The sequence below is a fragment of the Haliotis cracherodii genome, unplaced genomic scaffold, assembly GCF_022045235.1.
Source record: "Haliotis cracherodii isolate W230 unplaced genomic scaffold, xgHalCrac1.p SCAF_6, whole genome shotgun sequence".
NCBI classification, from domain to species: domain Eukaryota; kingdom Metazoa; phylum Mollusca; class Gastropoda; order Lepetellida; family Haliotidae; genus Haliotis; species Haliotis cracherodii.
This window is the reverse complement of record NW_027266319.1, coordinates 36,763,608-36,907,786: the sequence shown is the minus strand read 5'-3', so window position 1 is coordinate 36,907,786 and position 144,179 is coordinate 36,763,608. Positions and strand designations below refer to the sequence as shown.

General features: G+C 39.8%; 4 protein-coding genes across 7 annotated transcripts; 3 read left to right on the top strand and 1 right to left on the bottom strand.

Annotated features, from left to right (window-relative positions):
* Positions 1-4,701: 4,701 nt before the first annotated feature.
* On the bottom strand, positions 4,702-27,676 carry LOC139444712 (nuclear protein MDM1-like). 3 transcript variants are annotated; one of them, XM_071225645.1, is made up of 16 exons: positions 27,577-27,676; positions 25,492-25,606; positions 19,523-19,752; positions 17,428-17,808; positions 16,433-16,561; positions 15,564-15,719; positions 14,965-14,992; positions 13,814-13,940; positions 12,685-12,790; positions 12,075-12,307; positions 10,544-10,732; positions 9,127-9,335; positions 8,257-8,309; positions 7,575-7,740; positions 6,584-6,715; positions 4,702-5,483 (listed from the first exon to the last, which is right to left on the bottom strand). In XM_071225645.1, exons 1-16 carry the CDS (start codon positions 27,592-27,594, stop codon positions 5,329-5,331), a joined length of 2,427 nt encoding a protein of 808 aa, XP_071081746.1. In that variant the 5' UTR covers positions 27,595-27,676; the 3' UTR covers positions 4,702-5,328. The 3 variants fall into 3 exon arrangements, with proteins under 3 accessions (XP_071081746.1, XP_071081745.1, XP_071081744.1); XM_071225644.1 differs by lacking the exon at positions 25,492-25,606 and adding an exon at positions 23,503-23,617; XM_071225643.1 differs by lacking the exon at positions 27,577-27,676 and having other exon boundaries at positions 25,492-25,630.
* A 5,830-nt stretch (positions 27,677-33,506) lies between these two features.
* On the top strand, positions 33,507-51,331 carry LOC139444709 (inter-alpha-trypsin inhibitor heavy chain H3-like). Its single transcript, XM_071225637.1, has 13 exons — positions 33,507-33,717; positions 38,424-38,581; positions 39,258-39,368; positions 40,699-40,946; positions 41,106-41,269; positions 41,521-41,800; positions 42,037-42,176; positions 43,224-43,778; positions 44,113-44,254; positions 45,731-45,763; positions 47,902-48,015; positions 48,255-48,608; positions 50,616-51,331. Exons 1-13 carry the CDS (start codon positions 33,643-33,645, stop codon positions 50,861-50,863), a joined length of 2,622 nt encoding a protein of 873 aa, XP_071081738.1. The 5' UTR covers positions 33,507-33,642; the 3' UTR covers positions 50,864-51,331.
* A 6,472-nt stretch (positions 51,332-57,803) lies between these two features.
* On the top strand, positions 57,804-73,626 carry LOC139444708 (inter-alpha-trypsin inhibitor heavy chain H2-like). Its single transcript, XM_071225636.1, has 13 exons — positions 57,804-57,979; positions 62,323-62,480; positions 63,007-63,117; positions 64,646-64,893; positions 65,089-65,252; positions 65,500-65,779; positions 66,025-66,164; positions 66,512-67,066; positions 67,818-67,944; positions 69,348-69,407; positions 70,369-70,482; positions 71,064-71,432; positions 72,475-73,626. Exons 1-13 carry the CDS (start codon positions 57,905-57,907, stop codon positions 72,720-72,722), a joined length of 2,649 nt encoding a protein of 882 aa, XP_071081737.1. The 5' UTR covers positions 57,804-57,904; the 3' UTR covers positions 72,723-73,626.
* A 14,968-nt stretch (positions 73,627-88,594) lies between these two features.
* LOC139444710 (inter-alpha-trypsin inhibitor heavy chain H3-like) lies at positions 88,595-114,915 on the top strand. 2 transcript variants are annotated; one of them, XM_071225640.1, is made up of 12 exons: positions 88,595-88,744; positions 102,316-102,473; positions 103,574-103,687; positions 104,014-104,264; positions 104,634-104,797; positions 105,426-105,714; positions 106,581-107,281; positions 108,609-108,708; positions 109,437-109,469; positions 110,472-110,585; positions 111,358-111,699; positions 113,212-114,915. In XM_071225640.1, exons 1-12 carry the CDS (start codon positions 88,673-88,675, stop codon positions 113,445-113,447), a joined length of 2,574 nt encoding a protein of 857 aa, XP_071081741.1. In that variant the 5' UTR covers positions 88,595-88,672; the 3' UTR covers positions 113,448-114,915. The 2 variants fall into 2 exon arrangements, with proteins under 2 accessions (XP_071081741.1, XP_071081739.1); XM_071225638.1 differs by having other exon boundaries at positions 102,301-102,473.
* The last annotated feature ends 29,264 nt before the right edge of the window (positions 114,916-144,179 follow it).

Genomic DNA, 144,179 nt, shown 5'->3' with positions numbered 1-144,179 from the left:
TACATACATTGGTAAATAACAGAGGCTGAATTGCGTCCCAAAAGGCGTGCCAGAAACATATCCAGAGCAGCGCATCGTCATGCTTTGAATGCCAGTGGTCGATTACAAGGTGTGACATGAATTTGTACAAATGGAGATGTGCACAACATGTACATGGGTATCCTCGGATCAAACTGGTTGAAATGTGACTTGGCAAAAGCGCAAATGACATTATGTTCGGAGGAGCCCAAACCAGCTGCACTGCTTATGTTAGCATAGGTGTGTTAGAATAGGTGTAGCTGTATGATCATATACATCTAGTTGGTTAGTCGCCTTTTGTCGTGCCAAGTTTTTCAAAGCCAATCCGTGATAGCTGGAACACCTGAAAGTTACTCATTATACAGATATACACACGCATATAAGTTGTGGATGTTAAACAATTATGCCGAAATGTTATTATTTATCTACATTCGATATTATTACACACGTCGTCCATGTTCAGAGGGGTTCATGTCCCGGGATTCGGAAGGCCACTTCAGCACTTGCACATTATTTGTTCCTAAGCAAAGTCTGTGCGAATCTGGCTGGGACACGAGCCTGTTGTGACCATGTTGCCGGAGTAGCGGAATGAGTAACGGATGAGTAGCGTTGGTGTAACGCTGGGCATTGGTGTTCCCAGGAACGAAGACAAGCTGGGATCGAAAAGCAGCATTGGTGGCTTCTCATACGACACCGCCGTCACCAAATCCATCACTGTTTATAACGCAGTTGCGAACAAAGCGTTCACTTCGACGTCTGTACCCTCGGTGACGTCAATCTGGGAAGTTGACGTAGAATCGAGATTCATCACTGAAAATGACATCTCACCATCCTCGCTGACCAAGATGGCCTGCTGCTGTACCCTGTGTCCGTGACTCAAGATCTGACCCTGGCAAGGTTGACGTGCATTAATGCCCTGCATACGCCGATCCCCCCCCCCTCAACCCATTGGTGGCGTTAGCCGTCGGAGATGCTGTTTTGAGACGATTCCGAAGATGGCGGAGCGGCATTAACATTAAACATTAAACTAACTAGCAGCTTGGTGCTGGTCATTTCTATTTAACATCCCAATGGCTTGGTGCCATTGTCCAAGGAGGTGCGGCAGTTTGGTTATACACACTGACGGCAAATTGCCTATGAATGTATGGTTCAAACGTGCTCTTTGCACGTCGAACATGGCAAACAAGCACGTAAATTCGAAGACAGTAAATGGAGTTGCGTTTTGATCAAATGAGGTGAGGTGAAATTGGGTTTAACGTCGCATCCAAGATTATTGCAATTATATAGCGACGTGTATGTGCGTGTGTGTGTTTGTGTGGATGCTTGTACTAGTCCGGACTGATGCCGATTTATAGTGCTAGCTCACTGAGATACTATGCCGCAGGTTAACATGAATATCCCACTCAGACACAGTATACTGACTCCGAGCCGACCAGTCCTTGTTTTAGCCCCTTAATGCCGAGCGCCAGATAGGGTAACAACAAATACCATCTTTCAACGTCTTTTGGTCTGACACGGCCGGGGATCGAACCCCGAACCTTCCGCTCTCCGGGCGGACGCTCTACCACTAGACCACGGAGGAGGTCTTTGGTCAAATGAACCATTATCAGTGAGTGAACAGTATACACAACATTCACTACCTTACATAGAATTTCAGGTTTTATTTCAGTTTTCAGATTTATTAAATTTGCGTTGTTTATGCCTCTGTTTTGCCTCCGATTTGTCCACGTGTGCATTTCGTCATTTGTTTAAGCTCTAATACATCGGTAAGCGGTAAACGTCTGAGACCTCCATCACTTTGGGCTTTCCTCCCATATGAAGCTGACACACCGTGACATAACGTTAGTACTGTTCAAAGCGGCTTTAACTTCAACTCAGTCACTCATATTCTAATGTTTTAAGATGTTAGAACCTGCACCAAACTCACATCTAAACTTCACAGAATACCAGTAGAAATAACCAAGTACTTAAACTTAATACAGAAAATGACTGAATATTTGAATGATATAGTACAGTGTATCACATTCATGTTTAGTGCACAGGAACTCGTTATTGGTCAGTAAATACAAATATATATACATCCCCAATATTCTCTACTTATATATAATTTTATTTACTGACCAATAACGAGTTCCTGTGGTATAGTGTCACGTTCCAGACATAAATCAAAGACGGGACCTTGACGTTGTTAGCTACAACATTGAAAGCCCTGTTAATAGCATCAGTGGACAAGCTACGCCATCAGCTCAAGGTTATGGCTACAGTGATCTGGATACCCCATCGGCTGCACGTTATGGTTTCAAAAAACTGGATACACCATGGGCTCCAAATATTGCTCTCCGACATGACCACTTTGTATTGTACTGATTAGGATGCTGTTCATCTCTTATATGTTTAGGAAAAGTGTAGTACTTAATGCACACATAAGTCACCGTCGCTTCCATCTAGGTGAGCTAGTGCATTTTACCGAGAATGTAAATCTAAAGTTAATGGCCAATGGGAGGCTGACTGCTTGATAGACGCTTTATATACTAATGACGTATTACTGTCTACGTCTTCCATCAATATTTCAGTGTATGTTCCCAGTCAAAGTGAAGACTGTTCACCACTGCAAGAACTCACTGTAGGGTCAAGCCACAGATTATGCCATCATCTCCCTGTTATGGTTTTGTTTACAGTTGCTTCATAGGACGTATTTCATTTAATATAAATCACCTTTTCACAAACATTTTTACGCATCCTTTTAATAAATTGCATCTTGATTTCATTCTCGGGCGAAACATTCGTTTCAAGAAGGAATGACATACTCACATTTCTGATGGCTGATTTTATGAGTGAGTGAACATGGTTTTATATATCTTTTCACAATATTCCAGCACTATCACATGGAGGGACACCAGAAATAGGCTTCAAACATGGTACACGTGGGGAATCAAACCCCGCCTAACGAGCGAACGTTTTAATCATTAGGTTACCCCAGCGTCCTAGGTATTTATAATGAGAAGCTTTCTTCAATGTAGAGAAAAGATCTGATAAAGAGAACCCACTGTGAATTCATCACATAAATATGTCTGTTTCATGGTTTCCGATATGTTTCTGTGAAAGCAGTACATTGTAAAAATTCTTGCAGTAGCCAGGCCTCAGCATAAATTCTGTCAAAGTTCTGTAGTAACAGACAGACCAACAGTGGATGAAGGAGGAGTACTGGCGCCAGGCAACAAAAAAAACTTATGCACATTGTGTAATAGTGGTGTGCTACGAGAAGGGCAGGAAATGCATACCTTCTTCACAAACACCTGCCATGTGTCATCACTGATTTTCAGTGCTCAATTTGCGTAATTTTCACAAATTTTGCTTTTATTTCTGTTAGGCACACAATCATGAGGGATTATTCTCTGACACTGACGCCTATGTTTCCATGACGTTAGCACACTCAAGTGTCCACAGCGTTAAAGAAATCAAAACGGGTATCGATACATGTTTTATTAAGGTCACACACTACTAGAATGTCATAGTTATAGCTAGTGTATAGGGAATATTTCATTGAGAAATCGTATAAATTACACATTAACAAACCTACACAAAAATGTTGAGTATCTCATTTAAGTGCAATCACTGACTGCATCTGAAACAGCAGCAGAGTAACAATCATGTTGTCAGTATCACAGTGAGCTTTGCTAGATGATGCATAATTATAATGAATAGATCAACCAGGTATCTACATGCTACAACTTGTGCAGATTACACAAACTGGATTTTTTGGGAAACAATTATTTTTGTTTTCCTGACTGCTCATTTCTGGATAACATAATTGTTAAATTACTACATCACATTCATTCAAATTACATAATTATGAACCAAAATGGAACGAATTTGTTCTCTATGTCATACCATTTCCATGCATGCTCAGATCTCATGGTGCAATTTTCTGCAATGTAAACACACATCCAGTGATACACAAGAGATAGATACAGCCTACAGTTCCTACAATGATGACCTAAGAAAACACCTCCCTCAGCCCCCTATGTAAAGAATGTTAACTCACAGACACTAAAAAACAATGACTAAAATCATAAGATAATATATTTTATATTTTTCCTTTCCGTTAAACATTAAATCCCTAAATATAAGGTTTCTTGTTTTAGAAGACTGACAACTTTCAGAAAAATTAAAATACTTAAAGTTATGATTCATAATTCAATAGCATCACTATCACTGATTGAGGTCAAATTAAGAAATGCACCTATTCTAGCATGCACAAAATAAAATAAAACCACTCACTCCCAACCGTAAAAGAGTCAAATAAATTTTTAAAATTTGCACTGGTTTCATGTATTGGACGTAATAAGCGCCCCGCTCTAATAAGCGCCAACGGCAATATTTGCTGATATATTGGCCGTTGAACAATCCTGATTAGCACCCCTTCCAAATGATCAATGTACACAAGACTTATTTATTCGCCTATAATACGCACTCATGTGTTATATGCACCCTTAATTATGTGAAATTAAATTCTGGAAAAATTCTGTCGAAAATAAATATTTTAGGCTGTCACCATAAACCACGAAATTTATCTTTCAACTCATTTTTTTTCACTAAAAAAATTATCCAATAAGAGCTCCCGATTTTTAATTTTGAGAGCGCACTGGGCGCTTATTACGTCGAATACGGTAATATATAATCTAATAATAATACTGGTCAGTACTAAACTCATACTGTAAAATGAGAAGTAAAATAACAGTCAAAGTTCTGCAACAACTTCAACAAATATTAAATGAATAATTTGATTTCAACAAACAAATTTAGATGATAGTACATCATTATAACAGGTAAAAGATTCTAAAAGAACAAACACGTAATTTCTCATCCTAAAATGAACGTGTATCACATTCTTGTAGAATAACTACCCACAGGACAGGTAATACCCTTCTCAGCTGTAACCTCATATCTATGATGAAGATGAAGGTTTGTAACAAATAATATCATGACAAAAAGACGGTGTCATTGTGGTTGGACACAGCAACAGCATGTGTGCTGTGTACTTTGAGGACAGATTCTTCATGACTTGAAGACTCGAAAACAAAACAACAAATCGCACGAGCATCTGCCTCATTGAAACACCATCTGGTTAAGAACGGCACAGTAATAGCAGTATTACAGCATTGTTCTGATTTCAAAGTGCTAGAATTGTCACGAATCGATATATCATGATCACAGCATATAAATCATCATGATCCAGATACAGTGGAGATGATGTTGGTAGTCAGTAGCACACCAAGCACAGCAGTCAGCAGACACCTATACATGTATTCATCTGGTAGCAATGTCTCCCTTTGTCCAGAAGTTGTCCCTCCGAATCTTGGATCGCTCATAGATATCCGACACCATTGAACAGCTGGATGCGATGGATCGGACAGACAGTGAGAGGGACACGTTGTCATCATTATCTTCAGCAGGTTCAGAGTCTGTCAAACAAACATCAAATATTAAAAGTAGTTAAGGACAAAGACAAGATATTCCGATAACTGAAATTGGAAAGAAAAGCAAAACACTTTGGTGCTAAAATAATTGGACTTCATTAATAACAATCTGATAAATGAACAAGTGAAAAAAATAATTCCAAAAAGGAATACAACTGTAGTGAGTGAGTGTAGTCTTAAACTGCTGCAGCAATACTGTAAATCTTGAAAATAACGCGAGCGTGAATTAAATGCGAAAAATGCGAGTGGTCATTGTTCGCATTAATTAACTTTGCATTGATGTCTCCAAAATGACAATCAACAATAAGACGGCCTCACTGCACACATTGGATAGCAGAAATACCAACTTGTATATAAACACAAACACGGTTTATAGAACAGCAGTTGTAACAAGTATATAACAATGTCATTCAAAGAATAGGAATTATACAATGGTCATCCGGTGAGTTATCACTGCTGGGGTCAAGAGTTCTACCCAAGCTTGTTGACACCTTCTCCGCATACCAATCAGTGAACTGTTGTTGGTTCAATTATTTTATTGCCTTTGAACTTCCTCAATACCAGTCAACAGATTAAACATATAAACTGTGTGTTGTATTTAGGAAAACACTGTTTATTGTTTTTACGGAAATGCTCTACCCAGCGCTAATAAGCGGTGCTATTTGCTGTTTGATTAGATTAAGGTAAGGTTGGATTAAGGTAAGGATTATGTATCATTCCACTGGGGATGGGGTGGGGGGAGTCGCATTGATATTGAGTCGTATTTCTAACTAGAGGTCATCAGTCGCATTAATTTTGAGACGCATGAATTTCCAGAATTACAGTATTCTATCTGAATGGCTTTTAAATAATCGAGTCTGGACAGGCAAACCAGTGTCTGACAGCTTCTATTTCAACAATTCCTGCCATCAGGCAGTGATGACATCAGTGACTCCTGTCACATAGCAACCACCGGATCCTAAACAGATGGATCATCCATGGTAATGGAGGCCTACTCTGACATGCAATCCAACAGACTACAACATTACAAGATATAGTTCAAACAGAATATTTTTTAACAAGACATATGACAGCTGGCTCCCTACCTGGAGGCAAGTTGAGGACTGGCTTGTTGTATGTCTGACCCATCTGCTCATGCAGGGTGGAGGGTACACCGGCTGGCCGCATCCTCTCCTTCCTACGAGACTGTCGACGAGCAGGGGCAGCAGCTAATGGCTCTGTGATGGGATTAATACAGTGTTAAAACAAGCAAAATATTTATTATCTGTGTCATTCTATTATTTTATAAACTGAACTCTTTGAAAAACACTGTACTAAGATGAGATGATCTATTATTACATCAGCAAAAAAAAGATCACAAAAACTCTACATTGATATCTTGACAGCTAGCTGTCTTCCCTTTGACATTGATCTGAACCATTTACTTCAGAAGGTATACAGATACTGTTTCTCAACAAGAATGCTGTTTATCCAGTTGCAGTAAAAAAATACAAAAACTTCTTTAGAAAACTTCTGAAACCATTTTCAGGAAAGCCCTTTTCTTGTGATAACAATCCTTTTACCACCAGCTATAGAAAGGACTTACATAATCTAAAATGGAAACTAGAAGGAGCTGCTACATGTTTACGTCCTTACACATGCAGAAGATCCCAGTACCAAGTTGCATGTACAGTCCCTTTCAAGCAACCAAATTGGTCAAGTTGCAAACAAAATGAGACCAAAACAAGTAGATAAGCAAAATATATTCAAAGAATTCATTTTCCCATGGTTTTCATTTTCTGTGATAACTTTCGGTCCATTAATTTCTATTAATTCGGACATCCATTAATTTCTATTAATTCAGCCTTGTCATCTGAAACATTTCTATGCAGTTGTTCCACCATCCTTGTATACATCCTTCACTACAAGCAAACCTTTACAAGGGTTTGTACTGTGATATTTTTCATGTCATTCAGCTTAACATCTAAATATTCAAAACAGCTCATGCAAATGTTCAATCGAGGTCAACCTTGCAAAAGCAGGTAACAGTAGTGCCTGAAGCTTCAGCTGAAGATATAATTTGAAACATCTTCCAACCTTCCACGACCTCCTGCTCCAGGTCGGCCAGATCCTCCGCGGGGGTGAACACATAGGTGGTTCTCAGAGGCTGGTCCACGGAGGCGGCATCGTCTCTCAAGGCATGTGTGTCGTGTGAGGGCTGTCCAAACGTGGGGGTTGTCAGCAGTCGGTTCAGGTTATAAGTCTGAAGGAAACATTGAGCTTAGTCCTCCACACACTACACTTTTGCTTCACGAGAACTATTATGAATTAATGGCATTATCAGGTACGAACTAATGTTTATCTATGAAGAACTCTGGGATATATACACTACATACGTTATCTTGTATACTTTATTCATGTTATTAGCCAAAGGAGGCAAAATCACTTTTCTTAGAGCAAAAGCTAAAATGAGAAACAAGACCAATGTTGCATAAAGAATGTTCAATGGTAGGCTCTTGAAACAGTTCTCTCAATGAAAATGACAAAGGACAAAATAACCATATGACAGAAAATACGCGTTCACTGACTTCGAGCATAAAGTTCATGAAATACTGAATATAGTTTATATATTCACAGTCAGGCTTGATCCAACAGAAATTGCTAAAATTTAAGATTATATGTTATATAAATATATGAAGGATACAAAATTAATTGTGTCTATTCCCTCAAATCAGAAATATGTATGCACACAAAATAAGCAACAGGACGTAAAGCTAACCTTTCCAAATTGTTTTCTCTCTGATTCTTCCTCCCAGGTCTCCTGACTGCTGACTGCTCAGATAAGGACACAGATACAGTTACTAGGTCAGTACCCTCAACACAAATCATACAGTAGTCAAAAACATTACATTCAGGGAGTCAACACAGTCAACAGTCACATAGTCAACACAGTCACATAATCAATTCAGTGATAACAATCAATACAATCAACAGTCTTTAAAGTCATCTTGTCAACTTTCTTGATTATCCAGTGTTTTCTAACTCCATTCTATCATGATAAGCACCCTGGACCCATTTGCAACCAAAGCTACGTTTTGAGCTTGATTCAAATGATGGGATGTTAAAAATATGCACTAAATTAGTCATGGTGAGATTTTGAGACTTTCTGAACAAGATGGTTGGTTGGTTTGTTGTTTAACGCCGCACTCAGCAACATTCCAGCTATATGACGGCGGTCTGTAAAATGATCGAGTCTGGACCAGACAATCCAGTGACTGACATCATGAGCATCGATCAACGCAATTGGGATCGATGACATGTATCAACCAAGTCAATGAGCCTGACCACCCGATCCCGTTAGTCGCCTTTTATGACAAGCATAGTCGCCTTTAACTTCAAGTATGGGTTGCTCAAGACCTATTCTATCCCGGAATCTTCATGGGTCGAACAAGACTGTGGAGGTGAATAGGTCCAGGGTAATTATTATAATAGAATGGAGATATAAACACAGCATAATAGAGGATGTTCAGTCTACTTAACATGATAAACTACTGTTTAGATTAATAGCCATATGTTATAACGTGATAAATGTTTACTTCAACAGTCCTTTATTTTAGTGTCTTTTGTGCATGTCTGCTACTGCAGCTACCTGATCTGGAGGACCTTGACCGGGTGACCGGATGAGGGGGAGAGGTGAGGATGGCACCCCCTACAGCTGGGGTAGTGCGGTCCAGATGGTGCCTGGTCTTCTTTGGTGCTTTACCAGCTTGCCTCCACTGTGGGGTGGGGATCCTGCCTTGGGCAGTCCCAGAAGATACTGATGGGGAGATGACACTCTCTACCGCATCTTCTTCCAGTCTGCAAAGTCATGCACATCATCAGGGATGACACAATCAACTAGTCCATCATTTATTTTAGACTAGTTGTTCATGCAACAATAAATAACATTACCTTGGGGAGGAAACAATGTGACTATAGTCCATACAATTCTTATAAGCTATTGTCTTCACAAGTGGACTAGTGTCTATTCAAATCTCGTGTGGGAAATGCAGCATAGAGATTGTAAAATCCCTAAACCATGTTAGAAACCTTACTATCCCAACCACAACAACAGGGTCGTGTCTCACATTGTTGATTTACAAGAGGCCAAAACAGCTATTTATGATCCCTAAATAATTTACAAAGAATACACAAATCAGCTCAAAATTATTCGGTACAAGCTTCCATCAATTTCTTTCACAAAAGCACAAAATTCTCATTAGTTTAGTTTCTACAAGGTCCCTGGTAACACTTGCAGGAACAGTAAACATATTTGTTTACAACTTTTCTGAACTGGTGTCAGGTTTGAAATATACGGTTAATCACTTAAGTTTTGCGCTATTATTGCGAGTGGGTAACTATAGCCTCAACTGCATCTTGAAAGTTTGGACACCATGTCGATGAGATTACCAAAAATGAAAGATGCTTTTCACATGTTTTTTTCGTGAGTAGGAAGCAGAGTAATGAAAAAGTAGCTCATTGTCAGTGAGTGTTTTTAAACTACAGATGAATGTGTTGTAGTTGAGAAGGTTGGAGTAGCATGTCTATATAACAGTAGTTTTATATTAAAGACTGGTGGTTGTCTGGACTACTCAGTGTTATGTAAAGGAATTGAAGAGGTGGGGCAAGTTAGTGAACTTTCCTGGTTAGATTTTCTGATTAGACTGTTGACACTGCATGACAATGGGTAATATGGAAACAGGATGTGAGGGATTATTTATTTATTCATGTTCTGGGTGGTTTGATAATCTGTTGAAGTGAATCAACGAAATATGCATCCTTACGTTTTTTGTTTGTTGTTGGTCTGGAAAAATAACTGTCGTGAAACTATTGCAGTTTTTGCAGTACTTTTTGGCTCACAAAACTTTCCAGATTTACAGGATAACTGACCTTGAAATTTCCAAGTTTGTCATCTGATCTATTCTAACATATTATTATGGATTAATTTTTATACATCTGACATAACTGGTTTGAAAGAGCATTTATTATCACAGGGCTAGGAATGGCTAGGGCTGCATGCAACTTACTGATCCTGCTCCATGTTCTCATCACTCCAAGCCATCTTCCGGCTCTTCTTCCCAGCTGCCGGCCGCTCCTCAAACAAACCATCATCCGGCTCTGATGGTGTCTCAGAGTCTGCAATGGTGGCCTTGCAGGACTCAAAGTCTACAAGATTCTTCTCGGACTCTTTCTTTGATCTTAATTGTTTCTTTGTTCTGTAAAAAAAATATGAATATTTTTCAAAATAGTTGTCAAGATGTCTGATCAGGAATAGGTTTTAAAAAAATGGTTCTGATATTATTTCATTATCAGAAATAGCTTTCTTTACCTGTTTACTCTCTGCAAACTTAAGGCTCAGCAGAAGGAAAACCATTAAACCATACTTGCCCTGAGTAGTACAAAGTAAGCTGGTTACTCATAGCATCATTCAGACTTGTTTCTCATGATCAACCTTTGATAAATAAGCATGGTGTAGGAAAGCCATCAACAATTTTTGGAGCTATTGACTGAAGTTTGTATAAAGAAATGGCTTGAAGTGAAAATCAGGTAAAAGGGTTTTGAAAGAAATTTAGGTGTCTTAAAGGTGGGGATAGCCATTGCAAGTTACAGTCTCACAAATCAGCAGCTTTCAAAGAAAAACAGTTCAGAGCATGATCAATAAGCTACAAAGGAATTACGGATAATCTGTTCTAAATGAAAAAAGGCCATTGGCCCAAAGGAACACGACTCATGTGTGTCTGGGGGTATACTTATGTACAAGGTTACCATGAGCCCAGTGTGTCTTGGGATGTACCTACTAAAGTACAAGGCTGCCGTGAGCCCAGTGTGGCTGGGGATGTACCTATTTAAGTACAAGGTTGTCGTGAGCCCAGTGTGTCTGGGGATGTACATATTTAAGTACAAGGTTGCCGTGAGCCCAGTGTGTCTGGGGATGTACCTACTTTAGTACAAGGTTGCCATGAGCCCAGTGTGTCTGGGGATGTACCTACTTAAGTACAAGGTTGCCGTGAGCCCTGTGTGTCTGGGGATGTACTTATGTACAAGGTTACCATGAGCCCAGTGTGTCTGGGGATGTACCTATTTAAGTACAAGGTTGCCGTGAGCCCTGTGTGTCTGGGGATGTACTTATGTACAAGGTTACCGTGAGCCCAGTGTGTCTGGGGATGTACCTACTTATGTACAAGGTTGCCTTGAGCCCAGTGTATCTGGGGATGTACCTACTTAAGTACAGGGTTGCCTTGAGCCCAGTGTGTCTGGGGATGTACCTACTTATGTACAAGGCTGCCATGAGCCCAGTGTGTCTGGGGATGTACCTACTTAAGTACAGGGTTGCCTTGAGCCCAGTGTGTCTGGGGATGTACCTACTTAAGTACAGGGTTGCCTTGAGCCCAGTGTGTCTGGGGATGTACCTACTTAAGTACAAGGTTGCCGTGAACCCTGTGTGTCTGTGGATGTACTTACTTATGTACAAGGTTGCCATGAACCCTGTGTGTCTGTGGATGTACTTACTTATGTACAAGGTTGCCGTGAACCCTGTGTGTCTGTGGATGTACTTACTTATGTACAAGGTTACCAGCCTCCAGTGACAGAGCTGACAGGGTGCTGCTGCTGCTGCTACGCGCCGTGGGAATGTCCCAGAAGCCAGCCTGTTTAGCCAGTAGCTGCACTAGGTGTTCCCGAGAGAAGTGAGTGCCCTGAGCTCTCTTCTTGTACTCATCGGCTTTACGTCGCAGCTCAAGAACCTCAGCAAACCAGCTCTTCAGTGGGGGCTCCTCACTGGCAACTTCAGGCTGGTGAGAAATACAGATGCTTGAATAAAAAAGGGTCAACCCCAAAGTGTGAGAGAGTGAGTATGGTTTTAGGCTACTTTTAGCAATATTCCAGCAATATCACGTCTGGGAACACCAGAAATGGGCTTCACACATTGTCCCCATGTCAGGATTCGAACCCAGGTTTAACCACACTTTAACCACTAGGCTAACCGACCGCCCCTCAACCCAAAAGAGGATAGTGAGCGAGTGAATGATAATTTTGCATCATGTTCCATCAGCATCATAGCGGCCTGTAAATAATAATGACCGACAAACCAGTAGTTGATAGTACGAGCAGCAATCATGACAAATACAGTACAGTACAAATTATCCATTAACAGATTCCAACAACCAACCTTCTGGGCATACATGTGAGGAGGATCGGCCCCCTTCCATGCTCCCTTGTCATAGCTGAACTTCTGTGGGTTCTTGAAGTTGGAAGCATACTCCGAGACCACTCTCCTAGAAATAGAGACAAAACATATATCTCAGATTCTGAACTAATTAGAAGATGTTGTTTTCATTTCTATATGGAATTTTAAAGGCTGTTTTATTGTCCTTGTGTTGCTAAGATCATACAACAGTTAGAATAGTTTGACTTAAAACAGAAAAACATTTCCCCCAAACGCAACCCTGCCTTGTGCAGGTGCACCAGAACCACGGGACCAAGCAGTGTTACTCATCTCTCTCTCTATTTTCCTATTCTTTACTAGTCTAAAAACACACCAGAGAGAACAGGGATAGCTGGGTGGGTGTTTCAGCGTAAGAGTTCTGAAAAGGGACAATTATTGTCAGCACTAGCAGGTCCTCAATGACCACAGAGTGATGATGTAGACAGTGCAGGTGATTAGGGCTGCAACGGTTCACCAATACTTCGATTCGGTTCGATGCTCGATTTTTTCCATTCGATTCGATTATTTTCGATTGTTCATTAGTCTAATAATATACAATAGTCTTCGCGTTGACATCAAGTCCATGCCTTCTTTTCAAATGGTTTGAAAGATTAGTCGTGTTTCCGGCCTTGTACGTAATGTCCATGTAACAAACATTACAAGTTGCAGCATCTTTTGACTGTTGCCAAAACCTGAAATGAGCCTAAACCTTAGATTTTAGATGACTTGGGGCTGGTGACAGCACATCGTCTGCCATGCTTTCAAAGAGAGGTCACTCTAATCTATTTTCGTTTTCAAGTGACAGTCGTCAAAAGTTTCAAACAAATGCATTTTTGGACATTTTCATTGATATGAACGCAAGTCTTTTAACTTTTTTCATCAACGAGGTAGGTTATTTTTCTTAATTTTAAATTTATTACAAAAATTGAAATGAACCAAATCAAAATCTAGACATTGTAGATCGAAGATCGAATCGAGACGACAAGTACCGGTTCTCGGTGCACCGAACCGAACCGTTGCAGCCCTACAGGTGATGTGACAGTTACAGCAGCATTACCAGCACAGGCTGGAGACCTACGTTCTAATGTCCCACCTGAGTTTTCCATGGTGAGGCTGTGCTTTAGGCACCTCTGCTTTAGCCTCCTCTTCCTCCTCCTGGCCATCCTGTCTGTCCCGTTCTACAGATGGACCACGTCTAGCAGCATTGCGGCCGTCCACAGCTGACACATACACAACTAGGCATTTACTTGGAACTTAGAGACAAGGGGAGTAACACATGGCACATACTCAGTGTATGTTTACTCAAACAGCTAGATAGATGAGGAGTGATTGAGTGAGTGAGTTGGGTTTAAAGCCGCTTTTAACAGTATTCCAGTTATATCAAGGCATTTCAGCTTAATGTGGGAGGAAAGCCCGAAGTGATGCAGGTCTCAGATGTTTACCACTTCGGTGAAACCCACAAGCATGGGTATGGTGCTGACAAACCTAGAAACATAATCAGGGCGAACCGGGTTTCGAACCCACAAACACACGTTTCTGGCGTGCCTAAGGGATGCAACTCTGCACAGCGAATCGCTGCGCCTTAGATGACTGGGCCACCCGTGCCCCCCAGATAGATGAGGATTAGCTATTTGTGATAATGCTAAGTGGCAATGGACCATGACATTCAAAATTACTTATTGATGACTGGCAGTGTTTAGTAGAACACGCTTTAAAAACACACAGAAGACATGACAGATGACTAGTCCACTGCCTTACAATAGGACGACAGATAGGCAGCAAATTCAAATGCTACAAATGACTTAATTTGAGAAATAAATATCTCAGTAACAAGCAAGTTCACCAAAATTGGTATATATATTAATTTGTACTCTGTGAATGAGGAGGTATATTGCAGCCTTGGACATTTTTCAGTCATGGAGCTGCAAGTAAATGAGATAGAAAGACAAAGTGATGCAACATTTACACGTTTACCACTTCAGTGAAACCCACAAGGAACTTAACTGTGAACCTCTGATTCTCTCTGATTTTATCTCATGAACCGTGGATCCTGTTAAGGGTATGGGATGCAACTCTGCACAGCAAATCTTCGACAACTGGGACATCCGTACCCTCTCCCTCATTGTTTTACAATTTATAAAACTCCTCCGTACATTCAGATGTCACCCTGGCAGTCTGATCACGCCTAGCCGCCTAGTATCAAGTGTTCATTATCATGTCATGTGTTAACAGATCATTACTCACCACCAGCACTCTTGCTTCTCTTCAGTGCCTGTTGATTGGAAAACTACATAAATTAGAATATGTAGTATATTAATATATTCTATTTTATTTATCCTGATGCAATATATAGAGAACTCCCTCACAGAAACCAAAACATACTTCACCGCAAAGGGGCGCTCTCCACCAAGTCACTGACCAGAGTTACCTCCCCTTGAACCCTTATTCACCTTTTCATCAAGCTTCAACGTACGTTTTTGAAGCCAAATTCATTATTCATTATTACATTGGACTTAAAATTTGTTGATAAGGTAATACAATGAAATAATTTGATATATCGTTTTATTTCTACTGCCCAAACATAAACCTGATAAATGAACACATACAAAGAAAACATTTCCAGTCTAAAGACTTTACATTTATACAAGCCACAGTAATAAAGAAAACAAAGTGAAAACATTTCTTGTTACATCCTCTTCTGTCTTGACAATTTTCAACATACATCCAAAGCTCACACAAAAAATGGCTGACTCACATTCACATGCGACCACACATACTGACAAAGAAGGGTACTCCTCTACAATCGCAAAACAACTGGAATCTTCAGGAATCACTGTCCCTACCTTTTGTTTAGTGGCAGCCATCTGCTGCACTGCTCGCTTCACTGCTGGGACCGGCTCGTTCTCCACTGCCTTCCACTTCTTGAACTGGGCCTTGTACTCGGAGGTCTTTGGGAAGCCTGATGTCTTCACCGGCCCCACCTTACTGTTGTACACCACCTAGAACAAAGATTATTTAACTCATACATCCAGCAATCACCGTAGCAGTCTGATCTCACATACTCCAAGCACCAACAATCATGTTGTGTGTGTATGAACAACAGTAACTCACCAACACTCTTGTTTCTAATGCACATATATACACAGACTATTTTGCTTTATCTTTTAAATCTTGCAAGAGTCAACGAAAAAGCAAATTTACCTGAGGCAAGGGAGTTAACTGACTGTAAAAGTCCAGTTTTCGGCCTTGCCAAACTAGGCTGGAATTTCTGGTCTCGATCGTAGTGCCACCAGTGGCTATTACGAGTTGTGTCTGAACTAGGCTGGTATTATGGAGGTAGATTATTGCATATAGCTCCATGGTAATGATGGCATATAGCTTTTTGCTTTCAGCTTCATACGCCAGTTTTAATAATTAAGGGGGTCCTGGTGATCTTGAGGTCTAAGAATCTAAGAATCTCCCAAATTCTTAATTCTTAGCATTAGAGGGGACAAAGACTGCCTACCCTTCTTGGCTAAATTCGAACACTGTACACCCATTGATATCAGGAGAACAGGGTAGACACCAGTGGACTAGAGATAACATGAAACCTAACCAGCCCTTCCTTCCAGATTATCACTACTCTTGGGACTTGTAGCGTTGCCTTATCCTCAAGTCCACTTGTGCACCAGTCACAAGTCGTGAATCATTAGATCAGATTAGTCTTCATTACCTGTTCTGCAGCTAACATGGGGGAAGAGCCTATTCTGTTCTTCCACTCAAACTCCCGCTGGTACTCCGACTGTTTGCGTGATGGCCGGGATGGGGCAACACCTGCCTTGTACTTAATGGCATAGTCAGCCTGCAAGAGAGATAAACATACATGAACAATGAAGGACACAAGACTGTCTAACTAAATGCAGTGACCTACAACAAAGACATACACCTTTCCAAAGTAAAATAAAAAGCATATTAAACACGCAGAGATTCTGCTGCAGACAGGTGTCATTAGGATAATTTCATGACATTAACAAAGTCTGATGGGAAATTCTTCTAAATATCATTACCAAAACTGAAAAATATCTTATCTTTACGACAGTGTGAACCAATCTGGGACCCTCAACATGTCAGACAATAAAAAACTATTGCTAATTATACACCTACCATGCCTACTGCTACCTTGTTAAGTGATGTGTGTAACATAATTGCGTTTACTGCTGCTTTGAACAATAGTTCAGTTATGTGTGACATGAAAGCCCAATTAACGCAGTTAGTAAAAGTGATAACAGTGAGCACGGGTATGGTGCTGACCAACACAGGGTCAAAATTTTGAGGAATCAGGGGTGGAAGCACAAAATGATCTACCTAATGGTAAAAGTGGTAGTTCACATGGGATTTTACTAATCTTGGCTTAAGTTAATTCAGACTCTCAGCCTTAAGTTAAGAAATTCATTTTTTAAGACTAGTCCAAAGGACTAGAGTAAACCTAGTAGCTAGTCCTGCTTGAATGAAACTGTTGTTTTGTTTTTTATACAGCAAAACTGAAGCATTGAGAACTGTTTCAGAAGATAACCCTCAAATGACACTAGTCAATGAGGACTATCATCACTGGATCTTAAATTGCCCTCTGCACAATATAGTAGTCTTAGGCTAGCAGACTAGCATGAATTTTAAAGACTGGACACTACCTAACCCCTTAAATCCACAACAATCAAAGTGGTGACTCACAGGAGCTTCAGGGGCAGAATCAACCACACCCTTCTCCATGTTGGCCTGAGTGAACTCGTTCATGCTGGGCTTCTTCTTCTTCAGTTCTCCCAGAACATCACTGAGATTCTTATCCTTCAAAGCCTGCTTCACCGGTGCTTCATTCTCCTTCGTCCTGCTCTTCCCTGCAGCTTGCTTCGGAGGCAGCTCACGGACAGCCTTGTCACTGGTCTTCTGAGGGCCAGACTTGCTCTTCTGGTGTGTCTGTACCATCTTGGTCTTTAAAGGTGCCTGGCCAGACTCCCTGCGTGGGGCGAGAGGGGTGGGAGGCATTGGGGGCTCCACAAACTTCTGTGTGTTAACTACTGGAGCAGGCTTTGCTTTGTCAATGATTTGATCATGCTGGTGTAAACAAAGGGGTTACATGTGTCACACAGGAAAACACTCAGTGTACAGTTAATTACAAACAGCTTACACACTGAACTTGCAGAAATTGGGTGAATTCTTAATGTGTTAGGCAAAAAATAAAAAAAATAATAGTCTTGATTCTCAGACACCGCCTGCATCATCATAAAGTTCACCGCACGTTTCATTTTTATTTCCATTTTGAAAAAATAAATAAAAAAATCCTTTAATATTCCAAGTCAAACAGTAGTCAAATACCGCATTCCAGTATTTTACTCAAGGAATACATTTATGTAGGGAGGCCCTTTCCCAGGTTGATTGTACACATTGTTTATTTGGTTACACAGCTGAGTATTTGGCATGTTTGGTTACATATTAGCATGCACAACCTATAAAAAAAAATAAAAATACTCCGCCCACCCGCACTATATTTTCAAAAAACATTGCCTGAGAATCAATTCTTTTATTTTAAAAAGCCTTAGCTTCAGATTTATTACTTGTAACAATTGCAATTAAATACTTGTTTTACAGAATGTGAATGAGCTGAGTGAATGTTGTTTATAGCTAGTCAACAATGTTCGAGCTGTATCACAGCAGCATGTAAATAATGAAGTCTGATCTACAGGCCCTTGTGTCGTTGCTTAAATATTTCTAGATGAATTAACATCACGAGTGTCAGAAATGCACTATCCTATTATACTTTTACACAAGGCCAGACACTCTGTACAGTACCACTCACCTTGTATCGCTGTTTCTAAGAGAAATCACAAATCAGGCACAAAAACTTATCTATCTTGTCTAGGGTGATTATTCTATCAACTCCCATACATGACACATCCCAATTCTTTATTGCTTTGAAATAATATCGACCAAAAGAAGTCAACTCGCTACTTTGAAACCAACTGGGCACAAATGGCCGACATGAGACTCGCACAGAATTGGGGTGTGTCAGAAAGCAGCCCTCTGATTGGTTTATAGTTTTAGTTACCATCATTAGTCGCAGGTAGCTCTTGCAGTTTCTGAAAATTTGCCTGCAAAGCTGCTTCCGACACTCACCTATTATCAATAATGCTCAATTTTTGCACATTTTTCTCCCAATTTGACCTTTTATTTTTTTGCTTATGACATTTTTTTCATGTCATACGATAACGAGTATGATGATCAATGACTACGTAATTTTGTTTTATTATTTTCACAAATAACACTTGTAGAGACATTTTTGTGCAACATGCAGATATCCATGGTCCACTGACAGACCGTCACGCCTACAAGTGACCCTTCTCTGGTCAGGTCACGGATCTCCCGTCTCATGTACACGTTGCGTCCTCTACTGATTATGTGCAGGTCTGTCTGACACTTGTGATATTAATTGATCTAGAAATATTTAAGCAACGACACAAGGGCCTGTGGTCTGATACAGGCAAACCAGTGACTGACAGAAAGAGTAACAATCGATGTCATCAGGGAAATACGACATGCAATCAGAAAAGTGAGCACACAGTGCATCTCTGTTGACTCCTACCACAAGGTCATTGGGACCAATTCGACCATGGAATGCCCTGTGGGAGTTTCCAGCATGAAATAACCTCATAAGTTATATGGACATGACGTATATTCATAGACAAGGGCCAGTCTACCACAGGCAGTATCAGTGTGCGACAAGGTTACTCCACATCACAGTTCTATCACAAATAATGTCACAGTATCTTACCTGCTTCTCCATGCGAAGTTGTTTTGGTGGTGACAAAGTTCGATTGTTGGTGTTAAAGCTGCCAGACTTAGGTCGGTACTGTACATTGCTGGCAAACTTCTCATTTTGACCAAGCAGAGCAAAATCCCCAGCAGGCTGAGCCAAACGCTGGTCATAAAATTCAGTAGACAAAGACACTGGCGGGCCTGTGACTTTTCTCCTCCTCTGTAGGGGCGGCTCAGTAACCAGTGCTAGAAAACATCAGTGGGTGAGTACATGGAGTACACTATGCAGTTACATCCCAGAATGTCCAATCATGTGAGTGAGTGAGTGAGTTGAGTTTAACGCCGCTTTCAACAGTTTTCCAGTTATATCACTGCGTGTCAGCTTAATGTGGGAGGAAAGACCGAACTGATGCAGGTCTCAGATGTTTACCACTTCGGTCAAACCCACAAGCACGGGTATGGTGCTGACAAACCTAGATACATAATCAGGGGAACTGGGATTCGAACCCACAATCATGGGTTTCTGGCGTGCCCAAGGAATGCAACTCTGCACAGAGAATCGAGGTGCCTTAGACGACTGGGTCACCTGTGCCCCCTCCAATCATGTTTTGATATGGGTGGGAAGCCAAAAGAAATTCACTTTTACCAATCTGGTCAAACCAACAAGCAAGGAAAGGATGATTGGATCATTACTGGAGCAAACATGGATTCAAACCCACAACGACTCCCCAACATCTAATACTAATAGTAATAGATTCAATTCTTTGATCATATCTGTACTGATCATAATAATCAATAAATATTACTTCTGAAATTGAATTATTAATATCTTAAGAGATAAATAAAGTCATAGAATATAAAAGACGCATGATTAAAGCATGTTAATTATTATACTAAATATGTTCGAAATACACTGTAGTAGATGCATCTGCATCTTTATGAAACATTATATACTACTCAAAATTTGATAAGGATCGTAGATATTTTTCTTAATAAAAAAACAAAATAACTGCATAACTGGCAATATTGTGTTCAAGTGAAATCAAAAACGTCTCCAACACACGTGCACGTGCATTTCATGCCATGGGAAATGCGTTTCACATCACAGTTCATGCTTTTGCTGCCGCTGCACGATTTCCAATCAGGCAACGGTGTCTGATTCATTCTGAAACTGTAAACTCCATTGAGTGTTTACACTACGTTTATCTACGCAATGCCCCCTCAACGTGTAAGGCGTCGCCTGACGACAGAACAACTGGGCAGATGTATTGGAATGCTTGATGCTGGCTATTCACAACGTGACGTTGCCAATGCACTAAACGTCAGCCAGAGCGTTGTAAGCAGGGCCTGGTCCCGACAGCAAAATGTTGGTACAGCAGCACACCGACATGGGGGTGGTCGTCAGAGGTCGACAACCCAACGCCAAGATCATTTTGTGGCTCTTCAGGCACGACATCATCCCTTCTGGACAGCAACCAGCCTACGTAACGACCTCCTGAACGCCTTGGGGGTGAATGTGTCCACTCAGACGATACGGAATCGTCTTCACAATGCAGGTCTCTACTCGAGAAGGGCATCTGTCCGAATCCCCCTGACTGTTCGACACCGGCGGGAGCGATTGGAATGGGCTGAAGATCATGTCACTTGGACACGGAACGATTGGGTTCCAGTTCTGTTCACCAATGAGTCCAGGTATTGTTTGGACTTTACAGACAGGAGGCGGCGGGTGTGGCGACGACAACGTGAACGTTTCCATGATGCCAACATCAGTGAACATGACCGTTATGGTGGTGGTTCCATCATGGTCTGGGGTGGAATCAACAGAGATGGAAGGACAGATCTTCATGTCCTGGAGAGAGGAACAATGACGGGGGTGAGGTACCGGGATGAGATCCTCGATGTGTACGTCAGACCCTACGCTGGTGCTGTTGGCCCTGAGTTCATCCTGATGGATGATAACGCCCGTCCTCATCGCGCCAGGGTGGTTGAGCAGTACCTTGAGCAGGAGACAATTGTCCGCATGTATTGGCCAGCGCGCTCGCCGGACTTGAACCCGATTGAGCATGTCTGGAACATGCTGCAGGTTGCCCTTTCACGCCGTAGAGCACAACCCACGACTTTGGCAGAGCTTGGACATGCCCTCGTGGAAGAGTGGAACAACTTTCCCATTGGGAACATCCGGGTGCTTATTGACAGCATATCTCGACGTTGTCAGGCTGTCATTGATGCAAGGGGAGGTCATACTCGATATTGACACTTCATCGACAAAGTGTAATGATGGACTATCCCTCATAACTGTATAATTCTTTCTCTTGTTTGCTGTTAACATTTTTAAATGAAATGCCTTTTGGTGTTTGCAGATTTCAAACATTCCATATTGATACAAGTTCATGCCGTTCATGAATTTTCATTCATAACATGATTAAACACGTTTCTGAGTCAGAGTCATGTCTTTTGTTATGTTTGTGGTAACTTACACACATATCACCTAGTGATCCTTATCAAATTGTGAGTAGTATATATTAAGCACTCTTACAAAAATATCAATTATCATTGTTTCCTTTACATGATGAATTTTTTAGGGTGAAAATATCATTTATACTTGTCCTGACTCATGCTAATTGCTCATCTCTTCTCATTTCCAAAAGGTAGTGGAAACTTCCTGTGCTGTGTTCCCAGAGAACAGAAAACATCTCACCCAAATGCATCCCTCTTACAGAACCATGTCATCATAAGGACTAGTGGGCTAAAACTGTAAGTTTCTATAGCTGTTGGGTGAGGATCACGGTCTAAAAATTATGATGGCAACATTTAACACACATTTCTTCATGAAAATCCGGGGATATTTAAAGAGCCAACATGGTGAGAAATTACAGCCAAATAAAAAAAATAAACGATAGAGATGATGAAGGGATGTTAGAAAAAGTAATCCGAACAAATCATTTTAAATGAAAATGGGTAATTTTGATAGGATGGTTCAGATTACATGCACAGAAAAAAAAGAATCAGAGAGTGATGAGTCAGAGGGGTTGATCACATGGTTTGGGTGTCCCTGCGCTGTGAGGGGTGCATTTGGGAGAGATGTCATTCTGTTCTCTGGGAACACAGCACAGGAAGTTTCCACTACCATTCGGGAATGAGAAGAGACAAGCCATTCGTATAAGTCAAGATAAGTATAAAATGATATTTATACCCTAAGAAGTTAATTATGTAAACATGGTAAAGGAAACAATCATAATAACCATGATAACATATATTGATAAAACACATCAGTTAACAAAGATACTTGTAAACAAATTGCCAAGTTGATGACAGTAGATAACAGACAACTACAAACTAACCATAAACAGTGGAGAAGAAAAAACATGCAAGAATCAAGCGAAAACATGCAAGGTCCGAAAAATCCGAAGATAAGAATTTAGTGTCTACTTTCACTTTTGAGTTTGATTTGCAAAAAAAGAGAAATGATCATGAGGGTAAGTATTGAAGATAAAGAATAAAAAGGATAAAACACTAAGCATAAGAAAAAATTTTTCATCATTTGTAGCAATGTTTTTTTTGCTTTACAAGTTACAGAGTGTATTACAATATACCAAGACACATAGACTAGGTGGTGCAAGAAGATACATAAATATAATGTTAGTTGTGATTGTTCTTGGTTAACAAGCATCAACAAAAAGCAAGCCTGGTTACTAAACGATAAGCATAAAGCAAATCACACAAGGCGACAGTCATAAACTACACATACAACATGTCCTTAATAAGATGCGATGGTAAGTCCATTTCATGGCACAGTCACCAGTAAAATGCCAAAATAAACAAAAAGAACACTTAAATCCCGTCCCAAGGTTTAAAATAAAAACATAATTGAATATAAAAAAAAAAAAACACAAAATAACTGACAAACGTTAATAATACGATTGTGAATTAAATGTCTCGTAACTGAAAGTGTGCAGAGATGCTAGAATGAGCTGCAAGGGCTGCTGTGACCGGTACCTTTCTTCATAGTGTTCAGCCCGGCTGATGATGCTGCCTGTTCTGGGCTGGGTTCGAAGGAGGCACTCTTGTATGATTGAAACTCAGGATAGTTATCCTTGTATTCTGACTCACCCTGAAAGTTACCAACTCCTGACTTTACCATGCACACACACATATATATATACAACACTCCAAAATCTACACAGCAAGCAGGATCATTCAGCTGTGTTGATGGCAATTAACCCACAAACAGCATCAAAACATCTGTCTTTCCCCTTACCTGATACCATGCTAATATAACCAATACTATTTTCACCAATACCATGTCTATTTTTTAAAAAAAACATTACACATCTCTTTTATTTGGTTTACTTTAGTATGTTAAGCTATGTTGACATGTATGACAATCTGCCACTGGTCTGAAGCACATGCCAGGTAGAATGTATTTTAGTCCAGTGTTTGTGAACTTACCACAGTGTTCCTGTTTACCGGTAATTACCAGTTTTTTTACCAGTAAATTAGGCTTGGACTGGTAACTCATGTGACTGCCAGTCCCTGTGGACTGGCAAATAAAGTACCTTATAAATCTTTGTTGTTGAACAAAAGGTTGGTGATATTCAGATAAGTATATTTTTCGAACAAAGTCAGCTTGTCTGTTACCATCAGTTTCCCCTTGTCTATTTTTTTAAGCACGGAAATAACATTTCGCTTTGCTTTAAGGTTGAATATATATTTGTAGTGACCTGGTCTCAAAATACTAAAAAAACCGAGAAACTTTTGACTGAACTTTGTGTGAATGACGTATAGATCTAACTAAGGTACTTCAGGGATGATGACATTGCATTTATTTGTTGAAAGTTGGGATTTACAAAAATTAGAGGGGACTGGTAATTTTTAGTGTTGCCAGTCCACCAGGACCGGCAGTTTCACAACCCAAAGGGAATACTGCTTACCGTCTTATAATGTATAATAGACAAGTTAGCAAAATATTACTACACAGACAGCAATGTATAAATTCACTCTTTTAAGTTCAGTGGAACAAAATAAAAAAATTTGTGATAGCAGTTCAAAACAATAAACAACAGACCTAGTCATATTTTTTACTTTGATAAGGAATAACATCTTCATCCAAGGGATAAAAATCAGTCAAGGAAAAAGGCATTCATCTGGACAGAGTTGAATCTGTTCAAAACCAGACTTTGACTAATCCAGGCTTCTGTCAATACCGGAACCAATCGATTGTCCAAATACACTTTATTAATCATGTTAATTTATCACAGACTGTGTCAAATATGTAGGTTTCGTGAGTCAATGAAAACCCTTATATGACTTACGGTAAGTTAAATGTCATTCAACACTAAATGCACCTAACTGCTCAGCAACACATCCTAGCTTCCATCAGTACATGTACTTAGATCAAGTCAACCAAACTTGAAACCAGAATCTACATAAATAATGGATGCAATTTGATGATATTATTATTAGTTGTAAACATAGAACACTTCCTGGTAAATAACATAAGTTATTATTAAATGATAACACAAGAAACATCAAAGTGCCTCCGTTGACCAGATTGTCCCCTGGATTCGAAAAATACACCAACTGCTGACTTGTTATTGTATTTGTGAATTAATATTCGTATTCGTTACCCTATATGATATATTCGTGATACGAATCGTATTCGCCTCATAGTGTATTCGTTGTAGCCCTAGTAATAAGGTATAGTTTTGCCCTGAATTATTATAGTTACACCAAAGTGAATATTGCTGATTCCGGTCTCAAACAACAAACAAAATTTACTACATTGTATCATGAAATCTATGTTGGTTATAGTTAGTCAGCACTAAACATGCTAAAGTAAAATGTATCGGTAGTGATGGTAGTATGCACATGAAACAGACAACCACAACCAGCATCTGCAACGTAGCAAAAGGTTAGCATGGTGTCTACGCAGGATATGCAGCATGCAACACGCCATCACAAGTCCGAGAGTGTATCACAACATACAAGCCTTTGTTGTCTCCATCCCAGCTGATGGAACTGCCTGTTCACATGTTGGTACAAAACCCTTGCTACGATATGAATCAAACCATTTGAAATTTTGTTTGTAGTCTGATTTTCCCTGTAAATAAACGGGTATTTCCATTTTACATAATTAATTACACATACAATATGCCATGAAAATGATTCTTAACATGAATTCTACAGCTATTACCATTTTACATGCCTAATGATATGTTTGCTTAACTTAAGCAATTGACAATAAACCCTTTACAATCTGTCTTTTTAGACATTTTAGTCTATTAGCACAAACTAGGTTCTTAACATCATTTTCAGTAGATTTTAGTGTTATTTTATGAACTCCTATTAGCTGGGCTTACTAGACTGAACAGAATTTTTACTACACTGTCTTTGAACTACTGGCTAAATCTGCAGACACACATTATCAGACAATCTACCTGAAGCTGTTAAGAGTTGTCACTGCATCACTTTTGTGATACACATGATCCTGTCCTTACGTTCACGTAGTTATCAGATCCGGACTCAACACCAGATGTCAAGGCTTACGCAAATTCCAAAGCTGCACTCAAATAACTGGATGTTTTGAGGTTTATTTGATGTGCGCGAAAAGAACGGTAACGCATTTTTTTATTGGCACCTTTGCCTTGGGATTTCATGATGCCTTCATATTACAAGGTACACTCAAAATCACTGTACGCCTTGTAATCACAAGGCAAGGGAGGTAATCCAGGGTTGTCCGCGCCACATAAATGTCTGCCAGTATGCACAAATGTATAGAATGACTAATGTATACACATGGTATAGACACAGACAGAAAAATATATTGCGTCCCTCGGGACGCAGTAATAATCATTGTACCAAATTCTTGAAAGAAATATAAAGTTCCTGTCATTAAAGTACTTATCAAATCTTAAAGGACACTACACCACATCCTTTCATTAATTTACAAAACCCTAATATTTCCTGTATAAGGGTCCTCTAGATCATTAGTTTTTTAGGTCATAGTGTATTTTCAAAATGGCAGCAGTATTACGAGCGCTAGAAAACTTTTAGTAACATTTCTCCGATAAATGAAATAAACTTTAAAAGTGCAAAAATGGAAAGTGCTCCCATTCATCTCTAATGTTGTCTCTTGCGATAAAATTTCTCCAATTTCAAAAATGGATCATACATTGGATCGAAGTTTGCACATGGCAGCCAGTTACCTGATTCCCAGCGAGGTAATGATTGATATGATTGGATTGGTTTATCTGGATCCTCTTTGTGATATCGCAATGAATTGTAAAGTAAATGTGCTAAAAACAAAACTTTGCGGTAAACATACAAGATGTTACACGAGGATTTTGTTCCAAGCCTGTGGCAAATTTTAATGATACAAGAGAGTAGTGGTCGATATGACAAATGCCCAATAATTTGAGTGCAGCACTGAAATTTACGTACACCTTGAAATCTGGTGTTGCATCCAGACCTGGTAAAATATAAAAAAGAAAGGGAGGAGTTTCCTTGATAATGCATCAATACTAACTTAGTTTACAACCATTACATCCGTCTACATGCAATCAAAATAAATACATTTATTTGATAAGCAAGAACATTCTCATTGCAAAATTCTGTATCTAAGCATTCTGCACGTAATCCACTTCTGGTTTTTGAGCATAGACATTTACACATGCAATTGATATAAAACTGTCAAAACCCAAGGAACGTTCTCTTCATGTGTATTGCCTAACCTATGTTATCAGGAAAATGACGAATGTGCTACACGAAAATACATGACATGACCCAGGTCTAGCCTGATACAGGTTATTTCAAGGTGATTCTTGAAGAAATGTAAGCCAACAACTCTTTTATTTAGTCAGATACCCGCATTACTATGAAAAACTATCCCTGCAAATACATTACATGTAAATAACCTCTGCATACAATGTAAACACCTTCCTTGGAAACAAGTGACGACTTGCCCTGTTGACAAGATTTGAAATGGACAGCATCGCACATTTCTTTTCTGATGTTTTCTTAAATATTGAGGTCTACATATTAGTAAAAGCTAAGTGAATTTAACAAATGTACCTCGAATTTTACCGGCATGGTTGATTTTGCGGTAAATTAGGAGCAGATCAACTGATTCAAAACAAACTGTTTTCAATCTTTGAATTCGTAACTCCCACCGGATGCCACCAAAACCGCGTCGTCCGCAACACGCATGCGCATTTGAAAGAGGGGACGCTACCAATACCTGACTTTGTGAGTTTTCGTCAGATTCTGAGCTGTGAGCCATTCGAGTTCGCAGCCCAATTTCAAATGGATATTTTACCAGTCATTAAATGGCAATCGATTCTTGCAAGCGGTATGTTTTTATTTCCACTTTTGCGAGCACAATGAAAGAAGAAACACTACATACTCCAAACTTACACAATGAAATTCACCGAGATATATCCAAGCGAGATAAGATCTATTTTGTTATTACATGATCTCCAAACTTACTGGATTTCTATTTCGTTATTTTCGAAGTTCAGAATTTATGAACAAAGGTTTCACAAAAGTGAAGAAATAACCACCAGTAAGTAAATATGTCAACGGCCGAAACCGTTCAAAAGATATTCTGGATTTCATAACACAATTTCTAAATGATGCACATTCTATAGTGAAGGTGGTACACGATTGCTTATGAATGTGGTATGTGATTGTGTGTGAAGGTGGTGTGTGATAGTGTGTGAAGGTGGTGTGTAATTGTGTGTGAAGGTGGTATGTGATTGTGTGTGAAGGTGGTGTGTAATTGTGTGTGAAGGTGGTATGTGATTGTGTGTGAAGGTGGTATGTGATTGTGTGTGAAGGTGGTGTGTAATTGTGTGTGAAGGTGGTATGTGACTGTGTGTGAAGGTGGTATGTGACTGTGTGTGAAGGTGGTGCATGATTGTGTGTGAAGGTGGTATGTGATTGTGTGTGAAGGTGGTGTGTAATTGTGTGTGAAGGTGGTGTGTAATTGTGTGTGAAGGTGGTATGTGATTGTGTGTGAAGGTGGTATGTGATTGTGTGTGAAGGTGGTGTGTAATTGTGTGTGAAGGTGGTGTGTAATTGTGTGTGAAGGTGGTATGTGATTGTGTGTGAAGGTGGTGCATGATTGTGTGTGAAGGTGGTATGTGATTGTGTGTGAAGGTGGTATGTGATTGTGTGTGAAGGTGGTGTGTGATTGTGTGTGAAGGTGGTATGTGATTGTGTGTGAAGGTGGTGTGTAATTGTGTGTGAAGGTGGTATGTGATTGTGTGTGAAGGTGGTATGTGATTGTGTGTGAAGGTGGTATGTGATTGTGTGTGAAGGTGGTGTGTGATTGTGTGTGAAGATGGTGTGTGATTGTGTGTGAAGGTGGTGTGTGATTGTGTGTGAAGGTGGTGTGTAATTGTGTGTGAAGGTGGTATGTGATTGTGTGTGAAGGTGGTATGTGATTGTGTGTGAAGGTGGTATGTGATTGTGTGTGAAGGTGGTGTGTAATTGTGTGTGAAGGTGGTATGTGACTGTGTGTGAAGGTGGTATGTGACTGTGTGTGAAGGTGGTGCATGATTGTGTGTGAAGGTGGTATGTGATTGTGTGTGAAGGTGGTGTGTAATTGTGTGTGAAGGTGGTGTGTAATTGTGTGTGAAGGTGGTATGTGATTGTGTGTGAAGGTGGTATGTGATTGTGTGTGAAGGTGGTGTGTAATTGTGTGTGAAGGTGGTGTGTAATTGTGTGTGAAGGTGGTATGTGATTGTGTGTGAAGGTGGTGCATGATTGTGTGTGAAGGTGGTATGTGATTGTGTGTGAAGGTGGTATGTGATTGTGTGTGAAGATGGTGTGTGATTGTGTGTGAAGGTGGTATGTGATTGTGTGTGAAGGTGGTGTGTAATTGTGTGTGAAGGTGGTATGTGATTGTGTGTGAAGGTGGTATGTGATTGTGTGTGAAGGTGGTATGTGATTGTGTGTGAAGGTGGTGTGTGATTGTGTGTGAAGATGGTGTGTGATTGTGTGTGAAGGTGGTGTGTGATTGTGTGTGAAGGTGGTGTGTAATTGTGTGTGAAGGTGGTATGTGATTGTGTGTGAAGGTGGTATGTGATTGTGTGTGAAGGTGGTATGTGATTGTGTGTGAAGGTGGTGTGTGATTGTGTGTGAAGATGGTATGTGATAGTGTGTGAAGGTGGTGTGTGATTGTGTGTGAAGGTGGTGTGTGATTGTGTGTGAAGATGGTATGTGATTGTGAGTGAAGGATCGCGAACGAAGTGTGTGAAGGTTGTGAATGATCGTGTGTGAAGGTGGTGTGTGATTGTGTGTGAAGGAGGTGCGTGATTGTGTGTGAGGGATCGCGAATGTGGTGTCTGAGGGAGGTGCGTGACTGTGTGTGAAAGAGGTGCGTGACTGTGTGTGAAGGTGGTCTGTGAGTGTGCGTGAGGGATCGCGAATGTGGTGTCTGAAGGAGGTGCGTAATTAACAGTGTGTGAAAGAGGTGCGTGACTGTGTGTGAAGGTGGTCTGTGATTGTGTGTGAAGGATCGCGAATGGGGTGTCTGAAGGAGGTGCGTGACTGTGTGTGAAGTTTGTCTGTGATTGTGTGTGAAGGATCGCGAATGTGTCGTGTGAAGGTGGCGCGTCAGTGTGAAGCTACATGATGATGACAAGGTGAGTGACTGCGTGCGACTTCAAAGATCGCCACGGTGTGAATGATGACAAGGTGCGTGAATACGTGCGACTTCAAGGATAGCAACGATGTGAATGATGACAAGGGGTGTTAATTACTCTGTGCCACTTCAAGGATAGCAACGGTGTGAATGATGACAAGGGGTGTTAATTACCGGGTGCGACTTCAAGGATCGCCACGGTGTAAATGATGACAAGGTGCGTGAATACGTGCGACTTCAAGGATAGCAACGGTGTGAATGATGACAAGGTGTGTTAATTACTGTGTGCGACTTCAAGGATAGCAACGGTGTGAATGATGAAAGGTGTTAATTACTCTGTGCGACTTCAAGGATAGCAACGGTGTGAATGATGACAAGGTGTTAATAACTGGGTGCGACTTCAAGGATAGCAACGGTGTAAATGATGACAATGTGTTAATTACTGGGTGCGACTTCAAGGATAGCAACGGTGTGAATGATGAAAGGTGTTAATTACTCTGTGCGACTTCAAGGATAGCAACGGTGTGAATGATGACAAGGTGTGTTAATCACTGTGTGCGACTTCAAGGATCGCCACGGTGTAAATGATGACAAGGTGTGTTAATTACCGGGTGCGACTTCAAGGATCGCCACGGTGTGAATGATGACAAGGTGTGTTAATTACTGGGTGCGACTTCAAGGATCGCCACGGTGTAAATGATGACAAAGTGTGGCATCACAGAACACATCTTCGTCTTTTGAGGGCTTATCGAAGTCTGTAATTCCAAATGCATCATATTCTAGACTGGTTCATTATGCCATGACCGTCAACTCGCAGACAGATGCGTAACAAAGTGGACAGCTATGATCACTGTCTTGACCCCTCTTCCGCCAACGGAAACATCTGTGTATCCTCAAGCCCATCACTCCAAGCAAGGCCGTACATTATTGGCACACGCCTGTACCGAATTGTTAAATCGCAGCATACCAACGCATGCTTTCACTTTATGTACATTATGATGAAACTCGACATTTTCTGCACAGTTTCGTAATACAATGGGGATGTTGATAAAGAGTCAATCAGTGTTAATACGTGAGTTTAATATAACGCATCTTTGAACAGTATTTCAGTTATATCACGGCGCATCAGCTTAATGTAGAGAAAAGCCCGAATGTATTCTTGGACATTTTCCACTTTGAAACCCACGAGCATGGGCATCGTTCTGACAAACCTAGAAACATAACCACAGTGAACCTGGATTCAAACCCACGATACTGGCAAGTCCAAGGGAGGCAACTTTACACAGCGAATTTCTGTGGTTGGTTGGTTGGTTGGTTTGTTGTTTAACGCCGCACTCAGCAATATTCCAGCTATATGACGGCGGTCTGTAAATAATCGAGTCTGGACCAGACAATCCAGTGATTGATATCATGGGCATCTGTCCACGCAATTTGGATCGATGACATGCATCAAACCAAGTCAGTTAGCCTGACCACCCGATCCCGTTAATCGCCTTTTACGACAAGCATAGTCGCCTTTTACGGCAAACACGGGTTGCTGAAGACCTATTCTATCCCGGATCTTCACGGTTAGAATTTCTGTGCCTCAGACGACTGGGCCACAAGCGCTCCACCAGTGTTGAGTAATATCACACAACGTTATCCCAACTTTACAATAAGTTTACGCCACATGTGTGAGTACTTATAAGACATTAAATCAATGGATGGTTTTTCGCATCTATATATTATAAGCTTGGGCATCACACAATGTACCATGAGGGGAATAAAACCTGGGCCCTCGTCAATTAGACACACCGGACACTTGACCATCTGGCTACCCCACCGCCCCAGACATTAAATCAATAATGCCATTCACTGACGTATATATAATACACGAAACACTGTATATGTGTCTGACGAGCATTTTATATGTTATTAAAACCTCAGCTCAGCTGTATTGGTCAGCATATTTTAACAATATAATGCATGTTTACATCGCCTTACTTCTATCCCCGATTACAATAATGAGATGAGTATACTGAAGCATGATAATGACAACGTCTATGCTTGTAGCATTTTATGGAAAGACATGTCACAATAATTGATAAATGTGACGCAAAGGGCCCCGGGGCTAGAAGTTGCAGCCACCAACTTAGCAAATGAATGAGTGAGTGAGTTGTGTTTAACGTTGTTGTTAAAGTTGCCAGACTTTGGTCGGTACTGTACATTGCTGGCAAACTTCTCATTTTGACCAAGCAGAGCAAAATCCCAGCAGGCTGAGCCAAACGCTGGTCATAAAATTCAGTAGACAAAGACACTGGCGGGCCTGTGACTTCTCTGTAGGGGCGGCTCAGTAACCAGTGCTAGGAAACATCAGTGGGTGAGTACATGGAGTACACTATGCAGTTACATCCCAGAATGTCCAATCATGTGAGTGAGTGAGTGAGTTGGGTTTAACGCCGCTTTTAACCCTATTCCAGTTATATCACGGCATGTCAGCTTAATGTGGGAGGAAAGCCCGAAGTGATGCAGGACTCAGACGTTAACCACTTCTATGAAACCCACGAGCACGTGTATGGTGCTGACAAACCTAGAAACATAATCGGGGCAAACCGGGATTGGAACCCACAATCACAGGTTTCTGGCGTGCCCAAGGGATGCAACTCTGCACAGCGAATCGCGTCGCCTTAGACGACTGGGCCACCCGTTACCCCACTTGGCAAGATGTGGGTGCTTGGTTGGTTGCGTGACATCAGTCACTAGTTTGTCTCGTCCAGGCTGTTTACGACGTCATATAACTGGAATATTGCTTCCCCATGGTACCCCGAATAGATTTACATTCTACAAATTATTTGGCAATACATATATGAGGAACGGTCGGGTAGCTTAGTTGTTAAAGGGTCCGATCGTCACGCCGAAAACCCTGTTTCGATTCCCGACATGGGTACAATGTGTGAAGCCCATTTCTGGTGTCCCCCCGCCGTGATATTGCTGGAATATTGCTAAAAGCGGCGTAAAACCATACTCATTCACTCACTCACATACAAGAAGAATTAAAAATTTACTGTGGTCTAGTGGTAGTGCGTCTGCCCGAAGAGCGGAAAGCCAGGGGTTCGACCACTCACTCACTCACTCACTCACTCACTCACTCACTCACTCACTCACTCACTCACTCACTCAATCACTCACTCACTCACTCACTCACTCACTTCACTCACTCACTCAATCACTCACTCAATCACTCACTCCTCCGTGGTCTGGCGGTAGAGCGGAAAGCCAAGGGTTCGACCACTCACTCACACATGTCGCTCATTCACCAACTAACACAAGATGACACCAACAACACAACCAAGCGTCACTTCAGTCCAGGGGAAACAGTCCACTTGCGGTGTGTCAGTAAGATCACCCATGACTAACATCTTGTCTGGACGAGATTATACTGGAGATTCACTAGGTTCGGAGATGCCACACGTGCAGGTTGCTCCTCAGACAGGTGCGTGAAGGTGTGGAGGATGACCAGGGGAGACATGTGGATAACGGCGTTGCTTCTACTTCTACCCACCATTGCTGTGGCGGAAGATGGAGAGGTAATGCAGCCTTGTTTAAGCCATGTATTTTAACTATTGTAATGATTGATAAGTTGTCGTGTTCAGCTCAACCTGACCGCGTCCATGTGAACCTATGGGTCTTTGTCCGTCCGTCCGGTAGCACTGGAACGTTTACTTCTCCAAATCAACTGAACATAGCAATAACATTAAGTTCTAACTGTTCTAACTACGACGAAGTAAAATTTCATTTAAAAAATCAAATGTGTCCTGTAATTCCAATATCTTCTCAGAAACCATGGTACATATACATAGAGAAAGTAAGAAGTGCCCTCATAATATCCTTCTTTATAATAAGTCAGGTTATACTTTTTTCAATTCAAAATTAGGGTTCCGACCATTTAATATTTTTTTTATTTAGTTTCCTTTTTTCTTTTTTTAAAAGTATTTTTTAGATGTGTTATTATTATTTGTTATTGATTTGATTTGATTTGATTTGATTTGATTTATTTTATTTTATTTTATTTTATTTTATTTTATTTTATTTTATTTTATTTTATTTTATTTTATTTTATTTTATTTTATTTTATTTTATTTTATTTTATTTTATTTTTATTATTCTTTGGGGTTGGGGGTTGGGGTGAAGATTCGCTATTTCTTCAGCTACGGCGGCAAAACCAGATATTTTAATTAATTATAACTGAACCTGAATGTTGCCTCAATTGCATTTTTGTGACTGACAATATCTTTTGCAACACATTTCTGGGACATTTTTGTTTTCGATAAAATCCCATAAGACTTTTTGAAAGCTCTGCTGACATCTGAAGCAATTGCACTGAGTGTACTGGAATCATAGATATCAAGGAAATATGACTTTATATTGGTTAAGACCTAATTTGTCATAACTTTTGCCAGCACATTCAGAAAAATATGAGGCGAATATTAAGAATAAATTACAAAACACTCTACGAACTCAAAAGATCCATTGTATCCATTCAATACTGTGAAGATCCGGGTTTTAATGAGTCTTCAGCAACCCCCGCATGTGGACTGATGGGATCGGGTGGTAAGGCTAGCTGACATGGATGCATGTCATCGTAGCCCAGTTGCGTAGATTGGTGCTCATGATGTCAATCACTTGACTGTCTGGTCCAGATTCGATTATTTACAGACCACCGTCATATATCTGGGTGATTGCTGAGTGTGGCTGTAAACAACAAACAAAACAAACAAAATAGACTGTATCCAGTTATTATGTCTTTTGTTAAATGTTGCGTCATTGAATAAAGGTGAGCTTCTGTACCTGTGATACTCTTGTACCACCTATCCCATCTGTATCCAGGGTTTGTCCTACATACATACCACACATGGGTCGGAGACTAGGCTTTAGGCTGCACTGTCCGATCTATATCCAAGGCTTGTCCTACATACATACCACACATGGGTCGGAGACTAGGCTTTAGGCTGCACTGTCCCATCTATATCCAAGGCTTGTCCTACATACATACCACACATGTGTCGGAGACTAGGCTTTAGGCTGCACTGTCACCATAAACCCTCAAACACCCACCACCTTGATAGTATGGTCCCGAGAGACCCGTGGATGCAATTTGAATACGCCATATGGAGCCTGGCAAATTTGGTTTTGTTAACCTTTATTTGTATCATTATTCGTAGCTGCAGTAGTAGTAGGTTTTCGTAGCGGACTCGTAGATTGGACTCACAGCAGAATTGTCTTATGACAATGAAAAGGATTTTGTCGGTTATATTTACGCGGATCGTCTTATCTCTGTTCCGTCAAGGGAAGTGTTCACTTGGTGTCCTCCGACTCCTTGGCTACCAGCATCTCTACCGAGCCATGTATGTACATCAGTCAGCTGTCCAACAGTCCTTCAAATACATCAATTACAATGATATTTGTATGATAATGAATGAGTGAGTTTGGTTTAGCATCGCGAGTGATATGGTTTTACGCCGCTTTTAGCAATATTCCAGTAATATCACCAGAAATGGGACACCGCTTTTAGCAATATTCCAGCAATATCACCAGAAATGGGACACCAGAAATGGGCTTCATTGTACTCATGTGGGGAATCAAACCCTGGTTGTCAGCGTGATGACAAACGCTGTATCCACTAGGATAACTCACCACCCACCTTCAACAGTAGTTCAGTGATTTCACAGCGTGTCAGGTTGATGTCGGAGGAGACACCTTGGTGAAACCTGCGAGCTACAAGTTATAGTGCTGACAAACCTACAAACATGATAAGGGCGAATATGTGATTCGAACCCACGATGAAATGTTTCTGGCATCCGTGAGGGACGCAGCGTACATCGCGAATAACGGCGTCCCACCAATACAAAATTTAAGGGTTCATGGACATAAAATAAGATCTGTTTTCGAGTTGATGGTTTGTGGCTTTTTATAAACATATTGACTCTGAATCTACACAAAATATAAAAAACTCAATGTCAGAGAATAATCAATCCCGATGATCTGCCGATAAAGATTCCACACAGCTTAAAAGTAGAAATTGTGGTGAGTGAGTGAGTGAGCGAGTATGGTTTTACGCCGCTTTTAGCAATATTCCAGCAATATCATGGCGGGGGACACCAAAAATTGTCTTTACTCATTGTACCCATGTCGGGAATCGAACCCGGGTCTTCGGCCTGACAAGCGAACGCTTTAACCACTAGGCTACCCGACCGCCCCTAGTAAAAATAGTGAGCTTTATACGAATGAATAACTGAACATCAGAGATGACACAAGGTGTTCGCGATAAAGGATATTCAACATACTAGTAGCAGGTTATTAATGAATAAAATTGTAGTGTTTGTTTCCTAACGCCACACCGTGCAATACTAATGCCATGCGTAAACAATTAACTCTAGACCAGACAATCCAGTGATTCATGACGTCGGGTACAATGCTATCAAGCCACCAAGTCGATCCATAAATACAAGTAAAGAGGTGTGAAAACTACCCGTGAGTGAGTGAGTATGGTTTTATGCCGCTTTTAGCAATATTCCAGCAATGTCATGACGGGGGACACCAGAAATAGGCTTCACACATTGTACCCATGTCGGGAATCGAACCCGGGTCTTCGGTGTGACGAGCGAACGCTTTAACCACTAAGCTACCCAACCGCCCTTAAACTACCTGTGAAGGTCAAGGTATGGAAAAGCGACGAGTCATATTTAATATATTCCTCTAAATGTCTGCCATAAAGTTTCTGGAATGACGTTACGAGGCTTATGATGGTGAAACACCGATTGAACTGCTTAGCTGTAAGCAAAATGAAATTTTAGTAAAGTATTCTCGGAAGTAAATGAGCAACTGAGAAATATAGACGCCATAAGCTTTAGCTGAATGCACATTCCTCAACATGAAGGTGAATTTCATGATTAAAACATGATTGAAATCATTCCGCTTGGCAATTTGGTATATCTATCTATCTATCTATCTATCTATCTATCTATCTATCTATCTATCTATCTATCTATCTATCTATCTATCTATCTATCTATCTATCTATCTATCTATTGTTACGAGGCGATTTCTAAATTGAAAGACAAAGGGTAATCAACAAATCAGTATGCACGGGACTAAAAATCAATAAATCATCAAGAATTATGATCAAGCAAGTTTCAGGTTTAAAATTAAAACGAAAAAACCCCATTAGGTCAAGTAGTTGCAGCAGCAAGTAATATGCCCAAGAATGAATGTTTCTGCACTCACGAATGTTCATAATGCTGTCACTGTTGAATGTCTTGTAAGCGGCCTGTCTCTGTTCTTGAATCGAATAGTGTTGAAAGCTGGCAGGAATGCAATGTTTCCATGCAGGTATCCAATTAGAAAGTAGATTAGAAACCAACCAGGCCGAAAAGGCCTCAAATCGCGCCATTGTATATGTACAGCCTGTTTCTAGGACCGTCCGAAACAGAAGCTGTTGGAACGTGCCACAATCGTGCCGTGTTCTTGTGTGGACAACAAAAGCAGACAACGCTAGTTCTAGCACAGACCCATTCTGGAAATCACCCCCCCCCCCCCCCCCCCCCCCCCCCCGACCACTATTCAAATCTGGCCCTTGAAGATCCGGGGTAGAAAATAGATCAAATCAAATCAAATCTGGCCAAGACAGCGCTCATGTTCCACGGACAGTTACTACAAAATTATTGCACATTGCACGATATATCTGGAACCTAGGTTCAATGTTTTGGCGAAATGACCTTTCTCCCATTTGACGAAAGCAATCTGAATCTGATGCGTATGCAAAGAGAAACAGGAGATGTCACGATTGGTTCCCATGGGGATAACTGTGTCTATGTGTTCTGTTTCTAAATGTGACCAAAATATTGTCAATAAAAAAACTGACTTCATTTGGGTATCTGAATGTTCTTAGTAGTGTTGCATCCAGTTTTGACAAATTGACCACAGCTTCTTTCATGGACACTAAGAATGGACACCTTTTGATTGGAGAATGTTAGACACTTCCTCTTTCTCTTCTTCATGAGGAATAGACGCCGTGATATAACTGGAATAATGTTAAAAGCGGCGTTAAACCCAACTCACTCACTCATGAGGGATAGTTACGTGTAAAGGGTTGAAAATTCAAAGAGTTTTAAAACTTAAATCTAGAAATATTTCAAAATTATAACCTTTAAAGATAGCGTTAAGAGGTAGATGATGCAATGAGCTTAGCTGTTAGTTAAGCAATTCATATATATGCCCATCAAATTAATTGTAGATCGCAGAGTTCAAGTTTCTGCACGTGATAACGGACATTCGGTACCGCTTCGCTAAGACAATGGTAACAGGCGGAATCTTCAACACAGCAAACACCACTGCCGAGGTCGCCGTTGATTTGACGCTTCCCAACTCTGCATACATCAGCGACTTCTTCTTGTACGTACTGCCGTGTTTTGTTAATAAGACACTAAATAAATGTAACAAATTAGGATAAGGTGGTATTCAGATGATTAAATCCTTAAACATTTTCCTAATTACTCTATCATCAATACGTTAAACTGAAATACATAATTGCCATTAGATTGTTTTTTAGTTAACATTATGGATCATCTGATTACGTTAACATGTCTATTCAAATCTCATTGCAAATGGGACCACCTCCATAGTCTAGTGGTAGAGCGTCCGCCAGGAGAGCGGAAAGTCCGGGGTTCGATCCCCGGCCGCGTCATACCAAAAGACGTTAAAAGATGGTATTTGTTGTTACACAGTCTGGCGCTCGGCATTAAGGGGCTAAAACAAGGACTTGTCGGCTCGGAGTCAGTATACTGTGTCTGTGTCTGAGTGGGGTATTCATGTTAAACTGCGGCATGGTATCTCAGTCGGCATCAGTCCGGACTAGTACAAGCAGCCACACAAACACACACACGTACATGCCCGTCGCTATATAAGTGCAATAATCTTGGACGCGACGTTCAACCCCATTTCACCTCACCTCATTGCAAATGGCAATGGTCATTGTTGTCTTCAGGAATTAGTTGAGTGTTAACAAACGATTAGGAGAAGAAACAAATACACATCATAATCATTACATACAATGACGTCCATGTTTCAGTAAATACAATGATCTGCAGTATGATAGCACCGTCCACGAAAAGGAAACCGCGGAAAGGTCGTATACAACAGCAAAAGCACAGGGGGAAGCTGCAGGGCACGTGAGCAAGAGGTACGTCATATTCCATCTTCATACGTCATAGTTTCATTTACAGAACGACTTGGTGTATTATGGCATGGAGATATTGAGGTTTGGCAACGATACGTCATATTTCATCTTCATACGTCATAGTTTCCTTTACAGAACGACTTGGTGTATTATGGCATGGAGATATTGAGAGGTTTGGCAACGATACGTCATATTCCATCTTCATACGTCATAGTTTCATTTACAGAACGATGTGGTGTATTATGGCATGGAGATATTGAGAGGTTTGGCAACGATACTTCATATTCCATCTTCATACGTCATAGTTTCATTTACAGAACGACTTGGTGTATTATGGCATGGAGATATTGAGAGGTTTGGCAACGATACTTCATATTCCATCTTCATACGTCATAGTTTCATCTACAGAAGGACGTGGTGTATTATGACATGGAGATATTGAGAGGTTTGGTAACGACACGTCATATTCCATCTTCACACTTCATAGTTTCATTTACAGAAGGACGTTGTGTATTATGACATGGAGACACGTTCACGTTTGTCCGGGGTCCTTCTTCCATATAATCCACTATCATAGTTTACGTATATCGTCACGGAAAAGTTGCAGCTATAAAAATATATGCAGACTTGTACTGTAGACATCTCTTGCATAAAGAGACTATATTATTTATTTGTATCTACGAGTATATTTGTTTTATCATACAATCAGTTCCAGTGGTGCTGTGATGATCAATGATTCTGTTCCACTCTATGATTAATTGTTTGTTTGTTTGTAGTTTAACGCTAGCTATAAGACGGCAGTATGTAAATAATCGAGTCTGGATCCACATACTCCAGTGATTGATATCATGAGCATCGATGCACGCAATTTGGATACGATAAAATGGATCAACCAAGTTAGCGAGTCTGACGACCTGATCCCGTTAATCGTCTCTCACGACAAGCATAGTCGCCACTTATGACAAGCATGGGTTGCTGAAGATCTGGATCTTCACGGGTCTACACCTTATGAAGTTGTGAATCACGTACCACAAAACATTCGTGGAAACTGATATAAAGAATATTTTGTATAGCAAATACTTAATTACACTACACTACACTACAAACGCTAATGAGAAAACAGGGAATGCCATGTGAGCCACAATCACCAGCCGTCATTACAATTATCTCAACAGACAACATGTGCTCCGTGAAATATACAGTAGGTTTGTTCTGCTTTATAACCACGTAGGTATTAAACTACATACGATACTTTGACTGATCACTTTTGCAAACAATTGCAGCAAAGAAAACGCATACAAAGGAAATTATTTCTATCTGTTTTCAAATATAGTGCCCATGAGACGAACAAGTTCATATTAAACCTGAGTGTTCCTAAAAAAGCCAACATTACCTTCAACCTGACTTATGAAGAGGTGCTACAAAGACGTGATGGTGTCTACACACACTCCATCTACATCGACCCTGGCCAGCCTGTTCCCGACATGAAGATAGACGTCGCTGTACAGGACACACGTGACATTACGACCCTCAAAGTCCCGCCAATATACAGCAACAGCATAACAGATGTAGACATTACTGGTATGATTAAAGAGTACAGTTTACAATGAAATGGATGAATAATGCTTCGAAAATACAAAACCAATAAAGCCATCTCCAAGATGCTTTTACCACTGTTTAGATATACTGTAGATGAAATCATATGGACTGTGTATCTTATATATTTCTTGTTGACACTAGAGAACAACAACCTGGCTGTCATACAGAGACCCACCTCCAACTCTGCCTACATTCGCTTCTACCCTACCCTGGAACAGCAGTTGTCTCGGTGGGCAGAAGGACTCTCTGGGGTCTTCTCTGTGATGTTTGATGTCCACAGGGGCTTTGATGCTGGGGATCTCCTGGTGAGCTTGGCAGCTCTTGATCCTTATCGTGTGGAACATATGCGTCTATTCAACAATAACCAGGAAAATGACTTTGGTATAGGTTACAAATATCTAAAGTATGCTGTGGAGAATTATTTCCATTCTTAACACCTGCCTTTTTCTAATCACCTTATGATATGTTAAACATTCAATGCTAATCAGCATGGTTTATTATTGTTGATGGCGACATCTGTATCTTACATATATTTATTTCATTGTGTTTCCTCTAGGTCTCAAATGGATACTTCATTCACTTCTTTGCCCCTGCCATTCCCAACCCCATCCCTAAAGACATCTTATTTATCCTGGACACAAGCACATCCATGTACAACGGGAAGATGGACCAGCTCAAGGCTGCCATGAAGGTCATCCTCAGAGATCTCAGGGCAGACGACAAGTTCAACATCATCTCATTCAGCTCTGGTGTCCAATTCTGGCAGTCTGACATGATGGAAGCAAACAATGCCGAGCGTGCTGTCAAATATATTGAGTCACTCAAATCTGTAGGCTGTAAGTTGTGCATGCTTATGAAATTGTCAAAGTTTTTAATGTTGATATGTCGCACTTATTTCATATTATCCTGTGAACAACACAAGGTGTAATATTATGCCATGGTATAGTCGGAATCGTACTATTGACTATACTTTATGAAGATATTTCTATTTGATATGGAAAGGGTTTTGTCGCATTTTTTGGTTTTGCCAGTATCTTCAAGGACTGAACGTGGTATTTCAAATAATTTCCAGGGACGAACATCAAAGAGTCGCTTGTATCCGGCCTGGAATATTTGAGTGAAAGGCAGAGGTCATCTAAGGGAGCACTCATTATTTTTCTCACTGATGGTAGAGCAACTGTTGGAGAGCATACTCCTGACATGATAGTACAGGTAAGAACATTTATAATGGAAATGAATATTAGTATTGATCTCAAGGGAGGTACTTACATTCCAAAATCCCGGAGGTGAATTTTGTACCGAGAAAGGCCACAAGGTTTGAACATGTATTTTGCTGTAAAATACATAAATCTTAAAAGAAAAATAATTTGCAGTTACTCTACATACAACTATTCAATATATTATGTTGTGATATTACAGATATATCATTCTTCTTCATATTGCAAGCACCTAAGATTTAATAATAGGTATTTGTAGTTGGTAAATAACATTTGAAAGAGTGCAGTAGCCAGTTCACTTGAAAAGAATGCTGTGTCATCACTTCAGCGTCCTCTCGTAGGCTAAAGTCACGGTTTTTATTTGTAAGACTGTATTTTTGGATTTGTTAGCCAATTTTGCATCAGAAAACATGTTCAAACCTTTTGGCCCATATCGGTACAAAAATCACCTCCATGCTTTTGGACTATTAGGCGTCTGCACACGTCCCTGAAATAATTATTTTAAACATTATAAAATATCAGTTTCGTGAACGCAGATAAGCCATGTTTCTTCATGATTGTTGCACTTGAACTAAGGGAGTTGATTGCATGGAGTTATGATCTGTAACAGCTACTGTGTATCACTAAAACTGCCTGAACTCGCTTTTAGAATAATTTGTATTTGTCCACAGTCAATTTGTTTGTTTGTTGTTTAACGCCTCATTCAGCAATATTCCAGTTATAGGATGGCTGTGTGTATATAAGCGTGTCTGGACGATTCTATCCAGTGATCGACATCATAAGCATCGGTCTACGCAATTGGGATACACTCATGTGCATCTACCAATCTCTTAAGACCACCCAATCTCTTTAGTGGCCTCTTACGACCAGTATGGATTGGATATTTCCACAGTTATACCTGAGTGCAATGAATGCCGCCTGCTTCAAAATATATTATTCCTGGTTGCTTTGCAATTTTCCATGTATGCAATAATCACAAAATTGTCATTATATTTGAGTCACAATTTTAACACGACTTCTGCACTGAAAATTATCTTTCCAGAATGTGAGATCGGCCAACAAGAAGGACATCCCTGTCTACACACTGGCCTTTGGGAAGGATGCTGATTGGGAACTCGTCAAGAAACTGGCGCTCCAGAACTTTGGTATTGCGAGAAGGATCTACACAGATGGTGATCCTGCCAGACAGATACAGAACTTCTACCAGGAGGTGTCGTCAGCCCTGCTTCACGGTGTCACGTTCAGGTACAGCGACACTGTGACTTTTGGGACACAACAAAACTTCACAAACTACTTAGATGGATCTGAGCTTATTGTCACTGGCGTCCTTGACCCTCAGCTGGACTCCTTGACCACAAACATCATAGGGACGTCTGCCAGTGGTCCTGTAAACCTGAAGTTGACAAGTCCTGTAGTGGATCTAAAGTCACAGTTCGAGGCTCTAACACCCCTGTATGACGACTTCAAAGTTGAGGGAATACTGCGGAGAATGCATGCATACCTTTACATCAGGGACCTCATGCAACAGAGGGTTGGCGAGACTGACAGGAGCAAGAGAGAAACCCTGAAGCAGCAAGCTCTTAAATTAGCTCTTCAGGTGAATCGGATGGGGACAGATGTATCAAACTTTTACCTCTTTCACATGAATCGTTAAGATTAATTCATCGAAGAAGTTACAACATCACATCAATGTAACAAACTAAGAAAGGGACCAGACATCTTATATAAATTTTTGGTTTAAAAAATACACAAATATGTTACATACACTAAATGAAAAAGATTGTTTTGCTAACCATACATCAATTAATTTTCACCGCAATATATTTTCTTCAGTAGAAAAACTAAATCTTCAATGTGCATGGAGAAGCAGCATTATAAATTTCAATTGTATCTTATATTGGTCCTAATGTCCATCTTATTTCTGTTGGCAGTATCGCTTTGTGACTTCTTTGACGTCATTACTTGTTAGTCAGTTTCATCCATATCCTCGGAAAACCTTGCCTCAATTAGTCTTGGATGAAGATATGTACTCTCTCAAGGAAGTCGTTCTACCCACTCCTCCTTCATATTACAGTAGGTAGTGATACATTATTAATGCATACACCTAACGGAAAAAAAGCGAAGAAAATGTTTTGGATGATTTTTGATGAAGCTTCCAGCCAATATTTGAGTCATTGAGTTAATAGGAAATTAAACTGCACGTAAGACAGTTTGTTATTGTGCAGACCTGCTGCAAGTCAGGCAATATTGGGTGTATTTGACATCCGCGGTGACGGCCGCAACACATGAGTGAGTGGAGCTTATAAGGCGGTTAATGGTGTTCCTGTGGATATCTCTCGCCATATCTGTCGCAAAGGAAGTGCATAGCAATTGGCTTTTCAAAGTCTGAGACTATGTCAAAGTATCTTTGCATCTCATTCCAGGGGTTCAGATCTGGACCTGGTTAAACAAAAGCTACAAAACCCTTTCCATATTCCATGGAACTCTCTGCTAAAAGCAGAGTCGACTGTACGCTTCCGATTATATCATGAACATGTGTGTATGAATGACTATCAAATGATGATAGTGGTGTTCGCGAAAAGGTGAACGTATCCTGCCCCACCGGGCGCATCCACCACAAACACATGCAAAGGCAATCCAATTGTTCACATGACAAAACACGGAAACATGTGGTACAAGTCGAAAAAGGGAATTTCACCGGACATCATTTTTTTGTCACTGACGCGTCAAATTTGGAAACGTTTTGAAGGTTTTACTGCTTATGACATGGTCGAAAATGTTGTGTCTAAGTTATCCAAGCAGCTGCGTTGAACATTACCATGCTTTCACTGAATATTTGGCTGTCTGATAAAAAGTGACACAATAAACGCTCCATCCTCAAAGCTCTGATATATATAGTATTCCAGTGACACGCCATTTCCTCCTCTAGCACCAACTTTGTAAGTGATGTTAAGAACAGCTTTCTAGTTAAGACCGGTACCACCCCTAAGAGTTGGCCTCCTCAAGCATTACGTCATGTCATGTCGAAATACGGCAGTTAGAAGGATCCACACAAAACGATGGTTCCCCGCTTTCTCCGGTTATCGATAGCTCGGATCCAATGAAGACGTGCTTCACAATTATGTAAGATCCGAGCTGCCTGAAATTTGACGCCTAGCCATGGTGTCACTGATACCCCTGGCGCCTAGTCAGCTATAGCTTAGAATATAATTTAACTTTTAAAAATTAACAATGTGGCATCATGGGAAACTGCAGATGGGTATCTTAGACATCTTATCTTTGAAAATCAATAAAATATCACAGCACAACATTTCAAACATGCATGGGGTCACGTGGTTGCAAATTCATTTCTTACCCGAGTCTTCATGGAACCAATTTTATTTTTACACAAAATTACCAAGCCACAGATTACTTTTTATAAACGAGAGAGAGAGACTCTGACTAACATGTTTGTTCATTAGTTCAGAAGAGATAAATTATAATGAGATTAGTGAGATGTGTTAAAGTACAAATGATGCAAACTCATACTTTGAATGTTCAATTTTCCAGGGAGGTACTACAAGTATAATAGCAGAGGAGGAGGTAAGTCTTGTTTATTTCTACCCCAGTACTAAGTAATGAAATTACTGGAGATGCGAGATTGCTGCCAGATCCTTGAACAAATCTGCCCAAAGCACATTTGAGATATGTGTTTTGTTCACATGTCACGTGACCGCCTCCGTGGTCTAGTGGTAAAGCGTCCACCCGGAGAGCGGAAGGTCAGGAGTTCGATCCCCGGCCGCGTCATACCAAAAGACGTTAAAAGATGGTACTTGTTGTTACCCTATCTGGCGCTCGACATTAAGGGGTTAAAACAAGGACTGGTCGGCTCGGAGTCAGTATACTGTGTCTGAGTGGGGTATTTATGGTATCTCAGTGGGCTACCACTATAAATCGGCATCAGTCCAAGTTAAACTCAATTTAACCTCACCTCATATGTCATGTGCCCTGTACTGGCATAATTACATTCTTGAACGTATTGGCGACATTGTCAGCTGGTAACACTTAAGGTGTTCAACTACCATTCCATTGCAATTATCTTCTTCTGATTGGCAGCGAATCTCTCTTTAACTGATCTTTCCATATTACGTATACAGGGTTTAAACAATTACGAGATACCCTCACATGTAAAATCCTACCCTGAATGTGATTAACACACCAGAATAGTTGCCGTTATTGTATGGTGAAAGCACGAGAATCGGGATTTAAAACAATGAAGCTATTAGCATTTTTACAGTCAACGAAATACCGGAACCGGAAGCACTCGCCAGATAATTTCAATAAAAAGAAAGTTTGTTGCCTGACGGCACACATGACGCACTTCAGAATCCCGTAGGTTCCCTTGGAATAAGCAAAAGAGGTCTTCTCTGGGCAACTGTTCATTTGATACATGAAGAGTTATCTCCCTTTGACATTGTCCCTCTATCCTATTTTGCCATTGTCAGATAGTATTAAGATTGATATTTTTCGTAACTATTGAACCGTTTCTCCACCCCATCCCATATTTGTAAACATACCGCATACTTCAGACATAAAATAATGAATAAAGACTTAGTTACTCAAATAATTTTTCTTTCTTTTTTAATTATTCAATGAGTAGGATAAGCCGTGATCCAGTGGCCGTAGTCCACTGTCAAGCCCAGGGCAAAGCTTCGTAGGGGGTCCAGGTGGTCATAGATCCCAACCCCCAAATGATTTTAACTGTTTTGCCCAGTATTTGGAACCCTTTGGTTGGAAGTGTTTTGTTTGTAAATTGTCTTTAACGGAGAATTGAGAAATAATGACAAACGTTCTATAACAGTTGCGAAGATTAACAAGGCACAAAATCAAGGCACAATGTTTTTAAAAGTTGTTTTGAATATAGGGATGATGTTACAGTGGGATTGCGTGAGTGAGAGTGTGTTGACATGGCGTGAGTATCACGCCAAATGCGTGAGAGTTGACGGATATGCAGTTTTATTGTTTATTGCAAATTAAGACGTGGGGCTATGTGCTGCAATTTGATTGGTTAGAAGATTCCTGAAAGGTACCGCTCTAATAAGCGCCCACGGCGATATTTGCTAATATAATGGCTAGTGAACAATCCCAATTAGCCCCCCTTCCGATTGATCAATGTACACAAGACTTATTTACTCGTGTATAATACGCACTCGTGTGTTATATGAACCTTTAAGTTTGGGCACTTAATATTCTGGAAAAATGTATCTGTCGTATATAAACAGTTCAGACTGTCAGCATAAACCACGAAATTTATCTTTCAACTCTGTTTTTTTCCACCAAAGTGATATTCTAATAAGAGCCCCCTATTTCTAATTTTGAGTGAGTGAGTGAGTATGGTTTTAATGCTATCCAAGTCACCAAGTCGATCCTTAAATACTAAGTAAAGAGGTGTGAAAACTACCTGTGAGTGAGTGATTGAGTTTGGTTTTACGCCGCTTTTAGCAATATTCCAGCAATATCATGGCGGGGGACACCAGAAATGGGCTTCACACATTGTACCCATGTCGGGAATCGAACCCGGGTCTTCGGCATGACGAGCGAACGCTTTAACCTCCAGGCTACCCGACCATCCCTCTAATTTTGAGAGCGCCTTGGGCGCATATTACTCACTCATTCATTCTTACAGAATGTAAATCGATGGCATGTTTGACCTTGTTGTCACGCTTACTTTCAACTCACAGGTGGTTTTGATCCTCACTTCATGGTGTTTATGGAGAGCCTGAAGTACCCCGTCTGTTTCGACGTTCAAGGCGAGGAGGGGGAGATCTACCAACTGGTTCATGACCCAAACACAGGTACGTCAGTTTCTGTATTCAAATGTATCTAACCATCTAACAATAGAGAAGATCGTTCAGTGGCAAACCACACAATTCTTTTTAAAGAAAAGGATTTTTTTCATTCGCAAATAAAAAACGTTCTTTTATGTTCATTGAGATATATTTGTGCCATGTACCAAATCATTATCATACAAGTTCAAATTATTATCGCAAAAGCAATAACCTCGTGAATGCATTAACACGCTTTTTTGTTTAAGATTTAACAGTGAATGCACGAATTGGCAAAGGTAAGAAGCTCGACCTAACGTTCATGGTAGAGATTGCCATCATGCTCCATGACCTTCACCTTCTGGTAACCCATAGCAACATCTCCTTGCACGAAGACACCTATTCCTGGGCCAAGGTCTACAACATGACAGTGCCTGGTGCTCGGCTCTTCATAAAGAACGTCACCGGACGCATCACCCGACTGTCAGTGGTGTTTGACAACAGGTTCCAGATCGACATCGTGAGGCATACACACTCGGCCTCCAACACTTTAGGGGCAAACTTCCTTAACATCGAGCTTGGGAATGAAGAACTTCTATCTGAAGAATCTGATGGCATCATCGGTGAGTCACCAGCTGACACTCGTGCTTTAAAAACATTGTGTAGGAGATGAAGAACCATTTTTAACTCGGTGTGATTGTTCGTGTGAGATTCTTGAATAGAATACACTGAATCCAGGTTCACAAAAGATGCAATTTGATTTGGCTCGATGTTAGGGGCGGTAGGGTAGCCTGGTAGTAAGGTAACTTGAGAGGCATTTAGAAGTTGGAGTACTAAGTAAGGATACGATTTATGGATGAACCTACACCGAAACGTCGTTCCTAATTGTAATAAAGAAGTTGTTCATCCATAGTGAGTGAGTGAGTATGGTTTTACGCCGCTTTTAGCAATATTCCAGCAATATCACGGCGGGGGACACCGGAAATGAGCTTCACACATTGTACCCATGTCGGGAATCGAACCCGGGTCTTCGGCATGACGAGCGAACGCTTTAACCACTAGGCTACCCGACCGCCCCTGTTCATCCATAAACTTTATCCTTGCCTGGTAGTAAGGTGTTGAGTTCGATTCCCTGTATACATGTGAAGACAACATCTGGTGTCCTCTTGCCAGGATATGGCATGGTAATTTCTGAACTTGAGGGGAGCCCACGGATGGTCTACATCCTGAAACTAGCTGTGACCTACCCGACAGCGTGACATCGTCGCTTCCTCGATTTACAACTCATTTGTGCAATACTGCTTTCCGTGGCCTGAAGTTCCAATTTATCTCTACATGTTGGCAGTAGTGAATTGACATGGCCAATGAGGGAGAATATCACAGGCCCCTGACTTCAATCCTTCCACCCGTTCTTTACAGTTCTGTTGTGTCATTACTTAAATGGCATCGTGTGTTCATAGCTTTCGGCCATGTGAGCAGTGCCAATTTACACATGTCAAAGGGGTACACAAAGTACGTGATCTACACTACCAGTTGTCGAATTTTCATTTCTGTGGAAGCCTCGGTGGCTGAGTCGGTTAGATCGCTGACTTTGTGTGCTGGCGATCGGGTGCCTCACTCTTGCAGTGTGGGTTCGAATCCCGGAAGGGTCTCAACCCAAAAAAGTACGAGAATCTGTACTTTACTCAGAAAGTGTTATCCCAAATATAACATTTGTTATATGTGCCATTACTTGTATATTATGGTTTAAATAATGATCACTTTTTGCAATGAGATGTAGACTTTATTGTGGAACATAATGTAAAACATAACAGCTAAGGGTTTCCTTTAGCATGTTTTCCTAATATTCTCAGGATGGGCTAAGTTTAAGTAATACAGTGATTTTTGTGTAATCAGATGATGAAACGTTAAGAAAAGGGGGGAATATTTTTTTCAGAAAATTGTTCTCAGAACTGAGCTCCGCCTATTGATGTTAGAGTGCCTCGAACGCTAAGTATTGCTCAGATGACTGAAATTAAATTCACTGCTCATGGACTACCAACATAGAAGCACTTTTCGATGAAATATTTTCTATATGAAATACTTTTTGTTGACGTTTGTACAAGATCAAGGTCTACACATTTTGATTCAATAATAATGAAAATGCATGAATGATATGAATTATTTGAATTGCGGGAATGATATAAGTTGCGTATTACCTTTCAAGAATGGATCAATATTTATCAGCAAATAGAGTGCCTTGTGTGCTCCAATTCGCAGCTTGATTTAGAACGTAATATTTGATGCAAACAAATGGTATGCGGGACTATCTGTGACCAATTCAGTATATTCACTACAATTTCAGAATTTCTTCTCACTTTCCACTGCGAATTTAGTGGATGACGAATAAATTTAAAACACCAGACAATGTCTTACTGTCGTTCATTGATGGTTCTTACTCAAGTGAACTCACGCAAATTAATATTAAAGTCTTCTTCTTTCTATATCAAAATGTCTGACCTATTGGCATATTTACTCACATGTAAAATTATAATTTTCTTCTACACCTCCAATAAATTATTATATTAATGTGTGTGTGTGTGTGGTATCAAAGTCCACAACTAATGTGTATTTTTCTATTTTCTACACAGGGCAATTCATCCACAAGTACATCCGTCTTGAGACTATCACATTCTGGAATGGACAACTGGTGGGACACCTGCGTAGTCGATCCGGACGGGAACGACGTCATGGACGGGCCTACATCAGACACAGACGCGAACCTGTCAGGAATGAGACTGTTTCCTGCTGGTGGCTTGGAGAGAAGGGGGAGGAACTGTTCAATGCCCCTACTGAGTACTACATCGTTGACGACATGTACCAGACAGCGTTGTATTAAATAGATGTCTGTCCAGTGTATTGGCAATATGGACGTTGATGACAGTGATTGACGCCATGACATTGCACGTTTCTTTCTTATTATCATAACCAATCCAATTACATGTGTATATGGCATTTCCTAACAGTTTGTCGAGTACACTGACAATATAGAGGTTGATGGAAATGACTGACAATATATTAATGCATGTTCCTGGCCAATTATCACGATTACTCCAAATATTTTATACCTGTTAAAGAATAATTACTAGAACTACTTATTTGTAAAATTACGCCCTTTATAATATGCATAATAAGATTCTTTCAAAACAGAGAAAATAGAGGGGGAATGAGATCTTTGGAAACTTGTCTCCATCACCATATGGTAAATTAAAGCGTAGCCTATTTTATCGGTACAATTAATCTGATACGACTGGATTTGTACATGCATGTTTGTATATATGGCAAAACTGAGAGCAACGAAATCCAAATAAACTGTTTCCAATCTTTGAATTCGTCACTTCCACCGGATACCAAGCGTCCGCCCGCAACATGCACATGGTTATTCAGAGAGGGGCTATCCTTTTTTGTCTATTTTGAGTTCTGTGCCCTTAAACTGTACGTGTAACATAATTTTAAAATAAGTTTTTAAATAATCATGACTTGAGAATGTATATTTGTAGGCAGTACTGTTTCTGTTACTGATACCATGTGTTCGCGGAAAGGGGTGCGTATCTTGCACTACGGGTGGAACCCATCACAAATACATGCAAAGACAACTCAATTATATGGTTCAAGTCAAAATGGGGAATAGCATCGGACATCATTTTTTTTATTCAATCGCCAGATTTGGAAATGTCCTCCACACGTTTACCATAAAAGCTGTTAAAAGCTGTACTAAGTAAGGCCTTGAATTTTGTAACAAACACATTTTGAGCAAGAATCGTGTGGCGCTCTTTGACCTCAACCTTGAATGAGCCTGTTCGATTGTACCTCGAACGCTGTGAATAATAGACACCCAAGGATGGAGTGGCTGAAACATAAAGGGACAGTTGATTGGCATAGATCCAAATAGGAAACAGTTTTGAAATTTACCCAGATATATAGAATTAGATGAATTTTGAATAATTGATAAAAAGCTAAACTGAGCGGCTTTTATTTCGTAATATTCCAAGCTGGGAGGTAACCAAAAAGGATATTGATATTTGAGGAAAACCGGATGTGATGCATGTCTTTTCCAGAAGTTTACCGCTTGGGTTAGCCAGAGGAACACGGAGAGGGTCCTTACAGACCTTGTAGCATACTCAAGGCAAATCCGAGACTCCAACCCAGGACAATACATGTACGTGTAGGTTCCACAACATGCGTGCCCCCAACGTCTCTTTACAGATATCGCCCTGGAGTGTTTCAACAAAAGAAACAGTATTTTTTATTGACAGTGTATATCGTTTATAAGAGACAAAGTAATTACTTTTACATTCTGGTTTGATGTGCTGAGGGCTTGTAAATATCTTACAAATACACTTATGAAAGGAAACATTCGCACAACACTGCAGGATCGTGCATGTGAGCACGGAAATATTGTGACTTTCCGGCAACAATAAAATGCTACACACTGCAATGATAACGAAGATGACCCTTGCTATTACACTTGAATATCTGTATTAATAACATAATTCGTAGTAAGAAGGGACGTAGATTGCCTTAGGATGAATTTCAACACAACAAATTACAGCCTAAATGCTATAATATAAGACCGCCTCCGTGGGTTAGTGGTAGAGCGTCCGCCCAGAGAGCGGAAGGTCCGGGGTTCGATCCCCGGCCGCGTCATACCAAAAGACGTTAAAAGATGGTACTTGTTGTTACCCTGTCTGGCGCTCGGCATTAAGTGGCATTGTTTCAACTTCCTAAAGTGAACATTCGCGTGTCTTCAACTCCACAATATATCATCATACACCGGATACAAATCGTCCGCCCGAAACATGCATGTGAATTTCAGAGAGGGACATTCCCGCTTTTTCTTCTTAGGTCTGTTCCATTCAACTTTGAAGCGTTTTGGTGTATCACCTTTCCCCAGGATAGGTGCTTGGATGTATTGAACTAAGATGATCGTGAAGGTGGGCATATTCCTGAAAGTGAAGTTGCGTGAACATTTGTGAGATTAATGGCAGGTGTGTGGAGGTGAGGGCGTTGGGAAATGAACGAACGCGAAGGTGGGTGAAAATCTAGATGTGTGGAGGTGAGGGCGTTGGGAAATGAACGTGCGCGAAGGTGGGTGAAAATCTAGGTGTGTGCAGGTGAGGGAGTGGGGAAATGATCGTGCGCGAAGGTGGGTGAAAATCTAGGTGTGTGCAAGTGAGGGCGTTGGGAAATGAACGTGCGCGAAGGTGGGTGAAAATCTAGGTGTGTGCAAGTGAGGGCGCTGGGAAATGAACGTGCGCGAAGGTGGGTGAAAATCTAGATATGTGGAGGTGAAGGATTCGGGAAATGAACGTGCGCGAAGGTGGGTGAAAATCTAGATGTGTGTAGGTGAAGGATTCGGGAAATGAACGTGCGCGAAGGTGGGTGAAAATCTAGGTGTGTGCAGATGAAGGCGTGGGGAAATGAACGTGCGCGAAGATGGGTCAAAATCTAGGTGTGTGTAGGTGAAGGAGTGGGGAAATGATCGTGCGCGAAGATGGGTTAAAATCTAGGTGTGTGCAGGTGAAGGAGTGGGGAAATGAACGTGAAGGTGTAAAGATGTGAAGATGTGTGAAATGATGTCATGTCTAGGTAAAGGTGTGTTGAAGTGAAGTGTGTAGATTTCAAGTGCTACAAGCAGACGCTGTGTGTATTTTGAGCTGCCTGGGGATAAAACTGTGTATCTGTAGTATCAAGGTGCATGGAGCTCCATTGTGTTGTCAAGGTGTGTGGAGCTGCATGGTGATGTCAAGGTGTGTGTAGCTGCATGGTGATGTCAAGGTGTGTGAGGCTGCATTGTGATGTCAAGGTGTGTAGAGCTGCATGGTGATGTCAAGGTGTGTGGAGCTCCATTGTGATGTCAAGGTGTGTGGAGCTGCATGGTGATGTCAAGGTGTGTGGAGCTGTATGGTGATGTCAAGGTGTGTGAGGCTGCATTGTGATGTCAAGGTGTGTAGAGCTGCATGGTGATGTCAAGGTGCATGGAGCTCCATTGTGATGTCAAGGTGTGTGGAGCTGCATGGTGATGTCAAGGTGTGTGGAGCTGCATGGTGATGTCAAGGTGTGTAGAGCCGCATGGTGATGTCAAGGTGTATGGAGCTGCATGGTGGTGTCAAGGTGGGTGATGATGTCAATGTGTGTGGAGCTGCATGGTGATGTCAAGGTGTGTGCTACTGCATGATGATGTTAATGTGCGTGTAGCTGCATGGTGATGTCAAGGTGTGTGTAGCTGCATGGTGATGTCAAGGTGTGTGGAGGTTCATTGTGATGTCAAGGTGTGGGTAGCTGCATTGTGATGTCAAGGTGTGTGTAGCTGCATTGTGATGTCAAGGTGTGTGGAGGTTCATTGTGATGTCAAGGTGTGTGGAGGTTCATTGTGATGTCAAGGTGTGTGGAGGTTCATTGTGATGTCAAGGTGTGTGGAACTGAATTGTGATGCCAAAGAGTGTGGAGCTGCATGGTGATGTCAAGGTGAATGAGGGTGTGTGCCTTTGTCAAGGTGTGTGATTGTGTGCGAAACAGAATTAAGATGTGGATGATAATAATCGGAAACATTGGTACAGATCACGGCGCCGCTTTCACTTCGACACAGGCAAACTGTGAAGAGGTAAAGCAAGATGAATGTATGCTGTTGCATTACATTTAAGTTGAGGGGTGATCGATCGATGATTCAAATTTCAATTTTTGTATTAGACCAATACACTGTGTCGTAGCCACTACGTTACAGACAAACACGAGGCCAAGTACATGTGCACGAACGGACACCGACTTAACATTATCTCTCTTCCGCCAATGGAAGCATCTACTTGATTTTAACCATGTGTTGCCACTGACTTATCAAACCACGCCTTGTCTCACATCACGGACACTTGCTTGAAACTGAGTGAGTGAGTGAGTGTGTGTGTGTGTGTGAGTGAGTGAGTGAGTGAGTGTGTGTGTGTGTGTGTGTGTGTGTGTGTGTGTGTGAGTGAGTGAGTGAGTGAGTGAGTGAGTGTGTGTGTGAGTGTGTGAGTGTGTGTGTGTGTGTGTGTGTGTGTCGTGTGTTTCTCTGTGTGTCTGTGTGTGTCTGTGTGTATGTGTGTGTGTGTGTGTGTGTGTCGAATCAAGCCTTGTCTCACATTACGGACACCTGCTTGAAACTGAAATATGGAGTGAGTGAGTGTGTGTGCGTGTGCGTGCGTGCGTGCGTGCGTGCGTGTGTGTGTTCTCTGTGTGTCTGTGTGTCTGTGTGTCTGTGTGTATTTGGAGGGGGTTGGGTTTTAAGCCTTTTGAGCTTGCCAAGTGCAGTTTAGGCATCAATCTATTGTAATTGTATCAATCACGTGCATTTTAAATACAGGACAGGTATACGAATATTGCTAAACCAATATACATGAACACACTTCACATGTTGGCCTCAAATCCAAGAATATGGACATACTTGTAATGCCCCTTGGAATTAATGTACGGAAGTATGCCTGCATCATATTTAAATTAGTATTCAGCACTGCGTGTCAGCATGATGTGGAAAGCAAAATGCGATGTGATACAGGTTTGAGACGTTTAGAACTTTGGTCAAACACGAACGGGATTAATGCTTACAAAGAACTATATTCAGGAGAATCTGGAATTGAAACCCGCGCTCCAAGGTTTAGACGACGGGTCTAAATGTGCACTTTCTGGCAACATATCATTTTGTGCTTACATTTTCAAGGAATACATTGTACTTGAATGCAGTTATTGTACAATTAAATATAGTTTGCACTCGAATGATTTCGATAACCGCGATTAGGTGAGATGAGGTGAAATTTGGTTTAACGTCGCGTCAAAGATTATTGCACTTATAGCGACGTGCATGCCGCACTCAGACACAGTATACTGACTCCGAGCCGACCAGTCCTTGTTTTAGCCCCTTAATGCCGAGCGCCAGACAGGGTAACAACAAGTTTCATCTTTTAACGTCTTTTGGTACGACGCGGCCGGGGATAGAACCCCGGACCGTTCTCCGGGCGGACGCTCTACCACTAGACAACAGAGACGGCTCTCAACCGCGCTTAAGCATTGTGCACAGAATACCCTGTGCTGAACTCAAGCTATTGTTGTTGCAGGTGATCAGACACCAGCCATTCTGAGCGTGCATCTTAACAAGTAAAACTGACGCAACTATATGTCATTAGGAAATATCATAGAGAAATGATAAATCCACCATAACATGGTTTAAGTCACAAAAATCTTTTCAGGGCTGGTTGATTCTACTTTCGCAAATAACATATTCTAATGATTTCTCCATGATGAACACATTAAAAGAATGGATTGTAAAGTACGGACTCACCGATCAACTTTGTTAGGTCACAGGATGAGATAAACATGTTCCTTCATATAACAAAAACCTTCAATGAAATGTATTTTAGTTGCCACAATGTGTACTTATCACACACTGATTTAATGAGTGATGGAATGAGCAATATCACGGCGAGGGACACCAACAATGTGCCTCACACATTGTACCTAGATGGGGAATAGAAGCACTAGGCTACTTCACCGCCCCACACTGATTTAAGTGCAATGTATGAACATAGATGTATCAAACGAAACGCAGTAACCATGTTTAAGTGATATTTGATACTTAGCTTAATAATTCGTGTAAAACTCGAGTATGTACTCCTGGAGATCTTGACGTAAGAGGCGGCTATGGTTGACGTAAGAGGCGACTATGCTTGTCGTAAGAGGCGACTATGCTTGACGTCAGAGGCTGCTATGCTTGTCGTAAAAGGCGACTATGCTTGTCGTAAAGAGGTAGCTATGCTTGTCGTAAGAAGCGACTATGCTTGTCGTAAAAGGCGACTATGCTTGTCGTAAGAGGTGGCTATGCTTGTCGTAAGAGGCGACTATGCTTGTCGTAAGAGGCGTCTATGCTTGTTGTAAGGGGCGACTATGCTTGTCGTAAGAGGCGACTATGCTTGTCGTAAGAGGCGACAATGTTTGTCGTAAGAGGCGACTATGCTTGACGTAAAAGGCGTCTATGCTCGAGGTAAGAGGCGACTGAAACGTGATCGAGTGGTCAGGCTCGCTGACTTGCTTTACTGTATGTCATTGTATCCCAATTTCGTGGCTCGATTCTTATGATGTCAATCACTGAAATATGAAATATGACACAATGGGACATTCAAAGACATTTAAGAAACAATTACACTGTAGCATGATAATGGCAGCATGTGTGCAAGTGTGTGTCACAATAATTGCCAGATTCGATACATAGGTGAAAAGGAAACACTCCAGTGGTACCCGACTAGATGTTTCCTTCACGCGAAAATCTAAGTAAGTAACTTTATCTTAATTGGTTTTGTACAGTGATGTGATTTATGGAATCACTCATCAGTTTGGCCCACTCATCTTAGGCGCGGTAGTTCGCAGAGTAAGAGTGAGTGAGTTGGGTTTAACGCCGCTTTTAACATTATTCCAGTTATATCAAGGCGTGTCAGCTTAATGTGGGGCAAAAGCCCGAAGTGATGACAAACCTAGAAACAAAATCGAGGCGAACCGGGATTCGAACCGACAATCATAGTTTTCTGGCGTGCCCAAGGGACGCAACACTGCACAGCGAATCGCGGCGCCTTAGACAACTGGACCACCCGTGCCCCCTTGTAGAGTAAGAACACAACCCACACCCACTGTAGTAACATGTCTTTTCTCCAGTATAACCTCTACACGCCACTGGACAATGTATGGGAGCTGGCCTCGAAACAAAGGGGATGCAGCCAGTCCCCCTACTTGAGCGCCCCATGGTGTGTCAGTAACATCACCCATGACTCAAATCTTGTCTCCATAATACTGGAGATTCACTAGGTTCGGAGATGCCACACGTGAAGGTTGCTCCTCGGACAGGTGCGTGAAGGTGTGGAGGATGACCAGGGTAGACATGTGGATAACGGCGTTGCTTCTACTTCTACCCACCATTGCTGTGGCGGAAGATGAAGAGGTAATGCAGCCTTGCTTAAGCCATGTGTTTTAACTGTTGTAATGATTGATAAGTTAACAATTACCACATAACGTATTCGTATCTTTATTTTGTAAGTACATTTTGTCATATCCTGTTCGTCACATAATTACACCTGGGAACACGTTAAGATCTTATAAGCGAGCGTATTCATTTTACAAATATTTCAAAGAGTGTCATTCGAGGCCACAATGAAGGTTTCAAAACGTTTCATGGCAGACATTTGGATGCTTCAAAAACGATTTTCGATACAATTCTCCCTTTCGACGTATGTGTTTGTCATGTGAACAATTGACTTGCCTTTGCATGTATTTGTGACGGATGCCACCGGTGGGGCAGGATACGCTCGCCTGGTATCATCAATATTTGATAGAGATTCCTAAACACAGATTCATGATACAATCGGAATCGTACAATGGACTTTTATTTCTTTGGAAATGGTTTTGTCGCTTATGTTTACTACATATTTCCATATAAAAATCACCCAGTTGTTGAACACTTATCCAATATGAGTTGTCTGATGAAACACATTTTTTGTTAATTGACATTCTCATATTGACATACAATGTGCGTACACAAAAAAAGTTCGACTATCAAATGATTTGATTTTCATCATCTATATAGTTACTTGTCTACCGTTCAATAGCACACCATGCTTCTCAGCAACATAGGGCATCACTAAGTACTTGTGACCATGTGGTGACATTTAGAGTAGTCTTGAAACAATGTTCTATCAGGTATCTGTGATACCTTAGATATTTATCAAAGATAAATGAAAAATATAGAAGGTTTGGTTTATCAGTCAACAATTAATGGCAACGAATCAAATTATCATGTTTATACAAGTACAGAAGGTAATTCGAATACACATGTATAGGGTAAATATATTCTAATGAGCAGACTGTTGCAATGGCCTGTGGATATTTTATGAATCAATTATTATTATAATAGTTGTTATTACGTAGTAGGAGTGGTATTAGCATTGGTAGTACTAGTATTAGTAGTACTAGTACTCTAGCATTAGTCGTAGTAGTAGCAGAGCTAGTAGTACTAGTAGTAGTCAAAGTAGAAATAGTAATGGTAGTAGTAGTAGTTGTAGTAGTAGTAGAAGTAGTAGTAGTAGTAGCAGTAGTAGTAGTAGTAGTAGTTGTTGTTTTAATAGTAGTATGAGCAGAAGTAGTAGCCTTGGTATTGATAGTGGTAATTGATGTAGTGGTAGTTGCAGGAGACAAATTAATAGCGGTAGTATTGGTAGAAGGTAGAAGTGGAAGTAGTAACAGTAGCATTAGTATTAATAGTAGTACTACTAGTAGTATGAGTAGAAGTACCAGCAGTAGTATCTGTAGTGTTAATAGGCGTAGTAGAAGTAGAAGTTGAAATAGTAGTTGTATTAGTAGTGGAAGTAGTAGTAGTTGTCGAAGAAGTAGGAATAGAAGTAGTAGTAATTGTAGTAGTACGAGTAGTTGTCGAAGAAGTAGGAATAAAAGTAGTAGTAGTAGTATTCTTTGTCGAAGAAGTAGTTGTAGTAGTAGTTGTCGAAGAAGTAGGAGTAGAAGTAGTAGTAGTTGACGAATAAGTAGGAATAGAAGTAGTAGTAGTAGCAGTTGTCGAAGAAGTAGGAATAGAAGTAATAGTAATTCTAATAGTAGTAGTAGTTGTCGAAGAAGTAGGAATAGAAGTAGTAGTAATTGTAGTAGTAGTAGTAGTTGTCGAAGAAGTAGTGGTAATAGTAGTTGTCGAAGAAGTAGGAAAAGAATTAGTAGTAGTAGTAGCAGTAGTATTTGTCGAAGAAGTAGAAGTAGTAGTTGTCGAAGAAGTAGAAATAGAAGTAGTAGTAGTAGTTGTCGAAGAAGTAGTAGTAGTAGTACCCGTGAAGATCCGGGTAGAATAGATCTTCAGCAATCCATGCTTGCCATAAAAGGCGAACATGCTTGTTGTAAGAGGCAACTAACGGAATCGGGTGGTCAAACTCGCTTACTTGGTTGATGCATGTCATCGTATCCCGATTGCGTTGGTCGATGCTCATGATGTCAATCACTGGTTTGTTTGGTCCAGACTCGATTATTTACGGACCGCCTTCATATAGCTGGAATATTGCTGAGTGCGGCGTTAAACAACAAACAGGTTGTTAGCAGTAGTAGCACTAGTAGTTTTATTAGTAGTAGCATTTTTGTTTTTAGTAGTAGTAGTAGTAGTTGCAGTAGTTGTAGTAATAGCTATAGTAGTAGTTGTTGTTGTAGCAGTAGAAGTTGTTGTAATAGTAGTTGTAGCAGTAGCAGTAGTAGCAGTTGTAGTAGTAGTAGTAGTTGTAGCAGTAGCAGCAGCAGTAGTAGCAGTAGCAGTAGTAGTAGTAGTAGCAGTATAAGTAGTAGTAATAGTAGCAGTAGTAGTAGTAGTAGTAGCAGGATCAGTAGAAGTAATAGTAGTAGCAGTAGTAATAATAGTAGTAGCAGTAGCAACAGTAGTAGCAGAAGCAGTAGTAGCAGTAGTAGTAGTAGCAGGATCAGTAGAAGTAATAGTAGTAGCAGTAGTAATAATAGTAGTAGCAGTAGCAACAGTAGTAGCAGAAGCACTAGCAGTAGTAGTAGTAGCAGTAGTAGTAGTAGTAGTAGCAGCAGCAGCAGCAGGAGCAGTAGTAGTTGTATCGGTCGATCAAGTAAATGGCCAAGATATGTATTTCTACTCTCACATGGCTAACACTAAAGTGACCAAGCACAGTCGTACTAACGTCGATCGTCTTATCTCTCTTCCGTCAAGGGAAGTGTTCACTTGGTGTCCTCCGACTCCTTGGCGACCAGCATCTCCACCGAGCCATGCATTTACATCGTCAGCTGTCCAACAGTCCTTCAAATAAATGAATACCAATCATAATTGTATGTGAACGATAATGTACTGGCTGCCGTCAAAATGCTGGGTACGGCGTTAGGTAGTACACAATATTTTATTGAAGTTGTGTCAGTGGTGGATGCCACCAGTAGAGCAGGACATATCACAGCAAAAAAAGAGTAGGTTTCCGTCTTCCGGAAACCTTCCGGAAACCTTCCAGATACCTTCAGCAACCTTCAAATTTCTTGGTATTTTCAAGATAATTTTTTTATGTGTTTCATACTAAAGTGAACAAAATGCACCCCCCAAATTGTGACATGTTTTTTTGGAAGGTTTCCGGAAGGTATCCGGGCCGGATCCAAAATGGGAAGGTATCCGGAAGGTTTCCGGAAGGTTTCCGGAAGGTTTCCGGAAGACGGTAACCTACACCTTTTTTGCTGTGTATATACTTGCCCTTTTGTGCCAACACCTGGTGTCAGCATATAATTATCATCACTCTTTTGCCTCGTACGCCCTATGGAACCTGTTTCGGTCGATAATAGAGATTGATTCTCTCGCGTTGTCATTTGGATTGAGTGAGTGAGTTGGGTTTAACGCGGCTTTTAACAGCAATCCAGTTATATCACCGCGTGTCATCTTAATGTGAAGGAAAACCCATAGTGATGCAGGGGTGAGACATTTAGCACTTCGGTGAAACCCACGAGCACTTGTATGGTGCTTACAAACATAGAAACATAATCGGGTGAACCTGGATTCGAACCCACAATCATAGGTTTGTTGCGTGCCCAAGGAACGCAAATCTCCCACTCGTGCCCCCGTTGACGTTTGGAATTATGTAGAGGTTCTACTACAGTACGTTCTTGAAACAATTACAATAACGAAAATCAACATAAGTGTATTGCTTCATGGCAGCTTCTTATAGCTCACAGCTAGGCGACAAACCTATGTTCGGGTTCATCGGTGGCAGTTATCCCCAGACATGCATCCAAACAAATTATGTTTGCTTTGAAATATATGTTACCTATGTGTTTTCGAATGTACATTACAGTAAATTACGGATATGACAAACTCAAATGGACCACTAATTTTAGTTTGTTATAACCGTAGTTCGTTATAAGCATATATACAGCATAACTACAGCAAATGGTCGGGACAAAAAAGTAAGTTCGCTATATCCATCAGTTCGTTATAAGCGTGTTCGTTATAAACGCAGTTTACTGTATATAGGTTCACAGTCATTATTAAAATATACTGTGATCTGTGAATGTATGCCTTGATTTTGGTAAAATGATTGGCATTGGTACTACACGTAAATGAACCTTCTCTTTTTAATACAAATAAATATTGACAACTGGGGTGTAAGAGAAGAATAAGACAGGTAACTTCTACTTTACCAGCATAAACCATTAAAAGACATACTTTCAAAAAGTATGCTCCAAAAGTATATATTGAAAGGAAAAAAGCAATAATTATGCTTTTGATACTAAACTATACTGCAGATCGCAGAGTTCAAGTTTCTGCACGTGATAACGGACATTCGGTACCGCTTCGCAAAGACAAGGGTTACAGGCGGAATCTTCAACACAGCAAACACCACTGCCGAGGTCGCTGTTGATATGACACTGCCCAACTCTGCATACATCAGCGACTTCTCCTTGTAAGTCTAGCCCCGTTTAGTCAATCCATAAATAAAGCAAACTTGGAATAGGTTAGGGTAAGGTTAGGAAGTAGATTTCAGAGGATTATATCTTTCAACTTTTACCTCATTTTTTCTATTCTCTTGTGAGTACAGTCGTGTCTATTATCATATAAATTCATGTAAACTATATTGCATTTGAACTGACAAACATTATGTGCCATACTAGTGTGTGTGTGTGCGTGTGTGTGTGTGCGTGTGTGTGTGTGTGCGTGTGTGTGCGTGCGTGCGTGCGTGCGTGCGTGCGTGTGTGTGTGTGTGTGTGTGTGTGTGTATTAATGTCTTGCTCTTCGAGGAGGTCTCAAGGCACACATTTGGATCTGAGGAATACACAAGGTTGATGGAGTCAATGCAGAATATCCACTCTGTCGTCCACATAGCAGAGGAACATAAGTCGATATATGGATGCGACTATAAAATGTTTTTTGATAGTTTCTAAAAGAATGAAAACGAGAGCAAACATTAGTTTGATGTTTGTCTATTTCAGTAAATTCAATAAAAGAAAGTACGGTAGCCGGATCAATGAACGGGAAGCCGCAGAAAAGGCGTATACGGTAGCAAAAGCACAGGGCGAAGCTGCAGGGCACGTTAGCCAGAGGTACGTCATATTCATTCATCTATATACATCCATCTGTATGTCAAAAGTCATACCCTACATGTGGTACATTCGGACAAGAAGGAACGTGCACGCCATTCAAAGGTGTATCGCATATGATTCATCTTTAATCGTGAACCCTACATGTGGGGCATTCAGACAAGAAGGAACCTGCACGCCATTCAAAGGTATATCGCATATGATTCATCATTAATCGTGAACCCTACATGTGGGGCATTCAGACAAGAAGGAACCTGCACGCCATTCAAAGGTATATCGCATATGATTCATCATTAATCATGAACCCTACATGTGGTACATTCAGACATGAAGGAACCTGCACGCCATTCAAAGATGTATCGCATATGATTCATCTTTAATCATGAACCCTACATGTGGTACATTCAGACCAGGCGACACTCCCACGACAGTCAGGGATACGCCTTATTCCAATTCATCAATTTTTCAGCGTCAGGATTACATATATAGAATTCATGGCATATTTTGACATTGGGCACTTGCAGTTTGTTCAGAGGTACATCATATTTCACATCACTCATCGTCATACGTCATGACTACATATACACCACACGTGGGGCATTCTGACATGGGAACATTTGCAATCTATTCAGAGGTATGTCACATTACATATCACCTATCGCCATAGTTCACGGTTACTCATGCGACTAACGGGGTCGGGTGGTCAGGCTCGCTGACCTGGTTGATGCATGTCATCGATCCCAACTGCGTGGATCTATGTTCATGATGTCGATCACTGGGTTGTCAGGTCCAGACTCGATTATTTATAGACCGCCGTCAAATAGCTGGAATATTGCTGAGTGCGGCGTAAAACAACACACCAACCAAACCAACCAATCACGGTTACTCATACCCCACACGTGGTCCATTCTGACATGGAGACACTTGCAATTTATTCAGAGATACGTCATATTACATATCTTCTATCGTAATACGTCACGGCTACGTATACACCACACGTGGTCCATTCCGACATGGGGCACTTGCAATTTGTTCAGTATTACGTCATATTAAATATCACCTATCGTCATACGTCACGGCTATTTATACCCCACACGTGGTCCATTCCGACATGGGGTACTTGCAATTTGTTCAGTATTACGTCATATTAAATGTCACCTATCGTCATACGACACGGCTACTTATACCCAACACGTGGTCCATTCTGACATGGGGAACATGCAATTCATTCAAAGGTACGTCATATTACATATCTTCTGTCATACATTTGACCCACTTTTCAATATATTTGTATTTTCGCTCATTTGTTGTTTAACTCAAAACTGCCAACGACCTGTAGGTATTCGAGTCTGGACCAAACGCTCCAGTGATTGATATTATAAGGACATCCTCTGCCGTCCTGGTTCGATGACTCACAAACAACCTGGCCAGACCATTTAGTCACCTCATACGACTAGTGTAAGTTGCCAGGTTACCATACAATATATGATATGAAAATACACCTGCATGTAATATATTTTATATTATACAGTGCCCATGAGACGAACAAGTTCATATTAAACCTGAGTGTTCCTAAAAATGCCAACCTTACCTTCAACCTGACGTATGAGGAGGTGCTACAAAGACGTGATGGTGTCTACACACACTCCATCTACATCGACCCTGGCCAGCCTGTTCCCGACATGAAGATAGACGTCGCTGTACAGGACACACGTGACATCACGACCCTCAAAGTCCCTCCAATATACAGCAACAGCATAACAGATGTAGACATTACTGGTATTAGCACATTTTTCGATTTTTATAAAATATGTTTTGAAAAAAACCGCATTGAAATATAATTTTGGAAACAAGTAAAATATAGTAGACGATGAATCATTCCTTGAACCTATCCTTCAGGCATATTTCAGGCTTACAATGTCCGCGGTAATACTGACTTACATGTACATCGCATATATTTCTTGTTGACACTAGAGAACAACAACCTGGCTGTCATACAGAGACCCACCTCCAACTCTGCCTACATTCGCTTCTACCCTACCCTGGAACAGCAGTTGTCTCGGTGGGCAGAAGGACTCTCTGGGGTCTTCTCTGTGATGTTTGATGTCCACAGGGGCTTTGATGCTGGGGATCTCCTGGTGAGCTTGGCAGCTCTTTATCTTTATCATTGTAGTGTGGTAACCAGGGAAACGACTTTGCCATGAATAGGGTACCTATTATGTCAAGTATGATATGGAGGATGATAAATTTCAATTCTTAGTACCTAATGACTCGTACATTATGATAGGTTCCCTAGTCGCCTACATTGCTAAATCAGCGTTTTTCGTTATTTTGATTTGGGATATCCGTATATCAGATGTGTTTATTTCATTGTGTTTCCTCTAGGTCTCAAATGGATACTTCATTCACTTCTTTGCCCCTGCCATTCCCAACCCCATCCCTAAAGACATCTTGTTTATCCTGGACACAAGCACATCCATGTACAACGGGAAGATGGACCAGCTCAAGGCCGCCATGAAGGTCATCCTCAGAGATCTCAGGGCAGACGACAAATTCAACGTCATTTCATTCAGCTCTCGTGTCCGATTCTGGCAGTCTGACATGGCGGAAGCAAACAATGCCGAGCGTGCTGTCAAATATATTGACTCACTCAAATCTGTAGGCTGTAAGTTGTGGATGCTATTGAAACTTTATTTATTGTGGTTAGGTTAATACATCGCACTTATTTCATGTTATCCAGCGAATGATCATAAGCCATGAACTATGCTATGTCACCCAAAGTCCATGTACACATATCTTACAATCTTACAAGAATCCACCTGCCTGTAATATATCAGTGGACAAATATTCTGCCAGCATCTTCAAGAATGGTATGTGAACTGAGTGATTGGTATTTCAAATAAATTTCAGGGACAAACATCAGAAAGTCACTTGTTTCTGGCCTGGAATATTTGAGTGAAAGGCAGAGGTCATCTGAGGGAGCACTCATTATGTTTCTCACTGATGGAAGAGCAACTTCAGGAGAGCGTAATCCTAACATGGTTCTACAGGTAAGAACATTTCAAACGGTACTGTTCGGAAGGTTGGGCGTGAAATCTGCCATGTTTTCTTCATAACCGGCGCTTACACTACTGTCATGATTGTATGGGCTGTTATAACTCATGCTCACGTCATTTGTATCATATCACATTGTTGATAATGGGTTTTTTAATTTGATTTCCTATGCTACAATTATTTTTCAAAGTATTGAATCCAGCCCACTTTCAAACATCCCAAATCATGTACTTCGCAATTATCGCAGATGTATCATTATATCTGAATAACAGTCATGCCTTATTCTAAATTATATTTTCATGACACAAAATAAGTTACTCATAAAGAACTTATATCTTTCCAGAATGTGAGATCGGCCAACAAGAAGGACATCCCTGTCTACACACTAGCCTTTGGGAAGGATGCTGATTGGGAACTCGTCAAGAAACTGGCGCTCCAGAACTTTGGCATTACGAGAAGGATCTACACAGATGGTGATCCTGCCAGACAGATACAGAACTTCTACCAGGAGGTGTCGTCAGCCATGCTTCACGGTGTCACGTTCAGGTACAGCGACACTGTGACTTCCGGGACACAACAAAACTTCACAAACTACTTAGATGGATCTGAGCTTATTGTCACTGGCATCCTTGACTCTCAGATAGACCCCTTGACCACAAACATCATAGGGACGTCTGCCAGTGGTCCTGTAAACTTGGAGTTGACAAGTCCTGTAGTGGATCTAAAGTCACAGTTCGAGGCTCTAACACCCCTGTACGACGACTTCAAAGTTGAGAGAATACTGCAAAGAATGCATGCATACCTTTACATCAGGGACCTTATGCAACAGAGGGTTGGCGAGACTGACAGGAGCAAGAGAGAAACCCTGAAGCAGAAAGCTCTTAAATTGTCCCTTAGGGTAAATTTGAATTGCGTATTACTTTCGCATGAACCGCTTAATTAAGTCAAAAATATTTACCTTAATGATATCACATCAATGTTATAGTTTAAGGATTGCACAGTTTCACAACTTGTATCCACCGTTGCAGTTAGTTTAGAGGTCCAAAGTGAAGTTAAAAGAAATGTTCTTGGCAAACATACGTTTACGATCCTTGATCTCATCTGTCCTATTTTTGTCTACCCAGTCTTGACATAAATATAATAACTTCTAAACAAAGATCTGAGGACATCCCATTAGGGGCCACGTGAGAACGACCTTTCATCCGACCAACCAGAACGTCGCTTACCAGATCATGAAAGTGATACTCGGAATGTGATTTCTTGTCATGCAACCTCGAAAACTGTAACACGGGGTATTCCGAACGATAGTTACGGGCTTAACGACTGAATCCATACAATCTAGACCATCTATTAGCCATTCCAGAATGGTCTTTTGTTCAGGTGTCAATTTTTTTATTGAGAATTTGTCAAAATATGTATCGAAGCGTAGTCGCCAATATGAAATTAGTGCCGTAAAGCACGAGAAAGTTGCCTTCTGATTGGCTAATGTCGTCTTCTTGTCAGTAGTTTCATTGGTCGGTTAAAGTTCGTGCAAGGTCGATCTGACGTGACTCGTAATGGAATGTCCTGAGATGTTTGTTTAGCGGGAGCGAGAACTCAGATCCGATTTTAATGAGATTGAACATAATCCATCTTACTTCTGTTGTCAGTATCGCTTTGTGACTCCTTTCACGTCATTAGTCGTCGATGTGAGATATCAAAAGAGGGTGCCTGACCTCCGCCGGGATGAAGATCTGTACTTTTTCAAAGAAAAGGTTCTGCCCACTCCTCCGCCATGTAGGTATTTCCCGACAACATGACTAACATATAGGCCTCTTTAACTATATTGGGACCGTATGCCTAAACGTCTGAAGCGAAGAGTTCTTTTTTCAGGATGAGATGATCACCTCCCAGGTCGATCTGTTCATACACCTGACATCAGTATCTCATTAAACGTTCCTTCCACAACTGACATGGATTTATATGACAGAAATAATGTAGGACTAAACCACACTCACCAAATAACAGTGACAAAACCCGTTCCGATGTGTTCTTGGAGGGTGCCAACGGTGGGGCAGGATACGCTCACCTTTCCATGAACACCTGTGTCATCACTGTTTGATAGTGATTCATAAACGCATTCTCGTGATGGCAGGAATAGTACAGTCGACTCTGCTTTTGGAATAAATATTTCTTATGATTATGGAAATGGGTTTATCGCTTGTATTTATTTGATGTCAGCTACTTTCGTTGCCACTTCATCGCTTATCACGTTTGACACATACAATGGTATTTTATTTTTGTACAATGTACCCAAGATATTGTCTCTGAATGTACCTTCCTCTCCAACGTGTAGGGCAACTGGCCCTAGGATATTTAACTTTGAAGAAAAAATAGTAATACTTGCTTTTGCAGGAATAGCTTATACAGGAAGCCATTGCAGCTAAAACAACTACAACAATGTGCTCAATTGCCTTCTTTCACAAAATACAAGGGAATTCATTTACATGCACTCACAACACACAAACCCATGCATTTTTTATACAGCTAATACAACAGTGCATAAACATTTGGAGACTATTCTCATTTCCCATACAGTGTAATTAAACATGTTGAGTGTGACACTGATTTTGCTGCACTAACATGACAGAAAACTATTGTATCTTTTTATGGGTTTTCCATTTATAACAAGTACATCATGTGTAAACATGACTGTTGCTTGCAGTTATCATTGCATTTGTTAATCAAGAATACTTGGGTTCGATTCATCACACTGGTTTAATGTTTGTTTGATTATGTGTTTGTTGTATAACACCGCTCTCTCCAATATTCCAGCTATATGACGGAGGTTTGAAGTGATCGAGTCTGGACCAAACAATCCAGTGATTGAGATCATGAGCATCGATCCACGCAATTTGAATACGATGTCATGTCATGTCCGCAACTATCAAATGAATAATATAGTATTCAACCACAAGGATGTCCATACATCCAACAAATAGAACATCCAGTCAAATAACATGACTTGGTGTAATCTGAGTGGCAAATGGGTTGATTACTGATTATTCAGGGTATGATTAGATATAATGTTGTATTGAGTATCTTCAGTACTTTGTAAAACAAAAACAATAATAAAATGGCTGTGAAACAAATAAGCAGACAGTGACAATTGAAAAGAAAATCATGTCCAAATGTTCCAGATGTGAGACGTTACTATGGCGGTGGTGGTGGTGGCGGTGGCGGCTCAAGCAGGGGAGGAGGTACGTCTCCATGTTTCTCACACCGTCATATAAGGCTGTTTTAATGTGGATATGTGAGGCCCTTATGACAGTAACAGGAGCTGGATGATTTGCTCATTGTTCGTACGTGATCACAGCCAATTATTGAAGAAATCTGATACCACATGCAATGCACAGGCACATTTTTGAATTTGTTGTCCACATTTGGAGTTGGTAAAACTTTAACATATTCAGCTATAGACGGCCAAGTAACCCAAGCTGGATGAAACTGATGGGATAGAGTTATCTCCCTTTGTCATCTCAGTAGTGTATCTGAATACTTAGTTAGATTCTGTGACTTTGCCAATAATTATTGCATATTTGTGAATTTCTCATTAAAGACATCACATCACCATATTTGTACCCATGTGGCATACGTTGGACGCAAAATAATAGAGATCCAAATTACGTACAGTGTACTGTGACTGCTTCATAATACAAACAATCGCATTGTCGCTCCTTAATCTAATGAATGAACTAATACACTATCCCCTGACTAAATACACAGTAACTATTCTTGATAATTAAGGCATTCCTTTTAACGTCCTTAATGCAATCATGACAGGCAACTTGGTGGCTAGAATGTACTTATTGTGCGTACCCTACAGGTGGTGGTATGTTTGAATGTAGTTATGGTGCATACCCTGCAGGTGGTGGTATATTTGAATGTACTTATGGTGTATACCCTACAGGTGGTGGTATGTTTGATTGTACTATTGTGCATACCCTACAGGTAGTGGTATGTTAGAATGTAGTTGTTGTACATACCCTGCAGGTGGTGGTATATTTGAATGTACTTATTGTGCATACTCTACAGGTGGTGGTATGTTTGAATGTACTTATTGTGCATACCCTACAGGTGGTGGTATGTTAGAATGTAGTTATTGTACATACCCTACAGGTGGTGGTATGTTTGAATGTACTTATGGTGCATACCCTGCAGGTGGAGGTGATCCCCACTTCATGGTGTTCATGGAGGGACTCAAGTACCCCGTCTGTTTTGACGTGCAGGGAAAGGACAAGTCCATTTACCAACTGATACATGATCCACAGACAGGTACGTCAGTTGTGTGAGTGGTGGGTTCTGCTTGTAGAGAAGGGCATCATTACCGTTTCTTCGAACGTCTTGTGTCATGACAGATTTTTAATGAACCATTTATATTGTTGTCACCTGGTTATTCTCTGGTGTTGACTTTTTATATTTTAATGCTTTCCAATTAAATGCTATCAATCTTAATATAATTAGTGTTATAATTTTGATTGGAACGTGTGTGTGTGTGTGTGTGTGTGGTGGTGGTGGTATGGTGTGTGTACAAGTCCGGACTAATGTCGATTTTATAGTGCTAGTCCACTGCGATACCATGTCACAGTTTAACATGAATACCCCACTCAAACCCCACAGTATGTTGACGCTGAGCCGACCAGTCCTTGTTTTAGCCCCCTCATGCAGAGCGCCAGGCAGGGTAACAACAAGTACCATCTATAACGCCTGTTGATATGACGCGACCTGGGATCGAACCCCCGACTTTACACTATCCGGGCAGACGCTCTACCACTAGACCACGGAGGTAGTTTGGTATGTCATGAACCCATCGGACATAGTTTTTATAACTGCAGTAAATCCTTTCGCTTTTTCAGATTTAACAGTGAATGCACGAATAGGCAAAGGTAAAAAGCACACACGACAAGGCGGTTTCAGAATGTACATGATGGAGATTGCCATCATGTTCCATGACCTTCACCTTCTGGTAACCCGTAGCAACATCTCCTTGCACGAGGAAACCTATTCCTGGGACAAGGAGAACAACATGACAGTGCCTGGAGCTCGGCTCTTCATAAAGAACGTCACAAGACGCATCACCCGACTGTCAGTGGTGTTTGACAGCAGGTTCCAGATCGACATCGTGAGGCACATTCACTCGGCCGCAAACCCCTTAGGGGGAAACTTCCTTAACATCGAGCTTGGGAATGAAGAACTTCTATCTGAAGATTCAGATGGCATCATCGGTGAGTCAAAAACTGCTTCTCATGCTTTGCAAATCAAATGAAATAAAACAAACCAACCTGTGATTCTTATGGACAATACAAACAGTTGTCAAGAAGCGACAGATATAAGATTTGGTTGGATGTTTGTGGAAAGTCCTAAAATGACAGACCTAAACAAAAAAGCCACCAGTTGTGACCTACTCTTGAGACAGGGGGCACGGGTGGCCCAGTCGTCTGAGGCGCCACGATTCGCTGTGCAGAGTTGCGTCCCCTGGGCACGCCAGAAACCTATGATTGTGGGTTCGAATCCCGGTTCGCCCCGATTATGTTTCTAGGTTTGTCAGCACCATACCGATGCTCGTGGGTTTCACCGAAGTGGTAAACGTCTGAGACCTGCATCACTTCTGGCTTTCCTCTCACATCAAGCTGACACGTCGCGATATAACTGGAATACTGTTAAAAGCGGCGTTAAACCCAACTCACTCACTCACTCACTACTCTTGAGGCATGTACAGTTGCTGCCATACATATGGTTCACCAACCATTCCACTCATTTTACCAATTGTTGCATACAGCCTGATTTACTCTCCTTAAGTAATTATAGTTTGTCGTCACCATTTCTGTCACAGACCTATATCACCCAACCATTCTTCATTCACATCTGAACCTGCGGTAATTAATTGTAATTATATACACAACATTCACATTAGACTCTTCTCAAAAGCATATTTTTGGAAGTGTTTAGATGATGAACATGCACATGTATGTGCGATCCCTTGATACAGTATGGATACCATTTGTTAAAAGGCACAAAAACATTTCCATAATTATAAGAAATCTCTCCTATGTACGATATCATAACCATGTGTTATGTCCATCAAATAGTGATGGTACCAGGTGTTCGCGAAACGTGAGTGTATCCCCGCCCAAAGCACATGCAAGGGCAAGTCATTTGTCAAATTTGAAAATACCCTCCACGTCTCCTGTAACACTATTTGAATGATGTAACCCTAATCAGTGTTTGAAAAAGAATCGTTCAATTGATGTTTATGATTCTACACAGGGCAATTCATCCACAAGAAAATCCGGCTTCAGACCATCACATACAGAAATGGACACCTTGTGGGACACCTCCGTAGTATCACTGGACTAGAACGCCGCCATGGACGAGCCCACATCAAACACAGACACGACCCCGTGTGGAACGAAACGGTTTCCTGCTGGTCGCTTGGAGAGCAGGCGAAGCGACTGTTTGATGCCCCTCCTAAGTACTACATCGTTGACGACATGTACCAGACAACGTTGTCTTGAACAGGTGTTCGTCAAATGTATTGATATGTACCAGACATCGTTGTCTTTAACAGATGTTCGTCAAATGCATTGAAATGTACAAGACAACGTTGTTAAGAGATGCTTGAATAATATTCTGACAATAGATGTTGACGTCACTCAATAATCATTTATCTAACCAAGTTTTATGCCTACTTCCCATTATGACAACAGTTACTGTTTCAATACACAGACTTCATGGTTTCGTCAGTTACTACCTATCACCGCGCATACAGAGTTGGAGTGGTCAAAATAGGAAAAAGACAAAACAGATTCTTTGAAATATACATTATGTTTTTATACACATTCATTTATTTATCATATTCCTGAATTCAACTCTCAGTTTGAGAATTAGGTAATACAGTAAACTACGGTTATAACGAACACGCTTATAACGAACACGCTTATAACGAACATACCTTTTCGGTCCCGGCTATTTGCTGTAGTTATGCTGTATATATGCTTATAACGAACTACGGTTATAACGATCTAAAAGTAGCAGTCCCTTTGAGTTCGTTATAACCGTACTTTACTGTATACATTTTTAGGGTGAGAGGAGACTGAGCTAGTCTATTATTCTGCAGATAGGTTCATTTACGCCCTTCTCTTTGTACTGGTCAATATGGGAATAGTCATAATAGTAGTGGACTATAATGCACAGCATATACATAATACTATTGTATAGTTACTTATTGGCGTGGTTGCATTCATTTCATTATGATTTCTTGCACTCGTGAGATGGGGCACTGCAGCTATTCGGAGACATCATAGTCAGTATATAATTGTGTGTACCTTAAGGAGGAGTACTTTCGGAATGAATCACAACACGATGTTCAACATACTCAAATCTTGATTGGGGGAGTATGTGTGCTAAAAAGGAAATAAAGCGAGAATGAATAATGGAAAAAGTGTTTTTGTCTTAATACAATCAGCAGTGACCGTCCAGCACGAGAGGAATTAAACATTGTTTCCGCAAGAGAAAAATAAGATTTTCATTGTGTTCCGCTAGTATTCTTTTTTGGCACATGGAATTTCTTAAACTGTCATACCTTGAATCGATATTACAACATGAAATTTCGAATTTAATGCATATGATTTGTTTATTTATTGTTTAATGCCGCATATTCAAGCTATATGACGGCGGTCTGTAAATAAGTTTGGACAAGACAATCCAGTGATTGGCACCATGAGCATCGATCTAGCAATTTGGAAACGATGACATGCATAAACCGAGCAAGCGAGCCTGAACATCCGATCTTAACAACAAGCATGGTAGCTGAAGATTGATTCTAACCCGGATATTCGTGGGTTTAATGCACATGAAGGCGAAAGCGTGACTGTTCTATACATATTTTAAATTAGACACAGTCGGCTCCTGGGCAGATATCAGCTTTATGGGTTAGGAACATGTCAACAATCGAATAGCAAGGAGAGCACTGCTACACTGCTTGAGATGCAACGAAGTCATCCTTCATTTCATCAATCACTGATGAAATCATGATTTTGACATTTAAGTTCAATTTGAGTTTCCATGAAAATACTAATATTAGCATAAAATATGCTACCTGGAACATTTATAGATATCCCACTCATACGTTTCATACACAGTATGGCATTGTTAACAGAGCTGGTATTTAGGCGAGCCGTTAGAGCCGCGTTATCTCCCTTCCGTCAAGGGAAATAGCCACTTGGTGTGTACCTCTGCAGCGCGTCTACTCTACATCACTATGGCATACCAGTCTTGACATTATTAAAACTTACACGGTGTCCGAGTCGGATATCATTGTACCATGTTATAAACATTGTTATAATTCGAGTCACAAAGCCATGCTAAAGATAACACGATATTGTTACGAGTGAAATGAAGTAAAGAGGTATTCCTCAAAACCACTCGCACAATTAAAATGGATTCGACCACAATTTGACCACAGTTCAGAAGGGTTTATTAATACTACCCATGACACACAACATTGGCTTACTTGATAACAACAAAGGGCAACCTAGCAATAATAATCATAGAAAAGCAATATGGCATTATTAGTTGACAAACTATATTCATGCTTATCTCCAAGCCTGCACTGGACATCGTTATTTCACAGCGGTACATGTTTTACCAAGCATGGACATGATCTCTGTTCCTTCACCCCGACATGGGTGCAACATCACACCAGGGTAATAGAGTCCTCATTATTTATCAAAACCTAGAGGAAACAACAAACGAGGCTATTTACATCATGTCACGAACACCACTGACACTGTACCACAAAAACAAGTGCTTTGGCGAACATTACCTTCTTTCACTAAACACTACTCAAAACACTACTAAACAAAAGCTGCTTGCTTCAATCAATCAGATCACAAGCTGTACACTCAAAAACGCATTAAGCAATTCACTCAACTGAAAGCCCCTTACTTCAAGTCAAGTCTAATTGCACCTAATATATTGATCAACATATAAAGTATACATCACATATTCAAACAAACATCAGCACATATAACAATATTTACATCTAAGCTGATAATTTATCTTTGTTTGAATCTAAATCGTGGTAACTACACAAGGAAATTTTAAAGTCATACCTCACCAACAAGCAGAAACAACAAATACAGTAGGAAACTTGAGGTAGTTATAGGAGTTTTTCATTTTTTCTAATAGTCAGCAATACTTCTCACACACACAAACATATAGTTGGAAAAATATTATGTAAGTGATTCAGAGATGGGTTTTTTTTATCAATAAATCGCTTCACAATTTGTTTGCTGTTTGTTGTCACACATATTGGTTTATTTTACCACCGGAATACACCGCGTTTGTGGCAGACCGCAAATTATATAAATAATGTTTAAAGGAATCGCATAATTATGAAAGTGCCATGAATCTCACACGACGTTTGATGGAGTTGCTACACCGACACTCGTGGCTACAAAAGTACATGGATCTCGAGTGTTTTCATCACTTAAAAGATAGCAGTGAATAATTCAAGCCTAGACTTACTAATGCTCAATGAAACAATGCAATTGGCCTTTTTAGGCTCTCAGTTGTGCCAAGGCTAGTGAACGTTACACAGAGCACCATAGAACGGCTTTGCCACAGTTACTAGGCGCAAAGCACAACATGTAACCTGCCTCGCTCTGGAAGACCACGGGTACGTAACATTGCCCGCCCAGGACCGCTTCTTAACGGTCACTCTACCACTTCTGCATAATTCCATGTCATGAAGGAAATGATACATGAATTGAAAACTGAACAGGACAATCTGTGGACGGCAAATGACAAGTTATGGAAAAAAACCTTTAAACTTCCATGGATAAACTTGAAGCACAGATGAGGAGATCAAATGTGGTAATCTTTGGAATAGATGATGAAGATGCAAAAAGATAGGAAGAAAGTGAACATTAAGAAAGAAACTTTATGAAACATCCATCAAAACATAGATGTAACATTAGTTTGGAAAGGGTTCTTAGATTACAAAGACGAGTCTCATACCTGTCCTTACGAAGTTTTGTTCGTTCAAAGAAAACGAAAAAGATAGAAAAGAAGCAAGAACAGTGTTGAAACGCACCAAGGCCCACAGAGTTAGCGATGACTATACAAGAAACATTCGAGTGACGAGGAAACAACTTGGAAAGTATCTGAAAGAAAACTGCTATATTTTATAAAGTAAACTCATTGTATCTGATCGTGTTGGGTATGACAGTGCAAATGACAAACTCTTTGGGTGGGTCAGCGAAGAAGGGAGTGAACTCAAGGACAAACAATGGAAGGCAATCAAGACCCCACTAAGAAGGTAAACACAACCTAGGAATGCGACCGAGGCCTACGAGATACTTCTTAGACCAAGGACAAACATATATGACGCATAAACAACCGTCTTTAGAAAACACCAGATATTTTTCATTCCTCTGTTGGAATATCAGTGGACTATTCTCCAAGATTAACACAGAATTAAACGGACTAAAATCCATCTTAAGTAAACGCAGCCTTCTTGCTCTCCTCGAGACATGGGCTAAAATGACAAGGCTTTCGGGATCTATTTTCTGATTACAGATCATTGCAATGCACAGGGAAGAAACTGCATTTGAAATGTTTCATATCTTTACCAAAGCATGTATATATAGCAAAAATAAAATTTAAATTATTTGAACTATTTTACTTGAATGTCATGAATGCCGATTCATCTTGTTTGGTGACTTTAATGTCCGCATGGGTCAATTACAAGACTTTAATTTGTCATTAACGATGGCACAGAATATCTACCATTAGAATATGCTGGTCGCGAAACAGTCTCGACTCCTTAATATGATTCGATCATCAAACGATTATATTGTTAATAGCTGTGGTCGATCACTGTTAGATTTATGTTGTCAGTTTGATATGCACGTGACAAATTGTAGAACCTATGCCATGATATGTTGCTTATTGTGAGACAGTGTGGTGATTAATAGGAGGTGGAGTAACAGAAGAAGAAATTAAACATGCAGTGAAGAAACTGAAAACTTGGAATTCTCCAGGACTTGATTGTCTCCCGCCTGAAATATTTTAAGAAGCATGTAATATCATACTGTCCTCAGATCTTTGTTTAGCGGTAGCGAGAACTAAGATCTGATTTTAATGAGATTGTAAGAAATGTAAACAAAGCCAGTCGAATTTCGGTGTGGCTGGTTATTCTAAGTTGAGGTGCTTTCTGTTGTACCAGTTCCAACTGTGTTTCCACCACTAAAGTTAGCAGACTGCAGCAACTGCAAGCCATGAAATTGTGTGCTTACCCAGCTGGTTGCGCTACATGATAACGTAACCGACGTAAATCGACGGCCTGGGGCGTGATATGGCGTCACCGTGGGACGAACATGGCGGACGAAGAGCAATAGAACGGCCGGTTTGTTTGACTGCAGTATTTTACTTCCAGCGTAGGTTGCTGGGGACCAATTCTGACCCTAATTAATGGTTAATGTTGATATTAAGTATACAGTTCCGTGACTATTTAATTTGCTCTTTGCCAAGGAATTCGACACAATGAATACATTTGCAATATATCAATTTTTTTGCTAAATGAATGGAATGCACTGTGTTTTTAAACAATGGCACGCAAACAAAGGCTGGCTGTGATTGCACAACACGTTCACTGCGAACCTTGCATCTTGGATATGCGTTGGACCAGTAACGGTGAGGTGAGGTGAAATGGGATTTAACGTCGCGTCCAAGATTATTGCACTTATATAGCGGCGTGCATACACACATGTGTGTGTGTGTGTGTGTGTGTGCGTGCGTGCGTGCGTGCGTGCGTGCGTGCGTGTGTGTGTGTGTGTGTGTGTGTGTGGCTGCTTGTACTAGACCGGACTGATGCCGATTTATAGTGCTAGCTCACTCAGATACCATGCCGCAGTTTAACATGAATACCCCTATCAGACACAGTATACTGACTCCGAGCCGACCAGTCCTTGTTCTAGCCCCTTAATGCCGAGCGCCAGACAAGGTAATGACAAGTACCATCTTTTAACGTCTTTTGGTATGACGTGGCTGGGGATCGAACCCCGAACGGCGGACGTTCTACCTCTAGACCGCGGACTACATGTAGTAATGTCTTGCTCTCGGATCTTCTATGACAACATTCCAGTCGTGTTTTTCATACTATATTTGGGTTAAACGCCTTCATCTGTAACACAGTTATGTCACAGCGTCTAAATGTTACGAACAGACACAGCACATGCACGTTTTCCACTCTAATGACACTACCCGGGAGTAGTTGTGCCAGATGGGACCAAATCTGGGATTCGAACCCATTACCAACGGACCTTGGCATTCTTCCTTTGATCAAAACATAACTCAGCCATATTAGTGGTACATTTTCCATATCCTATGTGAGACACAATGTCGATGTCACAGCCCCTTATCTATAGCACGAAATAATAAACATGTCTGTCGCTCATCAGGCAATCTATATAGGTAGAAATGTAAGATAAATACATGACAGTGAGTGACGACGGAAGAGATGGTTGCCGTTGCAACATTTCCGGCGTGGATTGGGACACAGTGAGTGAGTGAGTTGGGTTTAACGCCGCTTTTAACATTATTCCAGTTATATCACGGCGTGTCAGCTTAATGTGGAAGGAAAGCCCGAAGTGATGCAGGTCTTGGACGTTGCACAGCGAATCGCGGCGCCTTAGACGACTTGGCCACCCGTGCCCCCTCGTATTGGTACACAGAGAAATGTTTGGGGTTTTTTTTTGCTACCTGTAATACTCCCTAGTATGGCTATAATCTGTACAAAACGTGTTTCTCTTGAAGGTCACAGTAAACCACAAATGACACTGAGCTGCTGAATGTAGCCGTTGCTCATGTTTCCATTTGAATAACAAATCGTACACCTTTTCAGGAAACCTAAAAGTAAACAAATATAACGTGTATCCGGCACGTGGGCAACTTTGACGCAATATCGTCCAATTGTGTAATAGAGGATACGTTTCACTTTCCAAACGACTGTAACATTTGGTTTGGAATAAATATTGTGAACCTGAAACCCAACCTGTTATTGTGTTTGTAGCTCTTTATGGTGCGCCTTTGATGTATAGTCACGTCGCAGCAGGGGATGTGGGCACGTACAAAACAGGTGATAGAGAACACCTGCAGGATACTGGATAGGACACATGTACCACGTGACTAAAGCTAGGAAACACGTAGGACTAATTAAATATTAATTGCCAATGCAAAAGAATAACCAACCTAGCTTTTCTGCGGAAACAGATTCCACTTGGCGTAAAGGGCAAAAAGCTCTGGAAATTAATTGAATGGACTTCTGAAAATCAGGTGTTCGCGAAAAGGGTAAGCATGTCCTGCCCTATCGATAGCAACAGGCCATTCATACAATTTGCATAAAAATTAAATGTTTAGTGCCTGCCATGCGACGAAAACAAGGCAGACGGATGAGGGAGAACATCCAGTGACACGAGAGTACCATTACTGATATTGTTGAAACTAATAAAAACGGTATGTTAATTTTGAATTACGTCTTCAGTGTACAAGTGCACAGATTTGGCCGCTTATAAGTAAAGAAAAAAAAGTTAAGAAATGTGTTCGTTTTGCAACACAATATTCTGTATTTATATTTTGTCTAGGGTACATTTCTGTTTACAGAAACTTACCTGGGGTACATATCTGTAGTACTCGTGCCGACAACGACCCCTTCAGTCGGACTATCATAGCTGTAATATTAATGAGAAATGTAAAATGTTAACTTTCCTGTCTGATGTTGTAAATATGACTGCAAATATCAAGCCGATTTGAAAAAGAGTCACTGCCAAATACTGTCCGAGATTGTGTTAGGTTTAAAAGCAGCAAAAATCGATAGACCGATAAAAGTATTTTGTCCCATTGTCGTTTCAAAGATCCGAACGACTTGCATGTATGTTAAGCGTTACATTTAGTCTTTATTGAAGGTTGTGTACTAAATGCATGTACTAATTAGACAGATGACCCGTGAAGATCGAACTGTTCTTCAGCAACCCATACTTGCTGTAAAATGAGGCAATGCTTGTCGTAAGAGGCTTATGTATGTTATCGTATCCCAATTGCGTGGATCGATGCTCATGATGGCAATTACTGGATTGTCTGGTCCAGACTCGATTATTTACAGACCGGCGTCATATAACTGGAATATTTCTGAGTGCGGCGTTAAACAACAAACAAGCAATTAGACAGATGTCGGAATACACACTGTGTACTATTTATCAAAAGTGCCGCTTTTCCGGTGACGATGATTGAACACCCGATACAAAAACGCAACATCTATAGATAGAACATATACACGATGAGTGCACGAGGAACGTTAAACATTGAGTACTTCAGCATACATTTATCAAATACACGGAGGAACAAGTTGATTGAACTCGGAATATTTTTACAAATTGCAGCGCCATTTGGCGTTCTTTATTGTCAAAGCTGTCCTTTCTGAGCACTGACGTTCTTTGGAACACATCGTTCTTTCTTTAATATGACATTTTAGGTTTGCGAGTTGTTCCTTGGTATCGTGTTGTATTTTGAGTTCATTATTCGTATGTTGATAATGACCTTTATTTGTAACATACATTCTATATTCGTAACAATTGACTACTATTGCATACATTTGTCCTGTATTTCAACTTTGAAATTTTGACCGGATGGCCTCCCAAATGTTCTGTGAGTACCTGCGTTCTTCCGGGCGTGTCAGTCGCTTAAACGTGCACCTTATATTTATTCGGGATATTCCATAATTCCTCATATCTCGTTTGTTTTTCTGTAAATACATATACTCTGTATTAATAGTGATTATTTGAAAGGTTTGTAAATATTCGACTAAATATAGAACTGAAGGAACACCCATCTTGAACGTCTTGATACTTTCTTAGTTGGGACATGCATATGTGTGTTAGTCTTGCCACTGAATCACCTTGGTGCAGCCACGTATTTATACCAATACCTTGAGGTGTACGTAGTGACATACCTGTATGCGTTCTTTTGCAATTCCTATGCAGTTTGGGTTTCTTTGACTTTTTCTTCTTTGTTTTTTTAACACTTTATGGGAACCAATCCCTTGTGGCTATATCACCACGAAGTCAAACGCGGTAAACGTTCAGGATTCCACTGAGCAGATATTCCGAGAACGCTGAGCAGGGTTTAGAGACGATTACTCTACGACTAGTCACATATTAACTATATATTCACTAACGTATACATATCAACAGAAAGAAGAATGGAACATTTTTACTGTATTTTTGATGACATCAAAAACGCATCTGGCACAGTGGCCCGAAATATACCTCTTCATACGTTGCTCAGAAAAAGCACACATGGTTACACAAGTACACTACAAAGAATTATATATGGAACCGTAAAAAACAACTGTTAGATGTTGCAAAAAGTACAAGAATATGAATTCTATGTCTTACTAGAATGTCCCGATTATGAAGAAATAAACATCAAATACTTACCTGATTATTATACCTATCCAACAAAAGAAAATTAGTACAGTCAATGAACGGCAAAAGTAACCTCATTCTTGTCAGACTTTTGGAAGAATATGATACATTGAATTATAATTCAAAATACATATATATTCATATCCAATGTACAAATGGTGCTCCACGACAAAGTTTCCTACAACAAAGTTCCCATTTCAATATTTTCCTCATGGTCACCTGTGCGTAATGAATCTCTCGGCAAGGATTTCCACTCCAGGGAGCTTCGTCAGGTACTATCAGTGCTCGTCATCTTCAGTGATAGGGTTCCACGTGTGTGCTGATCACCAGGCGTTACTATCATGAATGATCGCGTCATAGACTGACAAGATGACGACAGGATCAAAGATGATGACAGGATGATAACACTACCTTGTCATTCACTCCTGTTCAATTAGAACGGCTGTTGCAACACGATCTTCTCCTATAAATGGCTGTGGTCATGCATTCAATCATTGTCTCACACTGCTGCAGATATATTGAAGGTAAGTACGTATACATGTACACCCGTTTGGTTCAAAGATAGGACTGTAATGTATGGGCTGCCATTCGGCCAAAAAATACAAAGTTGAAAAAAGGACAAAAGTACGCAATTACGGTCAAATATTACGAATAAAGAACTAAATGTTACTACTAAAGGTCAAAATTTAAAAAAACAGACGCCGGTTAAACATACAAAGTTGAAATAAATGTTAAAAGTACGCAATATTAATTGTCAAATGTTACGAACAGACGTCATAAGAAAAGAACACGAAAGGACGTTGATATTTGACCGAATGGCCGCCCATAGTAATGGCCTTAGTACGTTAACAGACTGTGTAAACCTAAAGTCGTCTTACATTTCGACATTATGTATTCCGTCCCCTGCCATGGTATGGATGAAATATTTCAACTCAGGTGAAGTTCACGGTTTGGGTAACAGGTGAGGTGACGTGATTGGGGTTTGACGTCGCGTTAAAGATTATTGTACTTTATATAGCGACATGTGTGCGCTCGTGCGTGCGTGCGTGCGTGCGTACGTGTGTGTGTGTGGCTGCTTGTAATAGTCCGGACTAATACCGGTTTTATAGTTCTAGTCTACTGAGATACTATGCCGCAGTTTAACATTGATGCCCTACTCAGACACAGTATACTGACTCCGAGGCGATCAGTCCTTGTTTTAGCCCCTTAATGCCAAGCGCCAGACAGGGTAACAACAAGTACCATATTTTGACGTCCTTTGGTATGACGCAGCCGGGGATCGAATACCTTATATTTTTTTATTTCTAAATACTATCATTATTTTAAGTTCATGCAATATTTTGGGACACGGATGGCGTTGCAATTTGCTGTGCAGAGTTGTGTCCCACCAGAAACCTATGATCGTTGGGTCGAATCCCAGATCGCCCTGAATAGGTTTGTCAGCACCACACCCGGGCTCGTGGGTTTCACCAGAATGGTAAAAGGTCTGAGATGTGCCTAACTCCTGGCTTTTCTCCCAGATTAAGCTGACACGTCGTATTATAACTGGAATACTATTCAGAACGGCGTGAAACCCAACTTATCTACTCACTCATTCAACATTTGTCATTATGTTATTAATGGGTTTAATTTTTCAGAATGTCGCCTCTTATTCTTCTCGCACTATGCGCCCTGGTGACGTGTGCCGCCGGTATGCCTTCTTTCATTAATAACGGAATCAGTGGAAATGGAAACGGATTGAACAATGGAAACCCATTGAATGGTGGAAATGTAAGCTGAACAATATTTGTTTTATAATTGCTTGAGCGTAGTTGCTTGAGCGTAGTCTCACTGGCGCCGTTTCTGACATAATATGCCTTATATAAATTATATGCGACTTGCAACAAGCTTACATGTTGGTTATAGGTTTATGCACTGTCAGGCTCTTGTAGAATTTCTTAAATAGTTGAGAAGGCGATTACGACATTGTTAATGAATGGTTAATGGACATTGTTGCCGAAATCGTACGACCGATTGACGAACTAAACGAAAGAAAAATGGTTTCAAACAACGTCAAGCAATCTAAGCATATAAACAATTGTGGCCAGACCACGACGGCCTGTAAAACACGTAATCTGGGCCAGGCAAACCAGTTGTAGATGGCATGAACCACAATTGCAGCCTCCGCTGTCGGAGTTCGTTGACACCCAATCACCAAGGTTACTACTGTAACCAACCAGCCGATCCTAGCTTCGGTCGAGTCAGTCGATGTATGTGAAACAGGATTGCCCGTAAATACACCGTAGTCTATTAACATTTACCTGCACAGTATAATTTATTCCTATGCTACGTTTTGTTGTTTTGTTTGTTTGTTTGTTGTTTTGGGGGGCACGGGTGGCCCAGTCGTCTAAGGCGCCGCGATTCGCTGTGCAGAGTTGCGTCCCTTGGGCATGCCAGAAACCTATGATTGTGGGTTCGAATCCCGGTTCGCCCCGATTATGTTTCTAGGTTTGTCAGCACCATATCCGTGCTCATGGGTTTCACCGAAGTGGTAAACGTCTGAGACCTGCATCAATTCGGGCTTTCCTCTCACATTAACCTAACACGCAGCGATATAACTGGAATACTGTTAAAAGCGGCGTTAAACCCAACTCACTCACTCACTCAATTTGTTGTTTTGTGTCCGCAGTGTCTGTCCGCCAATCAGGTATGTGGACAGGGCGGACGATGTTGCACGGGCTTCGAGTGTAAGGGCTACAACATCAGGACCTGCCAGCCGTTTAGGATAGGATAAACACCATGGGAACTACATGTCTGCTGTACTATATGCTCAGTGAATAAAATATGTCAGCACGGGCCTACCTGCTAGTTCTTCTCTACAGAATATGTTCTGTGTGTCCTTATTTGGATATATTTATCATAAAAATATCCTTTATATTTCTATTCTTTATAACAGATACATTGTATTTCACGACGCTCATTTTGTTTGTGCCATGATGTTAGTCTTAGACAACTACGACAAAAACACTTAACATGTCTGGTTTCACAAAATGGAAAGCCCTAGAAGCCTGTTTGTCGTTAATCTGAAGTGGACTCTGAACTTATATTACAGTCTGGCAACTAGACACTACGTTGCGTCCACACACACATGGGCGATGTGTGGAGCCATCTAGGTTTACCTATTGTTATAAGCAGGAACTACATCAAAGCTCGTGTCGTGTAACGCAGTGTGGGGAGCTTCTGTGACACGTTGCTGCCTTATGTTAGTGCATTTACATATACACACATAATGGTAACACTTTCGTTTATCTTCGTAGAGATCTATATATCCTGTTTACAGTAGCACCATGTGTCTTATCCATGTGCAACAGAAACAAAGACGCAGATATACACATACATACATATGTGACAAAGACTTGTGTTGAATGAGGTTTGACATTCTTTGAAATCTCTCATGGTCATGAATGTCACCAACATAAGAATTATCATACAGAAACTACATGATCTTTGTTTGCTGATTGTTTGATTTCTTAGTTATTTTCACATTTTTGCAACAAACAAACACTTTAAGCGAACTGTGAATTCAGGACTACATTAGAGAAGGACATGGCTAACCTTTTCGCGAACACCTGGTGTCATCGGTTATCCATCCATATCATTGCCACCTATTCTCTTCCTTTACCGGACCGCCTCCGTGGTCTAGTGGTAGAGCGTCCGCCCGGAGACGTTAAAAGATGGTACTTGTTGTTACCCTGTCTGACGCTCGGCATTAAGGGGCTAAAATAAGGACTGATCGGCTCGGAGTCAGTATACTGTGCCTGAGTGGGGTATTCATGTGAAACTGCAGCATGGTATCTGAGTGAGCTAGCACTATCAATCGGCATCAGTCCGGTCTAGTTCAAGCAGCCACACACACACACACACACACACACACACACACACACACACATGCACGTCGCTATATAAGTGCTATAATTTTGGACGCGACATTAAACCCCATTTCACCTCACCTTCCTTTAACGAGACATATTATCCTCTGACGTTTTTTTTAAAAGGCTGCGTACTTGTCTTGTTTCTAAATACAGCTACCTTGAGCAGAGTCACGACCTTCCTGGGTTCGAATCCAACATTCGACCCGTTTTTGATCCATCATTTCTCAGCATTATATCATTTACCCTTTAGCTTTACCGATGTGGTAAACCTCTACGACCTGTGTCGTATTAAACTGTGATTAAGTTACGTCGGCTCAACTTTCTCACTCCCCTTGAACATACACATAACACAGATTTCCTTAGATCAAGGTCAGCGTCCGCGAAAGGTCCGGATTCGATCCCCGGCCACGTCATACATGTAGCAATAGACGTTAAAAGATAGTACTTGTTGTTACACTGTCCGGCGCTCGGCATTAAGGGGCTAAAACAAGGACTGGTCGGCTCGGAGTCAGTATACTGTGTCTGAGTGGGGTACTCATGTTAAACTGCGACATGGTACCTCAGTGGACAAGTACTTTAAATCGACATCAGTCCGGACTAGTACAAGCAGCCACATACAAACGTGCCTGCATATAAGTGCAATAATCTTTGTTGCGACGTTAAACCCAATTTTACTTCACGTTCTGTTCTCAAAGTATACAATTGGTCGGGTAGTATATTGTACACAGATTTCAGGACACTTACGAGTGTTCTCGCCCACAGGTTAGACGATGTTCCACAAAGCGATCCTGACGCTTACCTTACGATAGTCGTATTGCTGAGATCTCTTCGCGAAACGGGACCCGGTACTAAATTGATGACATTAAGTGACATTAGTCCTAGCCCTGCAGAGGTCATGCAACCAGATGGACGGGACTTGCTTACGCCCAATCCTAAGAACGATGAGGAACCTCAGAGTCAAGTCACATCTAACCACAGGTAAACGAGAACACCATTGCTCTGAGGGGTCGCTGTTCACACGGGCGATATGATACCTTTCCTGTCGATCAACATATATGCCCCTTATGTCAGAACAGTTGGGTGGAAGTGGTTAAAGCGTTCGCTCGTCACGCAGAAGACCCGGGTTCGATTCCCGACATGGATACAATGTGTGAAGCCCATTTCTGGTGTCCCCAGCCGTGATATTGCAGGAATATTGCTAAAAGCGGCGTAAAACCATACTCACTCACTCACTCACTATAATAACACTTGTATATAGGTTGTATACTGTCTTTTACTACAGTCTCTCAAAATTACATAAGGATTGGTCTATGTATTTTAATCCAAAGGTGTGATTTTAAGGTAAGTATGGTGTACAGCGGAGTGAGACTAAAATAAAATATATGTCTGCCTACGCCAATCCAAAGAACGCGCGGATGATGATGATGAGACTCAGGTCACATCTAACCGCAGGTAACCGAGAACATCATTGCTCTGTGGGTCGCATGTCAAACACGTCCTGCGTATCGATTATGGGATTGTGGGTTCGAATCCCAGTCTCTTTCATTATGATCCTAGGTCGCATTCACAGGAATGCATTCGTCTTCTGTTTAGAGGGTTTGATTGTCATGTAATCACTATATGGAGATTATATGTAATATACGATCGGTAATCTGTGTTTACGTTGATACACGTATTGGGGGTGCCACAGGACGACGATGAAAGTGTCGTGAGTATCATGAGTACTAATGAGTATCATAAAATAAACAATCAGACGCGGCATAACACAAAAATTACGTACAGACCTAGAAACACCAAAGTAATGCTGACAAAGATGGCGGGGATTCAGTTGGATTTAAACGGTGAGATGGATCAACTTTTCAAAGAGGCCATGTGTCACATTAAACACAGTTCAATATTCGTCACTCTAGAGTGACACGATCATATCTGTATGTATGCCACGTTTCCTCAACGTTTCTGATGTACTTCTGTCAGTAAAGAGCGACCGCCTCCGTGGTCCAGTGGTAGAGCGTCCGACGTTAACCCTAATTTCACCTCACCTCAGTTAAGAGCGTGAACCCCGTCATCCATAGAGAAACATATCGATACTGGCATATTTGTTTTTACTGGTTCCGTCTCAGTCTTAACATGGTCATGGATACATCGACAAACTGACGACTTCGTAACGCAAGTAGACACAATTTATGGATGACTACTTCTGTATTTACTGTAAAGGCGACGTTTCGGAATTATCTTTACCGAAACGTCGCCTTTACAGTAAATAAAGAAGTTGTCATCCATAAATTGTGTCCACGTTACCATCCGCCAACTTCTAAGTAATGGCTATCAAACATTTGACGTAGTAACAACAGGACCGCCTTACCCGTTTTTGACACCTGGTGTCATCATTAATATTTTCATTAATATTTTCTCTTCTATTTCGCCTTTTACGACAGATGGATTCTGTTTTGTCGGATAATCGAGACAAGTTAAAGTCTGGCGTTGACGTTTTATATTTATGTATGCAGAGCATATGCAGTATTCTCGACATATTTGTGCTAGATTCGATATGTAATTTGAAAACCTTATTAACCTTTAGGAACGGATGGTCGAATAGTTTCGATTATTTTTGCACTTTCCTGTGTTGGTATTAACAGCGAAATTCTAAAAGGCTTGAATTATGTCCATTTAGTTTCCAATGTCCTGCTTTGAGAAAATGTCACATCCGCCACCATACGGAAGAAGTTTTGTAATGTTATATTTTCATTTCATTACAAACCAGGTCTGAAACATTAACAGCGGAAGACGCATGGGACCGTTTACACTGCCGGTTCATGCATCTGCATTGTCTGAATTGGACTGGAACACGTGTGCATTTCGGAGGTTTACTCTATTTTCCGAAATCTTGAAGTAATATCGTAACAGCGACCCCACTTAACGTCGTTTGGCCAATCGCAGCTTGATTGTGTTCGTCCGCGGAAGGAAATAGTGCCTGGCGCGTAGGGATCGGGAGAGACGTGTGTCGCACGCGGAACAAGATTTTGACACTTTATTACAGACATACATATGTCCTAGCGGATAACTACTAAGATGAATAGTTTAGTTGTGTTCTTTTTGCCCATCTTCTTACATCAAGGATATGCGGGAAACAAGGCTCCCAACGTAAGTACGTCTATTTACTCAAGGGTAATATCGAACGTAAAGCGTTGGTTATAAAGTCAGATGTTATTGGTTTTTTAAGATGTTGTTGTAGTGACATATGTCAGCATCGCCATAAAACGTGTATTTAATTATTTGCTGCATCCATGGTTTGCATATTCAGGCGGTATGATTGCTACTTAACCTATTTACGCTTGCGATAAATTTATTGAATGCAGAACGCGTGATTTTATTGGGACGTGGTTGCTATCGGGACGTGGCATACTAAAGGAAATGTTTGTCAGCAGATGATGTGCATTATTGGAAGTCTTGCAGCTGATTGGCTGTGTAGAAACATTTCACTGGTTTGCTGATTCACGAAATATGTTGAAATGTTTTTTTCTTAAAAGTGGGAATTTGATGCTGTCAGGCACGATACTCAATGTCATCTGCAAAACTTTACAAGGTTTATACATTGTATCGAAGCCTAGTATGTACTATTCCTGCCATGTGCAGAAAGCGCTCGCAGCATATAACTCCACGCGTGAAAGCTTCTGATGTGTATTTGTAGTTATTGCAGATGTGAATTGATAGTTAAACCTTCTTCTATAAGGCGAGGAAAACGTTATTATTGTGCGTTGTTATTATCAGCCTCACAATTAATTGGATACAACATTTTTAATTCTAAATGTTGTTAACTCCTACAACATTAAGCCACCGTATTTTAGCTTGAATATTGCTGAATAAGACGGGAAACAAAATATATATACAATAATCGCATGGTTTCTACTGATGGATTGAATACAATTTATCGGAAGACAAAACATGGCACCAAAACTTGAGTGAATGAGTATTTTTTACGCCACTTTTAGCAATATTCCAGCAATATCACATCGAGGGACAACAGAAAGGACCAAAATTTGAACTCAGCAAACCGTTATTTAACTCATTCAATTTTACATTCGTTATTTGAAATAATTCACAAACTACACACTCATTTCAATCAATAAATGCACTTTAACATTAGCTCACCATTGCTGACCACTACTCGCGAAAGTAAATGCATTTCTAGTCATAAAGACGTCCTTGCGATTCTACACGTTTGGTTCGTATTTCACAACAAAAGGTGGTAAGATCATACAACGTCATTGTCGACAGCGTCTTTACTACAGAGAGGGGAATGAACTACATCACTAGCGTTGACGTTGTACGAGGGGCGTTCAATACGTTTTGCAACTTCAATATAAGACCAAGTCGCAGAATATCTTTTGCACTTGTATTTTTCTATATAATCTCCATTCACCTCAATTCACTTATTCCATTAGTCCTTCAAGCTTTTAATACCACTTTTATAGAAATCCGCAGATTGGCCCTCGAACCACGCCTCTGTGGCAGCCTTTATGTCCTCGTCATCCTGGAAGCGTCTTCCACGTAGGGCAGATTTCATTTGTCAGAACAGGAAATAGTCACTGGGAGCTAGGTCTGGGCTGCAGGGTGGGTGATTTAACTGTTCGAATCCACATTCATATATGGCGTCCTGTGCAATTCTCGACTTGTCAACCGGTGTATTGTCATGCAAGAGTAGAATACCACGTTTTAACATCCTACAGCGTCTCTGGCGATTAGATTTTCGCAACTCTTTCATTACATTCGCATAATACTGTCCATTGATTATAGTTTTTGATGGCGCGTAATCAATCAGTAATATGCCTCTTTCATCCTTACATATGGTGGCCATTACCTTGCCAGCCAATGGTTAAGTGCGAAACTTCCTCGGAGGCGGAGGATTGGGGTGCTTCCATTGCATGGATTCCAATTTAGTTTCTGGGTCCCAGTGGTGGATCCATGTTTCATCAACTGTCACAAAACGTGAAAGAAATCCGGCTTCATCAGCAGTACAGAGATCCAGGAGGTCTCGACATCTCCTAGTTCTCTGATGGCGATCTTGAGCTTTGATGTTTCCAGGTACCCATCTTGCAGATACCTTGGACATACCAAGATGCTCATGAATAATGGTTACAACAGTTCCAACTGATATTTTGAATTCCCTAGAAAGTTCAGATACTTTCACTCGTCGGTCAGACAAGATTCTTCTTTCCATAGCAGCAATGGTTTCTGGTTTTGGTGGCATCTAAAGGCCTGCCTGACTTTGGGTCATCGTCTATGGACTCCCTTCCCCTTTTAGACTGAAGAGATCAACGGCAAACTGTGGAATAGTCAGGGGCATCCTTACCCATCACTTTACGCATGCGATCATGGATTTCTTTTGCTTTGAATCCCTCCTTGGTAAGAAAACTTTATTACAGCGCGTTGTTCATGTTTGAGAGAATCCATGATTGTGACCACCCTTTGGTGAATGAAGCCATCACATCTAACTAATTGTTGTGTCTGGAACTTGTTATGACACGTGTCAACCTGATGTTGACTAGAGTCACACCTGCCACAAGTTGACATTGTTTGTGTAAACACAAATGCCCACGTTGCAAAACTTATTGAACGCACCTCGTATATTTTGCATTTGCATATATATGAACTTTAAATTGCTGCGGTGCAGAACACAGATATAGCCATCGTACTTGCCTTGTTCCTAAATACAGCTGCCTTGAGCAGAGTTCGAATCCAACATTCGACCCGTTTCTGATTAATTGTTTCTCATCATCATATCAATTGCTCTTTGGCTTAACCAATGTGATAAACCTCTAGGACCTGTGTCGTATTAAACTGTGATTAAATTACAGCAAACTACGTTTATAACAAACACGCTTATAAGGAACTGACGGATGTAACGAACGTATATTTTTGGTCACGGCAATTTGCTGTATATATGCAGTATATATGCTTATAACGAACTACGGTTATAACGAAGTATAATTAGTGGCCCCTTTGAGTTCGTTATTGCCGTAGTTTACTGTATCTCAACTCAATTTTCTCACTTCTCTTGAACATACACATAACGTAGATTTCCCTAGCTCAGGTTCCGTTCTCAAAATATACAATTGGTCGGGTAGTATATTGTACACATATTTCAGGACACTTACGAGTGTTCTCGCCCGTAGGTTAGACGATGTTCCTGACGCAATCCTAACTCTCATACTTTAACACAGACTTACGATAGTCGTATTGTTAAGATCTCCTCGCGAAACGGGACCCGGTACTGAATTGATGACATTAAGTGACATTAGTCCTAGCCCCTGCAGAGGTCATGCAACCAGATGGACGGGACTTGCTTACGTCCATTCCAAAGAATGCGCGGATGATGAACCTCAGAGTCAAGTCACATCTAACCACAGGTAACCGAGAACATCATTTCTGTCGCTGTTCAGACGGAGGGGCGGTCGGGTAGCCTTAGTGGTTAAAGCGTTCGCTCGTCACGCCGAAGACCCGGGTTCGATTCCCGACATGGGTACAATGTGCGAAGCCCATTTCTGCTGTCCCCCGCCGTGATATTGCTGGAATATTGCTAAAAGCGGCGTAAAACCATACTCACTCACTCACTCACTCACTGTTCAGACGGGCGATAGCATACCCTTCCTGTCGATCAACATATATGCCCCTTATGTCAGAACAGTTTGACAGAAGACCATACTTTATTGAATTGTCCCGTTTAGGATGACTTGCGTTTTAATCTTTTGCAGAATGCATTTTATTTTGATAGTTCATCTAAAACATATACAAAGTTACAGCAGCTTATTAATGTCCAGTGAAAATCTACAAAAACAACTGAGTGAGTGTTCTGGCCCGCACTGAATAGCCTGGGGCAATGGAAGGCAAGTGTGTGCTGAACCTATGCGACATGTGGCCCGGGCACAGTAAGCCTGGGAGACGGGGTCGGGCACAGCGGGATTGGCACTGTGACATTTCAGCCCCAGGGTGAAATCTTGAGGGTGGGAATGTGTTAATCATTATGTAGTATCAAGGAGCAATAAGGGTATGACCTGCTATAACCTATGTATACAGTTGCTGTAATGGCAAAGATTCTTATACGCAGCCATAGCGAGGGACTTAACATATATATGAACACTTTGAGACCTGTTACTGATTTAAACATGTCGCATTATATACATAAACAGCTGGTGTATTTACGATCGTGAAAGAGCATTAGTTAGCGACGGTAGAGGTATAATGTCAGTCGGAGTGTGCATTACTAATGGATTTACTTTCTACTTAAAACTACTAAAAATGTACGGATAAAACACATATCAATTTAATGTCGTTTCGCTAGCCAGAAGCGTGTACCTGGATTCATGTTACATATGTTCTTGTAAGACTTTCCCCTTTCACTGCACATTATTTTTGATGTCATATTACAAGAAGCTCTCCTGAACATTATAAGGTAGACACAATTTTATGGATAAAAACTTCTTTAATACTGTAGTTATCCATAAAAGTGTTTCTTCCTTGTCATGCGTCAACTTTCAAGAAATGCCTATCAGACAATCTGAATATTATAGCAGTCAGATAACATGTTTTGAAAAGTGAAATGTCCAAATAACACAAATATAATTGTGATATTTCAAAACATAGAAGCAAATTTAAATTTATCCTAATTGACGCACTTTTGGTTTACTTCCAATGTTCATTATCTACTGTTATATTATGGAGATGCAACGGAAACAGGCGTAAAAACAAACTCACTCACTCACTCACGAACTCACTCACGAACTCACTCACGAACTCACGAACTCACGAACTCACTCACGAACTCACGAACTCACGAACTCACGGTACTGTCGCTTTAAGAAAGACCAGTACCCTAAGTCAAGTCATACTCCTTCCCAAATAAATGATAAACATAATAAATATTATTTCTGATTTGAACATGTTTCGTTGTGCCTGAATCTGTCATTGATGTTAGGATGAATGTCTTTGAATGTTTCAACACGTGGTAATAATCTGCGTATCACTAAACATATCTGCCTATGGACATTAAGGATTAACTGAATTTTATTCAGGTTTCGTGTTTAAGTCCTATATTTGCTTTGGATCACATACATTAACTTGAAAACCCAGTGAATCAAGACTTCCATTAAATGCTCTCTGTAAGAAAGACGACTATCGATTATACCGATGCCACTAACATGTGCATATATACACACATGTCAACTATCAAACATGGCGGAAGTGGGGGTGGTCAAACGCCACCCCACACCCCCACCCCTTCCCCCGTCCTCAGTCATTGGGTTTAACCACCCTCACTTTTAAAATATCCCATATGGAACCAAATGACATGAACACAGAGGTAACAACACCTTTGCATCATTGAAATACACATGTACGTTCCGAAGTTGAGTTAAATGTTCACATGTTGACCAACACTCACACGCTGAAGTTTAATATTTGAACCGCTCGTTTAGATTCTTTGGTTCCGCCTCTGAATCAAGATCATGACCCTGCAGAGCTTTTGTGCCACAAGCTGGCATAACAAGGCATGTGTGTAATGCTGCCAGTCTGTGTGGTTCATATGTAAGTGGGGGCACGGGTTGCCCAGTCTTCTAAGGCGCCGCGATGCGCTGAGCAGAGTTGCGTCCCTTGGGCGCGCCAGAAACCAATGATTGTTGGTTCGAATCCCAATTCGCCCCGATTATGTTTCTAGGTTTGTCAGCACCATACCCGTCTTCGTGGGTTTCACTGAAGTGGTAAACGTTCAAGACATGCATCACTTCGGGCTTTCCTCCCACATTAAGCTGACGCGCCGTGATATAACTGGAATACTGTTAAAAGCGGCGTTAAAACCAACTCACTCACTCACTCATATGTAAGTGTAGACATCGTGGAACATGTACCCGTGGTGTGATCCGGAAGAGAGCAATACTACTGAGGCCATGTGTACTCGACCAATGAAGTGTTTGTATTAGTAATGGCTCTTCTGTCTTTTGCACATCTTTCCGTAGAAAGTATCAGGGGTAAAGTGTTATGGCATATTTGAGGCACGAGTGTATCTGGGTGTGCATGTGGGTCTAGTTGTTTTTGAGCCATGCCAAACATTATTGTCCTTAATTGTGCTGAAGAGTGGTATAATGGCTTCACATTTGTAACAGTTTCAAACAATACCATCTTAACAATACCATGATTATCTACAATAGGTAAAGACCAACAGTGTACAGAACCTATTTAAAAAATTCTGCACTCATTACTTGCTGGCAAGGGTAAAACTGGAGAAGTTTATTGTACATATACACCCACTAGGGGCCAGGTAAAAACAATTAAGACATGTATTGACCTCCCCGAGCAACTACTTGATTTGACCTTCAACGAATTGCTGGTTAGCCCACCTTGACATATTTGCGTACGGACAGGTGGTGACGTCGGAGCCCATGTCTATTAGAGGAGGAATATTTCAGGGCGATTCATTTAGTAAATCCTTTAGGTTTTTGCTTAACAAAGAGGAAAGTTTACCAACACCTTTACTCGCCTCTTTTACACAGATGACTCACCTCCTTTACACAGATGACTCACCTCCTTTACACAGATGACTCACCTCCCTTACACAGATGACACACCTCCTTTACACAGATGACTCACCTCCCTTACACAGATGACTCACCTCCCTTACACACATGACTCACCTCCTTTACACAGATGACTCACCTCCCTTACACACATGACTCATCTCCTTTACACAGATGACTCACCTCCCTTACACACATGACTCACCTCCTTTACACAGATGACTCACCTCCCTGACACACATGACTCACCTCCTTTACACAGGTGACTCACCTCCTTTACACAGATGACTCACCTCCTTTACACACATGACTCACCTCCTTTACACAGATGACTCACCTCCTTTACACAGATGACTCACCTGCTTTACACAGATGACCTTGAACACTAAAAAAGAGATTCTCCTTGTCGAGTCCTCTTCTAATGACATTAGCATTCTTCATCTGGAATGTGGCAAGGTAGAAGAGGGAGGATCAGTCAGTTTACTTGGGGAAGAAGTTATGGACCATCTCGTGGAAGGTCAGGCCTATACATACTGAGGGATGCAAGTTAGGGACAAACTACAGAATGCCCATATCAAGGAAAGACTTCATTGAGTACAAATATAGACTTAAGAAAATCTGGATTTCAGAGCTGAACGCTCGCAATAAGGTTACTGCCACAAATACGTATGCTGTACTCGTACTTTCGTATTCTTTTGGTGTTGTTGATTGGACGAAACAAGAAACTCAGGGTATTTACACCCTCACACGAACAGTCATGCTAGGCAATACATCCCAGCACCCTCGCTCTGCCCTCAAATCGCTTATATTTAACAATCATAATAGGAGGGCATTGTTTGATTAACGTGGAAGTTCTTCATGACATAACTTCATTGTTTTGCAAACATTTATTTGTCTGATGATCCTCTTGTGATGTATATCAATACGAAAACAAGGAATTTCACAGTTTTCTTAAACGATCCAAGGATGTAGAACATAATTTCAATGTCAATGATGATTGTTCTGTACTGCTGGACGGTACCGGAATGAGTGTCAAACAAGCGAAGTGCCACATCAAATCGGCACAGCTTCGGTTTTTCAGTGATTGTTCTTTGAACCGGATTCTCTGAACTGGCCTGAAAAGTGAAACACAAGGCTATTTGCTACTCATGACCATTCACTTCCGACTCCATACGTGTATTTGTGATTTTGCATCAAAATGTAGATAAGAAATGTAGATTATGCAATGAATTTGATGACACTGTCCAACATGGGCAATGGGTGCCCAGCTTTAGCACAAACACAGTATCTTAAACGTCGTCATGTTTGGTGGCTCGATGCTTTTAGTACTGTCTTCGCCAAGGTTGTAGTTGATATGATGACCTCGCTTACGAAATGTCACGTTTGCATCCCAAGTACCAAGTTGTTCGACTCTTCATTCATTGTTCTCGTACATCTGATGACTGACATTGGGCGAGTACCGTGTTTGCTGCCAGGAACACAATCCTTTTTATACGCTGGGTAATGCGGACGGCTGCAGCGTTTACTCCTTGGTGGCTTCGACCAGCAGCGCTTCCTGGGAGAAGTCCCATTCGCTGCCTGGGCTGCGTGTAGAGGGGGCAATGGCCCTGAGTTGATGATGAGCCTTACACGCCTGACTGTGCCAGGATCACTCGAACCCTCTTTGCTGCAATTATTTTAATCTGTGTAATAGTAATATTGAGAGAAGGAAACGTATACGCTATACTGTATACTATGTAAGTATACACTGTAATAGCACTGTGGTGTTACATACAAAGAGAGGACATCGTGTCTAATTTGGAAAATCCTGGGCACTAAACGTGGCGTAATGGATGGCCATTTCAGTAAATGGTTAAAATATAGACCTGGAAAAATAATTTTGATGAATGTCTAATGGGAAGTTTATAAACTGTACGTTCCTCCAGATGGTCGCAATGGATTGGTCATATCATATGCTGCGAAGAAACAGAGGATGCAGTTGAAATGTTAGTCACGGAATAATAGTCATGGAATAGTGGTCATGGAATAGTGGTCATGGAATAGTGGGCATGGAATAGTAGGCATGGAATAGTAGGCATGAAATAGTAGTCATGGAATAGAAGTCATGGAATAGTAGGCATGGAATAAAAGGCATGGAGTTGTAGTCATGGACTAGTAGTCATGGAACAGTAGGCATGAAATAGTAGGCATGAAATAGTAGGCATGCAATAGTTGCATAAACCTTTCGGTTTCTATATTTATATATGAGTATGTCACTCTTTTAGCCAAAACAAATGTTTCGTCTCTAATTAATAATACAGTGTACGACTTATACAAATGGTTTTCTTCCCTCCACTGTGTTGCCAAACAAACATATTTCTTAATAATTTCTTTACTTATCGGCAGCAGAATCTCTGGCACTTGTACAGATAAGACGTCATTCAAACTTAACGTACAGTTTTTAGTTTCAACAAAATCAATAAATTCCCTATCTTGTCACTAGATTGTCTGGCCCATCACTTGATTGTCTTGATTGTGTGCAGGCCGCCGTCGCATGGCTGGAGCACTTCTGTGCGGCGTCAGGCAAAAAACACTTTTTTATACAAATTGTGCAACAGGTAGGGCAGGACATCATACCCTTGCCGCGAACACCTGGTGTCATCATTGATTTTCAGCAATCCATTCATATAATTGTCACCGCTATTTTACCCTTTATGCCAAATGGAATCTGTTTCGTCGGATAATTGAGACTGGTAATTCTCTCGCGTTTACGTTCTATTTTTATATGGAAATATAGAATAAACCGTGCTTAATTATTTTCAAGATGTCAAAGTTAGCTTCATCTGGAAACCCTGCAGAATAAGTTTACTTATTCCGTGTTCTCTAGGACTGCTGGTACAGTAAATTAGTTCCTCACTGAGTCTAAAAGTTCTGAGCCCTAATACGCCATTTTGTAAGTGTCGTATGGTATTTATTAATGCTCACCGAGCTTATGAAAATATTGTGTACGGGTGCCATTATGATACACCTGTTTTCGGTTTACGTCCGCATTTAACTACTTGTGTTCCGATCAGCCCTAATGGGACGAGTTTCGTCACAAATGGACGTGAGCGCCTCTAAAGCAAGAAATACAAAGTGTTGACTATCCAGCACAGTACACTCATTTGATAACGTTTAGTAAAAGAATACGGTTTCAATATCAACACTAAACATGCACATGGCATTTGTTGCCGACAATGCACTCATTGTTAACTATATGTGTATTGCGATACAGATCAGAGGTGAGATAGTTATGTATGTTGAACACAGTTACATAAACTACGATTGGAGAGAACAGCTCGCAGGATTCCAATCAACCCAAGTAATTCAAACTGCAGTTCGCATGGTACTGCAGATCTTGTATGGGGATTACCTGTACCTTCCTCTCTAGTGAGTGAGTGAGTGAGTTTGGTTTAACGCCGCTTTTAACAGTATTCCAGTTATATCGCTGCTTGTCAGCTTAATGTGGGAGGAAAGCCCGAAAAGATGCAGGTCTCAGACGTTTACCACTTCGGTGAAACCCACGAGTACGGGTATTGTGCTGACAAACCTAGAAACATAATCGGGGCGAATCGGGATTCAAACCCACAATCATAGGTTTCTGGCGTGCCCAAGGGGCGCAACTCTGCACAGCGAATCGCGGCGACTGGGCCACCCGTGCCCCCCTCCTCTCTAGTGCATCGCTTGCTTTCAGCGAACTGTTTCAAACACTCTAATTGAGGTCACCCGAGGGCATTGTACCATTATATACGTCAGCAGCTGACTGAAATTAAATCTATTAACAATTCACCAAGTACATGTGAACCTTGAGTAAATTTCAAACAGCTATTTGCATTTGTTATAACCTTTAGCCACTTGGAAATGTAGGTTATAAATACACAACATTTTCAAAAACCTTCAGTGGTTTGTTTTCAATAAGGTTCTTAATTCACAGAACTAAACGATATCTTGAACAAAACAATCCTTCTAACGAAATGTAAACATCAAGATCTTTAAATCCTCTTACCAAGGACAATCTGACATGTGTCATACAGACTTACAACATGGTGTCTTATTGTTGGCAATTCTTAGCGGTCCGTTTCATGTTCCCAGACCGTGTTTCTCCTCAAACAATAACACAAACAGTCTAGAAGAGCTTGTCCCGGCCTATAGCTTAGCTTGTGTCTGGACAAATGTAGGCACGTGGTCACCAGATGTCTCTACACTCCATGCTAACCAATCAATGGACGTCTGTGGTATGAATGACTGACACAGAGCTGTTCCGTCCAGGAACGTTACCGCATCCTGTAAACATTTATTTCAGGACAAGGCACACTCAAGCCACAAATATGCCCACCATACGATGAAAGGGACTGGTACATGGTATTGCGCTGTTGTTCTTGCTGTCATAGGCGGTGGGATATCCAACGGTTAAAGTGCTCGCCCGCCCGCACACCCTAGGCCTTGGTTCGATTCTTAACATGGGCAGAGACATGTGTTTTGTTGGTTTCCATCCCTACAGCCTCTTTGGCATATACACTAACATGTGCAGCTTCTATGAAATTCTGTATCAAGACAGGTTGTATCTAACATTTCGTACAGCTGCTATGAGATATACACTAAGAGGGCTGGTCAAAAACTCCTAAGCCTAACAAACAAAACCAACAATTATGAAAGTGCTTTTTGTTTTATTTTTCAACATAATCTTCATACTTTTCAATGCACTTCTCATATGGATAGTGCAGCTTATCAATTCCAGTCAGGTAGACGGGTTTTTTAAGCATTCCTGAAAAACCCATTCACGGCAGCTTTGATGTCATCGTTGTCGTCATAGCGCTTTCCACGACGGTGTTCTTTCAGTTTAGGAAACAGTTGGAAATCACTCGGTGCCAGGTCTGGCGAGTATAGAGTGTGAGGAAGTTCTTCAACCCACATTGTCGCACAGCAGCCTTTGCAAGTCGAGAGGTGTGAGAGTGAGTGAGTGAGTGAGTGAGTTTTGGTTTTACGCCGCTTTTAGCAATATTCCAGCAATATCACGGCGGGGGACACCGGAAATGCGCTTCACACATTGTACCCATGTCCGGATTCGAACCCGGGTCTTCGGAGTGACGAGCGAACGCTTTAACCACTTGGCTACCCGACCGCCCCCGAGAGGTGTGAGAAGAAGCATTGTCATGAAATAGTAGAACTCTATCAGTCAGCATTCCTCGCCGCTTTTCTTTGATAGAATCACTCAGGCGATGAAGCAAATCAGCATAGAAGGCACCGGTAAGCGTCTTTTGACTTTCTAAGTAATCAACAAGAATCACACTCTTTGCATCCCAGAATACATTCGCCATAAAATTCGTCTCTGATCTTGAAGACTTGAATTTCTTTGGTACCGTCGAAGACGTTTCGACTCGGGATGATAGTGGTAGACTTATGTTTCATCAACCGTTACTTATCTCGTTTTGAATGTGACGAAATCCTTCTCAATTAGCTCTAATTTCTTTCTGGCAATGTCAGTTCATCTTTCCTTAAGATTCGAATTTAGAAATGTGGGCACCTTACGAGCAGATATCTTATTCATCTGTAAATGATCATGAATAATAGTTTCAAGTTGAGAGGCGTCCTAGGTCATCATCAAGGCTTGTTTTCCCAGCCTTAAACCTAGCTGACCAGCGTTTAACATTGGAATATCAATGGACACTTATCCCCATACACTTGTGACATGCGGTCGAGAATTTCTTGGGGACTACTTTTCTCTAAATGAAAACATTTGATGACTGCTCAGTACTCGTTCTTTTCCATTTCTGAGTCCATTTGGAAGCCCATCACGTTCAAGACCGCCTCTGTAGTCTACTGGTAGAGCGTCCGCCCGGAGAGCGGAAGGTCCGGGGTTCGATCCCCTGCCGCGTTGTACCAAAAGACGTTGTATTTGTTGTTACCATGTCTGGCGCTCGGCATTGAGAGACTAAAACAAGGACTGGTCGGGTCGGAGTCAGTATACTGTGTCAGAGTGGGGTATTCATCTTAAACTGCGGCATGGTATTGGTGAGCTAAATCGGCATCAGTCCAGACTAGTACAAGCAGCCACGCACACACACACGGGAATGCACGTCGCTATATAGTGCAATAATCTTAGATGCGACGTTAAACCCCATTTCACCTCACCTCACCCCATCACATTGAACTGGCTGTCACTAATACACACACGGCCTCGACAGACCAAATACACTTGCAATGAACTACTCAAACAATGTACTACATTGACTAGATCACTTTGTCATGGTCCATAGTTAAATGTTAGTCAGGCTTAGAACATTTTGACCAACCCTCGTATTACAAAGGCAGATAGCATATAATATTACGTACAGCTGCTATTAGATATACACTATTACCATGGCAGGTAGTATATAACATCACATACAGCTGCTGTGAGAGAATGCACTATTACCAAGACAGTGGCAAATAGCACATTTATAATTTAACGAACAGCGGCTATGAGATATAAACTATTACCATGGCAAGTAGTATATAACATCACATACAGCTGCCGTGAGAGAATGCACTATTACCAAGATAGTGGCAGGTAGTATATAACATTACACACATCTGCTGTGAGAAAATGCACTATTACCAACCTAGTGGCAGGTAGTATATAACATTACGTACAGATGCTATGAGATATATACTATTAACATGGCAGGTAGTATATAACATCACATACATCTGCTGTCAGATATACACTATTACCAAGAGAGGTAGCATATAACATTACGTCCAGCTGCTATGAGGTATACACTATTGTCATGACATGTATTATAAAACATCACGCGCAGCTGTTTTGCGATATACTCTATTATAACATCACGTACAGCTGCTATAAGATACACAGTACTACCATGACAGGTGATATATAACATCACGTACTGCTGCTATAAGATATACAGTATTACCATGACAGGTGATATATAACATCACGTACAGCTGCTATCAGATATACAGTATTACCATGACAGGTGATAAATAACATCATGTACAGCTACTATAAGATATACAGTATTACCATGACAGGTGATATATAACATCATGTACAGCTGCTATAAGATATACAGTATTACCATGACAGGTGATATATAACATCATGTACAGCTGATTGTGTTACAGCCTCCCCGCGTCACGTCTCTGCACGTCACCTCCCAGATCAAGTACCGCTTCGCCTCCACCCGCATCACCAGCAAGCTCGCCAACGACGGCGGACTTCCCAGCGAGGCCGTGTTTGATGTCATCATTCCTAGTGAAGCCTTCATCTCAAACTTCTCACTGTAAGATTGATATATACGTCCATATGTTTCCACGTGCCCCTGTAACCAACCACACAACTTTTCATGAAATGGAGGAAATAAAGAAGATCTATCTATCTATCTATCTATCTATCTATCTATCTATCACCTATCCGAGCTACGTGCCCCATGTAAATCCAATCAAACAGCTACATATATCACCTATCCGAGCCACGTGCCCTTGTAAATCCAACCAACAACTATATATATCACCTATCCGAGCCACGTGCCCTTGTAAATCCAACCAACAACTATATATATCACCTATCCGAGCCACGTGTCCTTGTAAATCCAATCAAACAACTGCATATATCACCTATCCGAGCCACATGTCCTTGTAAATCCAACCAAACAACTATATATATCACCTATCCGAGCCACATGTCCTTGTAAATCAATCAAACAACTATATATATCACCTATCCGAGCCACATGTTCTTGTAAATCCAATCAAACAACTATATATATCACCTATCCGAGCCACGTGTTCTTGTAAATCCAACCAAACAACTATATATATCACCTATACGAGCCACATGTCCTTGTAAATCCAACCAAACAACTATATATATCACCTATCCGAGCCACGTGTTCTTGTAAATCCAACCAAACAACTATATATATCACCTATCCGAGCCACGTGTTCTTGTAAATCCAACCAAACAACTATATATATCACCTATCCGAGCCACGTGTTCTTGTAAATCCAATCAAACAACTATATATATCACCTATCCGAGCCACATGTCCTTGTAAATCCAACCAAACAACTATATATATCACCTATCCGAGCCACGTGTTCTTGTAAATCCAACCAAACAACTATATATATCACCTATCCGAGCCACGTGTTCTTGTAATTCCAACCAAACAACTATATATATCACCTATCCGACACGTGTCTTTTGTAATGCCAACCAGGCAACTGCATATATCCCCCACGTTACTTGCGTCTGTGTATATCACCTAGGCTACACGTATCTTTGTAATTCCAACATTGTCAGAGGTAATTTATCAGACAATAACAGAAACACATGTACAATTCAGATAAGGAATGACTACAGGTCTCGCGTTGTTTTCAGGGAGATAGACGGCAAGACGTACACAGGGGTTGTACGGGAGAAGACCTCCCCCAGCAGTGTACGCATAAAGACCAGGCGACGTGGCCCGTCAGCAGACAACCAACACAAGATCAGGTAGGCTGCCTTCCATCCTCACGACCCTCTTGTTCCGTGTTCTTGTAAGTCTATAGTGTTAGTATCTGATATCTGCCTGGTGATGACCATGGATGCATATTGGCAACATAACGTCAGCCGTAGGGGAACAAATGAGCTCTCTCTCCAGGCCTCAGACCAGGGCGGACTTGCACAAAGCGATCTTAGCGCTAAGATGGTCGTAACTCCCATTTATTAACATTGGCTGACAATAGCCGTAGCGCTAAGATCGCTATGTACAATCGGGCCCGAGTGACTCTACTTGCCGACTTCACGTCGTGTTGTATCTTGCACCACTTATGTTGCAGACCACGGGATACAAACCGCTTCACAATTGGCGTTGACATTGCACCAAGGTCCATTGCGACGTTCCACCTGACTTATCAAGAGGTACTTCAACGCCGACTGGGAACATACAAGCAGGTGACGTACATCGACCTTGGCCAACCCGTACCCGACCTTAGGGTGGATGTGACAATCCAGGAGTCACGTGACCTCACTTACCTCAAGGTTCTACCTATCAAAAACAGCAACTTTGTGACCGACGTCGATGTAACTGGTCAGTACTTCAGTTAGACTTTATATATACACACATATGCAAGCCTGCAAATCCATGAAACGTTTTAGCACAACTGCACTTTTAATGTATTTGTGTGTGTCTGCGTGTGCGTGCGTGCGTGCTTGTGTGCGTGCGTGTGTGTGTATCTGTCTGCAGTGTGTTTCTCGATCTGTCTTTCTTTATGACTCTGGGGAGGTCATGAATAGTGGGCAACACGAAAACCATTGTCTTAGATCCAGTGTGCATATGTAGACACTTTGGGATCAGCATGAACGTCAACTAACACAATGTCATAATACAATTCATCGATGAAATAAGTATCAAATTTAACGTTAGAAATTGAAAGCATAAACTTTTCCCAATTCAAAGAGATCGACGCCGAGTCTATGGTGACCATGCCGACTAGGAACACAGCCTACATTCGCTACCAGCCGTCCATTGCAACTCAACAGAACGCCAGCGCAGGAGACCTCCCGGCATCCCTTGTTGTAGAGTATGACGTCAGTAGGGGCAAGGACGCAGGGGATGTTCTTGTATGTATAACTGTAGTGTGTGTAGTATGTGCCTATTACGGGGCTTAATCTAATGATCCAGCATTATCACAGCAGGACATCGTCATGAAAGTACCAGAGAACATACAGACACTTACAAATGCTAAGTGTTGATAAAAGTGGAAAAAATCCGAGGCTTGCCGAGGATTTTTGCCCCTTTTATCAACGAGTGTTGATATATTTGATATCAAAAGACACGAGGGTGAGATTTTATTTATCATCCAACATCATTCTTTCAATTTTTTCAATTTGTAGACAGTAATAAGCAGTGTCTTCAGTGTAAAAAGTACTGTAAACAGCTTCAGCAGCAGACCCATTAGTGATGTCATTTGATTGTGACGTCATGGTAACCAATGGTCTGCAAAACATTGTGATGTAATTCCATTGCAGCGATTTCTACAGTGTAGATATCGCTTGATCTCATCCAAGCGATATCTCCTGTGGGAGCCAGTATATATAAACATGTATAAACACACACGTACATAAATACGTACACATAGACATATAATTAATCTGCAAGAAATATCATGTTTCCTAGATTGAAGGCTAGATATTATTCATTAAGGTGTAATAAACGACTGCGGTTAAATGTTCAATCATTTCGTTTCAGGTTGTCAACGGTTATTTCGTACATTTCTTTGCACCCAAGATTGACAATGCAGTGTCGAAGGACATTCTTTTCATTCTGGATACAAGCTCGTCCATGGCCATTCGGAAGATGCAACAGCTTAAGCTCGCCATGACAGGCATCCTGCAGGACCTTCGAGTTGGCGACCGCTTCAACATCCTCGAGTTCAACACCCAGGCGGACTTCTGGCAGGACAACCAGCTGCTTTTTGTGTCCGATGAGAATGTCAAAACAGCTGTTGACTATGTGACTAACCTCTACTCTAATGGAGGTAGGATCATGCTCCAATATGCAGATTACTTCCAAGGCGTGTGTGAATGTGCTTTCACACAGTTGACAATAATGTTGCAGCAAGAATGGCGTCGTGTATACCTTTCTACAGAACCATTAAACCTGTGGATGGGTCACAAAACCGTTCAAGTTACAAGAAATGCCACTATAAGCAGTAGTTGTCTTTTTATAATTTATTATTTTTGTTGCATTTTACATAAGTTGCGCATACATATAAGACTTGTCTCTACATTTTCTAAAATAGTAAATGACAGCTTGACCAAAACTTATTAAACATGTTCACATTCGAATTCAAAGTTGCTGCATATTTAGCTAAGTTGTAATAGTCGGAAAGCTCCCGTTGGATGTCTTTGAAATCTGGCATTTTCGGTTGTATTCTTTTATCAAATATGTAATATTTTAACATAATTATCATTATTTTTAGAGGAGAATTGTTTCTTTGGGTGTAACCCAGGAAAACTATTTCCTCAGATATATTTGTATTTATCTGAGCGTCCGAAGAAAGCTAGACTTTCAATTCGTTCCAAAGAGGGCGAACACAGGAGCATTCCCCAAATAAGTGAAACACAGACTTTTTCTCTTTAGAACAGTAACTGCACAAATCACTATCCACGTATCCCATTTCATAAAGACGTGAGCAGTAGTTCTTGGTTGTCTTTGCATGTCAGGTCGAATTGGGAGGACAAACCAATTCGATGAAGGGCGTTTTCCACTTTTGATATTCACGATCAAAGATTCTGGCTGGCAACACATATTAAAGCTTTATTAATGTGATTCATCTAATTCTATGTAAGCATTGGACATCGTATTTGTTTCGCTAAAGCATTGTTTCTCTCTTGTCCTCAGCTACAAACATCTATGAAGCTCTGGTCAACGGTTTAGAGTTCATGAATCAGCACGCAAGCGAAAACAGGTCACTTTTAATTTTCTTGACCGATGGACAAGCTTCTACGGGAGTTACTGGTAATGAAGCTATCTTGTCGAACGTTAGATCTCGTAACATCTACGAGATTCCGATTTATAGCCTTGCCTTCGGGGACGACGCTGATTGGTCGTTCGTGAAAACAGTCGCCATTCAGAACAATGGCGTGGGGAGAAGAATCTACGAGGAATCGGACGCTGCTCTTCAGATTACTGATTTCTACAAAGAAATCGCGACTCCTATTCTAAGCGGAGTAGAATTTACATATTTAGAAGATGCAGCAAATGAGACAACGGTGACCAAATCGTCCTTCAAAAATCTGTTCAATGGTTCTGAGGTTGTGGTTGCTGGGCAACTGGCGAAAGATGATGTAGGTGTTCTCTCCCTTGTTGTCAGCGGTAACAATGACGGTGAAATTGTCGACTTAAAACTCAAAGCCGGTGTAGAAGAACTTATTCCAGCTGATGAAACTGCCAGGGAAATTGAAATGACACCTTTCGAGGAGGTAACGGAAAAGATATGGGCGTATCTGACCATAAAGGATCTTATCAGACAGTACGAAGGTGCAATGGATCAAAGCCAAAAAGAAATTCTGAAGAAAAAGGCAGTGGAAATGTCCCTTAAGGTAACTTTTTTGTTAAGATTATAGGAAACGTGCCGTGTTTGAGCCGTTAATATTTCATTGATATTTTTTTTGATAGTGAGTCGTTAACACAAGCTTATGATTAAGGCAGGTAAAGTACAATGGACTACAATGCTTTTTGCAGATTATGGCTTTTTGTCGTTTTTATGTATCCTTTTTCGGGTGTTGCCAGTTAAGTTTGGGGTGTACATGCTACTGGAGAACATATACTTGAATGCATATCAAGTGATTGCAGCTATGTTAAGTCGGCTTGGACATTATCGGAGACAGGTGAACCTGTTGTTATTACCGAATGCACTGATCGGAGATACGGCCACACTGAATCCAATCAGGAACACGTCGAATTTCAACCACTTGATTGCGGTACCCGGGTCTCCCCCTCTCTCTCCCTCTCCCTCCCCTCTCTCTCCCTCTCTCTCTCTGTCTCTCTCTCCCTCTCTCTCTCTATCTCTCTCTCTCTCCTTCCCTCTCCCCCCCTCTCCCCCCCCTCTCTCTCTCCCTCCCTCTCTCTCTCTCCCTCCCTCTCTCTCTCTCCCTCTCTCTATCTCTCTCTCTCTCTCTCTCTCTCTCTCTCTCTCTCTCTCTCTCTCTCTATCTCTCGCTCTCAGCAATATTCCAGCAATATTCCAGCAATATGATGGCGGCCTGATCTAGTCTGGACCAGACATTCCAGTGATTGTTATTGTGAGATCCTCGTCGTATGTGTACGATAACACGGCATCAAATAAATCACCGAGGCTGACCACCGATGCATCTGGTCGCCTCTAACACCAGTTCTAACCAGGGATCCCCAGAGGGACTACAACGAACATGGGGTAGTGAGGACCAATGTATTCTGCTCCGGAATCGCCACTGGTGAATAGTATTAAGATTAAATGTTAAATGAACACGTCCAATTTCAACCACTTGATTGCGGTACCCGGGTAACATATACTTGAATGCATATCAAGTGATTGCAGCTATGTTAAGTCGGCTTGGACATTATCGGAGACAGGTGAACCTGTTGTTATTACCGAATGCACTGATCGGAGATACGGCCACACTGAATCCAATCAGGAACACGTCGAATTTCAACCACTTGATTGCGGTACCCGGGTCTCCCCCTCTCTCTCCCTCTCCCTCCCCCTCTCTCTCCCTCTCTCTCTCTCTCTCTCTCTCTCTCTCTCCTCTCTCTCTCTCTCTCTCTCTCTCTCTCTCTCTCTCTCTCTCTCAGTATTAAGATTAAATGTATAGGCAATATAACAATCTTGTTTTCTTTATTGGGTACACGACACGATGGTATATGTGTGCTATTGCTGTGTGGTTGCAGTATAATCTCGTCACCCCACTGACGTCGATGGTTGTGATACAGTTCGATGGTGACGTACTTGAGGAGCGCCCCCTGCAGGAGGAAAGCGATGCAACTGAGGGTCAGACTATAACTCATGACACACTTTTTTTTATACATAGCTATACAGATATCCTAGTTCTGGTTATTTGATGGTACCGTCGCTGCTTTAAACATATACTGTTTGGTATATACTATAATTTAAATGAAGCTTCATTCCTTGAAATGCATGCAAAATAAACTCTCCGATCAACCAAAGCGATCAAAGAAATTCGGAAATCATAATCATGTTGTTTAAAATATTTGGGTAAACCCATATTCCCTAAAGCAAAGACTAATATTGTATTTTGATAACATAAAGTTTTTTGTGTGGTTTAAATCACTTTGCAGTATGATGCATTAATCTCATCGAATAGATGGGACTGCAATTGCAAAAAATGATTTAACGTTTATCTCTTTTTTAGTGTTTTTGATGTTATAAAAGGGGGCACGGGTGGCCCAGTCGTCTAAGGCGCCGCGATTCGCTGTGCAGAGTTGCGTCCCTTTGGCACGCCAGAAACCTATGATTGAGGGGTCGAATCCCGGTTCGCCTCGATTATGTTTCTAGGTTTGTCAGCACCATATCCGTGCTCGTGGGTTTCACCGAAGTGATAAACGTCTGAGACCTGCATCACTTGGGGCTTTCAGTCCACATTATGTTCACACGCCGTGATGTAACTGGAATACTGTTAAAAGCGGTGTTAAATCCAACTCACTCACTCACTGATGTTATAAAAGCGAAAAGTAGACGTTCATGTTTAAATGTTGCAGATACGGGCGGCCGGGGTGGTTGGAGTAGCAGAGGTAGGCGTGCATACACGTGTAGGAATAGCATGGTTTTCCCTTTCATAAATGTATCCCTAATAACCTGAAACTTCAACATGTGTAAGTATTTATATGCGATAGGTAGTTCAATCGTTGGACCGTTAACCATGAGACTCGAGTCACATTCCCCGCACTGGCACTATGTGTGAAATCTCTTCTAAGTGTGCTCGTATGACTGAACTGTTGCTTAACATTTGTGTTGCGAATAGTGTTGTTATAATTTTCTCATATAATATCTTTTAGTAATTTTGCGTTAAAATGTTTTGGTAGAATATTGATAGGAATGGCCACAACTCCCCATTTCCGTGACACCACGTGCTTCCGGAATGGTGGGGTAGCCTAGTGGTTAAAGTTTGGTTTGGTTTGTTTGTTGTTTAACGCCGCACTCTTATCATTTATCATTTGATCCAAAATTAACAAGTCTCTCTCTCACTATTCATTATTCATATGTTCCCCTTTTGTCTCTGACCCAACAAGAGCCACTTGTAATGGACTCGTGGAAGGGGTTAATCCCACTATGATGTGGGATATCATTTGTTTTGTTTGTTTGTTGTTAAACGCCGCACTCAGCAATATTCCAGCTATATGACGGCGGTCTGTAAATAATCCAGACTGGACCAGACAATCCAGAGATTGAAAACATGAGCATTGTTCCACGCAAAAGAGATACGATGACATGCATCAACCGAGTCAGTGTGCCTGACCACCCGATCCCGTTAGTCGCCTTTTACGACAAGCATAGTCGCCTTTTACGGCAAGCATGGGTTGTCGAAAACATATTTTTACCCCGGGTCGGTCTTGTGGTTAGAACGTTCTCCCGTCACGCCGAAGACCTAGGTTCGATTCCCCACATGGGAACAATGTGTGAAGCCCATTTATGGTGTCCCCAGCTGTGATATTGTTGGAATAGTGCTCGGTGCGGCGAAAAACCTCACTCACTCACTCACTCACTCACTCACTCACTCACTGTATTCTCTTCAGGTGGGAGGGACCCGCACTTCATGCTGAAGACGGCATGGCTAGATGATCAATTGTGTTTCGACGTCACTGGAAAGCCGCACGATGTGTTCCAGATCATCAAGGATCCGCTGCTCGGTACTTCATTGTGGTTTCGTGTTTGTAATGAGCTTATCATATTCATTATAATAATATTTTTGTAATTATTTTTGGACATATTAATATTGATGCAAATGTTTGAGTATAACGCTTGAGTAAGAAGATAATCTATACTGCCATAGCAGAAAATATACCTGAATATGATGTTAGCAGATAATCTCTGTGCTAATAGCAGTTAAGCTATGTGATAATAGCAGATAAGCCATGTGATGATTAAAAGGGTTTTGTGTAAGTACCTATGTGGACTTCTTTCATGCAAGAGCAGTCGGGTAGCCTACTGGTTAAAGCGTTCTCTCGTCACGCCGAAGACCCGGGTTCGATTCCCGACGTGGGTATACAATGTGTGAAGCCCATTTCTGGTGTCCCCCGCCGTGATAATGCTGGAATATTGCTAAAAGCGGCGTAAAACCTCAATCACTCACTCACTCTTTCATGCAAGAATGTAACAATACAGTAATAATATTTTTATTGATAGTATGCCTATACCATCATGGGGAACGGTTGGCTATTCTCTGTGTTAATCCTTTGGTCGTGACTTCGAATCCCAAAGTAGCCTTGATTATGGATGACCAAATAAATAAGCTGTGCGGGCTGTGGTAGAATCCAGCCAGTGCTCAGATTATGACAATGGTGTGTGAGAATAAAACCGTGCCCTTCTTAACTTTGAGCTTTCCTCCCACAACATGTTCTATTGTCCGTGGTATCAGTGAAACAGTTCCGTATTGTCTCCACTCTAACGACTTTTCTTCAGGTTTGACTATCAACATCCAGGTGAACAGAGGCCACAGCACGGGAAGAACATACATTGTCAAGGTCGCCGTCATTCTTGACGGTCTGACGCTGACGGCGACGCGAGATGACATCAGGGTGAACAGGTGGAGGCATACGTGGGCTGATGACATTCTCCACAAGATGCCCAAAGCTGTTATCATCAGCCAGCACAATGTGAGGTCGGTGAGGGTCGGGCTGGAGGGAGGCTTCAGTGTCGTCATCTTCAAGCATGTCCCCAACAACTCTGGGGCTGGGGAGGAGTTTCTCAACATTGAGCTTGATAAAGAAGGGAAACTTTCCAGAAACACCACAGGGCTGCTTGGTACGTGACATTCATGAGTCATATATTATAAGATGGGAAGATGTGATAGAGTGTTAATTAATGTTGTCAGAATACTTCATTAACTTTGTCATAAAGCTATGTCTACCCCGTGACCACCTAAATAATGTAACTATCTGATCCCGTACCCCACCATAATACATTAGCAATGTGTACCCCGTAAACAGCTCAATAATGTAGCAATATCAACCACGTGACCATCTTATAAATGTAGCTATTTTCACCCAGTGGCCACCATAACAGGGTAGACATATGTTCCCCGTTACCACCTAAATAGTGCACGAAGCTATGACTACCACGTGACCACATTGATAATGTAGCTATGTGTGCACTGTGACCATCTAACCAATGTTACCATCTGTACACCATGGCCGCATAAATAGTGTACTTATGTGTACCCCGTGACCACCTGAAGAATGTACAGATGTGTACCCTGTGACCACCTTAATAATGTACATACATGTACACTGTGACCACCTCAATAATTTATCTATGTTCAGCCCATGACAACCTTATTCATGTAGCGCGGTACACCCCATGACAAAGTAGCTATGTGTACCCCGTCACCAACTAGCTATGTGTACCCTGTCACCAACTAGCTATGTGTACCCCGTCACCAACTAGCTATGTGTACCCGTCACCAACTAGTTATGTGTACCCCGTCACCAACTATCTATGTTTAGCCGTCACCAACTAGCTGTGTACCCGTCACCAACTAGCTATGTGTACCCGTCACCAACTAGCTATGTGTACCCGTCACCAACTAGCTATGTGTACCCCGTCACCAACTAGCTATGTGTACCCGTCACCAACTAGCTATGTGTACCCCGTCACCAACTAGCTATGTGTACCCGTCACCAACTAGCTATGTGTACCCCGTCACCAACTAGCTATGTGTACCCCGTCACCAACTAGCTATGTGTACCCCGTCACCAACTAGCTATGTGTACCCGTCACCAACTAGCTATGTGTACCCCGTCACCAACTAGCTATGTGTACCCCGTCACCAACTATCTATGTGTACCCCGTCACCAACTAGCTATGTGTACCCGTCACCAACTAGCTATGTGTACCCCGTCACCAACTAGCTATGTGTACCCATCACCAGCTAGCTATGTGTACCCGTCACCAACTAGCTATGTGTACCCCGTCACCAACTAGCTATGTGTACCCCGTCACCAACTAGCTACGTGTACCCATCACCAACTATCTATGTGTACCCGTCACCAACTAGCTATGTGTACCCCGTCACCAACTAGCTATGTGTACCCGTCACCAACTAGCTACGTGTACCCCGTCACCAACTAGCTACGTGTACCCATCACCAACTATCTATGTGTACCCGTCACCAACTAGCTATGTGTACCCCGTCACCAACTAGCTATGTGTACCCGTCACCAACTAGCTACGTGTACCCCCTCACCAACTAGCTATGTGTACCCGTCACCACCTAGCTATGTGTACCCGTCACCAACTAGCTATGTTTACTTGCAGGCCAGTTCGTTCACAAGAGACTGATCATGAAGCGCCCGAGGAGAGTTGGGGACAAGATTGTGTCGCAGCTGGAACTCCATACACACAAACGTGTGGTCCGGGGTCTCGCAGAATTGCAAATGAGACGAGATCCAATCTTCGAGACAATGTCTCGGTGTTGGGAGGTGCATCCTGGGAAGGGTACCTTTGCACTGTCACAAAAACATTTCTTAGTAAAAAATATCAAATCCAAATGACGCTCAACAAGACAAGACTTGTGTGTAAAACATATTCACGGAGAATAGTGATGGTAGAGATATGATTCAGCAGGTATGTATACATAGTAAGTCCTACTCTATGCCATATTTATACATTTGACTAGCTAGGGGTCATTCAGGGGCGTCGGTTTCAACCAACTGCATGCCGATGGTATTTAGTCATGATGACGTGACACGTCACTGTCACGGTTTGGTCCACGTATCTGTGATTCATGTAATATTGTAATCATATTTCACTCTAGGGCCCAATGAATATTCACATTATATGGCCCTCCGGTTATCTACACCATTGTTACAGCTGTAAATAGTGACCATGCGCAAGGACACCAATATGTAGGCGTTTATCACTACAGGACGACGTCAGCGCAGAGCACCAGTACTGATTATAATTGACATCCGTATTGTAATCATTGTTCGTGTACTACTTCAGTTGTCATTACTCTAGAGTACGTATCGTGTATGCCCCTTCCGTGCAGCGAAATATATGGCTCAGATACTTGCTGAATGTGTATAGTGTATACTTGTACAAGAAGGATGTGATCACAAAGTTGAAAAAGAACAATCTTTTGTACTTTAATACTTTGCTCTGACCGTTTTATTTCCTTGTCATCCTGCGCATTCGAACAGAAGTCTATTTGAAGGATTACTTATGTAGATGTTGACTAAATGAAACTTTTTTATGGAAAGCAACTTCTTTTTTTCTTTGTACTACGTTTCAGAGCTACGTCTTGGCCCTTGCATCTTCCCGAGAGTTAACTGACTATTAAAGTCCAGTTTCTACCCTAGCCGAACTAGGCTGGTATTATGGAGTTACATTTTGGCTGGACTAACGAGTCTATGCATAGTCCAATCAAAATCGCGTACCGAAATCGAAATCCGGTTCGTAAAGTGTCATGAAGATTTCGGTCGACTGCAGGATTTGCAAAGCATGTGCACCGCTAACTCGTTGTCAACAGATATTTTCTAAATCTTTTCATGTTTTTAATCAAGGTGCTCACGCGATTTGATGCACTTCGCGATGTAAGACTCGTTTTATCACAATATAGATCTTGATTATCGATCAGTTCGTCTTGAATGGGCGCCACCGTTTTGTTTGATGCAAATGCAAGTGATACGAGAGGTTGAATCTGATTGGTCAATAGGAGATGCATAGAAAGGACATAACTCGTAATAGCCACTGGTGACGCTACGATCGAGCCCAGGAATTCCAGCCTATATCGGCAAGGGGGAAGATGTGGCCCTTGTTGATGATGGAACACAAAGTAGCTCTGAAACAAAGAATAAAAGAAGTGGCTATCCGTGAAAATGTGTCGTATATCCATGTTCTTCAAACTTCTAAATGCCTATCAAAGATTTTATGTAGATGTTGTTACTGGCAAGGTATTGAATGTAACATTATATAAACATATGTAAAAAAATACTGACTTGTTTTGATAAATAAATCAAGTTCTTCGGCTATCGCTCATCAAATATTGATGTGTCATGATATTCTAAACTGCCTGGCAAAAGGCACCCATGTTGGTGGCTAGAATGAAACAAACAAGAAATGGTTATTCGATGGTGATGTATTTGATACGGTCGTCATAGATGTACGGTGGCCCATAAGGGACATAGAGTCTGTTTTTCAATATTTTTGATATTTTGATATTTCACTTACTTTTATCGTTACCTTTTGCAAATTACCACGAGTTGTCATACAAATATGTGATAAATCATGTGTAAAGAAGATATTGAATCGCTGAAAAGTAAAACGAAAATGTGAAAAACTAAATTGAAAATGTCAAAAAACAAATACGAAAATGTGAAAAATGTCTACACCGCGGTGGAAATAGTTTTCTGCATTTTCATTTTATTTTTGACATTTTCGTTTTTGTTTTTGACATTTTCATTTTAGTTTTTGACATTTTCGCTTCAGTTTTCAGCGATTCAATATCTTCTTTATACATGATTTATCACATATTTGTATGACAAATCGTGTTGATTTGCATAAGGTTACGATAACAGTAAGTGAAATATCAAAATATTGAAAAACAGACTCCATGTCCCTTATGGGCCACCGTATAGATGTGTTTTGGACCTTCAGTGCGCAGTTTTGCGGCGACTGTTTTCAGCCTGGTATCATTCTGATAACGTATTCTTTCTGTTGACTGGCAGTTAAGAAGTATAGCCGGTTCTACTAAGACTGTAATCCTCTGAAATACATGACATGAAGTGCATGTAACTATATTCTCAGACGGGGGTAGGTGACTTCCTACTGCACAAACCATGTACTTGCAACCCAGACGTCAGAACATCCTACATTGATATCCACTGTTGACAGGGACCCAACAGACAAAGCTATGCCTTGCTTCAAACAACAGAAAACATTCACATTCAGATATGTTAATTCCATCTGCATCATCCGCACTCACAAATGACCCGTGAAGATCCGGAGTAGAATAGGTCTTCAGCAACCCATGCTTGTCGTAAGAGGCGACTAACGGGATCGGGTGGTCAGCCTCGATGACTCGGTTGATTCATTTCATCGACTCCAATTGCATGGATCGATACTCATGATATTTATCACTGGATTGTCTGGTCAAGAAAGATTATTTACAGACCACCGTATTATAGCTGTAATATTGCTGAGTGCGGCGTTAAACAACAAACAAACGTCGTCTAAGGCGCCACAATTCACCTTGCAGCGTTGCCTGCATTGGTGTCACGCCAGAAGAAATCCGGTTCACTCCGATTATGTTTCTAGGTTTGTCAGCACCATACCCGTGCTCGTGGGTTTGACCAAAGTGGGTACACGTCTGAGACCTGCATCACTTTGGGCTTTCATCCCACATTAAGCTGACACGCCGTGATATAACTTGGAGACTGTTCAAAGCGCAGTAAAAACGAAATTCACTCACTCACTCACTCTATCATTTGTCTTTTGTTTGTTTGGTATTTAACGACGCACTCAGCAATATTCCAGCTATATGACGGCGGTCTGTAAAATATCGAATCTGGACCAAACAATCCATTGATTGACATCCATGTACGCAATTGGATACAACGTGCATCAACCAAGTCAGCGAGTCTGACCGGCCGATCCCGTTAGTCGCCTCTTACGACAAGCAAGTATTGGGGGGGGCACTATGTATGTCATGCAGGAGTGTTGGGCGAGTGGGTCATGTCATGTGTGCATGCCATACAGTTCACCCCCGGTTTGTATGACATGTGGTCGTGTTGGTGGGTGACACCCTGTGTGCATGTCATACAGTAGAATTGGGGGTTCAACCCCTGTTTGTATGACATGTGGTCGTGTTGGTGGGTCACACCCTGTGTGCATGTCATACAGTAGAATTGGGGGTTCACGCCCCGTTTGTATGACATGTGATAGTGTTAGTGGGTCACACCCCGTGTGAATGGCATATAGTATTGTTAGATGTCACACCCTGTTTCTGTCGTGCAGTATTGTTGGAGGACAAACCCTGTGTGAATGTCATGCAGCATTGTGGGGTGGCCGGGTAGCCTAGTATTTAAAGCGTTCGCTCCTCACTCTGAAGACCCAGGTTCGATTCCCGACATGGGTACAATGTGTGAAGCCCATTTCTGGTGTCCCCCGCCGTGATATTGCTCGAATATTAGTGGGGATAGCAAGAACCAATAGGTGAGGTGAGATGAAATGGGGTTTAACGTCGCGTCGAAGATTATTGCACTCATTTAGCTACGTGCGTGCGTGCTAGTCAGGATTGATGCCAATTTATAGTGCTAGCACACTGAGATACCATGCCGCAGTTTAACATGAATACCCCACTCAGACACAGAAAACTCGACCACTCCTCTTTTTAGCCCCTTACTGTCGAGCGCCAGACAGGGTAACAAGGAGTATTCTCTTTTAACATCTTTTGGTATGACGCGGCCGGGCATCAATCCCCGATCCTTCCGCTCTCCAGGCGGACGCTCTACCACTAGAACAAGGAGGCGGTCCAAGGACCAACAGTGTCAGTGTCGACACACTAGCAGCAGCAGCTTCATCTGCTAGGGATGAGTAGAGCCCATAAAGGTGCACGTATGTAGCGACCAGAACTGGGATACGACCAGAACTGGGATAAACAGTCCACAATTTCGCAAAACCCCATTTACTGCGGTAATGCTTTCGGTTAGCTCTAAAACACATGGCGATATATATGCGGAGTATGATTTAGTTTATATTTTGGGGGGGGGACCGTACTGAATATGATCTTTTGTATATTTCCATGTCCCATTCCAAATAAATAACGCACATTAAATTCTTCACTATAAATTGGAAACATCTTTAGTTATTATTATTATTATTTTGTTATTTTGTACTTGACAAATATTCACACGCCTTTCTGTGCGGCAATTCACATTTATGCACAAATGTCACAGTGTCTGTGCGATATTTCTTTTAACAAATTATGTTATAATTAGATCAATAATTGAAATCAAGGATGTGTTTCTACATCACATTGTGGTCACAATAGTGTATAGAATGTAATGGAATCGGCCATATTACAAAAGTAAAAGCGGTAACTCGAGGGGTTTATGAAATATTTCGGATTGTGGCCGTTAAATAAAAGAGCCCCGACACATTATGCATTCCATTTAGATTTTGTTTTGTTTGTAACTGTAAACAATTTTCCGTATTCTGTTGTTTGTGGGCCAATTTAACGTGCGGTCTCCTCCAATCCCACGATCTGAATAGAAATGCAAAACATGTATCCTCATTAATTTATTTAATGTAACTGTGCTGAATGGAATCCTTGTAATTCACACATGAGTAAATGTGAGAAATCATATTTATATAATTTCTAAACAATTATTTCACTTGCCTCTGTATTTAGACAAGCTCTTTCCACTTCTTTTAATTAGTTCGATGGGTTAATTGTATATGGTTTGCCAGAAGATTGAGGCGAAAATTACACAAGATGAAAGTGTTTTATAATTCTTCTTTACAAAGTTACGGGGAAGTACACAGGTACATCGGACATAAAATATACATTACTCAGAATGAAACGCGGGGTGTTGTATATCAGACATGTTATATACATCATTATAAATGAAAGACGCGGGGGAGTATGTATATCGGATATAAACTATACATCACTCAGAACGATAGATAACGACAGAGGGTTTGTATCGGATGTATTATATTTTACATACTTCAGAATTATGTAGATGCAGACCAATGTAAGCTTTGAAACATGCTAAGAAGTATCCAAGCTTGATATTGACGATTGTTTCAGAATGGCATTCTACCCACATATACAAGTTAGTGGTAACCTCAAATACCTCCTTAACTTAACCCTATCACATATACATGATGCAGGTAATGCAAGTTTAGAAGTTTGGTGTGCAAATTTTTTAATAAATGTATAAATATAAATGTAGAACTAACAGATATAAGCGGTAAGACGGATATGACTCCTCATGCACGCATGCATGCACCGGTAAACCAGACCTAACAGAAAGGAGTATAGAGTTACTCCATAGTGTTTTAGGAACCAGGCAGCTTCAATTTGAAATAAAGGAAAGATATATTGAAGCAAGTCGAAATAATATATTTATATATCTATCCTAAAATCATGATGATCCATGGACAGTGCATTGTGTATGTCTATGTTGGGCATTGCTTAAAATATACCCATCGCTTCGCTTGTCATGTTAGGCGACAATCGATGGTTGGTTGGTTGGTTGTTTAACGCCGCACTGAGCAATATTCCAGCTATATGACGGCGGTCTGTAAATAATCGAGTCTGGACCAGACAACACGGACAATCCAGTGATAGACATCATGAGCATCGATCCATGCATTTGGGATACGATGACATGCATCAACCAAGTCAGTGAGCCAGACCACCCGATCCCGTTAGTTGCCGTTTACGAGAAGCATAGTCGCCTTTTAGGGCAAGCATGGATTGCTGAAAAGACCTATTCTACCCCGGGTCTTCACGGGCACCACAATCGATGGACCGGGTGGGCATGCTTGTATAGTGACTTCGTTAATTGTGTGTCATGTACCCCGATATAAATACATGTAAATAAACGATTGGTTTAAGTATGAACAACGTCCCACGCCGACATGTACGATGTCTCGCAATCAACCAAATAACGAACCTGACTACCCGAGGCTCGTTAGTCGCCTCTCATCATACGATTCTAAGCCGGACTCCCCATCCGATCATGGGAATATTACCTGCATGGTCAGCTTTGCTGTTACTGGTTCTTGCAGTAAAATGTTGGTCCACATGGGCAGAGAGCAAAATAGTGATTGATATTATAAGCAAACATCCAGCACGTCGGAGGACCTTGAACCTCCGATCCATGAAGTCACCTAGTAAGACAATTAAAATTAAGCATGTGTTGCTGGGGACCCCTTCTACACGAAATCAACTGCCTGAGTGGTCTAGTGGATAGACGTCTGCAGAAGGAGTGAGTAAGTGGGTGAATATGTATATACACTGCTTTTAGCAGCATTCCTGGAGTATCAAGGCACGGGACACCAGAAATAGGGTTTACTCATTGAACACATGATGGGAATCGAACCCGAGCCTTCGATGTGACGAGCGAACGCTTTGACCAATAGGCTACCCAGCTAACACACGACGTTGTCACAACGTTGTGGAAAGGTTGTGGATAGGTAACGTCGTGAAATAACGTTGTCACAACGTTATTATAACGTCAACGTGCAACGTTATTTCACAACGTTACAACAACGTTGCACATTCACGTTCTGAAAACGTTGTACATCGGACATAGCACAACGTTTTGTAACTACGTTTCTGAAACGTCGGTGAAACGTTATAACGTTTGCTTCTTGATAGTCATAAAGGAATAGAACTGCTTTATTAAAATCAACATGGATTTGTCAGAATACCAAGGCAGTAATGCTTTACCTTTCTGTATATTCGGCATTTGAATTTTCATCTCTTAATTCTAAAATTTCCAGAACGTAATTGCGTATCTCTATTACAACGTTAGTATTACGTTACATTGTAACGTTATTCCACAACGTAACAACAACGTTGCAAATTAACGTTGTGATAACGTTATGCTTTGGACATTACAACACTTTTTGTAAATGATGTTTAGGAAACCACTTGTAGATCTATCATCTCGTAGTTTTATTTTTTTTAAACATATATATCTATGAAGGAAGTTATCTGTATACTAAATGTTGTCACAAGCAAAATGAAAGTTAAAAACACATTGGCGCGCATTTTTTGCGGCGTGAGAGTGACTGCTGAAAAGTTTAGCCTGTTGCCTCGTGTAGTGACGTCAAAATGACGTCACATTGTCGCGGAAGATTTGTTGTCACCAGCCATCTTAGTTCAAGCTCACTCTGGATATATTACAACCAAGTGATTGTGCAGCAACGGGAACTGGACAGATGATCTGTGAATTCGGATAAGGTAAGTTATTTTTCAAAAGCAGTCTCCGCTTGTTGATATGTTTTTGTACATGCAGATAGTCAAATGATTTAAATGTATCGTATTATTCAGAAGTGGCGGGGTTTAGAATGCAGTTTGCCGATCACTTTCACTGAGCTGAGCGTCAGTGTTGATAGTAATATTTGATACACAGAACGTGATGTATATAGAGGTGAAGGAAGCCCATGACTTTTTACCATATTATCATTTTATGGATACCAAGTAAAATTACCAAGGGCAAGTGGTATATGTTTGACCAGAATTCAGTCTGGCGGCGTTTTGTGGTCGTCATATTATGTTCGGGTTTCGATCATAAGCGTATAAGGTCTGTAGGCCTAAATAGGCCTAACGTATGCATCGCCTACTGACCACTGACAGTTATTGCCATTTCTTCAGTGTTATTTCTGAAATCTGAAAGTTTACATGTACTGACTTTGATTTTTGTGAAACAATGTGGCTCATTCAGGCCATGGGAAAGGTTGAGTAGATTTCTCTTATACAGCGAAGAGAGGGAATCAAAACAATGGAAGTATTTTCAGATCGACTCTCTGTAGGCTCCTAGTTATAGCCCTAGTCTAAAGGGCTCAATGATGTTAATTGTTATGAACAATTGTATTTTCGGGAAGAGACAGAAACATACTTGTTGTTCCGTAAAAGGCCCAATTAGCACTGACTGAAGTAGCCTAAATGTGGATCATATATGGTTGTTGGTGCTATCTATAAAGTTTATTTGAGCAAGGCGCTTATCATATGTATTTTTAATATTTCCAAAAAAAAGAATCAATTCATCATTTTCCGATAACTAGATCTATGTCCGACTCCCTTCTAATGAAAACGAGCAAAAGTAAAACGAGTCTCGTCGCGCGCTATAACGGGGTGTTTGCGGTATTGTTCTCGCTGGTGATGATAGCTAGTCGATAGTCAAAAGTTAAATATCACCATACATTGTCAGTGATTTGGTCATCGTTTGTTGATTATTAAGGTGAGATAGGTGTAGATCTAGTCAATGTGCACCAATGAAAAATACAATGGAATTGATAGCAACCATATTCGTTCTCCGTATGTTGCCAGGAAGGCTACCATACTACAGAATTATATTTAACGATATTGAACTGTATTATGTTAATAAACGTAGTAAGTATATGATACTTGGTTCTCTGAAACATTTTGGCAATGAGAGAGAATAAAATGGTGATCGAAAACTGAACGAGTAAGTTCCAGTGCTCGCTACGAAATCGTACTGTAGCTAGATCTATATAAACAACGCTGCGATGAAGATGTGAGTCGTTATTAGCTACAATGCCTGTCTAATATATATATGTCCCCAACAAACCATATTTGTACTAACATGATTGTGTGTCATTGTACTCTGACAGAGGTTGTGAGACGTGGCTCACTAAAACAATCACTGGTTTGCCTGACCGGGTTTGTCAGACCGGTGTATATGTAAAACCAAATTACATTAGGTGTTGTTTTTTTTATGATGGTACTCATAATTTTGTTACCTATATACTCATATTTTTGTTACTTATATCTGTAGCCTGAGTTTATTTCCGATCGGACCTTATACATGAAGACTTTAGATTTACAGTTTTCCTAAATTTTAGGCAATTATACAATGTATGTTATCTTTTTGTTTAGACTACAGATCTAAATGTATGCTTATTGAATATAGTTTTAGTTTTGACTTTTTAATATGTTTTCTTTGCAGCAAGGGGGAAAATGTTACACGACCATTCCAGGAGATAAAATCAAGAATGTTGAATCATTGAGGAACACACCAAATAAACCCTGGGCTGTGAATTATGTTAACGTAAGTACAATTGTTTACAGTTACATTCCATTGTCTATATCCATGTTAATTGGTGTGTTTTTTGTTGCTTGAAATGAATGCTAAGAATGTAGATCTATTTATATAAATCTATGCTCGTACCACGTTTTGTATTCAACCTGATTCTTGATGTCTCTGAATGAATGTTAAAATTTGTTTCCATCAGTCACTTGAATTATACATTATTGTTTGAATATTGATAAAACCTTATCTCCAAATGAATGTTTCTCGTCATATGAAATCTTTCATATACCTGCTCGAGATTTATTAAGCTGTTTGTATTTCAGGGAAGTGGAAGTGAACACAAAAGAAAGAAGATTCTGGCATTCAATAATTTAGAAAAGTGTATAAATTTTCTATAATCTAAAAATAATAAAATGTCAACGCAAATATGTCTTGGAGTTCTTTGTTGAATGGTGACTTCGCATGACTGAAAGTTGAAGTATACAATATGGACTTGATTAGAGACCGACCATTTAATATTCAAGGAGGTGGGGACCTGGAACCTTTCTATGGAGATTACATATGTTTTCGGTCACAGCTACAAAAGCAGATATATGATTTTCTTTAACTCTATGAGCCTGAAGATAAGCACCTTGCATCTAGATATATGTCATTTTTTTCACCAGTCTGAACCGTTATTATTTTTGTCAAGAGTTTTCGGTGACAATATATTTTTTCGATAATATTCCAGGACCCGACCCTCCCCAGAAAATATCACATGGTCAACCCCTTACATTGTCTGCCATTCTTTTTTTTTGTTTCTTTCAGTACAAGCCTAAAGGGTAATGGTGTCTAACTTTCTAATAGTCAAATCATGTATCTAGTTAACAGCTCAGTGGTGTTTTTACATTTTGAACATTGTTAGCAAAACACGATCTAACTCACTGTTAACCGGGCTATTCGACGCCCTGGTTTTCAAATATTGGTAAAAGGTATCTCGAATCATACACATTCACGTGACTAAAGCATATTCTAAAACATTTTTTGGGGTTGTTTTTACAACATTTTAGTGTGGAATGGTCACAACCGTATTTCATCCTTGTAACAAAGTTATTTCACGTCGTGACAACGTCCGTGGTAGTACACAGAATAACGTTGTAGGGACGCATTATTATAACATTGCCACAACGTAAATTACAACATAACCACAATGTCAAATACAACGTTCCCTCAACGTAAAAATACAACGTTCCCACAACGTAAAATACAACGTCATCACAACGTTGTGACGACGTGAATATGACGTAACACAACGTTAGGCCATGACGTTGTGACAACATAAATGGGAGTCCACAGAATAACGTTATATGGACGTAACATCCGCAACGTTACCACAACGTAAACACAACGTTATCACAACGTTCCCACAACGTAAAATACAACGTCATCACAACGTTGTGATGACGTGAATATGACGTAACACAACGTTAGGCCATGACGTTGTGACAACATAAATGGGAGTCCACAGAATAACGTTATATGGACGTTACATCCACAACGTTGCCACGACGTTGTCACAACGTGAAATTGTTAGCTGGGTAACCAATCGCACCCCAGACAGCGGAAGGTAAAATACACGGAATAAGATAGTACCCGTGCTTGACGATTGGCATTACATGGATAAACGTGGATAAACACAGTACATATTCTGTTTTACAAAACTCATGTAAGAATCCATGTATTACCTTCACCCTCACTGGGTAAATACAAGAATTTCTGAATTCTGACACTCCTTGTGTAACACACTTACTGGTATAATATTCCCTAGAAAAGTAACAATCATGACCTCCCTCAATATTTGCTAAGTTTGTGGTCCTAATCACTTTCAAAAGCTAAAAATAATTATAAATATTCAACAGTTAATAAATTTTAAATGTGTTATGACGCTTCTGCACGGCTTAATTACAGTAATACATGGGTAAATCTCTAATCGATAATTAATAAAAATCAGCTACAAGTATTCCATTATTTGTACATGTGAAAGGGCTATCCCATTTCTGGTCAAAGGGACATGAGTGATAATATAGTAAAAGGTCTCTTATAAATAGCAGTATTGACCCATTACATTAAGATTCTGCTCATAAGTGCGAAATATTATTTACTATCATCAACTGACAAGAAATCTTAAGATTCCATTAAATGTAGATTTTAAAGGCATTATCCCACTTCTGGTCAAGGTGATATGAGTCATAATATAGTCAAAAATCTCTTAAAATTAGAAATATTGTCCTATTACATTAAGATTCAGCCCACAAGTGTGAAATATTATTTACTATCATCAACCGACAAGAAATCTTAAGATTCCATTAATTGTAGATTTTAAAGGCATTATCCCACTTCTGGTCAAGGTGATATGAGTCATGATATAGTAAAAAATCTCTTATAATTAGAAATAGTGTCCTATTACATTAAGATTCAGTCCACAAGTGTGAAATGTTATTTAATATCATCAACTGAGAAGAAATCTTAAGATTCCATTAATTGTAGATTTTAAAGGCATTATCCCACTTCTGGTCAAGGTGATACAAGTCATGATATAGTAAAAAATCTCTTAAAATTAGAAATATTGACCCATTACATTTAGACCTTTGTTCATAGGTCTGAAATATTATTTACTATCATCAACCGACAAGAAATCTTAAGATTCCATTAATTGTAGATTTTAAAGGCATTATCCCACTTCTGGTCAAGGTGATATGAGTCAAAATATAGTCAAAAATCTCTTAAAATTAGAAATATTGACCCATTACATTAAGATTCTGATCATAAGTGTGAAATATTATTTACTATCATCAACCGACAAGAAATCTTAAGATGCCATTAATTGTAGATTTTAAAGGCATTATCCCACTTCTGGTCAAGGTGATATGAGTCATAAAATAGTCAAAAATCTCTTAAAATTAGAAATATTGTCCTATTACATTAAGATTCAGCCCACAAGTGTGAAATGTTATTTAATATCATCAACTGAGAAGAAATCTTAAGATTCCATTAAATGTAGATTTTAAAGGCATTATCCCACTTCTGGTCAAGGTGATATGAGTCATAATATAGTCAAAAATCTTTTAAAATTAGAAATATTGTCCTATTACATTAAGATTCAGCCCACAAGTGTGAAATATTATTTACTATCATCAACCGACAAGAAATCTTAAGATTCCATTAATTGTAGATTTTAAAGGCATTATCCCACTTCTGGTCAAGGTGATATGAGTCATGATATAGTAAAAAATCTCTTATAATTAGAAATAGTGTCCTATTACATTAAGATTCAGTCCACAAGTGTGAAATGTTATTTAATATCATCAACTGAGAAGAAATCTTAAGATTCCATTAATTGTAGATTTTAAAGGCATTATCCCACTTCTGGTCAAGGTGATACAAGTCATGATATAGTAAAAAATCTCTTAAAATTAGAAATATTGACCCATTACATTTAGACCTTTGTTCATAGGTCTGAAATATTATTTACTATCATCAACCGACAAGAAATCTTAAGATTCCATTAATTGTAGATTTTAAAGGCATTATCCCACTTCTGGTCAAGGTGATATGAGTCAAAATATAGTCAAAAATCTCTTAAAATTAGAAATATTGACCCATTACATTAAGATTCTGATCATAAGTGTGAAATATTATTTACTATCATCAACCGACAAGAAATCTTAAGATGCCATTAATTGTAGATTTTAAAGGCATTATCCCACTTCTGGTCAAGGTGATATGAGTCATAAAATAGTCAAAAATCTCTTAAAATTAGAAATATTGTCCTATTACATTAAGATTCAGCCCACAAGTGTGAAATGTTATTTAATATCATCAACTGAGAAGAAATCTTAAGATTCCATTAAATGTAGATTTTAAAGGCATTATCCCACTTCTGGTCAAGGTGATATGAGTCATAATATAGTCAAAAATCTTTTAAAATTAGAAATATTGTCCTATTACATTAAGATTCAGCCCACAAGTGTGAAATATTATTTACTATCATCAACCGACAAGAAATCTTAAGATTCCATTAAATGTAGATTTTAAAGGCATTATCCCACTTCTGGTCAAGGTGATATGAGTCAAAATATAGTAAAAAATCTCTTATAATTAGAAATAGTGTCCTATTACATTAAGATTCAGTCCACAAGTGTGAAATGTTATTTAATATCATCAACTGAGAAGAAATCTTAAGATTCCATTAATTGTAGATTTTAAAGGCATTATCCCACTTCTGGTCAAGGTGATACAAGTCATGATATAGTAAAAAATCTCTTAAAATTAGAAATATTGACCCATTACATTTAGACCTTTGTTCATAGGTCTGAAATATTATTTACTATCATCAACTGACAAGAAATCTTAAGATTCCATTAATTGTAGATTTTAAAGGCATTATCCCACTTCTGGTCAAGGTGATATGAGTCATAAAATAGTCAAAAATCTCTTAAAATTAGAAATTTTGACCCATTACATTAAGATTCTGTCCACAAGTGTGAAATATTATTTACTATCATCAACCGACAAGAAATCTTAAGATTCCATTAATTGTAGATTTTAAAGGCATTATCCCACTTCTGGTCAAGGTGATATGAGTCATAAAATAGTCAAAAGTCTCTTAAAATTAGAAATATTGTCCTATTACATTAAGATTCTGTCCACAAGTGTGAAATATTATTTAATATCATCAACTGAGAAGAAATCTTAAGATTCCATTAATTGTAGATTTTAAAGGCATTATCCCACTTCTGGTCAAGGTGATATGAGTCATGATATAGTAAAAAATCTCTTATAATTAGAAATATTGTCCTATTACATTAAGATTCTGTCCACAAGTGTGAAATATTATTTACTATCATCAACCAACAAGAAATCTTAAGATTCCATTAAATGTAGATTTGAAAGGCATTATCCCACTTCTGGTCAAGGTGATATGAGTCATGATATAGTAAAAAATCTCTTAAAATTAGAAATATTGTCCTATTACATTAAGATTCTGTCCACAAGTGTGAAATGTTATTTAATATCATCAACTGAGAAGAAATCTTAAGATTCCATTAATTGTAGATTTTAAAGGCATTATCCCATTTCTGGTCAAGGTGATACAAGTCATGATATAGTAAAAAATCTCTTAAAATTAGAAATATTGACCCATTACATTTAGACCTTTGTTCATAGGTCTGAAATATTATTTACTATCATCAACCGACAAGAAATCTTAAGATGCCATTAATTGTAGATTTTAAAGGCATTATCCCACTTCTGGTCAAGGTGATATGAGTCATAAAATAGTAAAAAAAATTCTTAAAATTGGAAATTTTGACCCATTACATTAAGATTCTGTCCACAAGTGTGAAATATTATTTACTATCATCAACCGACAAGAAATCTTAAGATTCCATTAAATGTAGATTTTAAAGGCATTATCCCACTTCTGGTCAAGGTGATATGAGTCATAATATAGTCAAAAATCTCTTAAAATTAGAAATATTGTCCTATTACATTAAGATTCTGTCCACAAGTGTGAAATATTATTTACTATCATCAACCAACAAGAAATCTTAAGATTCCATTAATTGTAAATTTTAAAGGCATTATCCCACTTCTGGTCAAGGTGATATGAGTCAGAAAATAGTCAAAAATCTCTTAAAATTAGAAATATTGTCCTATTACATTAAGATTCTGTCCACAAGTGTGAAATGTTATTTAATATCATCAACTGAGAAGAAATCTTAAGATTCCATTAATTGTAGATTTTAAAGGCATTATCCCATTTCTGGTCAAGGTGATACAAGTCATGATATAGTAAAAAATCTCTTAAAATTAGAAATATTGACCCATTACATTTAGACCTTTGTTCATAGGTCTGAAATATTATTTACTATCATCAACCGACAAGAAATCTTAAGATGCCATTAATTGTAGATTTTAAAGGCATTATCCCACTTCTGGTCAAGGTGACATGAGTCAAAATATAGTCAAAAATCTCTTAAAATTAGAAATATTGACCCATTACATTAAGATTCTGATCATAAGTGTGAAATATTATTTACTATCATCAACCGACAAGAAATCTTAAGATGCCATTAATTGTAGATTTTAAAGGCATTATCCCACTTCTGGTCAAGGTGATATGAGTCATAAAATAGTAAAAAAATTCTTAAAATTGGAAATTTTGACCCATTACATTAAGATTCTGTCCACAAGTGTGAAATATTATTTACTATCATCAACCGACAAGAAATCTTAAGATTCCATTAAATGTAGATTTGAAAGGCATTATCCCACTTCTGGTCAAGGTGATATGAGTCATGATATAGTAAAAAATCTCTTAAAATAAGAAATATTGTCCTATTACATTAAGATTCTGTCCACAAGTGTGAAATGTTATTTAATATCATCAACTGAGAAGAAATCTTAAGATTCCATTAATTGTAGATTTTAAAGGCATTATCCCACTTCTGGTCAAGGTGATACAAGTCATGATATAGTAAAAAATCTCTTAAAATTAGAAATTTTGACCCATTACATTAAGATTCTGTCCACAAGTGTGAAATATTATTTACTATCATCAACCGACAAGAAATCTTAAGATTCCATTAATTGTAGATTTTAAAGGCATTATCCCACTTCTGGTCAAGGTGATATGAGTCATAAAATAGTCAAAAATCTCTTAAAATTAGAAATATTGTCCTATTACATTAAGATTCTGTCCACAAGTGTGAAATATTATTTAATATCATCAACTGAGAAGAAATCTTAAGATTCCATTAATTGTAGATTTTAAAGGCATTATCCCACTTCTGGTCAAGGTGATATGAGTCATGATATAGTAAAAAATCTCTTATAATTAGAAATATTGTCCTATTACATTAAGATTCTGTCCACAAGTGTGAAATATTATTTACTATCATCAACCAACAAGAAATCTTAAGATTCCATTAAATGTAGATTTGAAAGGCATTATCCCACTTCTGGTCAAGGTGATATGAGTCATAATATAGTCAAAAATCTCTTAAAATTAGAAATATTGTCCTATTACATTAAGATTCTGTCCACAAGTGTGAAATATTATTTACTATCATCAACCAACAAGAAATCTTAAGATTCCATTAAATGTAGATTTGAAAGGCATTATCCCACTTCTGGTCAAGGTGATATGAGTCATGATATAGTAAAAAATCTCTTAAAATTAGAAATATTGTCCTATTACATTAAGATTCTGTCCACAAGTGTGAAATGTTATTTAATATCATCAACTGAGAAGAAATCTTAAGATTCCATTAATTGTAGATTTTAAAGGCATTATCCCATTTCTGGTCAAGGTGATACAAGTCATGATATAGTAAAAAATCTCTTAAAATTAGAAATATTGACCCATTACATTTAGACCTTTGTTCATAGGTCTGAAATATTATTTACTATCATCAACCGACAAGAAATCTTAAGATGCCATTAATTGTAGATTTTAAAGGCATTATCCCACTTCTGGTCAAGGTGATATGAGTCATAAAATAGTAAAAAAATTTCTTAAAATTGGAAATTTTGACCCATTACATTAAGATTCTGTCCACAAGTGTGAAATATTATTTACTATCATCAACCGACAAGAAATCTTAAGATTCCATTAAATGTAGATTTTAAAGGCATTATCCCACTTCTGGTCAAGGTGATATGAGTCATAATATAGTCAAAAATCTCTTAAAATTAGAAATATTGTCCTATTACATTAAGATTCTGTCCACAAGTGTGAAATATTATTTACTATCATCAACCAACAAGAAATCTTAAGATTCCATTAATTGTAAATTTTAAAGGCATTATCCCACTTCTGGTCAAGGTGATATGAGTCAGAAAATAGTCAAAAATCTCTTAAAATTAGAAATATTGTCCTATTACATTAAGATTCTGTCCACAAGTGTGAAATGTTATTTAATATCATCAACTGAGAAGAAATCTTAAGATTCCATTAATTGTAGATTTTAAAGGCATTATCCCATTTCTGGTCAAGGTGATACAAGTCATGATATAGTAAAAAATCTCTTAAAATTAGAAATATTGACCCATTACATTTAGACCTTTGTTCATAGGTCTGAAATATTATTTACTATCATCAACCGACAAGAAATCTTAAGATGCCATTAATTGTAGATTTTAAAGGCATTATCCCACTTCTGGTCAAGGTGACATGAGTCAAAATATAGTCAAAAATCTCTTAAAATTAGAAATATTGACCCATTACATTAAGATTCTGATCATAAGTGTGAAATATTATTTACTATCATCAACCGACAAGAAATCTTAAGATGCCATTAATTGTAGATTTTAAAGGCATTATCCCACTTCTGGTCAAGGTGATATGAGTCATAAAATAGTAAAAAAATTCTTAAAATTGGAAATTTTGACCCATTACATTAAGATTCTGTCCACAAGTGTGAAATATTATTTACTATCATCAACCGACAAGAAATCTTAAGATTCCATTAAATGTAGATTTGAAAGGCATTATCCCACTTCTGGTCAAGGTGATATGAGTCATGATATAGTAAAAAATCTCTTAAAATAAGAAATATTGTCCTATTACATTAAGATTCTGTCCACAAGTGTGAAATGTTATTTAATATCATCAACTGAGAAGAAATCTTAAGATTCCATTAATTGTAGATTTTAAAGGCATTATCCCACTTCTGGTCAAGGTGATACAAGTCATGATATAGTAAAAAATCTCTTAAAATTAGAAATTTTGACCCATTACATTAAGATTCTGTCCACAAGTGTGAAATATTATTTACTATCATCAACCGACAAGAAATCTTAAGATTCCATTAATTGTAGATTTTAAAGGCATTATCCCACTTCTGGTCAAGGTGATATGAGTCATAAAATAGTCAAAAATCTCTTAAAATTAGAAATATTGTCCTATTACATTAAGATTCTGTCCACAAGTGTGAAATATTATTTAATATCATCAACTGAGAAGAAATCTTAAGATTCCATTAATTGTAGATTTTAAAGGCATTATCCCACTTCTGGTCAAGGTGATATGAGTCATGATATAGTAAAAAATCTCTTATAATTAGAAATATTGTCCTATTACATTAAGATTCTGTCCACAAGTGTGAAATATTATTTACTATCATCAACCAACAAGAAATCTTAAGATTCCATTAAATGTAGATTTGAAAGGCATTATCCCACTTCTGGTCAAGGTGATATGAGTCATGATATAGTAAAAAATCTCTTAAAATTAGAAATATTGTCCTATTACATTAAGATTCTGCCCACAAGTGTGAAATGTTATTTAATATCATCAACTGAGAAGAAATCTTAAGATTCCATTAATTGTAGATTTTAAAGGCATTATCCCATTTCTGGTCAAGGTGATACAAGTCATGATATAGTAAAAAATCTCTTAAAATTAGAAATATTGACCCATTACATTTAGACCTTTGTTCATAGGTCTGAAATATTATTTACTATCATCAACCGACAAGAAATCTTAAGATGCCATTAATTGTAGATTTTAAAGGCATTATCCCACTTCTGGTCAAGGTGATATGAGTCATAAAATAGTAAAAAAAATTCTTAAAATTGGAAATTTTGACCCATTACATGAAGATTCTGTCCACAAGTGTGAAATATTATTTACTATCATCAACCGACAAGAAATCTTAAGATTCCATTAAATGTAGATTTTAAAGGCATTATCCCACTTCTGGTCAAGGTGATATGAGTCATAATATAGTCAAAAATCTCTTAAAATTAGAAATATTGTCCTATTACATTAAGATTCTGTCCACAAGTGTGAAATATTATTTACTATCATCAACCAACAAGAAATCTTAAGATTCCATTAATTGTAAATTTTAAAGGCATTATCCCACTTCTGGTCAAGGTGATATGAGTCAGAAAATAGTCAAAAATCTCTTAAAATTAGAAATATTGTCCTATTACATTAAGATTCTGTCCACAAGTGTGAAATGTTATTTAATATCATCAACTGAGAAGAAATCTTAAGATTCCATTAATTGTAGATTTTAAAGGCATTATCCCATTTCTGGTCAAGGTGATACAAGTCATGATATAGTAAAAAATCTCTTAAAATTAGAAATATTGACCCATTACATTTAGACCTTTGTTCATAGGTCTGAAATATTATTTACTATCATCAACCGACAAGAAATCTTAAGATGCCATTAATTGTAGATTTTAAAGGCATTATCCCACTTCTGGTCAAGGTGACATGAGTCAATATATAGTCAAAAATCTCTTAAAATTAGAAATATTGACCCATTACATTAAGATTCTGATCATAAGTGTGAAATATTATTTACTATCATCAACCGACAAGAAATCTTAAGATGCCATTAATTGTAGATTTTAAAGGCATTATCCCACTTCTGGTCAAGGTGATATGAGTCATAAAATAGTAAAAAAATTCTTAAAATTGGAAATTTTGACCCATTACATTAAGATTCTGTCCACAAGTGTGAAATATTATTTACTATCATCAACCGACAAGAAATCTTAAGATTCCATTAAATGTAGATTTGAAAGGCATTATCCCACTTCTGGTCAAGGTGATATGAGTCATGATATAGTAAAAAATCTCTTAAAATAAGAAATATTGTCCTATTACATTAAGATTCTGTCCACAAGTGTGAAATGTTATTTAATATCATCAACTGAGAAGAAATCTTAAGATTCCATTAATTGTAGATTTTAAAGGCATTATCCCACTTCTGGTCAAGGTGATACAAGTCATGATATAGTAAAAAATCTCTTAAAATTAGAAATATTGACCCATTACATTTAGACCTTTGTTCATAGGTCTGAAATATTATTTACTATCATCAACCGACAAGAAATCTTAAGATTCCATTAATTGTAGATTTTAAAGGCATTATCCCACTTCTGGTCAAGGTGATATGAGTCAAAATATAGTCAAAAATCTCTTAAAATTAGAAATATTGACCCATTACATTAAGATTCTGATCATAAGTGCGAAATATTATTTACTATCATCAACCGACAAGAAATCTTAAGATTCCATTAATTGTAGATTTTAAAGGCATTATCCCACTTCTGGTCAAGGTGATATGAGTCATAAAATAGTCAAAAATCTCTTAAAATTAGAAATACTGACCCATTACATTAAGACCTTTGTTCATAGGTTTGAAATGTTATTTACTATCATCAACCGACAAGAAATCTTAAGATTCCATTAATTGTAGATTTTAAAGGCATTATCCCACTTCTGGTCAAGGTGATATGAGTCATAAAATAGTCAAAAATCTCTTAAAATTAGAAACACTGACCCATTACATTAAGATTCTGTCCACAAGTGTGAAATACTATTTACTATCATCAACCTAGGAGAATTCTTAAGATTCCATGAATTGTAGATTTGAAAGGCATTATCCCATTTCTGGTCAAGGTGATATGAGTCATAATATAGTCAAACATCTCTTAAAATTAGAAATACTGACCCATTACATTAAGACCTTTGTTCATAGGTTTGAAATGTTATTTACTATCATCAACCAACAAGAAATCTTAAGATTCCATTAATTGTAGATTTTAAAGGCATTATCCCACTTCTGGTCAAGGTGATATGAGTCATAAAATAGTAAAAAATCTCTTAAAATTAGAAATATTGACCCATTACATTAAGATTCTGTCCACAAGTGTTAAATATTATTTACTATCATCAACCGACAAGAAATCTTAACATTCCATTAAATGTAGATTTTAAAGGCATTATCCCACGTCTGTCAAGTTGATACAAGTTATAATATAGTAAAAAATCTCTTAAAATTAGAAATATTGACCCATTACATTAAGATTCTGTCCACAAGTGTGAAATGTTATTTACTATCATCAACCGACAAGAAATCTTAAGATTCCATTAATTGTAGATTTTAAAGGCATTATCCCACTTCTGGTCAAGGTGATATGAGTCATAAAAAAGTCAAAAATCTCTTAAAATTAGAAATATTGACCCATTGCATTCACATTCTGCTCACAAGTGTGAAATGTTATTTACTTTCTGCAGCCAACCAGAAATCTTAAGATTCCATTAATTGTAGATGTTAATGGCATTATTCCATTTATGGTCGAGGCAATATGAGTCTTAATATAGTCAAAAATCTTGTAAAATTAACAGTATTAACCCATTGCATTCACATTCTACTCACAAGTGCGAAATGTTATTTATTATCTTCAGCCGAGAACAAATCTTAAGATTCCATTAACTGTAGATTTTAAAGGTGTTATTCCATTTATGGTTGAGCGAGGAAGTGACTATGGTTTTATGCTGCTTACCAATATTCCAGCAATATCACTGGGGGACACCAGAAATGGGCTTCACTCATTGTACTCATATTGGGAATCAACCCAGGTCTTCGGCGTCACGAGCCAATGTTTTAACCACTAGGCTACCCGACCACCCCCACTTATGGTTGAGGTGATATGAGTGATAAATAGAGGTTATCACGCGAGTGTGTTTGGGGATGGTAAATATCCTGTATTAGGAATAAACATTGTATTTAGCGAGCCTTGGCTTGTTAAATACATAGTAATTGATATTTCTCCAGATTCTGATCGCTGAATGACAAGGGCGATGCCATGTTTGTTTATAAACAGTGAAAGTAGTCCCAACTTGACCTTTGATATTTGCATCTCTATCCGCATATGACCCGAACGGATATCGTTTTTATCCATTGGCTTTATTCTGCTGAGAAACCTACCCATTATATGATAATACAGTATAAAATCTCATAAAATTAGAAATATTGACCCATTACATTCAGATTCTGTCCACAAGTTTGAAATGTTATTTACTATTATCAGCTGAAAGAAAATCTAAAGATTCCATTAACTGTAGATTTTACAGGTGTTCTCCCTTTTTCTGGTCGAGGCCACATATGTAATAATATATACTGAGCAACAAAAGTTCCTGTGACATTAAATAAGATTTAATGCAAAGTTATGTTTTTTACCAAATCTGAAACAATTGCTGTTTGCAACAGATAAAAGACTCCTGTAAATGTTCAAATGGTTTAATTTGTCATACTAAATGTTTCTGAATCAGCTCCAAGTCTTATGGTCTATGGCGAATGTGGTAGATACCCGTTATATATTTGTTCATATTTACGTTTACTCAGATACTGGTTCAAAATAACAGAGATGTCGCGGGAACGAATCCCAAGAAAATGCTACGAAATGCTTGTCTATCGTGATAGTGTTGCTTACGTAACCTGGGCATCAAACATTAAGCATTTACTCTTCTCTCACGGATTTGGATATGTTTGGCTAAATCAAAGCGTTGGAGACAAAATGTATTTTCTTAGCTCTTTTAAGCAGGTAGCAATTGATATGTTTACTCAAAACTGGAGGTCGTCACTAGATAACAGTACACGCTACGACGTCTATAAAACCTTTAAATATTGTCTAACACAAGAGGTTTACCTGCATACTATAACAGAGAGAAAAATTAGAGACACATTTATTAAACTCAGGCTAGGGTTAAATGATTTGATGTGCAACAGGGGTCGCTTCTCCTCTATTTCTAAGGATATGCGTTTTTGTCCATTCTTCGAAAACCATATTGAAAACGAATTACACTTTTTGTTTATATGTCCAATTTACGACAACCTAAGATTGAAATATATGCCTGATATCACTAAGAACCACTATTACATGAACAAAATATTATCTTTTAATGGTATCCCTAGTCAAAAATTAACTAAGATATTACAATACATCTATCAAAGTCTACGAGTGCGTAGTAAATTACTTAGTAAATCCGATATGTCCAGAAATAATTAGTTGTTTTGAAACTTTCGCATCTAGATCAGGAGTATCTACATTTCATTTTTGTCGGTTTGTTTCTACTAGAAATGCATATACATTTAAATTGTCAAATTGTCATGACATGATGAGTATATTACTGATAGATCCTTTTGTATTGAACGTCATGCTATGGCTGAAAGCCTTTGCGACGTAAAACTTCATATTTCCATTCCATTCCTTTTGTATTCCTTTTGTATTTCATACTACTACTGCTGTCACTGTGGTTATTACCACTGTTATTACAATACTTCTATTACATGTCAAGCATCATATTGGTTATCCAATAATTATATAATGCGCTGTACAGCTGTAAATGATATTGTTTATCTGAATGTGTATATGGGCCAATGGCCTTTCATACAATAAAGATTGATTGATTGACTTCAGAAAATGCGTGATTTCATAAAAAACATGAACATGCCAAAATGTCAATTTACAAATCAATAGTGTGTGTGTCCACCTCTGGCTGCAATGCAAGCAACACGTCTTCGTCTCATGGAATATACCAGGCGTCGCACAAAGTCATGTGGGATATCTGTCGATATCTGCTGGAGCATGTTTGAAGTTCCTGCTGTGTCTGTGGAACACGTGGTTGACGTTGAAGGCGCCGATCCATCTCATCCCATATGTGCTCGATTGGTGAGAGATCAGGGGAGTGAGCCGGCCAGGGGATGACAATTACGTTGGTTTGTTGAAGAGAATCCTGAACAAGTCGAACAATATGAGACCGGGCATTGTCATGTTGAAAGGTAATGCCTGGGCCATGACGACGACAAAACGGTAGAACAACAGGGCCAGTGATCTCGTCGCGGTAGCGCTGTCCAATGAGATTTCCCTTTACCACTATCAAACAGGTCCTCTGTCTTGCTGTAATCCCACCCCATACCATAATGCTGCCGCCCCCGAACCAATCTTCTTCCATAACAAAACGATTGAAGTAACATTCACCTTGACGTAGGTACACGAATCCGTCCATCGCTTTGGCTGAGGTGAAAACGAGACTCGTCAGTGAATAGAACTTGTCCCCACTGCATGGCCGTCCAGCGTAGACGCTGTCTACACCAGTGTAGACATGCTTGACGGTGGTTTCCTGTCAAAATGGGACTTCTGGTGGGTCTTCTGGCGACAATCCCTGCACATCTGAGGTGGTGAGGTACGGTTTGTGAAGATATTTGCTTCTTGCAGTCACTGTTGCTGGCTGAAATCGATTTCGTAGGTGTATTGTTCAAATCCAGTTGTCTTGTCGATTATTGGTTACGCATGGCCTGCCACTGCGAGGATGGTCTCTGACTGCATTCGTCTGTTGCCAATGTTGCCATAAACACCAAATTGCTCACAGGCGCTCATTTTCGGACAAGCGGGGCATTTCGTAATGTGGAATAATTGCGTAAATTTGTTGTTTTTCTGAGTGGTTGTTGTCAGCACGATGCTAAACAATGCACATGGAATCCAGTTAACACACATGTTTTTATACCCATTCTTGGGTAGTGAAATGCATGGGGCTTGCATAAAAGTCAACTTTTGCATCGAATGCATGCTTTTCTGTAGCAGTTGCGTTTTTGTGACTAGATTCCATACATGTACTACAATATTGAAAACCAAACTTCACTTGTTTGAAAAATACACTAAAATATTGGTGTCACAGGAACTTTTGTTGTTGAGTATAGTACCTGGCAAATGAAATGAGAACAAAGAAGTACTGCTTATTACCATAGTTAATGTAGAGATCTACTTGAATGTTGAGGTAAAATGTACATATTGATAATCTATGTCAGGCAGAATAGTTTCTTTTTGTCTTTGCTTCAGGAGTTCACAAAGTATTAGTAAGAATTAGTCTTCAGGCGAATCATATGTCCTGTGATGAAAATATGAGGGCTATATTGAATTTTACTTATCGCGTACATGATGACACTTTCAAAGACATGTTAGGAGGGGTTACTTTGATCAGAAACATTATTCTTCAAGGTCAAATTGTTGGTTCTCAAACTCGCTCCAAGAGAGCATTGCTACCTTTTATTGGTGAATTATCATGGAACTGTTCTAGGTGAACAATACCTTCCAAATGACGTGCTGGTTTTCTTGGGGAATTAGTCAGCAAAGAGCCAGAGTCACAGGAGACTAATCACAATTTTATTTACAAGAACAATTAACAATTTACAATATACTTAGTAATAACTGAGGGTGCCACAGAGAGTCGGTACACACTCTGGGCTATGGGAGAGAGGTCTGCTTGGTAAGTTGGTCAAACCCCTTCTCTGCTAGAACTTGGCTACAGTATGTATTTAATGAAAGTTTGAACAATAGAAAGGAATTTGATTGGTTGATACACGATTGGTTGTGTCCTATGCTAAATGGATGGCTAGACAGAGGGGAATACTAAATCCTGTTTATCCTGTTGGACTGGCACTAATCTTGTTGACATATTTACTGGATGCTTTGAAAGAGATTAGGGTGTCACTATAGATGAGCTTGTGTGGGGGCTAATCCTTAATGCCCTATAGACGAGCTTGTATGGGGGCTAATCCTTAATGCACTATAGACGAGCTTGTATGGGGGCTAATCCTTAATGAGTCTTAATTGAAGTAATGTTATTCTAATATAGCCCGGTAGGTGATGACAGATATACTTAAATAAATATCCTTTGTCTGGGAGATGGAATCTTGATACCTTAGGCTAGCATTTATCTAAAAGCTTCAAATCAATTAAACACCCTCTCATCCAAAACCTAATAAACCAAAATATCAGCCCCAAAAACCAAGCTCTAGCTCGTAAACACCCCTTACTTACCCCAATATCTCAAAGAATAACAAACTACCTAAATGAACACCAAATTAAAAATCTTAAACAAAACTGCAAACAATCAAATATCTTCACCCCTAAACTTAAAATACCCAAAATAGACACAACACTAGCTAGCCAAATAAATAAACAAACCGACCCAAACATAGCTAAAACCACCACACTAGCATACATACACGAAAATTGGCCAAATTGGTGTCACATTTACACGGACGGATCTTCAGATCCGACCTCCAAACACACAGGTTTCGGAGTCCATACCACACAACCAACTAAAACTACACAATCCTTCCGACTCCCAAACAACCAATCAATATTCACGGCAGAACTAATGGGCATGGCCTCAGCCCTCCATAGTCAAGAATCCAAAAACCACAATAAAATCCTAATACTTACCGACTCCCTAAGTGGACTGCAAGCCCTCAAAAACAAAAATACCAAAAACCGACCTAAATTAATAAATCTAATACTTAAAAGCTCCAACGACCTAACTAACGCAGGCAAACAAATAACTTTCTTGTGGATACCCGCCCACGTAGGAATATACGGTAATGAAAACGCCGATAAGGCAGCTAAACTATCCCTCAAAATCCCAGAAATAAGCTTAAACTTACCCATCTCAAAATCAGAAATTAAAAGTGTAAATAAGCAAAAAATCACCAAAAAATGGCATAACCTATATCTAAACTCAAATAGCCAAATCCAAAAAGTACTCAGCAAACCACTAACCAAACCAAAAATTCACCATCCATCAAAAAAAATCGACAGAGTAATCACTAAACTCCAAACAGGACACACCAACCTAAATAACCACCTAAAAAAAATAAAAAAACATACTACAGGTAACTGCCCACACTGCAAACAACTAGAAACCCCAGAACATGCACTCATCTACTGCACACACTACCTAACACATCGAACCGCATTACAAACCACCCTCAATCTAAACCAGGCTCTCACTCTAGAAGCAATACTAAACCCACAAAATAAACTAGAAAACTTCAAGGCCTTAGGCGTATTCTTAATCAAAACGGAACTAATAAAACGCATCTAAAAACACTATAATCCACCAAATCAAAATTACATAAACACACAAAAATCCACCATACCCAGCTCCCTTAGTTCTCCTCCCTTACCCCATCGGCATCTATTCCAAATCTCAAAATTCCCAATTTCTATATAAGCAACCCCTAAAGCCCCCTCTTGGGTTGCACACACCACTTTCGCCCCTTTCGGAAACATATTAAATGGCCTGGCCGGGCCCGTGTGCGAAATACGCATCAGTCGGAAAGCGCACGTTAAATCTACAAAGTAAGTAAGTAATCAATTAAACTATGTAGACGTAACTCTAGAAGATGCGCTCCCATTACCTTAGGCTAGCAACCATCTAAAAAGCTATAACTGAAGCTACTGATATTTTATATATGCATTTTACCTAATGATAATTATTACTTGCTAAACTATAATTATATGAAATGATGAATAAATATTACACCATGATAACTCATAAAAGCACTTGATGTAGATCTAATTATTATAAGATAACTTAGTATAAATGTTAACCATGATAGAATTCTCACACAATTTATTTGGTGCCGCCCTGACAGCGACGTGAACATAATACGACAACATATCAATATCTTATCAAACAGAATGAGAGCTGAAGAAGCAGCTTTTAATGTGTCACAGGATTACATGGGTTTGTACATATTTAAGGCTAATGACAGAATGGATGGTTTGAAGCAAGGTATAATTCAAATAATTCCAGTAAAGTAAAATTATTTTTTTCTGCTACAACATTAACAATATGAGCGAATGACCTTGCTTAAATTTACACTGAGGTTCTCACACCCTTCATAGAGATAGTTCCTCCTTGGAATTCAAGTATCAACAATCTCCTGAGCAGTAAGAGATCTGAACAGACAACTAGTCAGTAGTAATTAGGGAATCATCTTGTGACATGTTTATGGCTAGTGTGTCAGGTCAGTGCTAGCAGTAGCTCGACTGTATTCAGTTGTTTGAGCCCTCAACAGACCAATGAACCCTTCAGTATAAACTATCAATTTCCACTTTCCCCAGTTTGGCTTTAGCAAGTCTAGAAATAGACAAATACACATATCCATGGAAGGTGGTAATACATCAATCTATACAGATGTTCACAGGTCATAATCAACCTAGGACATTTTATACACAATATCATCATACAATCTACACTAAATGGAATGTTAAGATTTCTTCTTGGCTGATGATAGTAAATCACATTTCAAACTTGTGAGCAAAACCTGAGTGTTATGGGTCAATGTCTAATTTTAAGAGATTTTTTGCTATTTTATTACTCATATCCCCTCGACCAGAAATGGGATAACACCTATAAAATCTACAGTTAACGGAATCTGAAGATTTTCTTTTGGCTGCGGATAGTGAATCACATTTCTAGCTTGTGAGCAGATTCTGAATGCTATGGGTTAATATTTCTAAGTTTAAGAGATTTTTTACAATATCATTACTCATCTCCCCTCAGCCAGAAATGGGATAAAGTCTATAAACTCGACAAATAATGGAATCTTAAGATTTCTTCTTGGCAGATGATAGTAAATAACATTTCTAGCCCGTGAGCAAAGCCTGAATACTTTGAGTCAAGATTTCTAATTTCTTGTCGGTTGATGATAGTAAATAACATTTCAAACCTATGAACAAAGGTCTAAATGTAATGGGTCAGTATTTCTAATTTTAAGAGATGTTTGACTATATTATGACTCATATCACCTTGACCAGAAGTGGGATAATGCCTTTAAAATCTACAATTAATAGAATCTAAAGCTTTCTTCTCGGTTGATGATAGTAAATAATATTTCACACTTGTGGACTGAATCTTAATGTAATAGGACAATATTTCTAATTTTAAGAGATTTTTGACTATTTTATGACTCATATCACCTTGACCAGAAATGGGATAATGCCTTTAAAATCTACAATTAATGGAATCTTAAGATTTCTTCTTGGTTGATGATAGTAAATAATATTTCACACTTGTGAACAGAATCTTAATGTAATGGGTCAATAATACTAATTTTAAGAGATTTTTTACTATATTATGACTCATATCACCTTGACCAGAAGTGGGATAATGCCTTTAAAATCTACAATTAATGGAATCTTAAGATTTCTTGTCGGTTGATGATAGTAAATAACATTTCAAACCTATGAACAATGGTCTAAATGTAATGGGTCAGTATTTCTAATTTTAAGAGATTTTTGACTATATTTTGACTCATATCACCTTGACCAGAAGTGGGATAATGCCTTTAAAATCTACAATTCATGGCATCTTAAGAATTGATGATAGTAAATAATATTTCACACTTGTGGACAGAATCTTAATGTAATGGGTCAGTGTTTCTAATTTTAAGAGATTTTTGACTATTTTATGACTCATATCACCTTGACCAGAAGTGGGATAATGCCTTTAAAATCTACAATTAATGGAATCTTAAGATTTCTTGTCGGTTGATGATAGTAAATAACATTTCAAACCTATGAACAAAGGTCTAAATGTAATGGGTCAATATTTCTAATTTTAAGAGATTTTTGACTATATCATTACTCATCTCCCCTCAGCCAGAAATGGGATAAAGTCTATAAACTCGACAAATAATGGAATCTTAAGATTTCTTCTTGGCCGATGATAGTAAATAACATTTCTAGCCCGTGAGCAAAGCCTGAATACTTTGAGTCAAGATTTCTAATTTCTTGTCGGATGATGATAGTAAATAACATTTCAAACCTATGAACAAAGGTCTAAATGTAATGGGTCAGTATTTCTAATTTTAAGAGATTTTTGACTATATTATGACTCATATCACCTCGACAGAAATGGGATAATGCCTTTAAAATCTACAATTAATGGAATCTAAAGATTTCTTCTCGGTTGATGATAGTAAATAATATTTCACACTTGTGGACTGAATCTTAATGTAATAGGACAATATTTCTAATTTTAAGAGATTTTCTACTATATTAATACTCATATCCACCTTGACCGGAAATGGGATAAAACCTACAAACTCGACAAATAATAGAATCTTAAGATTTTCTTTTGGCTGATGATAGTAAATCATATTTCAAACATGAGAGCAGAATTTGAGTGCTTTGGGTCAATATTTCTTATTTTAAGAGATTTTTGACTATATCCTTACTTATCTTGCCTTGACCAAAAATGGGATAACACCTTTAAACTCTACAATTAAGGTAATCTTAAGATTTTCTTTTGGCTACTGATGGTAAATCACATTTCTAACTTGTGAGCAGAATCTGAATGCTATTGACCAATATTTTTAATTTTAAAAGATTTTTTGCTATTTTATTACTCATATCCCCTAGACCAGAAATGAGATAACACCTATAAAATCTTCAGTTAACGGAATCTGAGGATTTCTTCATGACTACTGATAGTAAATAACATTTGAAACTTGTGAGCAGAATCTGAATGCAATGGGTCAATATTTCTAATTCTAAGAGATTTTCTACCATATTATTATTCATATAACCTTGACCAGAAATGGGATAACGCCTTTAAAATCTACAATTAATGAAATCTTAAGATTTTCTCTTGGCTGCTGATAGCAAAGCACATTTCTAGCTTGTGAGCAGAATCTGAATGCAATGGGTCAATATTTCTAATTTTTAAGTGAGTTGGGTTTAACACCGCTTTTAACATTATTCAAGTTATATCACGGTGTGTCAGCTTAATGTGGGGGGAAAGCCCGAACGAAGTGATGGTGCTGACAAACCTAGAAGCATTATTGGGGTGAA

Bases quoted from the DNA above. Each gene is read 5' to 3' on its own strand.
- LOC139444712 (XM_071225643.1), bottom strand. From the start codon at position 25,630: ATGGAAATACCCGTTTATTTACAGGGAAAATCAGACTACAAACAAAAT. The intron at 12,791-13,813 runs GTGGGACATTAG...CTCTATTTCTAG, and splicing joins CCTCACCATGGAAAACTCAG to GAGAGTGGTCTCGGAGTATG. The intron at 12,308-12,684 runs GTTGGTTGTTGG...ATTTCTCACCAG, and splicing joins CTCACATGTATGCCCAGAAG to CCTGAAGTTGCCAGTGAGGA.
- LOC139444709 (XM_071225637.1), top strand. From the start codon at position 33,643: ATGACCAGGGGAGACATGTGGATAACGGCGTTGCTTCTACTTCTACCC. The intron at 33,718-38,423 runs GTAATGCAGCCT...AATTAATTGTAG, and splicing joins CTGTGGCGGAAGATGGAGAG to ATCGCAGAGTTCAAGTTTCT. The intron at 40,947-41,105 runs GTATGATTAAAG...TGTTGACACTAG, and splicing joins AACAGATGTAGACATTACTG to AGAACAACAACCTGGCTGTC.
- LOC139444708 (XM_071225636.1), top strand. From the start codon at position 57,905: ATGACCAGGGTAGACATGTGGATAACGGCGTTGCTTCTACTTCTACCC. The intron at 63,118-64,645 runs GTACGTCATATT...TATATTATACAG, and splicing joins GCAGGGCACGTTAGCCAGAG to TGCCCATGAGACGAACAAGT. The intron at 64,894-65,088 runs GTATTAGCACAT...TGTTGACACTAG, and splicing joins AACAGATGTAGACATTACTG to AGAACAACAACCTGGCTGTC.
- LOC139444710 (XM_071225638.1), top strand. From the start codon at position 88,673: ATGAATAGTTTAGTTGTGTTCTTTTTGCCCATCTTCTTACATCAAGGA. The intron at 104,798-105,425 runs GTATGTATAACT...ATTTCGTTTCAG, and splicing joins AGGACGCAGGGGATGTTCTT to GTTGTCAACGGTTATTTCGT. The intron at 107,282-108,608 runs GTAACTTTTTTG...GTGTGGTTGCAG, and splicing joins CAGTGGAAATGTCCCTTAAG to TATAATCTCGTCACCCCACT.